The following is a 144,179-nucleotide window of genomic DNA, read 5'->3' as shown; positions in this document are numbered from 1 at the left end:
CATCCAGAGCCTTCCATTATCTGGCCCTGCTGTTCCTGCTTCACCTTATCTACCTGTGTGCCTTCTGTCACGATAAGACTATATGGGCTTTGACTCCCTCGTCTTCACCTCCAGGAATGGGGCAAAGATGGACTGTTATCAATCACTTGATAGACAGAAGAGGAGAGAAACGAGGGGGTGAGGGAGAAGAAAGGAGAATGTGAGCCCTTCTAATGAATCACAGCTGCCTTAGATGAAGATAGGCTGGAATATAAGTGCGTGGCTCCCTTGAACTTGATGGTGTGGTCGAGCTAGTCTTTCTGAGCTGCAAGTGCAGGCGGCAGTGCCAAGCTGAAATCTCCGTGTGTGCATTTTCAAGGTGAGGCTTTGCCTGGAAGGAGGACATTTGTTCAGACAAATCTTTCCAGGTTGTAGCAGTAACTCCCCTGGGTAAAATGTGTGGGGCCAGCTCACAGGTTTCTGGGAACTTGCCCAGGATTTTCAGGGTCAATTGGTGCTGCAGAGAAAAATGATGGATTATCCAGGGAGGTGTGAATAATGTCAAGAAACATGACCAGCTCTGGTAAGTTCTCGTTACTTGTTTTTGCTCCAGTAGCTTTTTGGCTGGAGAAAGGGTTTGTGTGGTGTGTGGAATCTACAGAGGTAAAGTGCTATTATAATGGGAAGGGGCACTAACAACTTTTTAAAAACCTACTAAAGTTCTGAGGGAAATTGGGTAAAAGATTTGTGGCTAAATCCTAAGAAGAAACAACAGACAGAAAGTTTAAAAAGTTAGCAGAGAATCATTATTATCTCTTCTTGGGATTGATTTGGTTAACTGCTTACTACATTTTTCAATTGTTGGATGACATGGATGGACATGATTGGTTAACATTTTATAATAATCTCTGTAAGACTTGAACGGAAGTTCAAAACAAGCAGTTTTCTCTAAATTTCAAGGAATGGAGGGATTTTATTTATCCAAGAGAACACATAAAGAGAACATGATATAAGGCCACAGTAATTCTGTGATAGTAAGAATGATGGAATGATGGTTCCCCAAAGATGCCCACACCCTAATTCCTGGAACCTCTGAATCTTTTAGCTCACACTGCACAAAGAACTTAAGAGATGTGGCTGAGACGACAGATCTTGACAAGGAGGTTAGCCTATATATATCCAGGGGGACCTGATCTAATCACATGAATCTTTAAAATCAGAGAACCATTTCCAGACGGGGTTAGTCACAGGAGATGTGACTATGAAAAAAGGGTCAAAGAGATGCAACATCACTGGCCCTGAAGACAGGGGAGAGGGGAGGCAGGAGCCAAGGAGAGTGAGGCCTCATAACAAGCTGAAAAAAAGTGAGGAAACAGATTCTCCTCTAGGGCCTCCAGAAGCAAACATAGCCTGCCAACATTTTGGTTTTAGCCCAGTGAGATTTGTGTTGGACTTCTGACCTACAAAACTCTAAGACAATATATTTGTGTTGTCTGAAATCACTAAGCTGTTGGTCATTTGTTATGGCAACCCTAGAAAATAAATGCAATATTTTTTAGTAAATATATTTTGAATGAACAAAATTAGTCTAAGACATTCATAAAGAAATCATACAGATAGGCTTATTTGGGCTGAAACTCAAGCATTATTTTCATAAGTGATTCACTTAACTAACATTTATTAAGCATTGACTATGTACTAGGCACTTTTCTTTGTTTTTACATTAAAACCTCACAATAACTGAAGTCATTGCTGTTAGTCAGGGATGTAATATTTCCAAAATCATGCACTTGGCAAATGGAGAAGCTGAGTTTTAAACTGGGAAGCTGTAGAATTCATTGTTCAGTCTCTATGATGGTTGCTCCCACATTTGTGTGTGTGTGCTAAGTCACTCAGTCATGTCCAACCTCTGCCACCCCATGGATTGTAGCCTGCCAGTCTCCTCTGTCCATGGGATTTTCCAGACAAGCATACTGGAGTGGGTTGACATTTCTTATTCCAGGGAATCTTCCTGACCCAGAGATTGAACCCATGTCTCTTGTGTTTCCTGCGTTGGCAGGCAGATTCTTTACCACTAGCATCACCTGGGAAGTCCAGCCTCATATTAAAATTACTTAAGGAGTTTTCACAAATCCCAATACCCAGATCACAGCCCACATCAGTTATATCCAAATGTTCAAGTATGGAGCCAGACATCAGTTATTTTTCAAAGATCTATGCATCGAACATGCAGTGAAGTTTGGTAACTGCTGCATTTTGCGTACTCGCTCTCAAACTGCAAGATAAATCCAGTTAATCCATCTAAAAGAAAGCATTAAAACTCAGTTGGTACAAAACTACCATCCAGATTACCTCTTACTCTAAATGGGTGGTTTTTTTTTATCATGGTTAGAACAGTAACTGTCAATAGTTGCATAAAACAGCAGTTTTTAGTTAATCCAAAAACTATTGTAGAACTGATTTGCATGTAGACACAATTTGGATTGTCAGTCAAAATAATGGAGGGCCAGAAGTGGAGAAATCTTTCCCCAAATCAGACAAGGAGGAGGGAGAAACAAAGATCTTTATCTGGTATCTAAAGTCAGAAGAGAAGGGAGCCTGATGAGATTGGGATTAGGCAATCAAATTGCATATCTGGACATTTTGTCATTTTTGTTAAAAGTCTGTACTTTCCTCTTGAAAGTTCCTGGACATATGCATACCTATGGCTAATTCACATTGATGTGTGGCAGAAACCAACACAATATTGCAGAGCAATTATTCTTCAATTAAGAAAAATTCTGAGTGTGTTCCAGCATCAGTTAGGACAGCTCTGCTCTCCCATTAAGATTGGTACTGTGACTGAGGGCCAATGAGAGTCAATGGCACTGGATTTCCTTTATTTTGCCATAACTTGGCTTCCTTGTGGGCTTCCCTGGTGGCTCAGATAATAAAAGAGTCTGCCTGCAATGCAGGAGACCCAAGTTTGATCCCTGGGTTAGGAAGATCTCCTGGACAAGGAAATGGCAACCCACTCCAATATTCTCACCTGGAAAATTCAGCTATAGGCCAACTGGACTGCTCCTCAAGGGGGCCATCCCTTCAGAAAGATCAAGTCCCCCATACGGTCAGGGGACAGACTGCAAGTTGCGGCACTGATGGAATTTTGGCTGCAAGCATGTGACTGCCACTGCAGCAGATGCCACGGCAAGCATCTGATGAGAAGAGCCCACTCACTGGAAAAGATCCTGATGCTGGGAAAGATTGAAGACAGGAGGAGAAAGCGGTGATGGAGGAGAGACGGTTGGATGACATTACCAACTCAATGGGTATGAGCTTGAGCAAACTTCGGGAGATAGTGAAGGACAGGGAAGCATGGTGGGCAGTCCTTCATGGGATTGTAGAGTCAGACATGAACAACAGAAAGCCTGACTGCCACAGCAGCAGATGGCTATTTCTCCCTTGAAGTGGCATTTTCATAAGGCCCAGTACATGACTTCCCTTCGGGCAGGACAGGGAGGTTCTGTTTCTTAATCTGCTGCACAACGTCTTCACTTTCTCAGTTAATTTTGCAAACAGAAATCGGTTCAGCAGATTTCAACTGGAAACAGGTGTTGATGGCAGTGTCCAAAGCTTCAATGGAGGGTCTCCTCTCCCCTGTGCCAGCTTCTCCATGGGAGGAATGAACAGATCTTTGTTGGACAGACCAGATGTACATCTCCACGTGGGCTGGAGCTCTTGGTTCAAATTCCACAGATGAGAACCATAAATTAAAATGCACTTGTGTCTCACTGGTAATAATCACAGACCCCAGTCAATCATCTTTTTGTCTACACTAAAGCCACAAACTTGCTTTAGCCAGGATTACCTCAGGATTCCTGACTCAACACGTGGCGCTCTTTTCGGCCTGGGTTCTTCCAACAAACAGTATGTTCTTTACAGTTTCACCAGAATGTTGCCAGTACTCTACTGTGTGCTGCGTAGATGTGGAAGTAAAGTAACTAAATCAAAAGAATGAAAGAAGTAACCTTACAAATTTTGCATGATTCGCATTATTGGTTTTCTCTTTGTTTTACCCATCTTAGTAAATATTACAAGTTGCAAATTGATTTCATCTTTATTGATCCTTCTTTACTTTCTGGACTTTTTAACTCATCAGGAAAGTCATTTGGCATTAACAGAAGTTACTCCAATGAAATTGTAGCCTGAGCAGAGTAGAGATTACTGTTTATCCTAGTGGATCCATACAGCATAACCGGGCAGACATACCAGCCAAGAAGTCATCTTGGAGCAATTACATAAAATTCTGTCTTCTCATCACACAACATTGTCCTAGAACAAGGATTTCAGGTTTTTTGAGGTTTAAACATGATCCAAATATTTTAAAAAATCATTGAGAATTAAGATCTTTCACGAGTTATAAATTTTGTAATCTAAAAACAAAAACACACTTATCTAGGGAAAACCAATAGTGTTTGCTGAAAATTCTCTTCTATATTTTTCTTGCGGTTAATTTCAACTTTCAATTTCCTTAAAACTGATTTGCATTTTGCACAGCTGTTGTGTTATCCTACACCTTGTATTTTTCAAGGAGCTATATAGTTTCTCTCTTTAAAGATAATTTTGACATAGCTTGCAGACATGCACATAAATACACAAATTTATTGGCCAACATCAGTAAATGATGAAAGCCCTGAGGAAACTATTGAAAATTAAACTTGGTTATAGTACAATGGTATCTGCAGTGTATTGGCTACTTATCCATGTTTATAAATAGTACACAAAAGCTTAATTTTACCATAATTGAAGAGCAATTTTGAGAAAGTCATGCAATTTAATGGTTTAACTGTCTTTTATTGCTATATGTAGATAGACTGAATAACAGCAGTAAATGTTGAACACAATCTAATGCACTACAATTTCTTTGGAACACAATTTAAATTTCAAATTATGTTTAATGCTCCTGTACATATCACAGGTCTCTTTTTGAAAGCTTATCACGTGGAATCCACTTATTCAAGGAAACTGGCATTTGGGGAAAACAGAGAGGTAGAAGTAATGTGGGTTATTTGGAAATCTGGCCAGCAGTGTTTTTCAAAGTGTGTCATGTATTTTTAAATCATCTTTTCCTTCCATTATTTTGAACCTTATCAATATCCTCCTGTGTTATATATTTAGATGATAGCTGAGTCAGACATTTTCCAGTCGCATTGTGTTACTTGGCCTCAAACATTTCCTCTTTCTTTTGTATAATTAGGCTTAAAGGGAGGTGAGAGATAATAAGACACAATGTGCACATATGTTAAGCTCCTTCTTCCCATGGAAATGATTCACTAACTGGCATCCTTTGATTCTGTCCTTGATCCTGTCTTTGGGACCCACATATCCTTTCATATGAAATAAAGTTCAGTGAAAGAAGGAGGATATGCTGTTCTCTTTGGATCCAATCTGATTTCAGAATGTTATCAATTAAGACATAGATGTGATTGTGCGATGAGTTAAAGAGTTCCTTTGACAGGCAGAGTTGGAAGGCTCTGATGAAATTTTAACATAGGGGTATTAGAAATAAGCCAGGAGGTATAACCTGTGTTCTGCTGGACTGTGATTAACAATGGGGGAACTTTACCTGAAAGCAAACTCACTTACAAAATTTATAAATCTTAACAAGGAGTATTCAAAGTATATTATGCACACACAATATGCTTTGATCACATGGAATTTTTAAAAAGTTTAGTTTTTTGCTCACCAGAGAACTTCAAACAAAGCTGAGAAAATATGGAAACAATCTTGCTTTTAGGTTAAAAAGGAACTTACCCATCTACCATAATAAAATTATTGCAGTATTTACCAGCTCATAATTATTACTATTACTTTTTTTCTTTTAAAAATTTATTTATTTTAATTGGAATTACTTAACAATATTGTAGTGGTTTTTGCCACACATTGACATGAATAAGCCATGGACGTATATGTGTTCTCCATCCTGAACCCCCTCCACCTCCCTCCCCATCATCCCTCAGGGTCATCCCATCAGCTCATAATTATTAATGCTTCATTGTGAAGATCATTGAGAAGACATTTATCCTAAAACTTTTACCTCTTCCAGTGAAATCTTGTCTTATTGTCCAATCAATTTCCCAACTTCTAGAAGGTTGATTAAATGAAAGGATGTTATTAGTTTATTTGTAAATTCATCCTTATTGTGTGCCAGACTTAAAGATTTAATGGTTAACCAAAGAGTAATACAACCCAAAGGCTTATCAGGATGGACACATAATAATTAAATAATTATATAAATATAATAAATTCCTAGATGGACCCTGGAAGGCTGGAGTAAAGAGAAGGGATTTGTTCCTTTCTGTTGGTTCCTGTTCTTGTCCACTATATAGAACAGTATGGAGAGTCATCAAAAAATTAAAAATAGAGCTACCACATGACCCTGCAATCCCATTCCTTGGCATGTATCTAGAGGAAAACATGGTCCAAAAAGATACATGCATTCCATTGTTTATTGCAGCACTGTTTACAATAGCCAACACATGGAAGCAAACTAAATGTTCGTTGGCAGAGGAATGAATAAAGAAATGTGGTACATATATACACTATAATATTATTCAGCCATTACAAAGAATAAAATAATGCCATTTGCAGGAACAAGGATGGACCTAGAGATTTTCATACTGAATTAAGTCAACAGAGAAGGAATAATATTGTATGACAACCCTTATATGCAGAATGTAAAAAGAAATGATACAAATGAACTTATTTACAAAACAGGAACAGACTCACAGACTTAGAAGATAGACTTGTGGTTGCAGGGGGAAGGATGGAGTGAAGGGACAGTTAGGGAGTTTGGAATGGACATATCACACAACTATAGTTAAAATGGATATCCAACAAGGACCTCAGTTCAATTCAGTCCCTCAGTTGTGTCCTATCTTTGTGATCCCATGGATTGCAGCACGCCAGGCTTCCCTGTCCATCATCAACTCCCAGAGCTTGCTCAAACTCATGTCCGTCGAGTTGCTGATACAATCCAGCCATCTCATCCTCTGTCTTCCCCTTTTCCTCCTGCCTTTAATCTTTCCCAGGATCAGAGCCTTTTCCAATGAGTCAGTTCTTCGCATCAGGTGCCCAAAGTGTTGGAGCTTCATCTTCAACATCAGTCCTTCCAATGAATATTCAGGACTCATTTCTTTTAGGATTGACTGGTTTGATATTGTTGCAGTCCAAGAATCTTCTCCAACACCACAATTCAAAAGCATCAATTCTTCAGTGCTCAGGTTTCTTTATGGTCCACCTTTCACATCCATACATGACTCCTGGAAAAACCATAGCTTTGACTAGATGGACATTTATTGGAAAAGTAATGTCTATGCTTTTAAATGTGCTGTCTAGGTTGGTCACAGCTTTTTTTCCAAGGAGCTAGTGTTTTTTAATTTCATGGCTGCAGTCACCATCTGCAGTGATTTTGAAGCCTAAGAAAATAAAGTTTGTCACTGCTTCCATTGTTTCCCCATCTATTTGCCATGAAGTGATGGGACCAGATGCAATGATCTTAGCTTTTTGAACAAGAATCTACTGTATAGCATATTGAATTCTGTTCAATGTTATGTGGCAGCTTGGATGGGAGGAGAGTGTCAGGGAAAATGGATATATGTATATGTATGGCTGAGTCTCTTTGCTGTCCCCCTGAAACTATCACAACATTGTTGATTAGCTACATTCCAATATAAAAATTTAAAAGTTTTTTTAAAAAAAGATGTGCCCAGCTTCTTGAGGTTGGCAGCAGTCAATAGCCTCATGATTCTGCTTTTCAATTTTTCCAGTACTCACAGAAGAAGCCTCATCTCTTAGCACCAGCGTCTCTCCTCAGGCTACCGAATCCCATCTCTGTTTGCCCTCTCATCTAAGATTCTAAGTTTTAATAATTTGAATCTCTTCCCTTTATTTTCCAGTCCTAGGAGTGCTAGTTGCTGCCTGTTATTCACATCTCTGTAATACCTGGTGTTCTGATTTGCCTTTTCAGTTCTCTGATACCTGATTAACAGATTTACATCAAACTCTCTCTATTAAGATAATTACTACAGTGAAATCTGACTGAAACCTATCCGATGCAGTTGGTAAAACCTAATATTAATCATATGTACATTTTTCCCCATAAAGATCTACCGGGAAGCCCTGGAAGGATTGGTAATCACATAGTCAGGATATCTGGGATAGTATTCAATTTTTTAAAAAGTCAGATGAATAAACCAGCCACAGTGACAAGCTTCGGGAGATTATTAATGTTGCTTTATAAATTAATGGAGAAGATGGAAACATAAACAACTGACAATACAATGATTCATGATATGAGGGTATGAATGATATTTTTAAGACTATGCTAGTCTGATGATAGAAACAATTGGAAAGACAATGGAAAATTCATTACTCCTTAACTTAGCTTTACGTGGTTGTTCATAGAAACTTTATCCATTAACCTAAGTCGTCTTCTGGCTTTGGGTGGGTGAAACCCAAAGACAAGTATTAAGTTGCAGCCAAAAAGTAGGAGTAGTATTGGAAATAGGGAATAGGAAATGCAAATAGGGTATAAAGCAGGTAAACAGACCCAAGACAGTTGAAGAGAGTTAAGACAGCAGTCTAATCATTGGAGATATATAACAACTTTAATTATTTATTGGTGTTTAGACATTTTAGAACGCTTGATAATTCTTTTCTGCCCAAATGTTCAATGCCCCATTGTTGCTGCAGCATGCGACTCTTTAACAACTGGATTTATACCCCCACACTTCCCTCTTCTAGTTTTAGGGTTTGGGGTTTAACACTAGTTCTTCATTTCTTACAGTCTGTCTGATTAGGCCATAGCTAATTGGATAAGGATAACTGAATAAGCTCTCACATGAGCTCTAGATTCAAATGTCCATCTTCATAAGAGTATCCTGGGATCATAATACTTAATATATATAAAAATTACAGTTGGTGATAAATGCTGTAAGAAGAGAAAAGCAGTGTGAGGATCTGCTCTTTCAAATATAATACTTAGTAAAGATTTGACTGATGAGTTGACATCTGGGCAGAGACTTAAACTGGACACAGAGGCAAGCCATGCAAAGATTAAGTAAAAGAACATCCCAAGTAGGTAGAATAGTAAAGGCAAAGGCGTAAGGCAGACACAGTCTCAGCCTACTTGAGAAAGTGCTAGGATGCCGTGGAGTTGAAGTTAAATGTGTAAGAGGTCAGTGAAAGCACTTGATACTAGAACAGTAGCCAAAGGTAAGCCATGTAGGAGATCATAGTAAGAAATTCAGTTTTCTTGTCAGTGTGGTGAAAAGCCAGTGAAGAGTTTTAAATAGGAAAGTAATGTGACCTGACATATTTTTAAAGGACAGCTCTGACTTACCTGCAGAGAATGAGCTATCAGCGTCAGAAGTCCAAACCAGGTAGAATGTCATTGTAGTGGTATTCTCTGCAGGAATAATGATGGTTCAAAATAAGAAGTTGTTGGACTTGAGATACATTTGATGTTCAACTGGCTGACTATGCTGCTGGCTTATATGTGAGGCTCCAAGAACAGCTGTATAAGTGGTTGAATAACTTATCTATTACCAAGATGAGAAAACTGTTGGAGGAGCAGAATATATATAGCATTGTATTTGAGATGCTAGACAGCGTATTAAAAAGCAGAGACATTGCTTTGCTGACAAAGGTCCATATAGTCAAAGCTATGATATTTTCCAGTAGTCATGTATGGATGAGAAATCTGGACCATAGATAAGGCTGAGCACTGAAGAAATGATGTTTTTGATCTGTGCTGTTGAAGACTCTTAAGATTCCCTTGGACTGCAAGGAGATCAAATCAGTCAATCCTAAATGAAATCAACCCTGAATATTCACTGAAAGGACTAATGCTGAAGCTCCAACACTTCAGCCACCAGATGCAAAGAGCCAACTCATTGGAAAAGACCCTGATGCTGTGAAAGATTGAAGGCAGAAGGAGAAGGGGATGACAGAGGACGAGATGGTTGGATATCATCACTGACTCAATGGACATAGAGTTTGAGCAAATTCCGAGAGATAGTGAAGGACAGGGAAGCCTGGTATGCTGCCGTCTGTGGGGATCACAAAGAGTCAGATATGACTGAGTGACTGAACAACAACTAATTTGAGATGCTTATTTGATAGTCAAGTGAAAATGTTATATACACAATTATATTATCAGTTGAATGCTCAGTAGTAGAGAGTTTGGGCTAGAGATATAAAGTACATACTATTGGGTGATACTCAAAGTTGTGTGATTAGATTGGATTATTTAGAAAATAAAGGTAGATAAGGAAGAAAAGAGAACAGAAGACTGACTCTTGGAGCCCTCATGAAGTCATGAAGAGAAGGAGGGTTTAGCAAGGGAGACTGAAAGGAGAGTTAAGGGAGACAGGAGAAAATCCGAAGGTGGGATGTAAAGAGGTTCAATAAGGAAAGGTTTTCATGAAAAAGAGTGCTCACCTGTGCCAAATTCTCCTGAGAAGTCAAGTAAAATTACAGTGGTATACTGACCATTGAACTGACTGCATGGAGTCATTAGTGACCGACATAAGACAATAGAATGATAGGGATAACAACTTGATTGATGTTTACTCAGGAGAAGATAAGAGGCTGTGAAACAGCTAGTATAGTTACATTTTCAAAGAATTTTCTTTAAAGGGCATCAGACAAATGGAGCAGTAACTAGAGACGTCTGATTAAGAAAGCAGTTCTTACTTATTTTCAATGATAGTTATGCATACTTTTAGTTGATGAAAATAATGCAGGAGAAAGAAGCAAAACCCATAGGAATGAAGTCATTGAGTTGGTGGGGGATAAAACCCAATATAAATATGCAGGAGTTTGTCTTTAAAAGAAGTTTGGACAATAATTAATGCATGAGACATGAAAAAAAAGTGTAGAAGCAAAGATGCAAGAGAATCAACAAGTTTAGTTATAGGAGAAGGACATTTTCTTCTTGTTGTTTCTTGAACTGACAAAAAAATGATCAATAGCTGAGAACAATAAAGGGGCAGAACATGTTAGTGTTTTGATGTTACAAGACAAAGTGTAAAGTAGTTGTCTTAGAGAGTAGGATAATAGAATGGTTAGGATATTGCAGTTGGATTGTTAAGCAGTGCTTAAGTTTTGAGGTGTGTAGACCCAAATTTATAGTGATAGAAAGTCACTCTGTATGCTGAGATGCCTGAATAAAGGGAGATAGTTTTCCTATTTAGTCATGCATATGGTTTTGCTAAGTAATTACAGCAGAAGACATATAGGGGATCCCAGGTTATACAAAGTTATAAGAATGGTCCACAGAATGAGATGCAAGTTGTATGAAAAAAGAAGAACAGATATGACAGGATAATATAGTGAAAATGATAATACTTTTGAGTTCCTTGCTGGGGAGTGTCAAAAATTGCATGACCATATAGTTGACATCTTTGAGGTGATGTACTTATTGATGCTGTAAACATGCAGTGGGAGACTTGATATAAGGAGATAAGATGATTCGAAGTAAATATAACAAGGAAGTGAATTTCCAGGAATTGAATTTCCATTGAGTTAGAGGTTTTTAGAGAAGGATGACGAGAGAAATGGTAGAGAGATGGGCAGTAAACAAGGTAATCAAATAGTCACTGAAGGAGAAAGTGACCAGAAGACTTTCAGATCAGAAGACTGGGTACAAAAGGATGTTAGATGACTGCAACGTGGCAGGGGGTAGAGTCCAGTTGCAAGTGCTTCAAAGGAACAGGGCACTCTTAGGGATATGGAGGAAATAACGACTGTGAAAAGCAATGAAGAGCACTAAGTATATATGCCATTTTCAGGTTTAGTGGTAAGTAGGCTGGAGGAGGAAAAATGGCCACCCTTGAAAACATTGCTGAGGTAGCAATGTCCTCCAGAGGTTTCAGATTTTATAGTGCCAGATGAAGATGAAGACACCATTCAGAGAGGCATTTATGGAGAGGCATTTATTCTTACAACATAGCAGTCTATGGAAACTAAATAAAAATCCAGGTCTAGAATAAAGAATCACTATGGGATTTAACTAAGAACCATTCAGAAAGTCCTAATAGTTAGCTTAATTTAAAATCAAATTATTATAACAAATATCGCCAGATTATACTAAGAGAATTTTTGTCAGAATGAAGTACATTTTAACTCATGCTGTGGTTTTTACTGTTGCTGCCGTTGTGTGTGTGTGTGTGTATGTTTTGTAGGTAGGATATTTTATAGGATAATTTTGTAGACAAGGTTAGGTACAAAGCTGTGCTTTTCTTATGCAATAAAACAAAAGTCAACTCCTGTGTGGTATGTGAATGTTAACTGTAAGAAACATAGTACTGAACAAACTTAGTTGGATTTTGTTTTTCACTGACTATTGCTAATTTTCCATCTCCTGCTTCCTGATCATAGGTTTTCACGTTGTATTATAATTTTCTATACCATCTCTGTTTTATCTTAGCACCTTCTAGTCATCATCAGGGTTGATCTTGATGATGAACACATGACTGTGTTTTACAAATTATGGAATAAAACTGTTTATTTGCTGACTTCAGTGACAGACTTTGTATATCCCCCAAATCTATTTTTAATTGTGCTATTGATTTCCTGCAGAATAGCTAACAAATAGGTCTACATTAAGGTATAAGCTTTGGGCTTCCCTGGTGGCTAAGAGGATAAAGCATACAGTGCAGGAGGCCCGGGTTCGATCCTTGGGTTGGGAAGATCCCCTGGAGAAGGAAATGGCAACCCACTCCAGTATTCTTGCCTGGAGAATCCCATGGACAGAGGAGCCTGGAGGGCTACAGTCCACGGGGTCGCAAAGGGTCTGACACGACTGAGTGACTTCACTTTCTTGTCTAAAGTTAGAAGACTTTAAGGAAGTCTTAAAGTCTTCCAATAGGAAGACTCGGACTTCTACCAGCCTGTACTGGATGGACAATTTTTGAAGCTGTTCTTATGGCATGTGACTAGCCAGGTCATCTGATGTTTATTACTCTGTTCATGCTGTTATATAGCTATATTCTCTTGCTTGCAGTTTGGACATAGCACTAAGATGGCTAAAAACCCCAAAGCAGCCATGTTTCCACATTTTATTATTTGGAGTGATGACTAAGGACATGTAAGGCAATGGCACCCCACTCCAGTACTCTTGCCTGGAAAATCCCATGGACGGAGCAGCCTGGTAGGCTATAGTCCATGGGGTTGCGAAGAGTCGGACACGACTGAGCAACTTCACTTTCACTTTTCACTTTCATGCATTGGAGAAGGAAATGACAACCCACTCCAGTGTTCTTGCCTGGAGAATCCCAGGGATGGGGGAGCCTGGTGGGCTGCTGTCTATGGGGTTGCACAGAGTTGGACACAACTGAAGCGACTTAGCAGCAGCAGCAGCAGCAGTTTCAAATAGGCACTTGAGAGAAATGCCACATAGTGTCCGTAAAAAAGATATTTTCCCCATGAAGAAAGATTCCCATGCAGAGGTTGCTTGTATTTTGTCATTGTTTTTGTTCAGTCACTAAGTTGTGTCCGATTCTGTGACTCCATGGACTGCAGCACACCAGGCTTCCCTGTCCTTCACTATCTGCTGGAGTTTGCTCAAACTCATGCGCATTGAGTCAGTGATGCCATCCAACTATCTCATCCTCTGTCATCCCCTTCTCCTGCCCTCCATCTTTCCCAGCATCAGGAGGATGAGAGTCAGCTCTTTGCATCAGGTGGTCAAAGTATTGGAGCTTGAGCTTCAGCATTAGTCCTTCCAGTGAATATTCAGCATCAATTTCCTATAGAATTGACTGGTGGGATTTTCTTGCTGTCCAAGGGACCCTCAAGAGTCTTCTCCAGCACCACAGTTCAGAAGAATCAATTCTTCATGGTAAAAGAGTTAAATGTCCCATGCCGTAGAGGAGATATCATCTCATTGCAGACATCTTTGATAAGTCAGTGTTGAACATCAGCGAGCGGCACCCCAAGCCTGCGACCAGTTAGTGATCTGCCCTGGGTACAGAACAGAGGGGAGTTTAACAGTAATAGACTCATTGAAAGTAAGATGGTTTTCATTATGACCACATGCTGGAAATTCTAGACAGTCATTAACAAAATACTTCTCTCTGGAAAAAAAAAAGTTGGCTTAGGTTCTAAACAATTGCATGATGAACTTAAATAATATATATGTAAGCTTCAAATTAGCACATTTTTGTAGCTTGGACTTTAATAAAAACTGTTTTCTATGTGGAAGTTAAGTTGGAGAACTTCCAGTGATACTGTTGGTTCTCCAACACATATGGACTCAGCTATAAGGGTTTGTTTTGAGACGTTAGTTAAGGATTCTAATGTTAAAGAACTATTTGTGTCTTCAACTCCTACTGAGCTACATGTTCCTGTGATTTAAACAGTGAATTTAAAACAAATGGTCAATAAAGTGTTTGTAAAAAGAGAGCTAGAACTTGAATTACTTCAATTCTATCATCCTGTGTGACCATTTGGATTTTAAATTTGTGTTTAAAATATAAAACATGAACTACAAAACTTTTCACTGGAGGTGCAAATTGTTTGTATGTGAAGTATTCTACTATAATTGAATAATAGCTTTAAAATTCAAAGTAATATATTTTATATTATTTTAATTCTAAAGAACAAATTAAAACTACAAGGTCACATTGGTGCTAAGTTGTACTTTTTATAGATAATTCAGTTTTATTAAAATCTATTTAGTAGTTATAAGCAATTGCCTACATAATTTGCACACACACACACACACACACACACACACACACACACACACACACACACATATATATAAAAGAGTGAAAGTTTAGTCACTTGGTCTTGTCCAACTGTTTGTTGGACCACCAGGCTCCTCTGTCCATGGGATTCTCCAGGCAAGAATATTGGAGTGGGTTGCTGTTGCCTTCTCCAGAAGATCTTTCCAAATCAGGGGTCGAACCTGGGTCTCCTGCATTGCAGGCAGATTTTTAACCATCTGAGCCACCAGGGAAGATATATATATATATATATATAATATTCAATAAAAGAAAACTTCTCTGCCTGCAGTTCTTTCCTGTTCATTATTATTTGTTTCATTTCTTGATTATTCCTGATAATAATTTTCATTAGATGGATACTTTCCTTGTAGTTTGTGCTGATTTTTAATCACCAAGGAGGTCCATTGGACATTTGCTAATAAACTGTGATATGTGAGATTAGTTTCTTGATGTCTTTGTTAAAGTTTCCACAAATTATTTATTGACTGACTGAGATAAAATGAATGAGAATCATCCATTTTTACTGCATTAAACATGTATGTATCTTTCAATTATAAATGGTATCTTTCAGCCGCAAAAGATTGGAGGCATGGAGAAGGCATGGAGAGTGTGGAGTGCAGGGGTGGGTGGTGAGTGGGGATTAAGCAAAAGTTGATCCATTGTAACAATTTTATATCATACTCTCTTCCCAAAGAAGATTCATATTGGTGGCCCTGAAGCAGAGAGCTCTGTATCCCATTACTAGCCAATGAGTCACTCAGTCTCCCACAGATCCAAATAAAGTTTTACAGAATATCCTATGGCATGCCTTTCAAAATATATGAACACCATAAAATATATCATTTATTTTACCATATGAACTGACTTTGTCCCTTTTTCACCATTTGGGATAGCAATCTCACCATGTGTTTTTGGCTCTTAGGTTATCATCAGATATATTGGAGTTCTCTGAGCTTTTCCATTCTTAGTCCCCATGGTCTTTTCAGGAGTTTTATAACTTGCTTGTAAAAATTCACTCTGAACTGAAACTTGGCAAACAATATATTAATCTGGGAAGTTAATTTCTTTTATAAAGTCCAGAATCTGTTTAGACCCTCTTTTGAGTTTTCAGAGACCTTGGAAAAATAAAGCGAGCAATTAAAGTTTTTTTGTGTGTCTTAAAAAAAATGTAATTGCATTTTTCTAAAATCCCCCAACCCTATTTTTACAGGTGAATAGCTTATATTTTGGACTGAGTTCTGATATACTTTGAAACAGATTTTTTTGGCATGGTGAAATAGAGTAATTAAAATAGCAACTAGGCTGAGCTTATCCGTTACATCACTGGAATAATAAAGTGTATTTAGAAAGTTGTGTCTGTCTGAATTTACAAATGGGTAGAATGTTAATATCATTGGATGTTCACCAATGTAGGAATAAATCACTGAGAACTATCTCTTAAAATATGTGTCCACAGTCTTATAAGAATTACTAAATGGTGCTAAAACTTGTGTTTGCAGTTGATTCACTAGGCTTTAGGAATGACTTTGCCATCAGATCGTGCCAGGAAATGTGAGTTCAACTTTCATGTCCTTTTGGTGCCAGTGAATGTTGTCACCGCCTTTTGCCTCTTACCAAAATAAAGTTCAAGGATGTCAAGACAAAGTAATGGACCACATGGAACCTGCAGTAACTACCTTCTCACCACTGAGACAGGCTCAATGACAAAAGAAGCTCAAAAAAAGACAAAGGCCAATACAAAAGAGCATTTAAAATGAAGCTTTACCAGCTTTAAAATACTTTCAGGTATGTTTTGCGAGGAAATGCAGAAGAGAATTAAATTATAATCTCTGCAGTTGGACCTGAGGGTTACTAGCTACTTGGCCTTCGGGGAAGCTCTTTAATCTTTGCCATTTTCACTTCAAATTCCTTAAAGTAGAAAGAATAATAGGACCTACTTCTTTAAAGTTATACTAAGGCTTAAAATATGGAAATACATGTGATTAGCAGAGTGACTAGCAAGCAGTAATTAATAGGGCTTCCCTGGTGGCTCAGAGGTTAAAATGTCTGCCTCCAATGCGGGAGACCCGGGTTCGATCCCTGGGTCGGGAAGATCCCCTGGAGAAGGAAATGGCAATCCACTCCAGTATTGTTGCCTGGAGAATCCCATGGACTGAGGAGCCTGGTGGGCTGCAGTCCACGGGGTCACAAAGAGTCGGACACGACTGAGTGACTTTACTTACTTTCTGTTGATGCTATTCAATTTGGTTAACTGTATGAGGTACATTTCATTATTATTATCAATACATTTTACAGAGGAGAAAAATTTAGATTCAGAGGGTTTTATCTTACATAAGATCACAAAGCTAGTAAGTATGTTTAGTTTGATCTCAAATCTAGGTTTTCTGACGATAAACTTAGTATATTTTTTTCCTGGTAACCATATTGCATATTTAAGGAACACCATTTCTTATTTAAACATTTGGATAAGTAGTTGTTTCAGAGAACATAATTATTGTTTTCATATTGAAAAGGTAATTTTAAAAAATTAAAAAAAACTATATTGAAGTATAGTTTATTTACAATGATGTGTCAATTTATGTACAGCAAAGTGACTGTACAGCAAAGTGCAGCAGAATGATGGACAGCAAATTGACTGAACCTTGAAGTGACTCAGCTATACATATAAATATATTTCAAATTTTTGTATATATACATATATATATTTTCAAATTTTCCATTTTTGTCACAAGATATTGAATATTGTTCCCTGTACTATACAGTAGAATCTTATTTATCCATCCCATATATAACAGATTGCATCTGCTAATCTCAAACCCTCCCATCTATCCCTCCCTTAAGCCCCCTTCTGCTTGGTAACAGGAAATCTGTTCTCTATATCTGTGAGTCTGTTTTGTTTCATACATGTGTTCATTTGTGTCATATTTTAGATTCCACATGTAAATGATATCGTATGGCATTTGTCTTTCTCTTTCTGACTTACTTCACTTAATATGACAGTCTCTAGGTCCATCCATGTTGCTGCAAGTGGAATTATTTCATTTATTTAATGGCTGAGTAATGTTCCATTCTGTATATGTATACATACATACATATATATAGATGTATGTGTTAATCGCTCAGTTGTGTCTGATTCTTTGCTACCTCATGGACTGTAGCCCACCAGGCACTTCTGTCCATGAGATTCTACAGGCAAGAATAATGAGGTGGGTTGCCATTTCCTACCCCAAGGGATTTTCCTAACCCAGGGATCAAACCCATGTCTCCTGCATCTCCTGCATTAGAGGCTAATTCTTTACCCACTGAGACACCTGGGAAGCCCATATGTATGTCTATCTATCTATCTATCATCTATCTATCTATAGAGAGAGATGTGATGTATATATATTTCACATCTTAAAAGTCAGTTAATGCAACAGTAAGAATGTTTCAAGATTCAAAGAGTTTCAAGATCCCTAAAGTTTTTTTTTGAAGTATATTAACCATATATGAACATTGTATGTAAATGGGTTTGATGTATCTGTTATAGCCTGTTATGTTAATAGCACTTGGAGTTCCTAGTAGACTTTAGGATAAAGTCGCCCAAACAGTTTAGTAGCTTATTGATTTTATGTCCATGGAATTCATAGTACTTTAGGTCTTCTTTTGAACATAAGCTGTCATGAGGGCCACCACATACAGCTAGTGACATCTACACATTAAGTAGGGCAGTACTTGAGGAGGAAAGAGGGCAGGAAAACTTTTTTACTTTTAATGTGAAGATGATCTGGAGTTGTTTCAAGCCAAGGAGGAATGCGGCTGGGTTCATCCAGTCAGTGACAGATGTGGTAGCTGAAGAAGTGCATCCAGATACCTCTCCAGGACTGAGCACATGTTCCCTGGTGCCAGGACCTCTCTCTGGTGATGGGAAATTTCTTCTCCCTACAGTGACTCTTAGCTGGGAGGAATTGCTTTGCCCAAGATATTTCCCTGTTCCTGGAAGCAGCCTCTGTCCAATGACTGGTTAATGGAGGGGTCTTGAAGGCCTAATCCTTTTGCCCCAGGTCAAGATAACTTTGATGTGCCACTCAGATTCAGGGCTCCTGTAGGACTGGCTGGTGCCCATAGAGCAAAAGCCACAGAGCTCAGCTTCTCCCTTTGCCCAGCCAATCCTACTCATTTCATTTCCTTTCAAGTGCTGTTCCATAGAGTGCCCCTAATGAACCTCTTGCCTGCAAATCTCCAGCTGAGAGTCTGTTTCCTGGGAATACCAACCTAGAGCTGTAGACATACACCAGAGAACTAAATAGGCTTATCAGAAGCCTCAAGGAAAAGGAGCAGCTTTACAATTATAGATGAAGAGGAAGGCAGAGTTGGAGAAAACACAATGAGAATTGAATTAGGATGGATGCTAAAGAGCATAATTTAAAGACTTAGGAGGGGGAAAAAAAAAAAAACTAGATGAGATAGATCAGAGAGGGTAAGCCTGTGTCATCATATTATCTTGTTATATAATGTTCATACCTGGTTGAGGTACTGTGGGTAGTCTTTATAAGACAGTGTGTTCCTTACATGGCAGCTTGGTGAGCATAGAATTGGAAATCAGATAGCTACAGGGATGGATCTTTGGGATGGTCTCACAATGGCTGTAGCATTGGTGCCCAGATGGGCAATGTGATCTCTGCATGAGGTGTGACAATCAGGGAAACTCTCCTCTGGAGCAGGAGCCAGCCAATGACTGTCGTGATGTATAGAAATACTAGTCACAGATTGAGGGTCAATCCTGATGTCACATTGGGCTTGGTTAGGAAGTAGCTGGAAAAGGACAAAAGGAGCAAAGGAGGGTATCTGAGTCTTAGAATAATGAGATTAGGGACCCAAATTAGAGTTGAGGAACCATGAATAGGGTGGGCATCCAGATGTAGGAACTGGAGCATAATCAAGTCCAATGCTGGCAAATTCAGCAGGGCTGACTGGTTCCTGAATCAGAGTCATACTAGAGGGGTCTCAATTATAATTTATATGCTGATAATACTCAAATCTCTATGTCCAGCCCTAGTACTTTTTAAAATTTCTAGACTATGTTTTCACTGAATATCTTCGTGTGAATGTTTGACTAAAACTTCGTATCATACATTTGCAAAACTCATTTTCTTCTCCAACCTTCATCTTCCTGTCCACACTCTTGATTAATTGCACTACTACTTCCTGGTTATACTATTTGCAAATATAAGAAGTAGATGTCATAACCTGCATGAAAATGAGTCTTGCTGAGTAGATTTTAAATTCTCATGTAGAAGGAATTAAGAGAAGGAGATGTGGGTGCTCCTAGTTTGTCTCTAATCTACTCCCAAAGATTTCTGATCTTATTCTTGATCAAATCCATGACCCACTATCATCACCATCTTCATGTTATATAGACAGTATGTCTATGCTTCCTGGTGTCTGGGCTTGACCCTCAAGAATCTTAAACCCTTTGAACTGTGGTGGGTGAGGGACTTGATCCAGCCAGTTGCTCTGTGTCTTCATCTCTCTCTTTTAATAAGGTCCACAAATGAGTTTTACTTTGGCATATTCAATCACAAAAACTAAGAGGAAAGTGCTGGAGGAAAAATGTGTTGTGCTTTGTTGCACTTCAAGCTACTCAGAAATCATTTGGTGATCTCTTTGAGCAGTATGATGTTCAACTTAGTGAAATCAAAGATGATACAAGTAGAGGATCATCTGGCAATTATTTCCTTGGCTTTCATAGTGGATAAGAGTCACCATTCATCAGTGTTTCCCAGTTGATTAAGTTGAAGGACAGCGCTGATGGCAGAGAAACTCCTTAACCTGTCACTCTGCCAGGAAGAAGAAGCACAAGAAAACTCAGAGTCCCCAGTGGGCTGAACTTGAGAAGTGGCTCAAGGTTATCTTTTATTTATTTACTTATTCTCTAAACACATATCAAATACAATATCTTTAGTGACTCTCGTCTTTCTATTTTGTATCTTTTTATAATATATCTTTATCTTCTCTAGAACTCACTGTTCTCATGTTTGTTTGTTTTTTTTCCCCCTCTACTACCATCAAAACTTTCTCTTAGGTTTTTTTTTTTTTTTAACTCAAACTAACTTTATAAACAACTAAGATGCTACCTTTCTTTGGCAAACTTGCAATACCAAATTTTAAGAATGAAATATGCATCAATCTTTGGGTCAGAGAGAATTTAGCACATCTGGGCCTTCCCAGTGTCCCTGAAATCATATTGCCTGATTGATGTATGTAGTAGGTTGGCCTTAGGTCCTCATGTCCAAGGAAACAGGCAAACCAGAAATAGATGACAGTAGAATCAAATGTATTAGACCAGACCAGCAAAGAAATGTCACTGAGTAGGTAGCTGTGTAGAGTTGAGTAGCAGGGATTCAGTATCTGACAGAGTAGACTGTGAGGCTTAGGTGAGAAACTAGTTGTGAAGGTCAGTTCTGACCTTGGGCAGGCTTAAGAATTAATTCATTGTTTTCACAATTAAATAACAATAGTACGTGATTCTTGGAGTTGTGAGGACTTGATGACATACTCTACCAAAGTACTTAAGGAACAGGGCTAGCACATCATAGTTGCTCCAAAAATGTGATGATGATGAGAAAGAGAAGAAGGAGGAAATGGAGAAGAAGGAGGGCTTTGTACTTGACTGGTCTTTGAGAGAGTTGTGTTGCTGCTGCTAAAGTGAGCTTGGTTCTAATGTGCACCTCCTTGCTTGGGATGTGTAGTACTGCTGAGTCTTGCTGCTTATCTCCAGCTCAGACTGGTGTATTCTGGTTTGGCAGCAGTGCCCATGGACTGCCTCCACCTTCCCATTCTTGTCTTGACTCTGCCTTGCAGCAAGAAAACTATGTACTCTCAGTTCAGTTCAGTTCAGTTCAATCTCTTAGTTGTGTCTGACTCTATGTGACCCCATGGACTGCAGCACGCCAGGCTTCCCTGTCCATCACAAATTCCCAGAACCTGCTCAGACTCTTGCCATCCAACGGTCTCATCCTCTGTCATTCTCTTCTTCTCCTGCCTTTAATGTTTCCCAGCATCAGGGTCTTTTCCAATGAGTTAGTTCTTCACATCAGGGCCAAAGTATTGGAATTTCAGCTTCAGTATTAGTCCTTCCAATGAATATTCAGGACTGATTTCCTTTAGGATGGACTGGTTGGATGTCCTTGCAGTCCAAGGGACTCTCAAGAGTCTCCTCCAACACCACAGTTCAAAAGCATCAATTCTTTGGCACTCAGCTTTCTTTATAGTCCAACTCTCACATCCATACATGATTACTGGAAAAACCATAGCTTTGACTAGATGGACCTTTATCAGCAAAGTAATGCCACTATTTTTTAATATGCTGTCTAGGTTTGTCATGTCTTTTCTTCCAAGGAGCAAGCGTCTTTTAATTTCATGGCTGCAGTCACCATCTGCAATGATTTTTCAGCCCAAGAAAATAATATACTTTAGACATTCTTTCTATTTCCTGTCTCTTTATTTTCTCCAACTTCTATAGAGACTTAGATAGCAAGACCTGAAATGAAGACTGGGTTCTCTAACTTTTGAGCCTATTCTTTTGTTTAACAAGCACTTACTGAAAATCAATATATACTGAGCATTAAGGGCTTAGAATTCAATGGTTAGCATTAACATGTAAACTCTGTGCTAGAGGAGCTTAAAATCCAAGGGGTCACATGAAAATGTACTAAATATCCTCAGTACTAAATATCCTTGTTAACAGTAACAAGTACTGTTACTATTAATACTACTAATAAAACACAGAGAATGAAAAGAACTGGAGCAACTTGAACTCTAAAATTTTGTTAGTGAGAATGCAGAATGGTACAGCCACTTAGACAAAGGGCATAGCAATTTTTCTTTTTCAAAGTTAAACATATACATGACCCATCAAGCCCAACCCTAGATATTTACCCAAGTGGGATGGAAATTTAAATCCACACAGAAACCTATATAAGGGCTTTATCCATGATTTTCAAAAAATGGAAAGTACCCAAATGTTTTTCAGTTATTGAATGAATAAACAATCTGTGTACATCCATAGGTTGGAATTCTGTGATCAATGAAAGGAACACATTACTAATACTTGGATTTAATTCATTGCATTTCATAAAAAAAGAGAATGTCCAGGAGTACAATCAGACAGGCTGTAGAGAGGCCCACATGATGAAGAACTGAGAATCTGGCCAAGAATCAGCAAGGAATTGATACCTCCCAACAACCACACAAAAGCTTATAAGTGGGTCATTCTCCAGTCTGGATGTCACATGGCAGTGGCCCTGACTAGCAGCTTGTTTGCGCTCAGAAGATGCTCTGAACGAGAACCTTCCTCCCGGATTCCTTACTTATAGAAACTGTAAAGCACAACTTCTTGAAGTGCTATCAAAATATTATTCCAAGGAATACTTTAAAATTGTTGCACTGAAGTGCCATATCATCATACCAGCTGCCTCAGAAGCACCTGCCAGCCCTCATGGGGCATTTGACCTGTGTCATAGGCAAAAAAAAAATTAAAAATAAAATAAATGACCAGAGGCACAGCTCACGATTTCATTCATGGATGCTGGGACATTGCCTTGCATCCTTATTTTTGCAGTCACTGCTGTATGTCTGTCTTCCCTGGACACCTGTCATTAGCAAAAACACACCCCTCTCCTGCTCTGATCCAACCACCTTGCTCTCTCCTCCTTCCCAATCCCTACTACTCTGACTTTTTGGACTGTTTTTTTCAACTCTTCTCTATCCTCAGATTTTTCCTTGAACTATCTTTGTTTTTTTCACTTTGCTATAGCTGAAGTTATAACTGAACTGGACTGTTCTCGATCAAGGTCCCTACATTTCTGTAGCCTCTGGGGGGCAAGGCTAGTTTTGTCTCTCATGCTCATATACTTCCTGGACAGGAAGTGATGATAGTGTTATCTGACTCAAAATGTTTCTCTCTTCTCCAGATCCTGCGATTACTCTTGGAGACTTGAGCATCCCTACAGATAATCTACCTAATACCATCTGTTCTTTAATCGGCCCACACATGGTCTCACCCTAGCTGGCTAGCTGGCCTGGGCCACATCTGAAAGCAATTCACTTTTGAAATGTTGATTTCAAACACCCCAACCTCTGATAAACTTTTCATTTTCCCCGTCACATTTTCAGCTTTGCCGAATGCCACTATTCTTCGGCAGGATTGAGATGTCTAATCTGTAGTTTCCCATCATTTTGTTTTTTCTATTTGTCAGTCTCCTCTTTGCTGCACGCTGTTTCCAGATTCCATCACAATGACTTCCACGGAAAATGCTCTCCATAGCCTTCTCATCCTCTTCCTCTTGTTCTCCTGACAAAACTCCAACACTGGACGAACTTACCCATCAGCTGCCTTGATGCCAATACATAAGGTGAGCTTTCCTAGAAAAAGTTCACAGCTAAATAGAACATTTTACATTTAAATGTGTAACTTACATTTCTTTCAACATTCAACAGTTGTTTATTCAGCACCCTTTATCTATGCCAGGTAATATTTTAGACATAGGAGAACTGAAAAATCACCGTATGTGAAGTCCCAGCCATCACGGACCTTGCGTGTTAGAGTGTCTCTGTGCTCTGTCCTTTGCATGCACTTTCCGCACCGACTCCCTAAAGGTGGACTCACGGCTCTGTCATAACGGTTCTTGTCAATGACTCCCATGTTGCTAAATCCAGAGTACAATGGGTACAACCAAAGGGCCTCAACTTTATCATCATGAAGACAGCATTTTCCCATCTCCCCCAACTTATTTTTTGCTTCATTTGTCTTCTGTTGCCACATTCTTCTGCCCCTTTTTCCACCCCACAGGGTGCTCACAGCCTTCTTTGTGATTTCCACCTCATCTTGAACTATCTTCTCTATTTATGCGCTCTCTCCATATATGACATCAATTCCTCTGCATTTAAATGCCATCTTTATACTGGTGATTTTTAAATATATTTATGTTTTTAACCTGGGCTTTTCTCCTTATCTCCAGACTTTTATATCCTACTCAACATTTTAGTTGGGTGGTTCACAGACATCTCAAACCTGACATGTCCCAAACCCCTTTAACTATAAAATCCGTACTTTTTCTCTTTCCCAGTTATTTCTATCTTAGAAAATTATACTATAGTTCACTTTGGCAAGCCAGAAAATCATATATATAATTTTATAATTACGACTCTGTCTGGTTCCCAGGCCCTCATTCTCCTATTTCTCTATATAGTCCAACCATCCTAGCTTATTCCCACTTCCTCATACTCATGAGTCTTTTCTGGCTCAGGGACTTTGCATACACTGTTTTCTCTATGTAGAGTGTTCTTTCTTCTACTTTTGGAGAAGGAAATGGTACCCCACTCCAGTATTCTTGCCTGGAAAATCCCATGGACAGAGGAGGCTGGTAGGCTACAGTCCATGGGGTCGCAAAGAGTTGGACACGACTGAGCGACTTCACTTTCACTTTCTTCTATTTATAAAATGGCTATTAAATTGATATTTAGATGATAGATTTCAGATTTTAAATGTTCCACAAGACTTCCATAATTCCTTTTTATCTCAGATAGGAGGACTATATGTATATGCATTTATTGATCCTGATGCCATATGTGGCAGTTTTGATGCTAACTGCTGTCTCCTTCTAACACTTGGTTATGGTTACTTGTGGGTTGAATACACCCATTTGGATTCAAGTCAAGTAGGACAAACAGCTAGTTACATCTCCTGTATTAAGTGGAGACATGTTAGTTTTTTAGCAGTGTTTACAGAGTCTCCTCACTTAGCACACTCATAAACTAGAGATGCAAAAATGATGGCATTTATTTTCTAATACGTGGAATTAATATTAAACGCAGCCAATGAATAAAAAGGGTGGCATCTCTAGAGCAGTTACAATCTTTATAATGCCTTTCCTGAGGATTCTGTGTCCCATATTGTATTCTTTCTGCAGGGAACACCATTGGTTTTTGACAATGCCGCTCTATAATAATGCTCAGCGCAACAATAAATTTCTTCAAGTGTGTGACTAAAAGCTGCCTGAAAGCCTTTGTAGTCATTCAGCCCATCATTCTTCATAAACTTCCGCATTGCAATTCCATTTGTTTCTTGGTTATTTTGTACAGTTTCCCTTTATGGATGTCTGTCGACTTCTTCACATCTGGATCCAATTAGAGACCAGCCTTTATGTGAATCTAATTATCTGTCTCTACATGTGCTCAGCAGAGACACAATTATTAATAAGAGTTTGAGTGTGGCTTTCCATTTTCAAATTTCTTTGTCCTTTTATTAGGCAATCCTCAATAACTTGAATTCCAGACCTAATCCTGACTCTGGCTTTTAGAGACATATTGAGAAAACTGGGGCACCAGAGGATAAATTTGTTCTTGCAAGTGAACCAAATCAGGGACAGTTAAACAAGACTGACTCTTATGTGGTACAATTTAAGGGATACAAGGGAGGAACTTTATTTAAAAATGTTCATTGCCTTTATGGTTAATTGAGTTCTTGTTTCTCTGCTACTATCTTACCCTCACTATCAAGAGAAGTAGTGGAAAGAAGTTAAATGTTGCTGTGAAATTTTGCTAGACTTTGACTGCCTGTTTCTGTCCCCTACCTCATGTTTTTAAAGAATGAAACTCTAATTTCCTTTTGGAGAATTACTGCTTCTCCCACAAACAAACAAACTGCTTAGTTTGTGTGCATCAGTGGGGGTGGAGGGTGCTCCATGCTCCTCTCCAGGCGTGGCACATGTGATGCAGATCTGTCTGGTAAAACATCCTTTCACCATAGAGACTGGTAGATACATCCTGAGTTATCCTAGTAAGAAAAACTCTCCAGTCTTGGAAATAGCTACCAGGAAACAAAATTGAGCTTGAAAGGACATATGCTAAGATACTAGAACCACTTCTTTTAGTGCAAGATGAGTGATATTAGAGAATGGAGCCAACTGAGAAGAAGAAAGTTTCAGGAAGAAAGAAACCAGGTCCTGATGCTTCTTTGAACTCCCTGAGCCAAACCTAAAGTTCCACTACCCTTTTGATTTTTAAATTATTTGAATCTGAAAATTCCCTTGATGCAAAAGAAAATTTAGTTTGGATTACTATTGATTGCATCTGGAAGACTCTTAGTTGGCATTGATTATTTACATTCTAATTTTCATTGGTTCTTTTCTGAAAGCAAGATTTGATGTTGGGGAATTGAAGGAAAAGGCATGATGGCAAAGAAGGTGTGAGCAAACATGGGAATAAATCCAGTAAGTAGAAAGGGAAAGAGAATGAAAATTCCAGAAATTCAGGTTTAAAATTCAAAATCTAACACTTTTAATTCAAGTTGTTTCAGTCGTATCTCACCTTTGCAACTGCATGGACTGCAGTCCCCCAGGCTCCTCTATCCATGGGATTCTCCAGGCAAGAATATTGGAGTGGGTGGTCATGCCCTTCTCCAATTGTTGGAACCCATTAAATTTAATCTTTCTATTTGTAACTTCTGACAAGTGCAACTATTTGGCAATGTAGCAGAAGGCATAAAAGAATAAACACAGAGAGTGTTTTATATATATATATATATATATATATATACACACACATATATATAATATATGTATTTTATAAAATATATATATTTATCTTTATATATATATTTGTTGTTGCTTAGTCACTAAGTTATATCCTACCTATTTGTAACCTTATAGATTGTAGCCCATGATGTTTCTCTGTCCATGGGATTTCCTAGGCAAGAATACTGGAGTGGGTTGCCGTTTCCTTCTCTAGGGGATCTTCCTGACCCAGGGATTGAACACACATCTCCTGCACTGGCAGGTGGGTTCTTTACCAGTGAGCTACCAGGGAAGTCTGTTAAGCTAAAATGTGTCTTCCCAAATTTAGAGGTGGAAGCTCTAAACCTCTATATCTCACAATGAGACTGTATTTGGAGGCATAGTGTTTAAAGAAGCAGTTAAGTTAAAATGAGGCCATTAGGGTGACCCTAATTCAATCTGACTAGTGTCCTTAGAGTCCGAAATGCAGTACTTGGATGCAATCTCAAAAACGACAGAATGATCTCTGTTCGTCTCCAAGGCAAACCATTCAATATCACCGTAATCCAAGTCTATGCCCCAACCAGTAATGCTGAAGAAACTGAAGTTGAACAGTTTTATGAAGACCTACAAGACCTTTTAGAACTAACACCCAAAAAAGATGTCATTATCATTATAGGGGACTGGAATGCAAAAGTAGGAAGTCAAGAAACACCTGGAGTAACAGGCATATTCGACCTTGGAATGTGGAATGAAGCAGGGAAAAGACTAATAGAGTTTTGCCAAGAAAATGCACTGGTCATAGCAAACACCCTCTTCCAACAACACAAGAGAAGACTCTACACATGGACATCACCAGATGGTCAACACCGAAATCAGACTGAGTCTATTCTTTGCAGCCAAAGATGGAGAAGCTCTGTATAGTTAACAAAAACAAGACCAGGAGCTGACTGCCAGTCAGCCAAATTCAGACTCAAATTGAAGAAAATAGGGAAAACTGCTAGACCATTCAGGTATGACCTAAATCAAATCCCTTATGATTATACAGTGGAAGTGAGAAATAGATTTAAGGGTCTAGATCTGATAGATAGAGTGCCTGATGAACTATGGAATGAGGTTCTTGACATTGTACAGGAGACAGGCATCAAGACCATCCCCATGGAAAAGAAATGCAAAAAAGCAAAATGGCTGTCTGGGGATGCCTTACAAATAGGTGTGAAAGAAGAGAGGTGAAAAGCAAAGGAGAAAAGGAAAGATATAAGCATCTGAATGCAGAGTTCCAAAGAATAGCAAGAAGAGATAAGAAAGCCTTCTTCAGTGATCAATGCAAAGAAATAGAGGGAAACAACAGAATGGGAAAGAGATCTCTTTAAGAAAATTAGAGATACCAAGGGAACATTTCATGCAAAGATGGGCTCGATAAAGGACAGAAATGGTCTGGACCTAACAGAAGCAAAAGATATTAAGAAGAGGTGGCAAGACTACACGGAAGAACTGTACAAAAAAGATCTTAACGACCCAGATAATCATGATGATGAGATCACTCATCTAGAGCCAGACATCTTGGAATGTGAAGTCAAGTGGGTCTTAGAAAGCATCATTACGAACAAAGCTAGTGGAGGTGATGGAATTCCAGTTGAGCTGTTTCAAATCCTGAAAGATGATACTGTGAAAGTGCTGCGCTCAATATGCCAGCCAATTTGGAAAACTCAGCAGTGGCCACAGGACTGGAAAAGGTCAGTTTTCATTCCAATCCCAAAGAAAGGCAATGCCAAAGAATGCTCAAACTACTACACAATTGCACTCATCTGACATGCTAGTAAAGTAATGCTCAAAATTCTCCAAGTCAGACTTCAGCAATACGTGAACCGTGAACCCCCTGATGTTCAAGCTGGTTTTCGAAAAGGCAGAGGAACCAGAGATCAAATTGCCAACATCCGCTGGATCATGGAAAAAGCAAGAGAGTTCCAGAAAATCATCTATTTCTGCTTTATTGACTATGCCAAAGCCTTTGACTGTGTGGATCACCACAAACTGTGGAAAATTCTGAAAGAGATGGGAATACAGACCACCTGACCTGCCTCTTAAGAAATCTATATGCAGGTCAGGAAGCAATAGTTAGAACTGGACATGGAACAACAGACTGGTTCTGAATAGGAAAAGGAGTATGTCAAGGCTGTATATTGTCACCCTACTTATTTAACTTCTATGCAGAGTACATTATGAGAAATGCTGGACTGGAAGAAACACAAGCTGGAATCAAGATTGCCGGGAGAAATATGAATAACCTCAGGTATGCAGATGACACCACCCTTATGGCAGAAAGTGAAGAGGAGCTAAAAAGCCTCTTGATGAAAGTGAAAGAGGAGAGTGAAAAAGTTGGCTTAAAGCTCAACATTCAGAAAATGAAGATCATGGCATCTGGTCCAATCACTTCATGGGAAATAGATGGGGAAACAGTGGAAACAGTGTCAGACTTTATTCTTTTGGGCTCCAAAATCACTGCAAATGGTGACTGCAGCCATGAAATTAAAAGACACTCCTTGGAAGAAAAGTTATGCCCAACCTAGATAGTATATTCAAAAGCAGAGACATTACTTTGCCAACTAAGGTCCGTCTAGTCAAGGCTATGGTTTTTCCAATAGTCATGTATGGATGTGAGAGTTGGATTATGAAGAAGGCTGAGTGCTGAAGAATTGATGCTTTTGAACTGTGGTGTTGGAGAAGACTCTTGAGAGTCCCTTGGACTGCAAGGAGATCCAAGCAGTCCATTCTGAAGGAGATCAACCCTGGGATTTCTTTGGAAGGAATGATGCTAAAGCTGAAGCTCCAGTACTTTGGCCACCTCATGCGAAGAGTTGACTCATTAGAAAAGACTGTGATGCTGGGAGGGATTGTGGGCAGGATGAGAAGGGGACGACCGAGGATGAGATGGCTGGACGGCGTCATGGACTCGATGGACGTGAATCTGAGTGAACTCCGGGAGATGGTGATGGACCGGGAGGCCTGGAGTGCTGCAATTCATGGGGTCGCAAAGAGTCGGACACGACTGAGCGACTGAACCGAACTGAAGTGAACAGTGTCCTTATAAGGACAGGGAATTGTGACAAAAAGAGACTTCAGGGATGTGTTATGAAAAGAGAAAAGATTATTTGAGGACACAGATATGGTGTGGCCATCAGCAAGCAAGGAGAGAGACCTCAGGAGAATCTAACGTTTGGACTTCCAGCTCCCAAAAGTTTGATAAAATAAATTTCTGCTGTTTAAGCCACCTTGTCGGTGGTATTTTGTTATGGCAGCCCAAGCCAACTAATATAAGACATAGTTTACATTGATTTTTCATTTTAGAACTCGATTTTAACTTGAAAAGTAAATACATTTATTTTGGAATCACTACTTACTCAAATGTGCAATTATTATGTGAAAGAAAATAGAGTAGTTTTCAGAAAGAGGGTATTCCCAAATACTAGAGAAGATTCTGGAATGAATGATGTCTACAGTCACTTTTACCTAAGCCATCTGCACAGAAAACAAAAAAGACTGAATTCAGAAATGGTTAATAAATAGCATCAACATGGATATTCTGGATATAATCAAGAAGTGGGGAGCACTGCTTAAACTGGAAAGGTTGGAATCTTTTTGCTAGAGAGATGACATTTGTGTTGGGTCTCAAAATCGGAAGAGATTTGAGAAAGGTGCTAAGAGAAGATATTCCAGGCAAGGGAAATTTTGTCACTAAAATTGAAAAGTACAAAAGATGTTTGGGGAGTAAGAGTAGATCAGATAGGCTAGAATAGAAGATTCCTATGGAGAGTTGTTGAAAAATAAGCTGAGGAAAATAGTGTAGGGACAGAGTATGGAGAATTTGACTGTTAGATGTGTTAATTTGGATTTCTTCTTAAAGGCAAAAGATGGGAAGGCATTGATGGCATTTCAGCAGAAAAGTAATGTGATAAAAGCCTATGTGGGGAGGACTTCTCTTTTGACATCCCAGAGGAGTGATAGCATTGGGGATTGGCAGCACTGGCCCTGGTCTACCAAGGAGGAGATAGGGACCTGTGAAAATTCCTCTTAACTCTCACCTGGAAATATGTGCCCAAGTGTAACTTTCAGTCTGATTTGCTTCAGGCAATGTGAACAGCATATTAACCCTTTCTAAACATATTCTGAATTCTCTTTTAAATGCTAAGTAAGTCCTTGTCCCGCTAACTTGTACAAGAGACTTGGCAAATCCTAATAATAATATACTTTCTTGAAATAAGATCTTTATATTCTTCTGTTACTAATTCCCCCTGGTGCCCTTGCTTAAAATGCATGAAATCTCCTCATTATTGCTTAAATGCCCTTGCCGATATAAAACTATTTATTTCATTGTGGGAATTTTCCTTCAAACACCTGTTCCTTTTTTAAAAAAAAATTCTGCAAATTTTCTCTAGCTCAAGGTTATCTTTCTCTCAGTCTCTCTCTCTCTTTTGGTAACAAGTATTTAGCCCACTGAATCAGTTTTCTCATAGAGTCCACTGAGGAATGTACTGATCTGCTTTCTCTTTCCAGATGTGGTTTAATTGTTTAACATAAAGACATATGCTGAGATTTAGGAAGAACTCCCTCCAGAACCCAGTATTATCATTATGTGCCAATTTAAAACCATCAATGATCAACCAGAGATCTTTTCTGCCCTTCAATTAAAACATACTAGATGGGCAGGATATGGTAAACCAGATGCAATAATTAAGTGAATAGTTTAACTGTTCATATTGCACAATGCTTTTTGCTACAGCATGACCATTAAACAAAAAGTAAAGCCAAGAAGGTTGTATGGCCTCATAAAAATTCCATTTGGCTTGGAAATACAGTACCATTTTACATTAATGTTAAACACGCCAAGAGATAATTACACAGTCATGAGTCAACTGTGTCAAATGATTAAACACAGGAAATGGATTGATGGGAAAAAAACTCCCCATCTTTGACTTCGACTCTCTCCAAACAATTACGGGAAAAAAGACATTCACAACCTGTATAAAAGGATTCTCTTTGGAAGCCTGATCCCTTGGGAACTGCAGGTGGCAGCAGGGAAAGATATTAGTATTAGTACATTCCACATATACAGGAAACCATTTCCCCTGGCAGCTCCAACAATTTTCAACAAGATCAGTTATCTAGGAAGAGTAATTATTTGGCAAATCCATTAATGATATCAAAGGGCTTCAAAGCTTTTATTAAGCCATTTGGTAAGATAATTTATTACTTTCTATTTAGGTGATTATGGTAAGGTATTCCATGAAAATCTAATGGAAGACTTTCTGATTATAAAAAATATAACAGTATAAATTCTCTTGCTAACGATTTCTGCTGAAGATAATCATATTGCCAAATATTTCATTTTTGAGCATTTATCTTGAAAATATTCATTAGTTCACTTTGATAATTTCTTTCCTTTTCTCTTTTTCTCTCCATTTCTTCATTCCTTTGCAGAATAAAGACAAATTTTTGCTCTCCAGTTTGTTAATGACAAACTAGTCTGTTTTGGAGTGGATGTGTGAAAGTTTAAACACACTTGTGATATTTCTCTTATGAGGGGTAGAGGTATCTAACTTCTCTTTGATAGCAGGTAGTTAGCCTATTAAAATATTTTTTTTTCTTTGGGGTTTTAAATGTCCCTGAAATGAGAGTAGCTCAGAATTCCCTTGTCTCCAATTAAGTTGTTGGAGGGAAAAGGTAACCAGGTTCTCCTAAAAGTCTGATGTTCAGGGCAAGAAGTAGTTGTTAACTTAATGAACCAATCAAAGGAATTTATAAAAAGGTGGCGGGCATGGGAAACCAGAAAAGGAACTGAAAAGGGAATTAATCAGTTACGTGAAAATCAAGAAAGAAAATTAAATCAAATCTACTGAACTTCTAAGAAGTGATAATTTCATTCGAATTGAATCTGACCTTAGTTTTTGAGGATTTTATAATAAAGAATTATGTACTCAGCTCCTGTTGGCTTTCTACCAGGGAATTAAATCCCAAACTTAAGGGTTAGAAAAGTCCTTTTCACCTCAATTATGTGTGATTCATACGTTAATATTTTCACTGTCTGTCAACTTCTTTTGTTGTCTTTTATAGAAGAAACATTGTAACCTAGATCAACAATTCAACCTTGTTAATGAACCAGTTGGAAGAGAGCCCAGACTCCTACAGGATAACAGGATGCTCCTATCGGGAACTTTCCAAGTTAGGGTCATAAGTAGTATGATTCAGTGATGAGTTATACATAATGGATCACTGCATTCTTATAATACAAATCCATGGAAGGCCCATGGATTATATTCACAGAGTGTGGATTTTCCTAATGTACTGTGATAGTTGCTAGCAGAGATTATAAATTCATAGTATTTCACCATAGCTGGGAACAGTTACTATCAGATATTATCAAGAAATAGCCATCTTGTTGGAGAATAAAAAATATATCTATTCTTTGGTTTCATTTATTACCCTTTCTAGGGGATGCAGATATGCAGATGATAGCACTCTAATGGCAGACAGTGAAGAGGAGCTAAAGAGCCTCTTGATGAGGGTGAAAGAGGAGAATGGAAAAACTGGCTTCAAACTTAACATTCAGAAAACTAAGATCAAGGCATTCAGTCCCATAACTTCATGGCAAATAGATAGGGAAAAAGTGGAAACAGCAACAGATTTCTTTTTCTTCTTGGGCTCCAAAAATCACTGTAGATGTTGACTGCAGCCACAAAATTAAAAAACACTTGCTCCTTGGTATAAAATTTATAACCAAAGTAGACAGCATATTAAAAAGTAGAGACATCACTTTGCCGACAGAGGTCCATATCATCAAAGCTATGGTTTTTCCAGTAGTCTTGTACGGATGTAAGAGTTGGACCATAAAGATGACTGAGCACTGAATAACTGATGGTTTTGAATTGTGCTGGAGAAGACTCTTGAGAGTTTCTTGGACTGCAAGGAGATCAAACCAGTCAATCCTAAAGGAAATTAGTCCTGAATATGCACTGGAAAGACCAACGCTGAAGCTGGGACTCCAATATTTCGGCCACCTAATATGAAGAGCTGATTCGTTAGAAAAGACCCTGATGCTGGGGAAGAATGAAGGCAGGAGGATAAGGGAGCTGGAGAGGATAAGATGGTTAGATAGCATCACTGATTCAGGGGACATGAGTTTGAGTAAACTCTGGGAGATAGTGAAGGACAGGGAAGCCTGGCATGCTACAGTTCATGGGGTTGCCAAGAGTCGCACAAGACTTAGCAACTAAACAACAATGAGAGGCATAGTTACCCAGTCATCCTGCCATAATATTTCTGCAGAATGGAACTGGTGTCCTCATGCCAGTCTCCAGGGTTGGATACAGAACCCAGGGTCAGTCAATCAGAATTTTCCCTGGAATTTCTCTGAACTTTTGATAAAAAGAAAATGCTCTCTCTCTCTCTCTCTTTTTTTTTTTTTCCCAGTGAACTTGAGATGTAAGACTATCGTGGCCATCTTGCTGCTACATGAAGAGAGCCATTTAGAGAAAGGAGTCAAATAGAATGAAGAAAGTAGAGGAGAGGAAAAAGAAACAAGACTCTGATGACAGCCAACTCTCTGAATAATACTTGAATCAGCACCAGCTTTTCAATTTTTTGAGCCCATAATTTTCCTTTTTTGGTTAGGCTCTTGTCATATATATCCTAGAGGATTCAAATGCAGTTTTCCAACAAGTAATATTAATAATAGTGTTTGATACAGGGTTATTTGTTTCTAGGTTTCAAAGATAAAAAGGGCTTAAGAATGTTTCCAAGGTTTCCAGTGCATGCTAATAGGGTGTCATATTCAGATTACAGATTATTCCAGAATATGTATTTCCTATAGCTGCTTAGGCACATTTCCAGAGATTTTGATGACATATACTTGGAGTTTGGCAAGATCAGCTCATTTCTAATCATCTCCCCACATCTGGACAATAGTATTTATATCTGGTACATGGGGAAAGAATAATTGCCCAAAACTATTGTACTCATTGTAAAGAAAGGACAGTGTGACCAATTCAAAACCCTGCAAAATATGGACAGAGTGATGGTAACTAATGCCGTGGTAGAGGATTTTCCTGAATTGTCCACATTTATTTCATCAGAAAGATAGTACAATATATAAAGTTCAAATGAGTTTAGGATCTTTTAGTCCTGACTTCCATGTGGTACATTAATTTACCCTCTTATATCCCTATGAGTATATCCCTTTGCTTTTCCCTGACTACCTTGATCAATATTTCCAAAGATATCTCTTTGCAGAAGATTTTATTAATTAGAAAGTTTCCCTCATACTGAACAGATTTCTACTGCTGCTGAACTTTGTATATAGCCTAAAGATTTACAGAACAAGACAACTTTCTTCCATATGATACATGTTAAAGTATTTGAGGCGGCTTCCCAGGCGGCTCAGTGGTAAATAATCTGCCTGCCAAAGCAGGAGAAACAGCAGATGTGGGTTCAATTCCTGGGTTGGGAAGCTCCACCTGGAGGAGGAAATGGCAACCCATTCCAGTATTCTTGCTTGGGTAACCCCATGAACAAAGGAGCTTTGAGGGCAACAGCCCATGGGAGTCATAAAGAGTCACACATGCCTGAGAGACTGAGCAGGAACACAAAGCATTTGAGGACGTCTAGCAGGCATTGACAGCTTTCTTTCCCTTTGGATATTTTTTGTTAGTGTTTTTTAACCATACCGCTTATGTCAAAACTTTTAAAGTGTGTCTGTCCTGTGGCTGTTTTCTGAAGATGCTTTAATTTTTTAATCTGTCTCAAGAAGTATGCTTAGAAACAAACACAACTCTTGAGATGCAGTCTGAAAGCACAGAAAAGAAATACTAATACCTTCCCTGGTTCTGGACATGAGACTTCAATTTATGCAATTTAAGAGAAGTTATTAACTTGTTTTGGCAGCCTCATGACAGCATGAATTAGATTTGAGGTTGTACTTAACTCAGGCCAATTGCCAAAGTGCAGTTGGATTCTTCAGTTGTCTTCTTAAGAAGTTTTTGATACAATTAGGCTTACTAAGTTTGTCAGTGTGAAAGTGAAAGTGCTGTTGACTTAGTCGTGTCTGACTCTTTGCAACCCCATGGACTGTAGCCTGCCAGGCTCCTTTGTTCATGGGATTTCCTAGACAAGAATACTGGAGTGAGTAACCATTCCCTTCTCCAGGGGATCCTCCCAACCCAGGGACCAAACATTGCAGGCAGATTCTCCCTAAACATCACACTATAATATATTACCAGCAATCATCTGAAGTACTGAAAGTCCTTAGTCACAGGAAGAGTGACTAATTACATACACACATACACACACATACACACATAATTTATCATCCCAATTGTGAGTCTTTTGAGAATATAAGGGATTGCTATTAATAATAATTACTCCAGTTTAAATAGGAACTGAATCAGCTAAAGAGGGATTATGTTTTCTCCAACTGTGGAGAGATTAGGCCTAATGTTTACACATGCTTCAATTTAAAGGAAAAAAAAATCAGCATTATGTTAACTAAGAAATTCCAGATGTCCAATCTGGGTTTAGAAAAGGCAGAGGAACCAGACATCAAATTGTCAACATTCGGTGGATCATAGAGTAAACAAGGGAATTCTAGAAAAACATCTACCTCTCTTTCATTGACTACATTAAAGTCTTTGACTGTGTGGATCATAACAAACTGGAAAGCTCTTAAAGAGATGGAAATACCTAACCATCTTACATGTCTCCTTAGAAACCTGTACGTGGGTCAAGAAGCAACAGTTAGAACCCTGTATGGAACAACTGATTAGTTCAGGATTGAGAAAGGACTACAATGGGACTCTCTGTTGTCATCCTGTTCATTTAACCTATATGCTGAGCACATCATCAGAAACACGGGGCTAGATGAGTTACAGGCTGTAGTAAAAGAGGCGGGAGAAACATCAACAACCTCAGATATGCGGATAATACCGCTCTAATAGCAGAAAGCGAAGAGGAACTAAAAAATTTTTTGATGAGGGTGAATGAGTAGAGTGAAGAAGCTGGCTTAAAACTAAATATAAAAAAAAGAACAACAACTAAGATCTTGGCCTCTGGCCCCATTACTTCATGAAAAGTGAAGAGAAAAAGGTGGAAGCAGTGACAGTTTCCTCTTCTTGGACTCTAAAATCACTGTGGATGGTGACTGCAGCCATGAAATCAGGTGATTGCTTCTTGGCAGGAAAGCTATGACAAACCTAAACATTGTGTTGAAAAGCAGAGACCTCACTCTGCTGACAAAGGTCTGTACAGTCAAGGCTATGGTCTTCCCAGCGGTCATCTATGGTTGTGGTTGTGAGAGCTGGATTGTAAAAAGGGCAGAGCGCCAAAGAATTGATGCCTTCAACTGTCGTGCTGGAAAAGACTGGAGTCCCTTGGACAGCCAAGACATCAAACCAGTCAAACTTAACGGAAATCAACCCTGAATACTCTATGGAAGGACTGATACTGAGGCTGAAGCTTCAGTATTTTGGTTACCTGATGCAAACAGCCGACTCATTAGAAAAGTCCCTGATGCTGGGAAATATTGAAGGCAGAAGGAGAAGAGGGGATTAGAAGATGAAATAGCTGGATGGCATCACTGATGCAATGGACATTAATTTGGGCAAACTCTGGGAGATGGTGAGTGAGAGGGAGGCCTGGCGTGCTGTAGTTCATGGGGTCGCAGAGTCAGACAAGACTGGGTAACTGAATGAGAACTAAATCAAACTCATCAGTTCGAAAACTTTTGTTAACTACTGAGTAAAAATCTCAATAGTCTGAGTTTATTTACTTGACTGTGGCTCGTTAGTTTAGGAGAACTGTTTTAGTATTCTTCTCAATTCTGTTTACTATGGATAGACTTAAACGATGCTTTCCTTGACCCAGATTTCCAGGTTGGCTAACATCCTTCCTTCAGAGACATATGTGCTCCATGCCAGCATCTCCAGTTTCCAGCAAACAATTTTCCAGACTTCCCACTCCCTCCTCCCCCATTTATCTCATGGGGTCTTGTTTCCTCCCCTGTGAAACAGTCTGGCCAGTTGAGGTCACTCGCCAAGCATTTATTTATCAACCGTCAGCTGAATGCTGTGTGTCTGGACTCCACCCATGGTCTCCAGACAAAAGATCTGAAGAATTCCAAATCCTTCTAAAATTCCCTTTGGGTGTAACAAGGAAGAGCCTGCAGGCTGAAAGCCAACTTGTCCTCACCTCAACTCAATACTCATTGTCCTCTTGGGAACAGGCAGTTTTAAAACAAAACAAACAAAACCACAATCCAACCCTTCTTCTAAATAAACTTTGTAAAGTATCAGATTGAAAAAAAAAAAGCTTTAGTGATTTCCCCCCCACCTCGCTTTTTTTCTGCTTTTGCTCTTCTCTGGATGCTGCATATGGGCTGTTTCCTGCCTTGTAGCCAGAGCCAGATTTCAGGCTTGCATGAAATTTCAGAGGTTAAAAAGAGACATGGTTTTGGGTGGAGCTGGGGGTTTAGGTAAGATTCTCCTCTTCCCAATTCTGCTTGGTGTTTCACAGCAGTGTCTTACTAATTGTAAATATCTTCTGAAAATTTGTTTATAAGAAGCAACCTAGATTCACAAGTTATTTTCAAGTTAAAATATAAAAATATTCCATAAAATGTAACTTAGTCCACACCATGGAAAGGAATATCCTGCTGCTATTTCTCTTCTTTGGCACTGCAAAGACATCAAGGAAAGCATATGAATGATCTCCATAATCTTTTCAAATCCTATGTCTGAGGCTATGGAGATGCATACCATCTCTTAAATTACATCACTAATGCTTTTTTCTTTAAAAACCATAAGCTTCCTATTAAAGAATCTAAGTAACAGGATGATAAAGTCAAATTATTTACTTGTTGTTTAATTGCAGCAAATGCTTTAGGGCTCCTTAGCTCAAAGGACAAATGCTAGAGTAAAACTCAAGCCAGAAGTTTGTCTACAATGCATGAAGCCAGTCCCAAGAGATTTAATCTTATTTCCATTTCCCCAAAAGTGAACACGCTGGAACTAAATCTGGGTTTTTGGACAGTTGTCACAAAAATAGAGATGTAAAATGATAGCAACACACTTAGCATAGTAACTCTGTCTTTCAGGCTCAATCTCAGGTCATTTTTTTCTGAATGCCTAGTTGGCAGAAAGCCCCTTATATCTGCTGTATCATCCACATATGCCTTCTTTGATATAAGCAAAACCAAATGCCCCCACCCTCCAACAGGGATGCGGCTGTGATTTCATCACTGGCAAAACTCTATAAGAGAGGTAGTCTGTAAGAGACACTAAATTGATTCTTTAGATTCTGATTTTTTCAGATATCTCAGATTCTGCATAAGCTTGAAAAATGCCTGGTTACTTTTGGACAGATTCTATGAAGCCCTTTATGACTCAATTAGATTTCAGGCAGTCCGTATCTCATGGAAAAGAACTAATAATTTTAACAATATTAATTTTCTCAGTTAAACCACATGAGTCCTCACAGTGATGAATATAAATGTAACTAAATTTAAAATTATTTGTTTCTCAATTTTGGTACTTTTCTCCAGTTCTTTATTACTATTCAGTAATTCTAGAGTACAGTGAAATGGTATAAAAGTTCTTATCTTACCAGAATATAAAACCTAGATAATTAACAGAAAAAAAGCACATTTCCAGCTCTGTTTGCTTATTTTTTATTTTTTTAACTTTTAGAAAGTTCATCTGCTCATTGCTTAATTATTTCTAAGGAAAAGAGTATGGGATTTAGGATACAGTGCAAGTATTTGCAAATAAAAAAGAAAGAAATTTTATCTATTGTTTGGAGTTATTGTGATTTTTCAGGTAGGGTAGTGGATATAACAGCGTTTTGTAAACATTAAGCATTACAGTGTTAACATTTATTACTTCTTTTAATCATCACTTATTTAATATATATTACATTCCAAGCACAGTGTTCAATGCTGCCTATAAAAATGAGTAAGGCACAGTTTTGCCATGAAGACACATTTTCTTGAAGCAGGTGTTGTGCATCCTCATCATCACCATCACAATCATTGTGATTTATGACATGCCACTATGAATTAGGCTTTGGTTCTGGCCTAAGTGGGCTTCCTTGGTGACTCAGCAGTAAGAATCTACCTTCAATGCAGGATATGCAGGTTTGATCCCTGGGTCAGGAAGATCCCCTGGAGAAGGAAATAGCAGCCTGCTCCAGTATTCTTGCCTGGAAAATCCCATGGACAGAGGAGTCAGGCAAGCTGCATTCCATGGGGTCACAAGAGTGGGACATGACTTAGCAACTAAACCACCACTACCTACCTGGCCCAAGGACAAAGCGTTTAAGAAGCCAAATTCTCTGTACACTTTCAATTTAGAAAAGCAATAAATAGGACTTCCCTGGTGATCCGGTAGTTGAGAGCTTGCCAGCCAATGCGTGGGACACGGGTTCCATCCCTGGTCAGGGAAGATGCCACATGCTGCAGAGCACATAAGACTATGGGACACCGCTATGGAGCCCATGTTCTAGGATTCATGTGTCAAAACTGCTGAAGCCCGTGCTTTCTAGAATCTGCTCAGCAACAAGACGAACCTGTGCACCGCAACTGGAAGGTAGCCTGTGTTCAGCAAAGAAGACCCAGTGCAACTAAAAATAAGTGGATAAAATAAATAACTAGGAAGACAGTGAATAAGGAAATAGATAAATATACACTTTCAGATAGTGATAAGAATTATGAAAAAAATAAAGCAGGAGAAGCAGACAAAGTAATAGGTGATATTTTTGATAGGATGATTAGAGAAGACCTCTAAAAAGATACATGAGTTGGAACATGAATTGTAAAATAGCCTCTGAGGCAGGAGAAAACCAAGAAAGTATGGTGAATTGGAAGTTAAGTTAAAAAAAAAAAAGAGGAAGAGATCAAGTCTTGGATGGTACTGACAGGCTGATTATTATTAGAAGTGGGAATTGACCTCTAAATGGGTAAAATGGAGGTAGCTTTGTAAGAGTGGATTTTTGAAATTTTGATGGAAAAGCTCTGACTGGAGTAAATTAAAGAAAGATTTGTAGGTAAAGAGTTGGAGACACCAAGTGCTGACAGAATTCTAGAAATTTTGCTTAAAAAAAGCCAAGTGGAGAAACCTACTGAGAGAGAATCAATGTAGAGTTTTTGAAGTTTCTAGGTCAATGGTTCTTAAATTCTCTGATTTTAGAATGCCTTTAACTATAATGGTATATAATTCATTACGATTTCTGATATTTATTGTGTTAAAAATTAAAGTGTCAAAATATTTAACATATTTATTAATTTACTCAAATAATAACCTATCCCATGTTAACATATTATATTTTGCAAATATGTTTATTTAATGTTTGGCTTAATAGAAAAAAGGTGGATTCTCATATCTGTCACTGCGTTCAATCTATTGAGATATGCTGTTTTGGTTAAGTATATGAAGAAATCAGGCATCATACATATATGCATTTTAATATACATTTTTCTGATTTTTGTGAACATATCACATAGCCTATCCTTAGAGCTGAGAGCAAAAAAATGCAAATAATGTCTTTGTATCTTTATAAAAATAATTTTGATCTCAGGGACATCCTGAAAGTATTTTGGGACTCTCAGCAGTTGTTGGACTCTGCTTAGAATAGCACTGAATATATTTGACATCCAACAATATCTGAGTCATATTTTATATGAAATATTGTTAGGATAACAAAAAATGAAACAACAACAATAGTGAGTGCTTGTGAAAAGCTGGAATTTCTTTTCTTCTAAAAGAACATTAACTACATCATTATGATGTAGAGACTTGTAGGATATATCAGCTGTGGAATTGCTGTATGGCAGTTTCCTCAACTGCTAACCACAGGTGCTAAAAGCTGGGTGGTAGCTTTTCTTTTTGTTTCTTTTTTAGTCATATTAGGTTATAATCGACACATAGAGGTTATATATATGTAAGGTACACAACTTGATGTTTTGGTATAACCAGACATTACAAAATGATCATCACAATCAAACTAGTTAAACTATACATCATCTCATATAGTTACCTTTTGTGTATGTATGGTAAAACAATTTTAAGATCCATTCTGTTACCAAATTTCAGGTATATAATGCAGTCTTGTTAACTACAGTCACTACAGGTAGTGTCTTCTTACAAGAATGTTCCCAATGACTAGTGCTAGCATACGATTAGTAATGGATTTTAGAAATTGTTATTTGTTCCTTTCTTTCAGCTATGAATTATTTTGGGGTGATCGATGGGTATGTGCTAAAATGCATGAATTTTAATGTGTTTCTTTATTTCTCATGTCATAAAGTTAGAGACTGAAGAGACCTCATGAGTTGTGCAGTTCATCACCCTGGCATAATATCATGGTTCTTTCTAGAAAGGCTTTGTCTGACTCAGTTTTAAATGAGAAAGGCAATTATAGTCCCATTAGTTCCCTTGAGAGACTATTCCATTCACTGATAGATCTCCATTTTGAAATGTTGCCCAACATCAAGCCCATGTTGGTTGAATACTATTAATCCTTGACTGGATAAGCTGCTTGTGGTGATCTCTGATAGAACTTCATCTACGTTACTCCTGTAGTAAATGTTCTTCTGGCACACAAACAATCCATGGTCTATGAAATGTGCTACCCAACTGGTTATTGAGCATATTCTGTGCACTATCTTGAACATTCTCTCTTGTTGAATCATTTGATAGAAAATTTATTGTATAATTGTTGTAAGATTTCTGCCAGAATGTTCATTAAAAGGATGTTGGGGATTCTCAAATATAGAAAATAGGTGAAAAGATTATTTTACTTAATAGGAAAATTTTTATACACCAAAAGGAAAGAAGTGTTACTAATGTATTCAACATGTTAATCAAATAATGGCTGAATGAATTTTCAGTCACCCTAGAAAAGCAACTGTTAGCTGAGTAAGTAAATAAACACCTCAGGCATTTGTAGTAATGATGATGAAATAATTTCATAAAATTTTAAGAGATGGAATATATATTTCTCTTTCTATATCAGAAAATCAAGGTATAAATCTCCAGGGGCATGCTTTTAAAAAGGATAACATTTTTATGCCTTGAGGATATTCCTTCAGCTTACTTAAGCATTGTTTTCTGAACATAAAATGTTTGAATTCCCAGTTTCTTTATGCTTAGCTATTTAGGTGATGGTTTGGGAGACACTATGCTGCCACCTTTCCCTTATATTTGAAAATTTATTTCCATTTACTGTTATAAACCTAGATTATTTTGTCTCCACTTTGAAAGGAATTTCAACAAATCTTGTGAATTAGTCCAGTAAACATTCTCATGAAAAAAGATCTCTAGGTTATATCTTAAGAAGCATATTTATCTCCTTTAATGACGTAACTTTATAATTTGTTCAAATTAAAAAAGAGGAAAAGCAACAAACAAGAAATAGAATTATACTTCTCTTATATAGTGCTTAGCACTTGGACAATTTAAAATTAACGCAGAAGACTTTTTCCCCCTTTCTCCCCTTGCACGACTTCTTGTTCGTATTTGTTTTTGCTGTTGTTCTGTCTTTAAAGGAGACTGTTTGGATAAGTCAGTCAAGCAATAATGAAAAACAGATTGGAGGTTCCTTCCCCTCTCTCCCAGACCACAAGATGCGACGTAAGTGTTCCATATGATGTTTTAGAAAGAATTCCAGCTCTTAAGATCTCTGTTAAAAGCACACAACTAAAAATAAAAACAAACAAACAAAAACACCCAAAGGCTCTTCAGTGGCTGTTAAAGGGGGTCTTTCTGTATTCAATCTGGAAAGGCAAATAACCCATTATCCCTTTAGAAATAGTGCTTTATCATCTTTAGAGCTTGTTTTTACAAAATTTATTGCAAAGCCAGTGCCAGTATCCAATAACTCATTATGCACCCACAATTATGTTCTTAAACAGGAAATTAATAAATAGGAATAGAAGGTAAGATTACTAAACCTTTAGAGGAATTTTCAGGTGCTCTGCTATTTCAGATCATTTTAAACTCTTGGACATATTCTTAACTCCATGAACTCACTTTGAAAATAGAAATCATAAAATAAATTTAGCTGTTACCTTAAACTTGTGCATGTTTGTGTGCTGTTGATGTTTCCAACAACCTCAGATATGCAAATAATACCACGCTAGTGGCAGAAAGCAGAGAGGAACTAAAGAACCTTTGGATGAGGGTGAAGGAGGAGCATGAAAGAGCCGACTTAAGAATAAATATTAAAAAAAAAAACTAAGATCATAGCTGTTGCTGCTAAGTCACTTCAGTCGTGTCCAACTTTGTGTGATCCCATAGATGGCAGCCCACCAGGCTCCCATCCCTGGGATTTTCCAGGCAAGAATACTGGAGTGGGTTGCCATTTCCTTCTCCAAAGATCATAGCATTTGCTCCTATTACTGCATGGCTAATAGAAGGGGAAAAAATGGAAGTAGTGACAGATTTTGTCTTCTTGGGCTTCAAAATCACTGCGGATGGTGACTGCAGTCATGAAATCAGATGATTGTTTCTTGGCAGGAAAGTGATGACAAACCTAGACAGTGTATTGAAAAGCAGAGACATTACTCTGCCCACAGAGGTCTGTATAGTCAAGGCTATGGTCTTCCCAGCGGTCACATAAGGTTATGAGAGCTGGACCATAAAGAAGGCAGGATGCCAAAGAATTGATGCCTTCGAACTGTGTTGCTGAAGGATCCTGAAAGTCCCTAGAACAGCAAGGAGATCAAACCAGTCAATCTTAAGAGAAATGAACCCTGAATATTCACTGGAAGGACTGATGCTGAAGCTGAAGCTCCAGTATTTTGGTCATCTGATGCAAACAGCTGACTCATTGGAAAAGTCCCTGATGCTGGGAAAGAAGGAGAAGGGGGCTTCAGAAGATGAGCTGGGTGGATGGCATCACCGATGCAGTGAATATGAACTTGGGCAAACTCTGGGAGATGGTGAGGGACACGGAGGACTGGTGTGCTGCAGTTTATAGGCTCGCAAAGAGTTGGACATGACTGGGCGACTGAACAGCAACAAATGTATGTATGTGTATATACACTAACTGTTAGTTTCAAAATATGAAAGACAAAGTTTTGCTTTTGCAAATGCAAAGTGAATGTTCTCAATTGATTGCTCAGCTTAAAAAAAAGAAACTACTAATCATTTCAGATGAATGGTTTATATTTGACCTTAAGCCTCACAGGTTTGGGCTACAAAATTTAAGCACACTACTAACCTGAAATTTTTCACCAATGTATGCCACATTGTGGGAGGTCATTATGCCAGTTTTGATGCTTTAGAAAGCAGTCATTCTCCAATGGACTCTAGGAATATCAAAAGAAACACAAAACCTCTTCAGTGGAGATGAACAGGGCCTCATGCCAGTTTTTAACATCATTTCTTGATTCACTCAATCATCAATTATTTACTTTTTATATACAAAGCTCTGTGCTAGATATTGGAAGAAGGAGAATAAATGTAGATTATGATTTTCTCTTTTTGCCCAGTTATACGTGAAATTAATGTAGCTTTTGCCTCTTCTCTTTCTTGACTATGCCAAAGTCTTCCAAGAAATGAATGAGAGTCAAGAAGGTGATGGTGATTCAAAAGCCACCAGTACATTGTGAAAGTATATTTTTCAGTACAATGATGAGGGGACACAGACTGAAGAAGCTTAAAAAGAGAATGAGTTAAAATAAATCTAAGGTTGAGGTATGGTAAAAGAAGAGGCCTTTTTTGAAACTTTTTTCCATAAAAGTAAGAAGAGTGTTTGGCAATAGAATATGACAAGTCAAGAAAAATGGTTTTTATTCCCACTGAATGAAGAAGCTTTGATATGTGTTCAATGAAAGAGGAGGAAATAAAAGCAGTGGAGACAAATATTGGGAAGGTGCTGCTTCTGTGGATGATGAGAGTGATATATTTGGTGTGAGCCTGAGTAAACTTAATTTTTGGAGAAAGTGGGCTGAAATGGATCCAAATGGTCCCCATTTCAAGATATTCTTCTATGCTCTTCTATGTATCCTGAGTAGGTAGACACTCCATGAGGGTAGGGATCTGCAAATTCCTTACTACCATCAGGAGGCCAATTATTTGTCTCTTGCTTTGTGTAAATATCTCTATAAGCTTCAGAATAGGTCACTGGTTATTCTGTACTGTGTCCAGAATATGGGGCTTGTTTTCTACTGTATTAACTAGCAAGTCACTGAAATTAACTATTCCTTAAGGGCATTTCATGTAAAATGGAAATATTAGTAACAATCTTCATAGGTGGTTGTGATAATGATTAAAATGATTAGTTTACAGAAAATATTTAGGAAAGTTATATCACATACTAAGTGTATTATAGAAACTTTATACCCTCTAACTATGTTACTGGTGTCTTTCCATAAGTCATACCATCCTGCAGGTATTCAAATGATCTGCCAAAACCCTGTGGCCTTTATACTCCTGAGAATGTGGCTTTCAGAAAAATTCTGGTGCAGTTCACTCTGCCATTCTAAAGTAATAGTTTGTTAAATGGAATTCCTAATACAGTCAGTCTGATTTTGGTATTGACCATCTGGTGATGTCCATGTGTAGAGTCTTCTCTTGTGTTGTTGGAAGAGGGTGTTTGCTATGACCAGCGCGTTCTCTTGGCAAAACTCTATTAGCCTTTGCTCTGCTTCATTCCATATTACAAGGCCAAATTTGCCTGTTACTCCAGGTATCTCTTGACTTCCTACTTTTGCATTCCAGTCCCCTATAATGAAAAGGACATCTTTTTTGGGTGTTAGTTCTAGAAGGTCTTCATAGAACTGTTCAACTTCAGCTTCTTCAGTGTTACTGATTAGGTCATAGACTTGGATTACTGTGATATTTCATGGTTTGCCTTGGAAATGACAGAGATCATTCTGTCATTTTTAAGATTTCATCCAAGTACTGCATAGACTCTTTTGTTGACTATGATGGCTACTCCATTTCTTCTAAGGGATTCCTGCCCACAGTAGTAGATATAATGGTCATCTGAATTAAATTCACCCATTCCAGTCCATTTTAGTTTGCTGATTCCTAGAATATTGATGCTCACTCTTACCATCTCTTGTTTGACTACTTCCAATTTGCCTTGATTCATGGCCCCAACATTCCAGGCTCCTATGCAATGTTGTTCTTTACAGCATTGGACTTTACTTCCATCGACAGTCACATCAACAACTGGGTGTTATTTTTGCTTTGGCTCCATCTCTTCATCCTTTCTGGAGTTATTTCTCCACTGTTCTCCAGTAGCATATTGGGCACCTACTGACCTGTGAGTTCATCTTTCAGTGTCCTATCTTTTTACCTTTTCATTCTGTTCATGGGGTTCTCAAGGCAAGAATACTGAATTGGTTGCCATTCCCTTCTCTAGTGGACCACATTTTGTCAGAATTCTTCACCATGACCTGTCCGTCTCGGGTGGCCCTACATGGCATGGCTCATAGTTTCGTTGAGTTAGACAAGGCTGTGGTCCATGTGATCATAATGGTTAGTTTTCTGTGATTGTAATTTTCAGCCTGTCTGCTCTCTGAAGGAAAAAGATAAGAGGCTTATGGTAGCTTCCTGATGGGAGAGACACATGGATATCACCAGATAGTCATTATGGAAATCAGATTGATTATATTCTTTGCAGCCAGAGATGGAGAAGCTATATACAGTCAGCAAAAGCAAGAATGGGAGTTGACTGTGGCTCAGATCATGAACTCTTTCTTGCCAAATTCAGACTTAAATTGAAGAAAGTAGCAAAAACCACTAGGCCATTCAGGGATGACCTAAATCAAATCCCTTACAATTATAGAGTGGAAGTGACAAATAGATTCAAGGGATTCGATCTGATAGACAGAGTGCCTGAAGAACTATAGACAGAGGTTTGTGACATCGTACAGGAGGCAGTTTTTAAGACCATCCCTAAGAAAAAGAAATGCAAAAAGGCAAAATGATTGTCTCACAAGGCCTTACAAATATCTGAGAAAAGAAGAGAAGCTAGAGGCAAAGGAGAAAAAGAAAGATATACCCATTTGAATGCAGAGTTCCAAAGAATAGCAAGGAGAGATAAGAAAGCCTTCCTCTGTGATCAATGCAAAGAAATTGAGGAAAACAATAGAATGGGAAAGACTAGAGATCTCTTCAGGAAAATTAGAGATACTAAGGGAACACTTCATGCAAAGGTGGGCACAATAAAGGACAGAAATGGTATTGACCTAACATAAGCAGAAGATATTAAGAAGATATGGCAAGAATACACAGAAGAACCATACAAAAAAAAAATCATCATGACCCAGATAACCACAATGGTGTGATCACTCACCTAGAGCCAGACATCCTGGAATGCAAAGTCAAGTGAGCCGTAGGAAACATCACTACAAACAAAGCTAGTGGAGGTGATGGAATTCCAGTTGAGTTATTTCAAATCCTGAAAGATGATGCTGTGAAAGTGCTGTACTCAATATGTCAGCAAATTTGGAAAACAGCAGTGGCCACAGGACTGGAAAAGGTCAGTTTTCATTCCAGTCCCAAAGAAAGGCAATGCTAGATTTTGGGATTAGGGTGATGGTGGTCTCATAGAATGAGTTTGGAAGTTTACCTTCCTTTGCAATCTTCTGGAAGAGTTTGAGTAGGACAGATGTTTGTTAGCTCTTCTCTAAATTTTTGGTAGAATTCAGCTGTGAAGCCATCTGGACCTGGGCTTTTGTTTGCTGGAAGATTTCTGATTACAGTTTCAATTTCCGTGCTGGTGATGGGTCTGTTAAGATTTTCTATTTCTTCCTGGTTCAGTTTTGGAAGCAATCCCACTGCTGGGTATACACACCGAGGAAACCAGAATTGAAAGAGACACGTGTACCCCAATGTTCATCGCAGCACTGTTTATAATAGCCAGGACATGGAAGCAACCTAGATGTCCATTAGCAGATGAATGGATAAGAAAGCTGTGGTACATATACACGATGGAGTATTACTCAGCCATTAAAAAGAATACATTTGAATCAGTTCTAATGAGGTAGATGAAACTGGAGCTGATTATACAGAGTGAAGTAAGCCAGAAAGAAAAACACCAATACAGTATACTAATGCATATATATGGACTTTAGAAAGATGGTACGATAACCCTATATGCGAGACAGCAAAAGAGACACAGCTACTAACACATATATATGGAATTTAGAAAGATGGTAATGATAACCCTGTATGCGAGACAGCAAAAGAGACACAGCTACTAACACATATATATGGAATTTAGAAAGATGGTAATGATAACCCTGTATGCGAGACAGCAAAAGAGACACAGCTACTAACACATATATATGGAATTTAGAAAGATGGTAATGATAACCCTGTATGCGAGACAGCAAAAGAGACACAGCTACTAACACATATATATGGAATTTAGAAAGATGGTAATGATAACTCTGTATGTGAGACAGCAAAAGAGACACAGATGTATAGAACAGACGTTTGGACTCTGAGGGAGAGGGAGAGGGTGGGATGATTTGGGAGAATGGCACTGAAACATGTATACTATCATGCAAGAAACGAATCACCAGTCTGTGTTCGATACAGGATATAGGATGCTTGGGGCTGGTGCATGGGGATGATCCAGAGAGATGATATGGGGTGGGAGGTGGGAGGGGGTTTCAGGATTGGGAACTAATGTACACCCATGGCGGATTCATGTCAATGTATGGCAAAACCAATACAGTATTGTAAAGTAAAATAAAGTAAAAAAATAAAGTTAAAAAAAAATGAAAAAAATAAACAAAACAAACAATGTTGTAACAAATTCAATAAAAACTTTAAAGAAAAAAATAAAATAATAGTAAGGTACAAATCTTAAAAGAATTAAAAAGAGACACAGCTGTATAGAACAGTCTTTTGGCTTCTGTGGGAGAGGGAGAGGGTGGGATGATTTGAGAGAATGGCATTGAAACATGTACATATCATATAAGAAATGAACCACCAGTCTACAGGATGCTTGGGACTGGTGCACTGGGATGACCCAGAGGGATGGTACAGGGAGGGAGGTGAGAGGGGGGTTCAGGATTGGGAACATGTGTACACCCATGGCGGATTCATGTTGATATATGGCAAAACCAACACAATATTGTAAAGTAAAAAAAAAAAAATACATAAAAATAAAAACAAACCCCCCAAAAAGAAATGCTCAGACTACCGCACAATTGCTCTCATCTCACAGGCTAGTAAAGTAATGCTCAAAATTTTCCAAGCCAGGCTTCAACAGCATGTGAACTGTGAACTTCCAGTTATTCAAGCTGGATTTAGAAAAGGCAGAGGAACCAGAGATCAAATTGCCAACAACCGTTGGATCATTGAAAAAGCAAGAGAGTTCCAGAAAAACATCTACTTCTGCTTTAATTGACTATGCCAAAGCCTTTGATTGTGTGGATCAAAACAAACTGTGGAAAATTCTTCAAGACATGGTAATACCGGACTACTGGACCTGCCTCCTGAGAAATCTGTATGCAGGTCAAGAAGCAACAGTTAGAACTGGACATGGAACAACACACTGGTTCCAAATAAGAAAAGGAGTATGTCAAGGCTGTATATTGTTTCCCTGCTTATTTAACTTCTATGCAGAGTACATCATGAGAAATGCTGGGCTGGAAGAAGCACAAGCTGGAATCAAGATTGCAGGAGAAATATCAATAACCTCAGATATGCAGATGACACCACCCTTATGGCAGGAAGTGAAGAAGAACTAAAGAGCATCTTGATGAAAGTGAAAGAGGAGAGCGAAAAGTTGGCTTAAAGCTCAATATTCAGAAAACTAAGATCATGGCATCTGGTCCCATCACTTCATGGCCAATAGATGGGAAAACAATGGAGACAGTGACAAATCTTATTTTCTTGGGCTCCAAAATCACTGAAGATGATGACTGCAGCCTTGGAAGCAAAGGTATGCCCAACCTAGATAGCACATTTAAAAGCAGAGACATTACTCTGCCAGTAAAGTCCATCTAGTCAAAGCTATGGTTTTACCAGGAGTCATGTATGGATGTGAAAGGTGGACCATAAAGAAACCTGAGTGCTGAAGAATTGGTGCTTTTGAATTGTGGTGTTGGAGAAGATTCTTGAGAGTCGCTTGGACTGCAACAATATAAAACCAGTCAATTATACAGAGTGAAGTAAGCCAGAAAGAAAAACACCAATACAGTATACTAACACATATATATGGAATTTAGGAAGATGGCAATGACTACCCTGTATGCAAGACAGGGAAAGAGACACAGATGTGTATAACGGACTTTTGGACTCAGAGGGAGAGGGAGAGGGTGGGATGATTTGGGAGAATGACATTCTAACATGTATACTATCATGTGAATTGAATCGCCAGTCTATGTCTGACGCAGGATGCAGCATGCTTGGGGCTGGTGCATGGGGATGACCCAGAAAGTTGTTATGGGGAGGGAGGTGGGAGGGGGGTTCATGTTTGGGAATGCATGTAAGAATTAAAGATTTTAAAATTTAAAAAAAACTAAAATTAAAAAAATAAATAAATAAAAAATAAAAAATAAAAGCCAAGTCACCTCCCTGCAATAAAACAGTCACTACTGACTAATGACTTAAAAAAAAAAAAAACCAGTCAATCCTAAAGGTAACGAGTACTGAATATTCACTGAAAGGACTGATGTTGAAGCTGGAGCTCCAATACTGTGGGCACCTGATGTGAAGAGCTGACTCATCTTAGAAGACCCTAGTGCTGGGAAAGTTTGAAGGTGGGAAGCAAAAGGGATGACAGAGGATGAGAAGATTGGTTGGCATCACTGACTCAAAGGACATGTGTTTGAGTAAACTCTGGGTGTTCGTGACAGACAGGGAGGTCTGGCTTGCTGCGATTCATGGTGTTGAAAAGAGTCGGACACGAGTGAGCAACTAAACTGAACTGAATACACTCAAATAATTCTTCACTTCAATTAGCATGTGAATTTCCTCTTCAGCAAAAGGCTCTAATCTCCCTAAGATGGGTAATACAGCTTTTATAGTAGATTCTTTCTCATTACTAAAATTGTTTCTATGATTATAGAAAATGCTTTAAAATTTCCTGTCCTTAAAATATCTTCTTTTGATATCACATTCCACTCTAGATATTACCCATTTTTCTCCTTTCTTCACAGAAATTGCCTAAAAGAATCATATATACTCATTTTCTTGAATTCATTTCTCTTTGTCCTTTCTTGAATTTGGTCCGCCTCACTTTCACCCCTACTGTTCACTGGAACTGCTAGGTATTCAAGAATACCTAGGTCCTCCCTGTGGCTTAACCACTAATGAATCTCACCTTCCCCTAACTTGACATATTGGCAGCATGAGCATTAGCAGCAGCAGCTAATTTCCTTCTCGTGCATCAACTTTCTCTCTCAGCATCATGAACTTCTAGTTTTCCTCCTCCATTTTTCAGTCTCCATTGTTAATTCCTTCTCATCATCCCAATATTTAAAGGCTGCAATCCCAGGGTACAGTTGCCAGAATTCTCTTCTCTAGTTGTAGTCATTTCATTGTAAACTCATCTGTTCTTATGGCTATAAGTACTGCTTATATCCTCACGATTCTCACATTTATATTCTGAACCTGGACTTCTTCCTTGAACTTCTGACTTATCTCTCCTCCTGCCAACTAAAGTTTTCTATTTGATTGTCTAATTACAATCTCAACTAAATATGCCCTACACCAAACTCCCGATCTTTCTTGTGAAAGTGGTTCTGTCACTGTTTTTTCTATAAAGTGCAACTCCCTATTCTGGGTTCTTAGGCTCATCACTTTACATTCATACTTGAATCTCATTTTTTTTTCCTCAAACCCTTATTTAATCCATCAAAAATACCTTCAAAATACAGACTCAAACCATTTTTCATCACTTTCACCACTATCATCTTGTCCGGCCACCCCCACCCCAAAATCTGCCCCCCGGATTACTTCTACACATCTTGACTGCTCTATGCTTGCATTCTGAGCTATTCTCTGTCTTAATGTTGAAGTAGCATTGTTATTCTACCCCTTGGTATCTTACCTTACTCTAAGTATAAATCAAAGTCTTCATCAAATCATTAATAACTTATTAATAGTTCAGGCTCAAAATATTGCATGCCACTCAACAAAAGGTGAAACAGAAGATCCAATGACATAACTCTTTCTCTTCTCCTGTTCTTTTTTTTCAACCATGTAACTTCACTTAAACTTAAGAGAGATACTCCACAGCCATTACAAATTCCTCTGCTACAACATCTCATCCTTTGGCAATGATGGTAGAGCCAGATGAAAAGAAAAAAGTAAATAAGAGATAAGAGAGACTACAACAAATCTAGGCAATGGAATAACATAAGTAACAGTTAATATCAAAACATTCTTGGGCTTATGCTGTCAAGGTGTAGCCTAAAACAAGATAATTGTTGCCCAAAGGCCACTTAGACATGTTCCTTTCATGTTCTACACAATTTTGGCAGTTAACACGCTGTCCATTAAAAACAGCATCTGTTAGAAGGCAATTACTGGTTTTAGGGATACTTACATTGTATCAAGTTTACCCCAACAAATTTGATTTGTAAGTATTTTTTTTGTGCAGGAATTTTTGAGCCCTTTTCTCTGGTGATGGAAGAAAGGCAGGAGGCAGATGGCTGAGAACACACAATCTGAAGTGAGGCTGCTGAGGTCATACAAATTCGAAACAGAAACAGACTATTTGTTAACATTCCATAAGATTGCTGGGAAATGATTGTGATTGTTTTCTGTAAACACAGAAGACCTTCTTTTCCATTTATCTTCTTAAAATAATTTTGTTCAAACCATTTTCTTCTTCAATCTGGCATCCTCTAAGCTTACACTGGGAGTAATTCAACAGAGATTGTAAAAAATTCTTGCTGGGCTACTGTGTCTGAAAATTTGTATAATGCTATTGATGGTAACAACTTCTGTCCAAGGGTCTCAAATGACAAAAGAGGCAACAAAACTCATCCTTACCGGACACACAGTCTGCCAAACATAAGCCTAGAAGATTTGAAAACATTAACTCTTTCTGTCCAGGCTCTGTGGATGTTCACACCTGGTAGCAGTCCAGAAGTTTCTCCCATTATCTCTTTCCCCTTCTTAGCAGTGACTTCAGAACTTTTCTACTCTGCTCAGACTTCTGACACTGTCATTTTTTCCTACTGTGGGAAATGACTCTATATCGAGTCGATATATCGACTATATCCAGAAAACAGAACTTATAAAAAGGAACTTTCTCAGTTTTCTTCCACCAAGCTAACTTGAACACATTCAATTCTCCTCCTATTTTCATTCTTTTCTAATATTAATATTCTCCAATTGCTATTTGATTAGAAAGCATCAGCATTAAAACATGCTCAAGGGAGCTTTCTCCTTACAGATCTTCCTGCAGCAAATAGACAAATAGATATTCAAACCTTTTCTTCTCTTGTCTGTATCTCTTTATTTCCATCCAGAGCCAAACTTTCTATTCATAGTCTCTATGTCTACACCTCCTTCCTTGTGGCCACAACTCTACTTTCCCCAAGGTCTCCCTCATTTGACCTTCTAATCACTATTTTGATCTTCTAATTGAACTTGTCCTTGTCCCTAGGTTCCTTGATTTCTTAGTGTCATTTGGCTCCTCTCTTCTTAAAGAACTCTCTTGCCCTGACTTTTGTAACTATATATTCTCCTGATTTTCCTGTGGGTTGTTTTTCTTATTCTCCCTTGTGTAACTCTTTTTCTCTGTCCTGTTTGATGCTGTATTGATATTTCTTGGGGTTCTTGCCTAGAGCTTCTCTTTTCAGTATAGGTATTCCCTGGAAGTCTCACTTCAGCAAATAAATTTATAATATTGTTTCTTTTTCTTTTCCCTTTTGTTGCCATAAAAATTTATGTCCAGGGAGCCTGACTCTCCTGTACGCTTTGTGAATGTTTCTGGAAGCCTTCTTTATAGTAGGTGGAATTAATATCCCTTTCTAATTATGAAAACAAAAATAGCATCTTCTTGGATGAATTTTGGTTTGGAGGACTCGTGTAGGTTTGTCCAAATCACTTCTCTTTAGGTCTTACCTCAGTTTCACCTCTCTTCTTTCTTTGGGACAGGTTTAGCATGAATGATTTAGCACTTCATCAGCTTACTGCACTCACTGTGTAGATTACAGCAACAGGTATGTTTCCAGCCATACAGCATGGCTGACAGCATGTCTTGATGGATTTTCAGGAGCATGGACTGAGGTTCTCTTTAAGGAAACCATACTCGGAGTTTTGACATAAGGTATCAATACATGATAACCATGTGGTCAGAGGAGGTGGGATGAGGTGTGTGGACAGGGGGTCAATAGTGTGAAATGAGTTGTAACTTAACCTTTAGGCACAAATTCATAAACTGGGCCTGAAAGGTGAACTTGTTGATCTTAGATATTGATAATTGTTTTGTAATACTAATACTAAACTAGCCACATTAATTAGTGGCCCTCAGTGTAGCCACCTAGCATACAGAACTTCCATTGGCTTTACTCAGTAAAGAACTCACTCATGAGAATGAGTTTCCTTTTTGCAAGACCTTGTCACAAGGGGCCCCTTGATATGGATTAAAAAGCTATTGAAATAGAAATAAATGACCTTCTGAGCACATCATAAACACATAGATCAGGTCTTCGAAATACAGGCTAACATTTTTCACACATTACCATATGTTCTTCACACATTGTACACCTCTTATTCAGAATCTTGGCCACCACTCAATTCCTCTCACCTGCCTTAAACTCCACACATATATGTTTTATATTTTTATGTATAGTGCATGTATTTAGGCAAGCCAATATCCCCCTTTCAAAGAGATTTATTCACTAGGGGGAGGTCTAACTTCCATTCACTGAGTGTGCATAACTCAAATGAAAGCTAGGTTGGGTTATGTTTTTATGTCTTGGGAAGAATAAACTTCTTAAATGCTTTACAAGGCTTTTACTTTGGCACTGGGACAGGACCACCTGTGCACTCCAAGCCTGTAAAATATGAAATCGTTGATTCCTTTTGGTTTCTGAAGGCTTTTTTTTTTTTTTTTAAGCAGAAAAGAAGGATAATCTCAGCATTGTGATGTACTGCATGTCATAGGAGAGTCAAGGTAATGAGCATGTGTGGAATGGAGGCCGCTAGTAACAAGAACTTTAAATTGAGGGAAAAAATGTCTAGTTTGGAGCCAAAAGCTATTGTCTTGTTAGGAGCCAACACCATCTATTGTTTCAAAAATTGTTCAAAATGGTAATATGTGAAAGGAGCAGCTGAGTTTTGTAAAAAATGAAGTTGAAAGTGCCTCACTCGTGTAGCAAGTGAACCTGAGATGAAAAGGCCCACTGGGGTGGAGAAAAAGCTACGTTTTCCACATGGCTGTACATATTTTTAATAAATAAACTAAGATAATTTATTCCTCTTGTGTTCCAATAGCCACCTCTCTGCCACCTTGCAGTTCAATTTACAGAGACCCTGTGACATGTTATTTTTATCTTTGTAGTGCAAACTTATAGTAGCACAAGGCAGCAATAGAAATGCAAAATCACAGCTTTTCTAATCCAGATACTTAAAGTTTAAAAGTGTCTGGGGCTTACTTTTCTTAGAGACACACTATACTTTATGGCCAGCAGCAGGAGGTACTCCTGCAGGAGAGCCAGGAGAGGCTATAGGTCTTCTGACTTCTTAGATGTCCCTTCCATCTGAGCCAAATAATTTCTCCTGAAGCCACCTTTTCCACCAGCTTCACATTTGTCTGCACAAGGAGATTGGAGTAAGTCTTGAATTGGATGGTAAATTGGTAAATTTACTCCCTCTTATTTTATTTCTGAACCTAGGCTAACCAGGCTCAAGTTGTTCATTGTTTTGGAATTGATATAGGCAGGTTTATAAGACATCTGTGTAACCTATACATTTGAGTAAAACAGATCAATAGGGTAGAGGGGTAGAAAGTAAAACCAAATAAATTATCAGCCAACCTTTATTTTCAACAACCAGAGGAGTCAGACCTCAGCATCTGGTAATCCTATGTAAACAGGTCCATGGAGTCTTCATCTTTGACCTGCAATCTACCACTCTAAGGAGAAGGGGCTCATGTAGCATTCTCACACATTAGCCAAGTACAGCTCACCTCACTCAGAAACAACCCTGTTGTGGGCTGTGTCATTCACATCCATCTTGCACAGATATACAAATAACAATTTTCACTGCATAATTATGACCACAGCCACAATCAAATAAACCTTGCACATGACATTGTCAATAGCTGTGAAGCCTGCTTCTTATGGACTGTGGGAGTCACCCAGGGAAAATGAGGAGAAATTAGTTTATTTTACATATTACCAAGACTGGCATGTACTCTTTTTTATGACATAAGTGTTTGTGTGTCATGATTCTTGGCTACATGAACATTAAATTCCTTTATAATTATGCTTTTTATGTATTCATGCTGGGGCATAGCTCAAAATATTTGGATTCACACATGATGTACAAAGGGGGGCTTTTCACACAAAGAAATGCTCTAATTATATACAATGCCTGTCTCAGATAGGTGGTATGAAAGGTGATGAAAAGAAGCTATTGCTTGCTTTCTCAGGATTTATTGTACCCATTTGTCTATTTCATCATGAAACGTCTCTGTGCCCAGAACATTAGGGGAAAGGAAAAAAAGTATGTATTTCAAAGTGTTTCCTGGCTAGGGAGAGGGCATCCTCTACCAAATAAACCTTAGATCAAAACCATCATGAATCCTCTTGTAGATGGCAAACTCATAGAACTATGCTTTTCAGCTAAGCAGAAGGATGCCTATTTCTCTAAAACAACCCTTGGTCCAAGTGGCAGGGCCTATGAGGATGGATTCAGACCTGTCGAGTTTCCACTGTGCCCTTGGCTTTGTCATCTTGTCCTCCTCTGGTTGACTTTCACTCAGCAAGGATCTTTAGATTCAGATTTGCCCCTGTAAGGATTTGGCGACACTCTTTTGCTACCCTCATGTATTTCCTTGGCCACACTGAAATACTCTGGCTGAAGGAACTAAGTCTTGCCCATTCTTATCTCCAGTTTTTGGTCTGATTTTTCAATCATGTGACAAATATTTACTTCGTTCTTATTATATGCTAGGTAATAAATGCTGAGAGTACAATGATGAACAAGATATAGTCTCTAATTGAAATGATTATCTGGCAGAGGTTACAGGTAACCACAAAGACAATTATCATACAGTATCATAAGGGCCGTGAGAAGACACAGTTTGGGTTTCGTGTCAGCAAGGAGAACAGACACATAGTCAGGAATGGGGCCATTAGTCGGGAATGTATGCAAGGGAGTATTCCTGGAGAAAGAGCCCTAACCTTTGTGTGGAAATAACAGGAGAGAGTCTGGACACAGTCTGGAGCTGCTATACAGGACTTTTTATGGCCTCGTGAATTCAACTTCCCGTTTGCTATATTAGTTCATTCTCAAACTTCCCTGCTCCTTCTTCCCTCAGTCCTATGATAAGATACTTAGTTTATTGAATTACCCACAACTTTACGTTGAGAACAATGGCTCATGTATCACAAAGGAGACTGCCCTTGTAAGGCCCACAGCAGTGGCCAGTAGGGTATCTGGGCAAAGCACCAATATCTCCTAAACTATGGTCTTCCTTTTCTCATTCATAACATAGTTTATGTGTCTTCTCTATCTTCCTCTTCTATTTAAATACTGAACACCAAGTTTTCCTGATTTACTAAAACAAATGTTTAGACCAGTTTCAGGTGTACAGCAAAATTGAGAGTAAGATACAGAGATTTTTTTCATATATCCTCTGCCCTCACACAGGCATAGCCTCCCCCATTATTAACATCACTCACCAGCGTGGTATATTTGTTACAATTGATGAACCTTCATTGACAAATCATAATTGCCAAAACTCTGTAGTTTACACTGGAGTTTAGACTTGACAGTGTAAATTCTTGGACAAATTTACAAGGACATGTATCCATCACTATACTATCACTCAAAGTGTTTTTACCTCCCTAAAAATCCTCTGTACTCCACCTATTCATCTGTTTTCCAACTCTGATCCTGGCAACCACTGACCTTTTATTGTCTCTAGAACTTTGCTGCTACTGCTAAGTTACCTCAGTCGTGTCTAACTCTGTGCGACCCCATAGACGGCAGCCCACCAGGCTCTCCCGTCCCTGGGATTCTCCAGGCAAGAACACTGGAGTGGGGTGCCATTTCCTTCTCCAATGCATGAAAGTGAAAAGTGAAAGTGAAGTCGCTTAGTCGTGTCTGACTCTTCATGATCCCATGGACTGCAGCCTACCAGGCTCCTCTATCCATGGGATTTTCCAGGGGAGAGTACTGGAGTGGGGTGCCATTGGCTTCTCCTAGAACTTTACCTTTTCTAAAATATTATAGACTTGGAATCATACAGTTCAGATTGCCTTCTTTCCCTTAGCAATATCCACCTAAGTTTCCTCTGTGTCTGTTCATGCTCAGTAGCTCAATTTCTTTTAGTACTGAATAATATCACACTGACTGGATGTACCAGTTTATCCATTTGCTTAATGAAAGACATCTTGATTGCCTCCCAGTTTTGGCAGTTACTCACAGAACTGCTCTAAACATCTGTGTGCAGGTTTTGGTGGTCACTAAGTTTTTAACTCCTTTGGGTAAATACCAAGGAGCACAATCACTAGGATTATATGAGAAGAATAAGCAGAGCTTTATTAGAACCATCAAACTGTCTTCAAAAGTGTCCACATCATTTTACATTCCTACGAGCAATGTATGAGTTCTGTTGCTTCATATGCTTGTCAGTATTTGATACTGGCAATATTCTAGATTTAGGAATAGGTATGTAGTAGGAGAAGGCAATGGCACCCTACTCCAGCACTCTAGCCTGGAAATCCCATGAGCAGAGGAGCCTGGTGGGCTGCAGTCCATGGTTTCTCAAAGAGTTGGATGTGACTGAGCGACTTCACTTTCACTTTTCACTTTCATGCATTGGAGAAGGAAATGGCAACCCACTCCAGTGTTCTTGCCTGGAATATCCAGGGACGGGGGAGCCTGGTGGGCTGCCGTCTCTGGTGTCACACACAGTTGGACATGACTGAAGCAACTTAGCAGCAGTAGCAGCATTTCACTATTGTTTTAATTTACATATCTCTAATGACATATGATATATTAATAGATTATCTTTTCATAAACTTATTTATGACATGTATATCTGTTTTTGTAGGTGTTTTTTCTTTTCTCAAATAACCAGTTTTGGGTTTTGTTGACTGTCTCTGTTATTTTTGTTTTCAATTTTCAGTTCAGTTCAGTTTAGTCACTTAGTCATGTCTGACTCTTTGCAGCCCCATGGACTGCAGCATGCCAGGCCTCCCTGTCCATCACCAACTCCTGACAAACTCATGTCCATTGAGTTGGTGATGCCATCTAACCATTTCATCCTCTGTCATCCCCTTCTCTTCCCACCTTCGGTCTTTCCCAGCATCAAGGTCTTTTCAAATGGGTTGGTTCTTTGCATCAGGTGGCCAAATTATTGGAGTTTCAGCTTCAATATCAGTCCTTATAACACTCAGGACTGATCTTTGGGATGGACTGGTTGGATCTCCTTGCAGTCCAAGGGACTCTCAAGAGTCTTCTCCAACACCACAGTTCAAAAGCATCAATACTTCTGCACTCAGCTTTCTTTATAGTCCAACTCTCATATCCATACATGACTACTGGAAAAACCATAGCTTTGACTAGAAGGACCTTTGTTGGCAAAGTAATGTTTCTGCTTTTTATTATGCCGTCTATGTTGGTCATAACTTTCCTTCCAAGGAGTAAGTGTCTTTTAATTTCATGGCTGCAGTCACCATCTTCAGTGATTTTGGAGCCCCCCAAAATAGTCTTTCACTGTTTCCACTGTTTCCCCATCTATTTGCCATGAAGTGATGGGACTGGATGCCATGATCTTAGTTTTCTGAATGTTGAGTTTTAAGCCAGCGTTTTCACTCTTCTCTTTCACTTTCATCAAGAGGCTCTTTAGTTCTTCTTCACTTCCTGCCATAAGGGTGATGTCATCTGCATATCTGAGGTTATTGATATTTCTCCTGGCAATCTTGATTTCAGCTTGCCATTCATCCAGCCCAGCATTTCTCATGATGTACTCTGCGTATAAGTTAAATAAGCGGGGTGACAATATACAGCCTTGACATACACTTTTTCCTATTTGGAACCAGTCTGTTGTTCCATTTCCAGTTCTAACTGTTGTTTCCTGACCTGCATACAGATTTTTCAAGAGACAGGTCAGGTGGTCTGGTAAAATTTCTATTTTAATTTAGTAATTTTGCTCTTCTATTTATTACATCTTTACTTCTACCTTCTTGGGGTTTATTTTATTCTTTTTTTCCCTCCAAATTCTGAAGTTAGACTGTTAAATCATTAATTCTCATTAATTTTTTATATAACTTAATGTTGTAAATCTCCAATGAATATTGCTTTTACTGTATGTTCTAGGCTGTCCACCCATATTTTTTGCTACGAGAGGAAATATAAGTGGAAGGGTATACTTATCTAGTTTCTGGTTCCTTGTTGTTTTAGTCACTGATTTTTTACTTTTATTCTGAATTTTTTGTCTGGCTTTAACTGGTCAAAACCTTCATGTTTGGGGATTTCCTTTGCTTTATATTTCTTATCTCTCTTGAATCACTCCTTCATCCAAGGTGGACTAATAGTCAAGAGCTCAGAGTTCTAGTCTTAGGTCTAGATATGATTGTATTAGTTTTCTAATACTGATGTAACAAGTTTCCACAGACTTGGCAGCTTAAAACAACACAAATTTACTATTTTATATTCTGTCAATCAAAATTTTGACTTCTTACTGGTCTTAATGGGCTAATAGTAAAGTGTCAATAGGCCTGCTTTCCTTTTAGGAGTCTCTTAAGGAGTATGCAATTCCATGTTCCATTGCATTGTTGGCAGAATCTAGTTCCTTAAGGTTGTAGGACTGAGATCTCATTTTTGTTGCTCTACCTTACTGAGAATTGGGGCTTCTCTGATGGTTCAGCAATAAAGAATCTGTCCATCAAGGCAGGAAATGCAAGAAATGCATGTTTGCTTTCTAGGTTGGGAAGATACCTTGGAGTAGGGAGTGCCAATTCCATTCTGGTGTGCTTGCCTGGAAAATCCCATGGGCAGAAAGAAGAGCCTGGTGGGCTATAGTCCATGGGGTCACAAAGAGTTGGACATAACTAAGTGACTACACACACACTGAGAATTACTCCCCACATTTATAGGATACTTACATTTCCTGACTAGTCATCCCCTCTCAACCATCTTTAATACCAGCAGTGAGTTTTATTCCTTCATGCTTCTAATTTCTCCTGTTGTGTCTTCTGTTTAATCTTTCTTACATTCTACTTTTAAGATTCTTCACTTTTCTTATTCAAATGAATATATTAGGCTTACCTTCAGTTCAGTTGCTCAGTCGTGTCCGACTCCTTGCGACTCCATGAATCACAGCACACCAGGCCTCCCTGTCCATCACCATCTCCTGGAGTTCACTCAGACTCACGTCCATCGAGTCCGTGATGCCGTCCAGCCATCTCATCCTCTGTCGACCCCTTTTCCTCCTGCCCCCAATCCCTCCCAGCATCAGAGTCTTTTCCAATGAGTCAACTCTTCGCATGAGGTGGCCAAAGTACTGGAGCTTCAGCTTTAGCATCATTCCTTCCAAAGAAATCCCAGGGTTGATCTCCTTCAGAATGGACTGGTTGGATCTCCTTGCAGTCCAGGGGACTCTCAAGAGTCTTCTCCAACACCACAGTTCAAAAGCATCAGTTCTTCAGTGCTCAGCTTTCTTCACAGTCTAACTCTCACATCCATACATGACCATAGGAAAAACCATAGCCTTGACTAGACGGACCTTAGTTGGTATAGTAATGTCTCTGCTTTTGAATAGACTATCTAGGTTGGTCATAACTTTTCTTCCAAGGAGTAAGTGTCTTTTAATTTCATGGCTGCAGTCACCATCTGCAGTGATTTTGGAGCTCCCAAAAATAAAGTCTGACACGGTTTCCACTGTTTCCTTATCTATTTCCCATGAAGTGATGGGACCAGATGCCATGATCTTAGTTTTCTGAATGTTGAGTTTTAAGCCAACTTTTTCACTTTCCTCTTTCACTTTCATCAAGAGGCTTTTTAGCTCCTCTTCAAAATCCAGAATAATCTTGCTATTTCAAAATCTGTAAACTTTCTCATATTAGCAGAATCCCTTTTTCCATATTCATGGGTTTAGGGGCTTAGAGTCTAGATGTCAAGGGGTGGGGGGGATTGTTCTGCCTGTCATAATGATTTTTACTTCTCTCTGCCTCAGTTTTTTCATTTGTGTAGTGGAACGAATAGCTCTCACTTATATTGTTGGGAAGATCCACTTACTGACTTGTAAGGATCAATTGATGAGCTTTATATAATCTGTATATTTGAAAGTAATATACAAATTTGAGATGCTAATAATATACTTGGTAGACATTGGGTCTTATTTGACATTGAGTCTCCAGTGACTAGCAAAGGCCCTAACTCTCAGTAACTCTTTGCTGAGTGACAACATGAATAACTATTATTATCATTATCCTTCACTGGGACAGATATCACTTTTGCGGGACTTTAAGGTTTTCTAATGTTTTGATTCAGTTCAGTTCAGTTGCTCAGTTATGTCCAACTCTGTGACCTCATGGACTGCAGCACACTAGGCCTACTTGTCCATCACCAATTCCCAGAGTTCACTCAAACTGATGTCTATTGAGTTGGTGATGCCATTCAACCATCTCATTCTCCCACCTTCAGTCTTTTCCAGCATCAGGGTCTTTTCCAATGAGTCAGTTCTTTGCATCAGGTAGGTGGCCAAAGTATTGGAGTTTCAGCTTCAGCATCAGTCCTTTCAATGAATATTCCTGACTGATTTCCTTTAGGATGGACTGGTTGGATGTCCTTGCAGTCCAAGGGACTCTCAAGAGTCTTCTCCAACACCACAGTTCAAAAGCATCAATTCTTCTGCCCTCAGCTCTCTATCATCCAACTCTCACATCCATACATGACTACTGGAAAAACCATAGCTTTGACTAGATGGACCTTTGTTTGCAAAGTAATGTCTCTGCTTTTAATATGCCGTCTAGGTTGGTCATAACTTTTCTTTCAAGGAATAAGCGCTTAGTCCTAAAGTTTAGTGCTTTCTTTAAGATATAGAGTATAAAATTATACGTGCAAAACTAGGTATATGGCCTTGGAAACACCTTTAGAAATAAGGAGCCCTAAGATTTAATTTTTATTATTTTTTTTCCTAAATCTGCCTCTTACCTTTACTGTTGTTCCTTTTGTCCTTTCTTGTCCCACTGGTTTGCTCTTCTATTTTATTCTGGCTTTTTTTTTTTTTAATTGGGGGGTGGTTTATCTTGGCCTCAAACCTCATTCCATTGATTTTCATATTTTTTCTGGCTCAGTGTGACAGTAGCTATGTAAGAAATGAATATAATTAATGTTTTTAGCATATATTTGTTGAGTGCCCTCAATATGCCAGGTGTTGGGCTCAGAGCTATGGGCACTATGATGACACCTTATGTCACATTTCATAAATTTCCAGGTTTCAACTGAGCTTAAGATAAATCCTGAAGGCAGAGGGTCCCAGGCAGGTGATTTACTTAAAGTAGTCTGAGGAAAACTAGCTTGAACAAAATTAGATCTATAAGAAGATACAACTCAAATGCAAACTGGCAGAAGTATAAGCAAAAATGGGAAAGAAGAATATATTTAAAAGTCTAGAGCAATGGAAGCAAGACAGACCTTGCACATGTGAGGAGAGAGTATAGGAGCCCAAATCAGAAATCAGGTTCTGAAGGGTTAGGACATAAGGTGACTTTAGACCACATGGGGTGTGGGAGGCAGTGACTGAAAAGAACTTCACAGGGCAACATGCCAGTTCTGAAGTTGCTCTTTATCAACTTACCTTGAAATCTTAATTTGACATCAAAATCTCTTTCCAGAAATTTTCATCAGTCTTTTCACTTCGAGTGTCAAGACAAACTTATTAATCTCTCATAGACATTGTGATGTTTGACACATATTATATTACTGGGATAAATGGAATTATTAATAGAAATTCCAGGGAACTTGAAGTCTCCTGGGAAATATATTTAAAATGAGGAGACAGGATTACTTTATTTTCTGGAAAGCCTTTCAATAAAGTCACAAGAAGCACACACCGTATAACCTTGGCTATATCTAACAACACACACTCTATGCTTAGTTTATGTTGGCACACAGTATGTACTTGTTTGTTCATAACTGAGTGGGGTTTCATATATCTGAGGCATTTTCACATGTTTTAAAATTCTCAGAGTTAAGGAAGGTGGCGTTTCTTATTTTGCTTGGAGTTTGCTCTTGCTATCAACGATTTATTCTCAGAAGTCCGGATACTATTTTGTTCTAGAAGCTGTGCTATATGTGGAGGATACTAAAACAAGGAGATTATAATCCCTGCCTTAGAGATGTCTCCAGCACAGATCATCAAATAGAGGAATGCTCCATGTCTGGTGAAACTTACTCTCAGGAAGGAAAGGCCCTTCTGCCTAGAGAGTTGGTGGAAAACCTTTCAAAGTCTGACATTTTGGTGTTATGTCCTGAAAGATGAGTGGGTATTTGTCAGGAGGAGTTAGTGAAAGTGGTCATTATGTAATCAAGGTGAAAGGGGAATGGGGTTGGGGAGCAACCGTGTGAATGGGCATACTGGTGAAAATTTTCAAGTAGTTTAGGTATTTGGAAGGACAGGAAACGATGACTGTGTAACAGATGATAAGGTTACAAGGTTAAGGGCTTGAAGTGGTGCCAGATCTCGGGGACACTGCTATCAAGTCTTTCCTCTTCGGCCACTGGATTGCTTCCTAACTGGCTTGTTTGTCATAATGCCCCTTCATCCTTGGTGTCTGGCATATCACGGGTACTCAGATATTGCTGTGGAAGGATAAAAGCCTGAGTAGATGAATACAACAGTGCTTCTGAACTCCCTGAAGTTTCTTTTTCTACTTTAGGGCAGTGTGGACAGATGCATTTATTTTTATGTCTTATTGTCCTCTCTGCTTTATACTCGCATGCTCTCTCTCTCTCTTTCTCACACAGACTCCCACACACTGGTTACCACCGGCATCCATTCTGATTGACAAATTGTTTATAATTCTCAAGTATAAGTGCATTCAGGAACTTTAAGGCCAGTTAGCCAACACTCTCATAATGAACTCTGGATGTGTGAGCTCGAGAATATATGAACAGAAAATTATAGTTGCAACTTTTAACAAGTTCAAATCACTCATATTAATTTTGACTGTATTTCAATGATCATCTCTTTTCTGATTCAGCTCAACTAAACTAGAAATGCTGAGGAAGAAGCATAATATCTCCTCTTTGGAGACCTTTCCTTAGAGCTATTTTTTTTCATTTGATTAAAGCAAGACAATGAAGAAATATCTAAAAATCAGATCTAATTATCCCTTAGACTGCATTAACTTTGATTAAAAACAGGAAACTTGCTATATTTAAGAAAACATTAAATAATCTCTTTCTTTGTAATTTTTCTGATTGCAACATTTAATTTCAATAATACATTGGAAAAACCTGTTTTTTCAGTAAGTTGTTTAGCTACCACAAGGAACAATGAATATTTACAATCTATACATCCTTTGGGGAGAAAGGAGACACTCTGAATATCGTTTGATAAAACATTTTGAGTGCAGATTTGAATAAAGTTTGATGGTTGTTTGCTCCCTTCACTCTACTCTTTGTTAACTCTGACTTCTCCAGATCGCAAGTCTTTCTTTAGGTCTTGTTCAGCCTTCCTGCAGTCATATTTTACTGTTTTATATCCCAATCCCTCAGAGTTTTGCTCTCAGTGGAGTAATGGAATTCAATCTGTAAACAAAGTCATGTTACCTGGTGGAAGCATGTAAACATGTAAGCTGTCCATCTGAAAACCCAGAGTCACAGCATTCACAGTGGGAATTTTATGTTCTACTTAAACAGAGAAGTACATCTTCTGTTTGTCTATAGAAAAAGTACTTGTCTCCAGCTGATGTATGAATGAAAAGAAGAAAATCTGGCCATGGCTTCCAGTTTTATGGACAGGTGGAGGTGCATGAGCCGTTTTCAGACTGTAGACCTTAGAACTGTGTCTTCTTTTGCACCCTGAGGAGTAGAAATTTCTTTTTCTTCCTCTGGAAGACATGTTAGACCTCAGAAAATACCTGCGACCCTGTGGTATTGCCATATTTCCAATGACATTTTAACTTATACAGACGATCTGAAAAGATTCCTTTACAAAGATCTTTCCAGCTGCTTCAGATGCACACAAAAAAGATAGATGAATCACTCTACTAACAAGGGTATTTTCTTAACAGCATGGATTGAGTGGGAAGGGTGGAGGGAGGTGGCAATGAAAAAAGAAACTTGATTGCTTCTGTTTGAAATAACTATCTGATTAAAACAACAGCAACAATAACAACACCAACAAAGAGGAAAATATACTTTGCCACCAAAAAAAAAAAAAAACAAACAACAACACAACAATTTTCCCTTTGGATGGACCATTTCCTTTGAAATGAAAAGAAAAAAATGAAGCAGTTACACCATGGGTGTCCCTTGCACAAGATGTATCCAACCTATAACTTCTGATTACTCAGAAATTCAGGGAAAGTAAATCCAGATAGGATTAAGAAAGCCCCCAGGGACTAACAAGTGAGAGAATATTTACTTGTTTGTACCAAATAGTTGACTGAATAATGAATAACTATTAGCTTAAATTGCAATAAACACAGTTATTTAACTGAGATCTAACAGTTGCATTTTTCTTTTTTTCTCCTAAGCAGCCTCTGAACAGCATCTTCAGAGTATCTCATAAAAAGGATGACTATGATCTCTATATCTGAAAAGCAGATTTGTTTTCTAGCATTTTTCTGATCCTTCCTTTTGTTCTATAAGATGCTGCTTGTTAAAGTATAAGAACAAACACTCACAAAATCATCTCCCTTTATTTACATAAGAGTAAAGGTTTGCTTTATCTAGAAATACTCAAGTCTTTTATAGTAAAGTGATATTTTTAGAAACAGAAGACAAGGTTCTAACTCAGAATTAAGTTTTGCAGTCATTGGTCATCTTCACCCTCCCCTCCTCCTGTATCCTCTGGGAGTGAATCTGTTGATATTAAGGTCTATTAAGTCAGATCAACTGACGCATTTAACTTTTTTTTCTTATTACACTTTCTCTAGGATATCCCATTAGACAATAATTTTTTAGTCAGAAAACCACCCAGGACTTCTAAGAAGCAATTCTTTAAGAGAGGAAAGGATGGACGGGACCTTCTAGACTATATACATATATATGATATATATCATATATATATATGATAGTAGGAAGAAGCAAGAGGGTCTATTTGGAGAGAAATGGAATGGAAAGAGATGTTTGTGAACAGGGTTTAGGATATTAGTTTCACTGAGAGTAGGGATAGACCCTGTAGAAAGGGTTGTAATTAAATCTTTTTTGTCCAGATGTATCTAGGTTAATAATTCACAGTACTAACCTGGAATCGGAGAAGGCAAAGGCACCCCACTCCAGTACTCTTGCCTGGAAAATCCCATGGGCAGAGGAGCCTGGTAGGCTGCAGTCCATGGGGTTGCTAAGAGTCAGACATGACTGAGCGACTTCAGTTTCTCTTTTCACTTTAATGCATTGGAGAAGGAAATGGCAACCCACTCCAGTGTTCTTGCCTGGAGAATCCCAGGGACAGGGGAGCCTGGTGGGCTGCTGTCTATGGGGTCACACAGAGTCAGACACGACTGAAGCGACTTAGCAGCAGCAGCAGCAGCAGCAGGAAGAAGCAAGAGGGTCTATTTGGAGAGAAATGGAATGGAAAGAGATGTTTGTGAACAGGGTTTAGGATATTAGTTTCACTGAGAGTAGGGATAGACCCTGTAGAAAGGGTTGTAATTATATCTTTTATGTCCAGATGTATCTAGGTTAACAATTCACAGTAATAACCTGGAATCGGAGAAGGCAATGGCACCCCACTCCAGTACTTTTGCCTGGAAAATCCCATGGATGAATGAACCTGGTAAGCTGCAGTCCTTGGGGTCACGAAGTCAGACATGACTGAGCGACTTCACTTTCACTTTTCACTTTCATGCTTTGGAGACGGAAATGGCAACCCACTCCAGTCTCTTGCCTGAAGAATCCCAGGGATGGGGGAGCCTGGTGGGCTGCTGTCTATGGGGTTGAACAGAGTCCAAAAAGCCTGAAGCGACTTAGTAGCAGCAGCAACCTGGAATCTTTTTCTCCCTAAATTATCCTCTCCTCCTCCCATCCAGTTCATGGAAGAAGTATGAAAAGGCAGAAAGTAGGAATAGTCAATCTTTGGCGCTTTTTACTTGTCAGTTTATCTGTTTGATTTTTAAGCACCCCATAGAGGAGAGAGAAATGGCAGCTTGGACAAAATGCCTTAACTAGAAGCAGTTGACAGAGCTGAACTCAATCTCTTAAGACTAGAGAGATGTGTCTTAGCCTGGAAGGAGAAAGCAAGATAGCATGTTCAAACCCCTATGGAGTAGAGACTGGGGCCTCAGTCACCAACTGCGATGGTGAACAGGGGCAAAAGTCTCAGAGAGGAAAAGACTATGAAGGGTATTTGGAAAGGTGGTATTCATAGATAAGCTCAGGGAAGCATTCCATGTCTGAAATCATGAGAGACTCAGCAGACTAGAAGGGGTCATGTGGATTAGAGCTGAGGGTGTCTCAGTGGCTTTCTGTATAGTAAAAGCCTGAGGATCAGAAAGGTCCCAATCCAACATTCCAGGTCACTCTTCAAGTGCCCAAAAGGAGACAGAAACTTACAAGTGGGACTGAGCTTAAGTTTTCCATCATCTCTGTGGAAAAAGTGAGTCTCAAAATAAAAGAAAAAAATGAGTTTTATAATACATAGGATTGTCTATTCCTTGATCAATTGATTTTATGGGTTGTGTTTCACACTTTCAACAGGATCAGAAAGAATAGACTCTAATATTGGAGTGATGATACAGGGAGTGGAGTTGAGAAGGCAAAATAGAAAAGTACCCATATGAAGTGGCAGGTACCTGAACCATCCTCTCCTGATGCTCTGCAGTCTGCAAACACCTTAAGTTGAGTAGGTAGGAGACTGAAAGGACTGAGCACTAATTGCTTCAGTCAATATTGGAAGGTGAAATGTAGCCCTGAGGGTACAAGATCAGTGCTGTTCTTTGAAAGTCAGCTGGGTGACATGTAGACCAGTGAAACAATCACAGCAGGAGATCAGCATTGACTAGCAAACTGTGTGCGGCCAGTCTTCATCATCCACTGTGCTGCATCAGATGCAAAGAAGGTGGTTATTAGAGACACTGGATTTCTGTATGCTTGGGTTTGAAAGTCTGTAAAATCTTTTTAGTTTGTGCAAACTGCCATGATTGTGAACAAACTAGGGAGGGCTGTGGAACACCAAGAGGAAGAAACTGGGCTTATTTTTAGAAGACAAACAATGCTTGAGCTATTGATTGGAAATATGTTTGTATCTGCACTCAGATTTTGTGAAGCAATTCATATAGAAATAATTCGCACAAAGTGGTTGTCTTCAGAGAAATGTTTCACACTGCAATACTGATTTTCTGAATATCAGAGGATCTATTTGGGCCAGTTGGCCTTCAATTACTTCATATAGCAGATAGAAATTGAGTTCATTTTAAGGTTGTTTGGTTTTTTGAGCCAAATAAAGATTTTGGGTTAAGAATATTAGATTGGAGACTGGGTTTCAATTTTTAGAAGTCAGATAATTTTGGGCATGATCTTTCTGACTGCTTCCGTGTTTGTGAAATAGACATAATAGTATTGCATGGTGATGTAGAAGGGAACTATGAGTACAGGTTGACATTTTGATCTCCAAAGAAGTATGATGGAAGTACAGAGGAGGAATCATTAATTCCTCCCAGGGACAGAATTAGAGTAAGTGACAATTGACCTTGGGATTAAAGGTTGACTAGAATTTCACTGGCAACCACAAGCATAATCACAACAACAAAAAGAGGCAGTTTTTACACACATAAAGGATTAAGCAAAGCAACAGAGATATAAGTGAGACCACGTTCTATGTGCAATAAAATAGTCTTGAATCAGCACACACTCATCCATGTTTGGCATTCAGCAGTCCAGTAACATGCATTCTATCCAAAGCACCCATAACTCTGCTGAAGACATTGTATCTGTTCATGTGTGGGACAGGCTAGAATTGCTAGGGAGTGAAAGCATCCAGCAGCAAAATACCTCTTGGAAGCAGTTGGGATTGGGCATTGGCTAATAGGGAGGAGTGTTTCTCATGGTATTTCAGGATTCTCCAGTGAGACTGAACCTTAGTTGCCCTATTTAAGAAACTGCTTTTTAATGCATATCTTACTGGTTCTTTCCCCCCCCCTCTCTCCTTTCCTGAGTGTTTATGGTATTTTCTAGGGCCATCTTCAAGCAATAAAGCAATTGCATACAAATCCTTGTCTTGTGATGTGAGAACATTGTGTCTATGTTCATGAGAAATATTGGCCTGTAGTTTTCTTTTCTTGTAATACCTTTGTCTGATTTTGATATTAGGTAGTACTGTTGGCCTCATAGGATGAGTTAGGAAATATTTCCTGTTTCAGTCTTCTGAGAAAAATTGTTCAGTTCAGTTCGGTCGCTCAGTCGTGACTCTTTGCAACCCCATGAATCGCAGCACACAAGGCCTCCCTGTCCATCACCAACTCCTGGAGTTCACTCAGATTCACGTCCATTGAGACAGTGATGTCATCCAGTCATCTCATCCTCTGTTGTCCCCTTCTCCTCCTGCCCCCAATTCTTCCCAGCATCAGAGTCTTTTCCAATGAGTCAACTCTTCTCATGAGGTGGCCAAAATACTGGAGTTTCAGCTTCATTCCCTCCAAAGAACTCAGGGCTGATCTCCTTCAGACTGGACTGGTTGGATCTCCTTGCAGTCCAAGGGACTCTCAAGAGTCTTCTCCAACACCACAGTTCAAAAGCATCAATTCTTCGGTGCTCAGCTTTCTTCACAGTCCAACTCTCACATCCATACATGACCACTGGAAAAACTATAGCCTTGACTAGATGGACCTTTGTTGGCAAAGTATTGTCTCTGCTTTTCAATATGCTATCTAGGTTGATCATAACTTTTCTTCCCAGGAGTAAGCGTCTTTTAATTTCATGGCTGCAGTCACCATCTGCAGTGATTTTGGAGCACCCCCCCCTACAAAAGTCTGACATGGTTTCCACTGTTTCTTTACCTATTTCCCATGAAGTGATGGGACCAGATGCCATGGTCTTTGTTTTCTGAATGTGGAGCTTTAATGTGGAGCCAACTTTTTCACTGTCCACTTTCACTTGCATCAAGAGGCTTTTAGTTCCTCTTCATTTTCTACTATAAGGGTGGTGTCATCTGCTACCTGAGGTTATTGATATTTCTCCCGGCAATCTTGATTCCAGCTTATGTCTCTTCCAGTCCAGCGTTTCTCATGATGTACTCTGCATAGAAGTTAAATAAGTAGGGTGACAATATACAGCCTTGATATACTCCTTTTCCTATTTGGAGCCAGTCTATTGTTCCATGTCCAGTTCTAACTGTTGCTTCCTGACCTGCATACAGATTTCTCAAGAGGCAGGTTAGATGGTCTGGTATTCCCATCTCTTTCAGAATTTTCCACAGTTTATTGTGATCCACACAGTCAAAAGCTTTGGCATAGACAATAAAGCAGAAATAGATGTGTTTTTTTGAACTATCTTGCATTTTTGATGATCCAGCGGATGTTGGCAATTTGATCTCTGGTTCCTCTGCCTTTTCTAAAACCAGCTTGAACATCTGGAAGTTCACAGTTCATGTATTGCTGAAGCCTGGCTTGGAGAATTTTGAGCATTACTTTACTAGCATGTGAGATGAGTGCAATTGTGCGGTAGTTTGAGCATTCTTTGGCATTGCCCTTCTTTGGAATTGGAATGAAAATTGACCTTTTCCAGTCCTGTGGCCACTGCTGAGTTTTCCAAATTTGCTGGCATATTGAGTGCAGCACTTTGACAGCATCATCTTTCAGGATTTGAAACAGCTCAACTGGAATGCCATCACCTTCACTAGCTTTGTTTGTAGTGATGCTTTCTAAGGCCCACTTGACTTCACCTTCCAGGATGTCTGGCTCTAGGTGAGTGATCACACCATCGTGATTATCTTGGTTGTAAAGATCTTTTTTGTACAGTTCTTCTGTGTATTCTTGCCACCTCTTCTTAATATCTTCTGCTTCTGTTAGGTCCAACCATTTCTGTCCTTTATTGAGCCTATCTTTGCATGAAATGTATTAGAATGATATATTTTTCTTCACTTGTTTAGCTTTAATCATTGTATGTTTTGGCCTTCCCAGGTGGCACTAATGATAAAGAATCTGCCTGCTAATACAGGAGATGTAAGAAATGTGAAGAGGCCAGCTAGAAATGAATCAGTGGCTGAACTGTGTTTTGAAACTCAAGGAAAAATACACACACATCAAAACCACATTTATGCACCATGCCACATCTAATTATTTCTCTCTTCCTTCTCTCCCTCCGTTTTCCTTCCTTTATTCCTTTTTTCTTTTTTTGCATTATTTCAATATAATTTACCTATCAGTAATTTTGTTTCTTTTTTTTCCAAACTAGAGGACATATAGAGTCTTGTCGGGATAAAGTATCAAATTTCTGTTTGCTGATAGTTCTTGTGAGCCTTTATGAGTGTAACTGAAATAATACCATTTTTGAATCATTCATCTTTTTTAACTGCACAACTTTTTGAGTCCTGGGTTTTAATAATTCAAGAGATATGGGATATTGGTCAATGTGAATGACATAATTTCATAGTTTTTACCATTGTTGTAATAGTGTTTAAAAAGGTTTTGTGACTAAAATTTATCCTAAGTTTTTCATTCCTAATATTGCATATGCTTACAAACTTCACTCAAACCCAAATGATCTCTTTCAGGATATTTGCACAGCTGTGACAATTTGACATATATCACTTCTCCTTGATTTATAATTTTTGTTATTTCTTCAGTCAATCAATCAAGTTAGTCAATAAGTATTTATACAGTTTCTATTTGTAATAACAGATCTTTAGGCTTAAAGATCAGGCCTGCCAAGGGAATCCTTCACAGGGCAACCAAAACTCTGATTTACCCACACTTTCAATAAATCCTCCAGCAGGTTGCTGGTTGCTTGCCTTTGGTGAGCAAGCACAGCCATAATGAAGTTCCCAAACAGTTTGCACTGGCAAAGGAACACTTCTCAAAGAACCAGATGGGACCTTGCCCTTGGCAGCTGGGGAAATTGTGTAGGATTTAAGGCCCTCAAAGCTTTGTCCCTTATCTGTGTCAGTCATTCCTCTGAGAAGATAAAAATTTAAACCTTAGCCACTTTAAAGATATTTGTATTTGGGGGGAATGCTGGTGCCTTTCTGAGAATCACATCTTCATTAACCATTTAACAATATATAACCCACATTTTGCAAAACTTTGCATAAACACTAGAGATTCAATGACGTGGAAGGCACTGAACTATGGCATCTCAGAAACCAGGGGCATTCAGTGTATGTGTGTGTGTACGTGTGTGTGTGTGTGTGTGTGTGTGTGTGTGTGTGTGTTCAGTTGTGTCCAACTCTTTGCAAACCCATGGATTGTAGCCCGCCAGGCTCCTCTGTACATGGAACTTTACAGGCAAGAATACTAGAGTGAATTGCTGTACATTCCTCTAGAAGATCTTCCCAACCCAGGGATAGAACCTGCATCTCCTGTCTCCTACGTTGGCAGACAAATTCTTTACCACTGAGTCACGGGAATCCCAATCAGGATTGAAGTGCTTCTCAAATGTTTGGTATCAGGAACTCTTTACAGTCTTAAAAAATCATATAACACTCCAGAGACTTTTAAAAATGTGGATCATAGCTACTTATATTCACCATATTATCAAAAAAAAAAAAACTGAGGACTTTTGAAATTTTAATCACTAATATATTTAAAATAAAAATAATTAGTCTATTACAAGTTAAACGTGATACCCAGGAAGCCAAAAGAAGTGTATGAATAAGGAATATTTGTCAGATGGCATGAAATATGAGAGGCCTGCAGTTGGGTCATAAGATTTACCAACCTGGTGGTTAACTATGACCTTCACAAGAGCAGTTTTGGTGAAAGAGTAGGTGTGAAGGCCTGGTTACAGTGGATTTATGAGAGATTAGGAAGAAATTGAATAGACTGAGTATAGACCATCCCTTCCAGGTTCTCTGTTACAAAGACTAGAAGAGTCAGTGTAATAGCTAATAGGAAGAGCAAGTCCACTAAATGGTGTGCTTTTTGGTTTAGATTTTGGTTTTTTAAGATGGGAGAATTAATAGAAGGCTTACATGCTGATGGGGATGAGTTAGTGAGGAGGAAAGGCTGACAATGTAAAACAGATGGGAAAAACATATGTATTCATGCCTTAGAGAATGCAACAGGGCTTGGGGTCTAGTACACAGGTGGGGAGATTGGCTCAAGAAAGACCACCGAAAATAATGTCTTTCGAAACAGCGAGGAAAGCAGAGTGAGTATGAATGCCAGTGATGGGTGAGGAAAGGCAGTGTTGGAGTCTAAGCAAGTTCTCTTCTGATTGCTTTACATTTGTCAGTGAAGGAGAGAAGTCCTGAGCTGAGAGTGGAAATGGGCATGTCAGTGGTTTAAAAAAAGTGTGTGAGGAAGAGTCATCTAAGAGCTTGGGCTAGGAATGAACTAGAACAGTGATTTTCAAAGGGTGATCCTCAGGCCAGCAGTATTCACATTACCTGGAAACTTGTCAGAAATGCAAATTCTCAAGACTTATTTCAGACCCACTTCCAAATCTTCTTCTATGGATGAACTTAGTAAATCTTCCAGAGATTCTGATATACACTGACATTTCAGAGCCACTGTATGATTTTTGAGTCAACCTAACTACCGTGAATGTCAAGAACATGCAAAGTGAGACCAGTCAGCTGTTGTATGGTACGTTTTTCTCCAGCCAAAATCAGATTTTTTTTTTTTTCATGGAATAGGTAAAGAGTTGGACTTACAGGTTATGGTCATTGTTTTCTAAAACATTAACTGGCAAGTCTATAAAAATTACAGCAGTAAATATTGTTATGGGCATCCTCCCACCAACATTCATGTTAAAAGTCCTAACTCAATATCTCAGAATGTGGGTATATTTGGACATAGAACCTTGAAAGAGTTAATTATGACATCATTAGGATAGGTTCTAATCCAGAATGACTGGTGTTCTTAGAAGAGAAATTTAGGAGACAGAGAATCATGAAGGGGAAAGCATGTGAAAACACAAGGTTTATATGGCTATTTATAACCAAGGACAGAGGCCTCAGAAGACACAAGCTCTGTCAACACCTTGATCTTGCACTTCCAGCCTCCAGAACTATGAGGCAATAAATCTTTGTTGTTTAAGCCACCCAGTCTGTGGTATTTTGCTTTGGCCATCCAGACAAATGAATACAAAGATGCCAGGAAAAGATTTCTTTTTCTACATACTTAAAGTAAAAATGATTGACTTCACTTACCAGATCAGTACTTTAGCCAACTGACTTACTTTAAGTATCGTTAATCCTTTCCGTAAAAGGGAATTATAATACCATCTATGTCAAAGAGCTATTATGGAGGCAAAATGAGATAATTCATGTAAAGCTGGAGCTTAGTAAGGAACCCACGAAGTACTCAAAAATATCAGTCTGGGGAAAAAAAAATGGCATCACTTCACAAAAGCATGCATGCTTGGCCAGGAGAGTCCTCGCCCACAAATCCACAGTTAGAACTCAAACTGCAAAGTCCCTGGAGGAATCATCTGTCAATTTGAGGTGTGTGTTCCTGAGCTTTGTGGCGCTGCCCTTTTCTTATTCTCTGGGATCGATTTCTGAAGCAGCCTAAAGGCCACCAAGCAGGGTTGGGACCCCTGGATTGATTTTCTATGGGGACATGGTGGGCCAAGCCCTGTCTGGTTTCTAAACTGATGCTATATTATTTCCCGGTGTCTTATGAAACTGAGCCAGGAAAATAATTTTTATAGGACAGTTGGATTTTCTCTCATGTAGGTTTGTTTAGGGTGCAGGGGAGGGGGACAGAGAGGTACTGAGAGTGACTCCTTTTCATTTCGTTTCAAAGCGTATTTTGTATTTCTCCATTTCAAAGTCATCACTGAGAAAATACTTAATTGACAACATGATAGTTTCTTATAGCAGACTAAGTCTACGCTTGGGGTGCTATTTACTGTGATCATCACTTCCAAGTGTGGTGCCTTGTTGTATTTTTCCTCCATGAGTGGTTATTTGTTGGTAATGGATTTTTGTGAGCCAAATTATATCCTCCCTTTAAGGATCATTTTGACTGTGTATCTACAACACTCTTTTCAGAAAGGGCTAATTATTATTGACAGGGATGGTAGAGAGACAGATTTTCCCTGTTCTGGGCAATTAAATAACCTTTTGTCCTAGATTATTTTGCACAGGCCTGTCATTGAACCAGCATCCTTGATTTGTGTTTAAACTGAAATGAAAATAAATGTAGAAAGTCTCAGTTTATGCAGAGACCTGTACTCCTATGATCTTAAAACCTTTAAAAAATTTGGCAAATATCCTGTTTGTAGATTTCAGACTACTCTTAGGCTCACTCCGTATAAAGTAATTATCTGTAAATGCTGTATTTGTCCATTTAGGCAAACTAGTGGCTTATGACTGATTCAGTACTGGAAGTCTAAGAGCTTTGTTCACTTACCAGAGTTTTAGTGATTTTCTTTTGGTTTCATGAAACCTTGGTTTAATAAGGATCTCCATCCAATATTTTCTATATTTGCTCAAAATTTCTTTCCAAGGTAGTATTGAACTTTTAGCTCTATTTATGATATTTTCTATGGTGATTAGTACAATGCTTCTATATTCATAAATCTATATATATTTTCCTTTTTGATGTAAGATCAAAATTCAGATTGTTTTACCCCTACTCCCAAGAGCTCAATTATTATTTCCACATTTTTCTATTCCTCCCTGATTTGAAAGGCCTTTCTTACATCGTGTTTTCTCATTTATGCTAAGTAATCTGCATCAGATGTCTGCCTGGTTCCATGATTTGTAGGTCTATACTTTTATCACTACCGTTTTACCTAGGAACCTTATATTTTCATATATGGTAAGGAGAATCCTCATCTATTGCTCTTTATCAAAACATTTTATTTATTCTGAGCTGTTTATTATTTCAAATACACTTTTGACATTATGATTTCTTACATAATACATGTTTTTGATTATAAAAATTATCACATGTAGAAGGTCATCAGATTATTAAACAGCCTCTTTAATGTATTAATCCTATCCTAGAATTAAACAATGAACAATTCTGTGAGGGTACTTATGGACCTTTTTCTAAGCATTTGCATATTCAGTTCAGTTCAGTTTAGTCGCTCAGTTGTGTCCAACTCTGCGACCCCATGAATCGCAGCACGCCAGGCCTCCCTGTCCATCACCAACTCCCAGAGTTCACTCAGACTCGTGTCCATCGAGTCAGTGATGCCATCCAGCTATCTCATCCTCTGTTGTCCCCTTCTCCTCCTGCCCCCAATCCCTCCCAGCATGAGTCTTTTCCAATGAGTCAACTCTTCACATGAGGGGGCCAAAGTACTGGAGTTTCAGCTTTAGCATCATTCCTTCCAAAGAAATCCCAGGGCTGATCTCCTTCAGAATGGACTGATTGGATCTCCTTGCAGTCCAAGGGACTCTCAAGAGTCTTCTATTATGCGCTACCAAAATAGAGATTTTGTATTTACATGAATTATAATAATATACAGACACATTTTTTCAATATATATCTATTAAACACTTACCCATTATGTACCAGGTACTTGGATACATCAGTAACAAAGACAAGCTGAGGTCACTGGGTTTGTAGGGCTTACATCCTAGTGGAGAAAAGCAGGCAGTTAACGCACATAATGTACAATGATGCCATTTAATATTGTAGAATGTGTTTAAATACTGTGGAAAAGCAAAGTAGAATAAAGAGGGTGAGAATTTATTGTATGTGTAGTAGAAACTGTTGGAATTTTAAATATGATGTTCAAGCCTCTCCCTTGAGAGAGTCAGATATGAGCAAAGACCTATAGATGGTGTTTCAAAAGTTGGTTTTAGCATTTATATATCAAGGTATTTTCTTGTGGGCACATGTTCTTTGCATTGATCTTTAATATTTTACACTAACTAATGGAGTACAGAAGATTTAAAAGATACAATGAGCAACATTTATTTACTAAATATAGAAGTATATAATCCAAATTAAGAATATATTCATTATTTTCTAACATTAGGGAGATATATTGAATTTAGCCTAAATGTCTTATAAGGTTTACTACAAAATTTTTCTTGGAGTTATTTGCTGTTTAAGAGAAGATAATATTTAAGCCAAAAGAATAAATACATAACTGTAGAGTTGTTTTATCATTTTGTCTGGTGATGAGCTGGTTTATATGCTGTGGGTGGTAGGAAAGTAACCCTTTCCATTGTTTCCCAAATCTTATACTCTGCCTGTTTGTAATCTGGCCATGCTCAGCAAATAAATGTTTGCATACATTTCAAGAGACATAGTTTTTCCCTTTTTGAAATTCTGTGAGGTTGTTCATTTTCTCTCCTGAGTATTTGTGTAGAGTTTGTGTATTTGTTTGTTTTATGTCCTCTCTGCAACATTAGTGTGCCATGCTGCATTCAACAAATGGCAAGGGAATTCAATATAAGACTTTTCCAAATTCAATATTTTATGTGCAAATCATGGATAAGCATTCTCTTGAGCATTATGAAGAACACTGGGGATTTGTCTGAACTCTTTGCTCAGTTTAAGATTTATTGGTACCCTTCCCACCACGTTCTCTCAGATTTCCTCATTCACTTTCTAGATGCCTGTTTTTTCAAAGACCAGCTAAGTATTGCCTTCTCCACAAAGACTTCGTTACCTCTACAGACCCAGAAACCTCTTTTCTCTAAACTCGTGCGCACACGGGTGTTAAGTCACTTCAGTTGCGTCCAACATTTTGCAACTCTATGGACTGTAGCCCTCCGGCCTCCCCTCTGTCCATGGGATTCTCCAGGCAAGTATGCTGGAGTGGGTTACCATGCCCTTGTCCAGGGGATCTTCCCAACCCAGGGATTGAACCCAAGTGTCCTGCATTGCAGGCAGATTCTTTACCATCTGAGCCACCACCAACACCCAGACCACATTTCCAGTGACACCTTCTAGAATGCCATTTACTGGTTATGCTTTGGGGGATTGCTATTTTGAGTCCTGGCTCTCTGACTAGATTCTAAGCATTTCCATTTATATCTAAGATGACTTTTTATCTCCTTGTCCACACCATCCAAACCTAGAGATCCTTCTACAGAATGGTTGCTCAACAATCAGTGTCCATCGTCAAGGGGATGATGTCTAGTTCACACTTTCAGGGAAGGGGAGGCAGGATGGCTCATGTGTTCTGCTGCAGGTGCCACATGAGTTTCCGTTCCACTCTGATTCCCTACCTTCTTATACTTAAGTTTTTAGAGTGATGTTGGCAAATATCACAGCTGGTGCCTGGTGGACTATGGTGAATGCATTCTTCCACTATGAACACAAGCATTTCTGAAAAGAAAATACATCAGGAAGCAGCCCAGATTCTTCTCCCTTCTGTACTCAGATTCTTTACAAGATGGAGCAAATGTGCTGTTTTATTTAATCTACCCTGGAAAGGAAAGTGACACTTTAAAGTTGATATTATAGTGTCTCAAAACCCATTGATCCAGAATCCACATCACTTTTATAATTCAAATCTTCTAGCAAATCATTATCCCCTGACATTATCAAACAGGTAGATTTCCAAAATTCATGTTAGCTATATTTTATCAGATGGGGTCTGTGTTTTAAAAGAGTTTATTAGAGCTATATTTGATAGAAACAAGTATGTAGAAATAGCATGTTTTGAAAATATATTTTAATGTTATGGCTTCATTATATAGATCAACAGGTCATACATAGTAAACAAATAGCTACTTTATAATAACACTCAAGTGTTTTTACTAAAATTTAAATAAAATTATATTTTGTCCATCATTCAGGTTGCAGAGATGTAGTACTTTCAATATGATTCTGAGGTAAGACTTTTATTTTGCTGTCAGATTTTATACAAAACTCGGTTCAGTTCTCTAATTCCCAGGGAAGGTGGAAATCTCATTGGATTTGAAATTTATGGATGAGTTTTTTTTTTTTTAAGTTTATGGGAAGTTTGGTACAATCAGATTAAAATAAGATACTCAGGAAAGAATTCTGTGCACAGTCCTGGGGCTTGTTTAATACAACATATATACAGCTCTTATTCTCTGAGGATAGCTTAGAAATGTAAGAAAGTGGGACCTACAAACCTCTTTTTAAAATGATACTGCACCTACCTTAGAATTGTATCCTTCTGGAAGATTATTTATTGAAATAATTGTAGAAGTTGACAATTTTTTCCAAGAAAGTTAGAAAAGTTTCTTTTGTGTTTTATTTATAGTAGAGACAGTCTGAGAAAAAGGTCTCCATTGACCTAGATTTGCTGTTTTCTTCTATGCCAATAATTCAAAGAACCCAAATTTATGCTTATGACACCATCTCATCATAAATAACAATATTCCTGCATACATAGTACAGTGCTCTTCAAGAAGCACAAATCATTTTCACACACATTTTCTCATTATCCTCCTATGCTATTACCCCTAAATTTCAGGGATGTGGAAATTGAGGTAGAGAGGATAGAGAGTAGTGGAATTACTTACCCCCAAACCTGCACTATGCTAAGTAAAAAGCTCTGGAATGAATTCCCTGAGTGCTCTCTGTACTGGCAGTTCTCTTCTTCCCCATAGCTTTGCTGGGATGTGTCTCTGTACAAAGTACCCCATGCTTTAAATAATTGAGTGTATGTATGTATATATTTAGGCTAATTGAACACTTACTTAATTTATTTACCATAGCCACAATGTCTCATTTGGGAGATTAATACCTCACCAATGCTCATCTAGGAAATGTAAATTATTTTGGTTAAAAGAAAGCTGCTTCCTTTATGGATTAATGGAATTTGACTGTTAGTATCATGGCCCTGCCATCTTTACCATTGGCATGAGCTTTGATAATTTATTTTGCCAAGGGTAAGATTTATACACATGAACCACTTTTATTCTAATAATGAATGCATTACTTTCCCTCAAATGTACAGTGAAAAATTACTATGAAGTCATTACACTGGCTCAGCTGATGGAACTGAGGTGGGGAAATAGTTCTTTCAAAAAAATATATATTTTTAAACTATCTTAAGTGCTCATTCTCTCACAGGTGTGGGAGTTGTACTCACTAGCCATTCTGAAGAGAAATCTCATTCAACCTTCTGAGGAGACATCTTACTTAATCTCCATTTAATCCTTTTATGTAAGTAATTGGCAAGTTAAAAAGTCCAGTTCCTAGACTCCTTTGCAGCTAGGTTCTGTCCCTTAGACACTCTTAGATGAGATCTAGAAACCACAAGTGAGGCAGGGGCCATTTTCTTGCTCATGTTGCAGCTGGCAGATAAGTTCTGACAGTTGTGAGGGGTCATAGTGGTGCCACACAACATTTTGGGGTCTAGCTGTCAGTGTCCTGAATGGGAAGGGCTATGGTCCACTGTAGTGACTAGAATCAGGAGCAGTAGCTGCTTCCTGTCGTTTAGGTCTCATATATAGGGCATGACCTTAAAACTGAAAGTTTAAAAGTAGTCTGTTCTTCCAGCCCTTCCAAAAATTTTGTAAGCGCACAGGTCCTTGATTGAAATCACTTTCTGCTTGATATGTTCTCAGTGGTTCTGGAACTTGACTGAAGCAATAACTGTTCTCTCATTTGTAAGTGCTGAGAAGTAGATAACGGAGAGCTGGGTTATCTTAGTGTGGAAGATCAGGCCTATTTGGGTACAAGTCCGGGTTTTGCAGGTTAACTCTGAAACTTGGGCTCTATATCTCATCTTAAAAATGAATCTCAGAATACCAACTTTACATGGTTTGTGAATATTATAAAATAATGTTTATAAAGTGATGAACTTAATTTGACTTGGCTATGATAATATTTTAAAAAATCTTTTTACTAAAATTGATTTAAGTAATAAGAGAACTTATCATCTCAAATAATTGGAAGGTAATATGTAGGATGAGCTCCAGAAAGCAGCATGGCTTAACTGTGTCAAAATGACTCAATGGTGTAAACAGGCCAATGGCTGTTTCTGAAATAAAACTTTATTGAATTATAGACACACCTCTCTGATGACTTTTGTAGTACAGTGGCTGAGAGGTGTCACAGAGATTGTGGACCATCAAGTCAGCCAAGCTACTCTCTGGCCCTTTGCAGACAAGTTGTCTCTCCTTCACTAAACAGTGATACTACTGTCCTCAGCAGTAATCTCATTCTAAGGAGGGATTCCTTCATGTCCACAAATGGGTGCCAGCAACGATCAGAACAAGAGAGAGAGAGAGAACTGTGTTGCCCAAGTATGGCACTGTCTGTCCCTTCAGTTTGAATGCCCCAAATTAGATTGCACAGTCACTCCTGGACCAATAACTGTTGTCAGCAGTTCCATTAAGCATGAATGGCTTTGGACTAAACAGAATTCCACTCTGGAGCAAATATTGACTGTGTAATTTCTTATCATATTTTCCTGCATTCTTATCATTAAAACACATTGTCACTATGTTGTTTTTACATCATTACTGACTCTTCTGCATGACCTGTTTGAAGAAACAGGCCCCCTTCTCTATTTAGCTTGGTGCCTGATTCACAATAGGCATTGAATAATATGTGTTGAAAAATTGGAGGTCCTATAAAAAACAAGAAATGTTTATTCAGCAACCCACACTATTTACCACAAACGTCTAACAAAGTTGTTGATAACATCATAGGTACTCAGTCAGTATTCCTTTCTTTTCTCAGCAATGCTTACTTGGGTAAAGTCAAATGAGCACCAGGCTAGGAGTTGGAAAACATGTCATTTCAATACCAACTCAAGCTAAGTCTAGAAAAAATTAATTTCTCCACTGATGTATAAAAGGCTATGGTTTAGAAAATATCTGAGGACTATTCTGACCATTAAATAAAACTATTCAATAATCAAAAGTTTTATATTTGTCTAGTATCTTAGAAATATATATATATATATATATTTGTCTAGTGCATTAGAGTTTTCAAATTGATTTCCAGGTGTATTAGTAGGAAACTTGTTTATGTCTTGATAGATACTAAGAATGAAAGTCAACCAGAGGTGGTAGATAAACACTGTCACAGAGCATCTTATTCATTTATTTATTTAGCACATATTATTCAAAGTCTACTGTGCATCAAGTACTGAGCTAAACAGAGAAGGGGCCCTGATCTCATAAGAGTTTCTTTCAAATAGATGGTGCAGAAGAGTCAGTAATGATGTAAAAGCAACCTAGTGACAATGTGTTGTTAAGATAAGAAAGCAGGTAAATATGACAAGACATTATAACAGATCAGAGGGTCAAACTAAATCTCTGTGAGGGCATCTTTCATCTGTTAAGATGTGAACAGGTTAATCTAGAGAAAGAAAGTCTTTTTCTTTTTTATATATTTGCCTGATTCCTAGGTTCCATTGGCATGGTTATAATTTTCCATTTCTCCCCTGAGAGTTTTCTCTGTTAAAAAGCTCTTACAAAATCTTCCCTTGGGAAAATGTTATTTGTTGGAAGAAGGGAGGTTGGGGAAGGGGACATTTTAAAATGGTTTTTGAGTTAATAATTATAGAGTTATGTTTCTGAAGGTTGTAAATTCATCTTCAGCCATTATAAAAGTTGAGCTCATGTTTTCTAATTTTGGGAGCATATTTTAGGCAGTAGAAACTGAAGTACCCAGAGACCTATAGCAATATCTTTATATGCCAATCAGATTGCATGAAGACTCACAGAAACAGCCAGTCCTGGGTAACATGATTTTTTTAAGCTCCAGAGAAAGGAACAAAGTAAAAGAAGCAACAGTAGTATCTCCCAGCATGGAGTCTAAACCAAAAATGGAGTACTCATTTGTGGAGTGTCCCTGCATTTCCTGTTTTCTCCTCTTTCCTGAAATGTAGTTGATGATGTTACTGTTGAGTTAATCCTTTTGCCTCAAGAGTAGTGTCTTACATTTCATTTAATGAACCGCATTCATGCTTCTTACTCTTGAAGCCCTAAAACCTTGTTTCCATTTTTAATATGTTTTTCAAGGCAGCTTATAAGCATATTTAGACATTTGAATATGTTGTTAATATGACACTTGCAAAAAAAAATGTGTTAGTCTGAGAAATACAAAAGCAGTGTGGGAAAGAATAATCCTGCCTCCAGGCAAAATTGACCCAGTTAATGTTTGTAATGATTGGTTTGCAGTTTGTCTTATCTGTGTCCGAGTCTACATGGTGCAGAAGCAAATGATTAATTCAGTTAATATGATGACTTTCTCCCCTGCCCCAGAAAAAAGTCAACATGGTTTGTATCACAGCTCCCATGGCAAAACTCTGAATATATAACTTAGTTCCTATTGCATAAATGATTAATTTTTTTGAGGTCATAAACATATTTTGAAAATAAAAATAAAAAAGATGAAATTGATTGGAAAATCATATAAATAATAATTGTACTAAAAGATTTTGCATGCTTACAGTGTATTAGGCTCCACCATGCAAAGATTGTTTGTGTAGATGAACTATTTAGAAATTCTAAATCCAGATGTTAAATAGCAGCCACACACTTTGATGACTACAACTATCTCCATATTGACCTGAGGAAGGGAAAATGATGATCATGATTATTGCCATTTGACAGATCACAAAATTGAGCTTGGAGGAGAATTTGAGTAACTTTCCCAAAGTCACATAATTCATGAAGTTGGGTTTCAGACTCAGGTCTGTATAATACCAAGCTAGAGCAGGACACTTACTCCAATGTGCTTTTGCCTCATCCATCATGTCTGGCACATGGGAAATTCCTGCAGTTATTTGCTGATTGAATGAAATAATGGTAATACACATAAAAACTGAATGGAATTACTAAATTATCCTTCTAATTTCCAATTCTTAATTATTATCCCTCTAAGAGTTACAGTGCAAATGAGGTTGGTAAACTTTTAAAAGAACTAGATACTAAATATTTTAGGCTCTTCAGGCTATATGATTTATCATAACTCCTCACCCTCATTCTTATAGTACAAAGGCGGCCTTAGAAGATACTATAGTAAGTGAATGAGCATGGCTGTGTTGCAATAAAACTGAATTTATAAAAATAGGCCAGCTTGTGAGCCTAGTTTGTTGATCCCTGCTCTAGATAAGAAAATATTCCAATTTTTTAATAATAAATAAAATAGATACTTTTCTCCCTATGATTTGTAGCACTTGCTTCCTATATTCCTGTAGGCCGTGCTCACTTTGACTTGAAGTGTCATCGTATATACCCTTTCTGGTATTTATAACTGTCCCTCTCATGGCCTGCTAACTGAAATTATGGGCATTGATTACAAATTACAAACTACAAAGAATCGTGATTTACTCTGAAATGCATTTACTTTATGTGTTATTCTTTGAATAAAGCATGGGTTAGGATAAGTTCATCCCCGCATTTTAAAATAGTATCTTTTTATTAAAATTTTAATTTTCTAAGCAGCTCTGACATTTCTCAACAGTTCCTTTATCAGAATCCCCTCTGCTGCATCCAGCAGCCAAGCTAAAATGCTTTTTATTACTGGTCTTTTTTATTTCTCTATATGACTCTCTAAAAGCAATACCCAGCTAAGTGTCACCCAGGCAACCAGTCCACTTAGATCACCTTCTCTCTTGCCCTGAGCCTGTCCTCAGAAGAAAAGATGTGCACGCAAAAGCCTTATTTGAAACTTTCAGACAGGAAGCCAGGCATTCAGGGAGTCACTCTGGACTGCTTGTACGGCTTTAAACACAATCAAGGATAAGCAAACAATATGGGTAGGCAGCAGAAAGAAAAGGTAACACACAGGTTGGGATACCTTGTATTTGATAGCATTTTTACAGCCTATAAAACATGCCTATATCTTATTTGGTTTGTCACAGATATCTTCCTGAAATTTGAAACTCTTTAAAATTTTGAAGACATGTAGATTCCAAGGGGGAAAGCGGGATATCAGCATACTTGGGAAGCTACCATGTTCTAGGAAGTTAGAAGCCCTTTGACATAAAAACTCCATGGTGTTTCTATATTATCCCATGAGAGAATTTTGTGCAAGTTTAGTGTTAAGCCTGAAACTGTCATAAAGCTTATTACTAAAGTTATATATAATATAAATGTATATATTTTGAAATGACTTAGCATGCACACATATGTATATATTAGTCATGACTATATTGTATTTTCTTGATGTTTGCTGAACAATTATATGCAATTGTCATGCATAGTCTTATTTCTATGGAAAAATGATTTTCAGCCTAACTCTAGGCACAAAGTATATTTTCCCATGCCAGTAGTGGCAGCCATTACCTAGTGAAATTCAGACAGAATCTCCATGGGACAGTAGATAAAGGAGTTCAGGCAGTATAAACATGACAACTCATAAGTAAAGAACCTCTGTACTTCTGACTGACAGAACATATTTTTCAAAAATTTTCTGGGTAAGCGATAGTAGATAAATGGTACTCATATTACAGAAGCTTCTTCCCTGCTCATGGCAGAGATTACACCTGCTACCTGCTGTAACCAGAGAAGGAGATGGTGTAACATGAGCGTCATTTATTTGCTATTACGAATTTTAATATCGGAAGAGTCTTGGGTCAGCCATTAACTTCATCTGTCAACAGCCTTCTTTGTCATCCATCACAGAAGTGACCTCAGAATCCTTAATACAGCACTCCAGGCCTCCAAAGCTACTCAGTAGGATTTTGTTTCACAGCTGAAACCTGCTGGCCAATCTGCTATAGATATTCTGAATTGGGTACCAGAGGTCAATTGTCTCATTAATGGGATGGGTTCTGGAAGTGATTCATTCTTGCAAATACATGATGAATGTGAGTTGGGGCCTATTTTTATGGTGAAAAATTTTGTTACACCAAGAGGTCATTCAATTTATATTAACTATGAGTTATACCAGCAGCCATACTTAATTCACTTGTACTTCATTTGGGTCTTCTGCTTTTTATATTTCCCTTTAGCCCTATTGACCAGAATAAAATAAAAACAACAACAATGAACTTCAATCTCATTTATTATGCTGAATGTGGCATCTAGAGATAAAGTGGTATGAGGAATAAAGTGAGAGAAATTTTTCCATTAATTTCATAAATGGTTCTTTGAAATCACTCATTTTTTGCAACTAATTTCACTTCATAAGCAGTATTTCTGTGAAATCTTATTTCTACATTAACTTTAGATTTATAAGGAGCCTTTTATTTCTCAGAGATATTTTCTTTTTGTTCTCTTTCATGTTTGGGGTTTAATTTTTGTCTTGTCTTCAGATGTGTTCTATTTTGACATAGCTATTAGAAACAACTTGACCATGGAAAGTAGCTTAGCAAAAATATGAAGTATCTTGACCCTGAAATCAAATAGTTTAAAAACTGGATTTGAGATTTGTCGTTGAACAATTATAAGTCCCCAATTTTGAAATTAGCTATTTTCTAGAAGTTTCCTAGTAAATCAGTTGTTTTAACAATTTTACTTTGATTTTTAGACTAACTTCTAAAGCCTAATTAACACATGATATTGTTTAAGAGTTTGTATGTAATGAGGAAAAAAACAATAGTATAACAATATGAATACAATGGGATAAAGCAGTGTTTTATTTATTTTGAATTTGTATAGCTTAATAAAAAGTCTGCTTAATTAAAGAAGAAGGAAGGTACAGTTGAGATATTTTGCCACGTAGCCTATGGGATCTTAGTTTCCTGAGTAGGGATTGAACCTGTGTTCCCTACAGTGGAAGCACATAGTCTTAACCACTGGATCTCCAGGGAAGCCCTGAGATATTTTATAGGACTTCTGAAATAGGATTCAAGTATTTTTAAGAACGTTTGCAGAAGAAGATTTTTTAAATTGTATATAATTACCTTTGAAAATATTTTATTTGCATTAATCTTGTATTTTCTGCTCAAACTAGGGCCATTTCTAGAATTTAAAGGAGAAAAAAAGCAAAAGCAGAATGGAGCAGGAATTTTAAGCATGTAAGTGGGGAAGGGTTGAAAAATAGGAGGAAACAGGAAAGATGTCTAATGTATTTGCGAGTTTGAATCAGATGAAATCAACAAAGTTGTAAATGATAAAAGTCTGAGAAAAAAGCAAAACATCTATGCATAACACACTTAATTGGAAGGAGACAGGATGTTGAGAGAAAGGTACTTTGGATTACAATTGACAGTCCAGTCATGGTTGATATCAGTGGCTTAGGATGAGCTGCAACCTATCTCCAGTGAGGGATGCAGATGGTATGGAAGGTGTAGCCACTTTGGAAGACATTTTAACAATTTCTTACTAAAATATACTCTTAACATATGATCCAGCAATCACAGCCTTTGATGTTTACCCAGTTCAGTTCAGTAGCTCAGTCGTGTCCGACTCTTTGCGACCTCATGAATCGCAGCACGCCAGGCCTCCCTGTCCATCACCATCTCCCGGAATTCACTCAGACTCACGTCCATCGAGTCAGTGATGCCATCCAGCCATCTCATCCTCGGTCGACCCCTTGTCCTCCTGCCCTCAATCCCTCCCACCATCAGAGTCTTTTCCAATGAGTCAGCTCTTCGCATGAGGTGGCCAAAGTACTGGAGCTTCAGCTTTAGCATCATTCCTTCCAAAGAAATCCCAGGGCTGATCTCCTTCAGAATGGACTGGTTGGATCTCCTTGAAGTCCAAGGGACTCTCAAGAGTCTTCTCCAACACCACAGTTCAAAAGCATGAATTCTTCGGCGCCCAGCTTTCTTCACAGTCTAACTCTCACATCCGTACATGACCACTGGAAACACCATAGCCTTGACTAGGGACCTTAGTCGGCAAAGTAATGTCTCTGCTTTTGAATATGCTATCTAGGTTGGTCATAACTTTTCTTCCAAGGAGTAAGCATCTTTTAATTTCATGGCTGCCGTCACCATCTGCAGTGATTTTGGAGCCCTAAAAAATAAAGTCTGACACTGTTTCCACTGTTTCCCCATCTATTTCCCATGAAGTGCTGGGACCAGATGCCATGATCTTCATTTTCTGAATGTTGAGCTTTAAGCCAACTTTTTGCTCTCCACTTTCACTTTCATCAAGAGGCTTTTTAGTTCCTCTTCACTTTCTGCCATAAGGGTGGTGTCATCTGCATATCTGAGGTTATTGATATTTCTCCCAGCAATCTTGATTCCAGCTTGTGCTTCTTCCAGTCCAGATTTTCTCATGATGTACTCTGCATAGAAGTTAAATAAGCAGGGTGACAATATACAGCCTTGATATACTCCTTTTCCTATTTGGAACCAGTCTGTTGTTCCATGTCCAGTTCTAACTGTTGCTTCCTGACCTGCATACAGATTTCTCAAGAGGCAGGTCAGGTGGTCTGGAATTCCCATCTCTTTCAGAATTTTCCACAGTTTATTGTGATCCACACAGTCAAAGGCTTTGGCTTAGACAATAAAGCAGAAATAGATGGAACTATTTCTGGAACTCTCTTGCTTTTTCGATGATCCAGCGGATGTTGGCAATTTGATCTCTGGTTCCTCTGCCTTTTCGAAAACCAGCTTGAATATCAAGGAGTTCACGGTTCATGTATTGCTGAAGCCTGGCTTGGAGAATTTTGAGCATTACTTTAGTAGCATGTGAGATGAGTGCAATTGTGCAGTAGTTTGAGCATTCTTTGGCATTGCCTTCCTTTGGAATTGGAATGAAAACTGACCTTTTCCAGTCCTGTGGCCACTGCTGAGTTTTCCAAATTTGCTGGCATATTGAGTGCAGCACTTTGACAGCATCATCTTTCAGGATTTAAAATAGCTCAACTGGAATTCCATCACCTCTACTAGCTTTGTTTGTAGTGATGCTTTTTAAGGCCCACTTGACTTCACATTCCAGGATGTCTGGCTCTAGATTAGTGATCACATCATCATGATTATCTGGGTCATGAAGATCTTTTTGTACAGTAGATGTTTACCCAAGGGAGCTGAAAACTTATGTCCACACAAAAACCAGCATACAAATGCTTGTAGCAGCTTTATTTTTCATTGACAAGGCTTGAAAACAATCAAAATGTCTTTCAGTAGGTGAACAGATAAGTAAATTGTGGTCCACCCGAAAAATGGAAAATTATTGAACACCAAAATAAATGAGGTATCAAGCCATGAAAATACATGAGGGAACATTAAACACATATTACTAAGTGAAAGAAGTCCATCTGAAAAGGCTATCAACTGTATGATTCTAACTAAACATTATGAAAAAGAAAATTGTAAGACCATAAAAAGATTAATGGTTGCCAGGAGTTGGGAAGGGGATGGGTTAGCAGGTGAAGCACAAAGGATCTGGGGGACAGTTAAACTACTCTGTGCGCTATCATAGGTATGACCATGTGTCATTACACGTTTGTCCAAAGCCATCAATGGGCAGGACTAAGAGTGAACCATAATGCGAACTATGGACTCTGGGTAATTATGATGTGTTCATCTAGGGTCACCTAGTAACAAGCGTGCCACTCTGGTGAGTGATGTTGATAATGAGGAAGGCTATACAAGAGTAAGGGAAGGGCACATATAGATAATCTTTGTACCTTCCCTTCAATTTTGCCATGAACTTTAATTTTTTTAAAGATGATCTAAAGACCAAACAGAGTGATCCATTATTAGTTGTTCACAGCTGAGGAATGTCAAGCTGTTAAGTTTTCATTATCCATTAAGTATCTGCATTTGATAAAATATAATGAATGCACTGGTCAGTTTTGTGCATATATGGAAAAGTTGAGGAATGGATCATTTCATCTCTAATAGAGCCTTACAAAAAATATTTCACTGGCATATATAAAAATTCAGTTCCATACAAAACACATTTCCAGGTTATGTTGACTTACTGCCTCGTTCTCTGCATTAGTATCTTTTTAAAAATAATGTTACTCAACCAGTTTCCTTGGTGATGAACACTACTATTCAAAAGCTTTTTTCTTCTCTTCCAGAGTGGAAATCGGATTTTTGTTCAAGAATTTGTTATCCTTGGTACAATGCAGCTTACTTAGTTACCTCTGAGTTTTCCCTGTGTTTCTTAGGAGCATCAGACAGTTGCCCATTATGAGTGACTGTATCTTTCATGTGTGATTAACAGGAAAATTCCACCTGAAATATCATAAGTTTTCACAGATCCACTACTTGAGTCATTGTCCACAGAACTTTTTATTGCTTTCAATGAGCTACTTGAGAATAATCTGATAATTCAGATAAATGTACTATTAAACTATTATTGATTACATTCATTTTCCTTCATCAACTATTTCTTGCAAATATATATTATATATTATATACCAGGAGCCCCCAACCTCCAGGATCTAGTGTCTGATGATCTGAGGTGGAACTGATGCAATAATAATAGAAATAAAGTGCTCAATAAATGTAATGTAGTTGAATCATCCTGAAACCATCCCCCTCCTGAGTCTGCGGAAAACTTGTCTTCCACGAAACTGGTCCCTGATGCCAAAAAGATTGGGGACTGCTGTTTTATATAATATATAATGTAAAATATATGTACATGTGTGCTAAGTTGCTTCAGTTATATCTAGTTCTTTGGGACCCCTTGAACTGTAACCCACCAGGCTCCTCTCTACATGGGATTCTCCAGGCAAGAATACAGGAATGGGTTGCTGTGCCCTCCTCCAGGGGATCTTCCCAATTCAGGGATGGAACCCAGGTCTCTTACATCTCCTACATCGGCAGGTAGGTTCTTTACTACTAGTGCCACCTGGTAATATATATATATATTTTATATATATATATATATAATATATGTATATATAGAGAGAGAGAGAGAGAGAGAGGAGAGAAGATTTAAGGGAAAGAGATTAAGAAGCTATTACCTTTTTCTGAATTAATTTTATAAAAAAAATCTATGCCTGCTGTCTAGGTACTCTTGGCCTTTCTCAAAATAATCACTTCCTTACTATCAGAAGCAAAATAAACAAAATGATTTTGTTCAAATCTAATTATTTTGAGCTTGTTTTCTGGCTCTGAAGCCTCCACAGTGAACAGTCTTGACATGTAGAACACAGCTAGCATATAATGTTTTATTTAAAGAATTTCAGAATAGTCAAGAATACAGGGTCTCCAGATAGATTATTTCTTCCATGTTTTCTGAGCAGAGGCTCTCTTTAAAGTGACAAACGTGGTCATAACAAAATAAACTTTGAGAAATTATGACTTCTTAGCTTAACTAAAATTTGCTAACTTAAGGACATGATTGTATTTCTAGTATATTGTAAATACATGTTATAAAATGGCATGGTAATTCCCCTAGGTCTAGTTTGAAGATGTAGTAATTGTTTCTAATGTGTTAATTGAATAAATATTGTTGGATACAGGTAGAGTTTGTATGGGCAAACTAAAATAGAGATCGACCTTATTATTGAGTAATAATTTGCTAGTGTTGAAGAGATGTTGGTGCATTCAGAATTTCTGTGAATTGGCATAAGAATATGTGTGCTAATTGTGGGTGCCTGATGCTTATATCAGGGCAAGTGATAGAATTCTCTGCATTGTGTTTGGGTGAGAGAGTGTTATAGCAGGGAGGTGACTGGACACTCGGTAGTGGAAGTGTCTTAGCTGCTGAAGCCTACACAGCAGGTGGATAGGGCCACCCATGTGGCCATAATTAGCATGCCAAGTTCCTCTGGCTGGACACACTCAGTAAGTTAGAGAACAGAGAAACGGCTCGATAGCCCCCACAGGTCTCAGCATTGACCTGAAGACATCTGAGATTTCTCTCTTTCTTAGTTAGCGCTTGGGTGGAAAGAATAAACATGTCTTTTAAAAATACTGAGTAGTTCGGTTTCATAACTGAGTAGTTTGGTTTCACTGACTATTTAGTGAACAAGACAGTGTGTGTGTGTGTGCACTTTGTTCTTCTTGTCCTATGCTTCAGTTAGTAACTCAAAGAACTGCACTGTCGTCATTTGGAATAATGACCCCAATCTTATGTAGATGGAATGTCCTAGACAATGACCATAATGTCCTGGATCCAGCAAACCTTCTGTGTGGCAAAATGAATGCTGCTGAGCAAGGATAAACCTTTGGAATAGGTAGCCAATGACATCATGAGATTTGAAAAATGTTTGGGTAAAAAATTCAAGAATTAAAGATAATTAAGAGGAGAGTGAACAAGTTGGCATAAAGCTCCACATTCAGAAAACTAAGATCATGGCATTTGGTCCCATCACTTCATGGGAAATAGAAGGGGAAACAGTGGAAACAGTGTCAGACTTTATTTTTGGGGGGCTTCAAAATCACTGCAGATGGTGACTGCAGCCATGAAATTAAAAGATGCTTACTCCTTGGAAGGAAAGTTATGACCAATCTAGATAGCATATTTAAAAGCATAGACATTACTTTGCCAACAAAGGTCCGTCTAGTCAAGGCTATGGTTTTTCCAGTGGTATGGATGTGAGAGTTAGACTGTGAAGAAGGCTGAGTGCCAAAGAATTGATGCTTTTGAACTGTGGTGTTGGAGAGGACTCTGGAGAGTCCTATGGACTGCAAGGAGATCTGACCAATCCATTCTGAAGGAGATCAGTCCTGGGTGTTCTTTGGAAGGACTGACGCTAAAGCGGAAACTCCAATACTTTGGCCACCTCATGCGAAGAGTTGACTCATTGGAAAAGACTCTGACGCTGGGAGAGATTGGGGGCAGGATGAGAAGGGGACGACCGAGGATGAGATGGCTGGATGGCATCACCGATTCTATGGACATGAGTCTGAGTGAACTCTGGGAGTTGGTGATGGACAGGGAGGCCTGGCGTGCTGCAGTTCATGGGATCACAGAGTCGGACATGACTGACCAGCTGAACTGAACTGAACTTATCATTGGTTTAATACTTTGTTTTATACTTACATTTCATCTTCTGGATTTGGAAAAGAAATAATTATTATTGGTAGAAGGAATCATTATGAAAAAAAAATTAGACTCATGTATTGATGCTTGTTATGTGTCAGTCACTGAGTCCAGCTTGGGATACACTCATTTTCTTATAAAAGCAACTATAAAGAATGCTCAGATAGAGGAAGTGTTCTTTACCTCATTGCATTGCTGGTGATAACACAGAACAGAGTTAATCCCTTTAGTCCAAACCATACTATTAGGGACTGAAGGCAGAACCTTCATTTCCAGAGCACTTTGTCATGATCATTGCTTATAATTTGTCCAATTATTGTTACATTGCTAAGGATAGATTTCTGTGAGAATATCACAAGTTAAGAATGTTCTGTGTCGGCTCATGCAGCTTCCTCTACCGTTGTTTTCTCTGTCAATTGAACTCCTTTATACTAATTCTTCCTGAACAGTTCAAAGCTACAGGCTCCAAGAAGTTTGCCTCAGCATCTCCTAGCCATTCTCATCCCATTTGTGAGAGTGATACCTCAGGAGCATGAACCATGTTTATCATCTTTGAATCCCCACCCTTCAGCTCTTTTACCTCTTGCAGGTACACAGTAAACAACTGTTGTAAATTTCAGATTATTCCACAGTACTGGATGTAGGGAATATAGTGTTTCTTGATTTTCAGAGTCATACCCAGCTATAAGTGGAGAATCAGTTGGGAGTGTAGGGGAGAAGGGAACACAGAAAAGGAAGCTGGCCACAAACACACTGTTTTTGGATGACTTTACACTTGTGCTAGAGGACAGACCAGAGAAAAACTTGTCTTCTTTGGAGAGGTGAATGGCTTATGAAAAAGATTAAATGACCTGATCTGGAGTGACTTTGGGCAGGAGACAGAGTATCTCTAACCTCAGTTCTCTTATATTTTTTGAGTTTGACTAGTGAATATATTGTTATTTCTTACTTAGTCAGGTGTGTCTGTCTGTAACTGACATACAACATTTGCTTCATGATTAATTTTTGTTTTCCTCTTTCTCTTATCCCTCAAGGACTATTCTGGGCAGAGATCATATCAGGTTATTTAGTATTTTACAGCAACATTTTACCCTACACTAGATTTATAGATCCAGGTTTGACTTCTTTGTTATATTTTTCTTTCTAATCCTGTTTGATTGGTTTTAAGTGACATCTTAACTAACTGTATCATCAAAAAAAGAAAAACATTGTTTCTGTGACATCATTTATGTGGCCAAGTTATGCATATACTGGTATAACCTGACTCAGTTATGCACTGAAACACAGGCTTTTTAGCTGTAACACTTCTACTCATGCAGTCACCATGTCTACAGTTCTTTCAGGGAAAGTTTAGTTTGCTATTTAGCAACATTCTTCCAAACAGTAATCATTAAGGTTCACAGACAATTCATTAAGTGAAGGCATAATTCAATAGGATCAGTTTTTTTAATGGCCAATATAAAAAGAAAAAAAATATGTGAGTTTATCAGTTTAAGCAAGATTGTTTACCAATTGTTGTGAAGGTCTTTGTGACTTTGCTTTTTGTGGGCAACTGTGGTCCCTACGGGAGAAGGCAATGGCAACCCACTCCAGTGTTCTTGCCTGGAGAATCCCAGGGTTGGGGGAGCCTGGTGGGCTGCTGTCTATGGGGTCGCACAGAGTCAGACAGGACTGAAGGGACTTAGCAGCAGCAGCAGTGGTCCCTACATTTGTGGAATTTAAGTAAAGGTAAAACAAATTGGTGTTTGACACATCATAAAGTTTATGAACAGGGGAGACATGGGTTTGCTCACCAAACCTCAGAATTTTTGAAAGTTTATACAAGTTTCTGAATTCCTAACATGTTTGTAATGAGGACTGAGGTACATAATTGACTTCTTAAAGTTAACACAAAGATAAATTCTGTCCTCCCACAAAATTTTCCAGAATGTCCCTGTCAAAGTTAAAAATGTACAGAGTAGCCCCTCTATCTCTAAAAAATTCCATATCTCTGTTTCTTAATAGGAATGAAATACTTTGAAATTAAAAGTACTTATGGTGATTTTTTTCAAATTAATATCTTACATGCATAATTTGCAATTATTTTAACTTTTTCATTGAATGGTTCTTTAAATTCTTTAGTGCTTTATAATTTTCAAAAGTTTCACACCCTTGATATCATATAATCCCATTATAATTTGCAATTCTAAAGGCAGGAGGGGGGCTCAAAATCTGAGTCACAGCAGACTCTTAGTGGAGGCTTGTTCAACAAATGAATCAATGAAAGGGAGAAAGGAAGGAGACTTCAGAGACAGGAAAGCAAGGTGATCCAGTGGATTGCAGTGCAGGCTTCCTATTCATAAATTTTAACCAGTGACTGTGTCTTTGGTTCAGTCGTATATAGCCACCACTCTAGTGTGGTTGTTTAGTCACTAAGTCATGCCTGACTCTTTTGTAACCCATAGACTAGAGTCCACCAGGCTCCTCAGTCCATAAGACTTTCCAGGCAAGAATACTGGAGTGTGTTGTCATTTCCTTCTCCAGACAATCTTCCCAGCCCAGAGAAAGAACTCACACATCCTGCAGTGGTAGGTGGATTCTTTACCACTGAGCCAAAATTACAAGGAGGTAATAAAATCTGAGTGAAATTGGTGCTTTATTGACATTGATTTCACCACTCTTATTAATTTATATTAGTTACTTTATTCGCAATTGCATTTTTTATTTTGTTTACTTTATTCACTGTTGTCCTTCCTTATGCTTTCTCATTTGCCTTTTAGCTGTATCTACTGCCTTCAGTGAAGCCCATGGTGGCATGGCCAGTTACAGCTGGCTATGGTTCTGTCACTACTGTTGGTTGCAGCTGCCAGTGGGATAGCAACCTTTGCGTCATCATCTGGGTCAGAATCCTCATCTGGATCAGAGGCTATGTTTTATCCTGGAATGGACACTGCTTATATTTCACAGTCTTTTTCTCTGAAGGCAATATTAAATGACACTAAAACTTGAGATTTTAAAATGTCTCAAAAGCTATAGGATACATGATTTGGTACTTAAATTTGGTACTCACATATAGCACACCCAAAGGTCGCATAATTATGAAGTAATTCCAAAGTACCAGTTGGGTCAATACCCTGAAAGATAATTAGAAATAAGTATCGAAAAGTTGTCACTTATTACGTGCAACTTCCATGAATTTATCATTGTGTATGTTATTCTTCTCTAAGAAAGAAAATTCAAAAGAGATGCTCATCTTAGAAGCAGAGAACTTTAGAAGTCTCTCTTTGCATTCTTTTTAGTTTACTCAGACCCTGGCTCTTTCAGGCTCATTCCTAAATTTCCTTTGCAGCAGCACCATCAATCCAATTCAGACTGTGGCATGAAATCTATGTTGCTAAAGTACGGATACCTTCATTTGGGTTCCCAATTGTTTTGTCTGATCTTCAGACCTGCTTTATAGAAAGAGCCTAGCTCTTTAAACAGTAGAGTCCTAGAAAAACATCTGTCTCCTTCAGAAGTATTTCTTTACAGGTCAGACAGTCAGGAAGACGTCAAATACCAAATCCAGGGTAGTTTTTCAGGACAAAAGGTGAAGCCAGTCTTGAATCTACAGTTTGTTCACATTTTCAAACAAACAAGGTTACCTTTTGAGGAGAAGCTAGTTACTTTTAAAAATTTTGGTTAAGAGTAATAACACCTATTAAAAAAAAAGGCTAATCTACAAGTAAATGTTGAATTTTTTATAGGCTCTAGTAATCACTATTGTTATTGTTCAGTTGCTAAGTCATGTCTGACTCCTTGCAACCTCACGTACTGAAGCATGTCAGACTTCCCTGTCCTTCACTATCTCCTGGAATTTGCTCAGACTCAAGTCCTGATTTAGTCATGCCATCAACTATCTCATCCTCTGTCACCCCCTCTCTCTCTGACCTCAATCTTTCCCAGCATCATGATCTTTTCCAGTGAGTCAGCTCTTCGCATCAAGTGGCCAAACTATTGGAGATTCAGCTTCAGTACTTCCAATGAATATTCAGGGTTGATTTCCTTCAAGATTGACTGGTTTGATCTTCTTGCTGTCCAAGAAACTCTCAAGAGTCTTCTCCAGCACCACAATTCAATGGTATTAATTCTTCAGTGCTCACCCTTCTTTATAGTCCAACTCTTACATCTGTACATGAATGCTGGGAAAAAAACCATACCTTTGACTATACAGACCTTTGTTGGCAATTTTTAATATACTGCTTTCTAATATACTGTCCAGGTTTATCATTGCTTTTCTTCCATGGAGCAAGTGTCTTTTAATTTTGTGGCTGCAGTCACCGTCCACAGTAATTTTGGAGCCCAAGAAGATATCTGTCACTGTCTGCACTTTCTCCCTCTATTTGCCATGACACGATGGGACAGGATGCCATGATCTTAGGTTTTTGTTTTTGTTTTTGTTTTTGAATGTTAAGTTTTAAGCCAGCTTTTTCACTTTCCTCTTTTACCTTCATCCAGAGACCGTTTAGTTACTCTTCACTTTCTACCATTAAAGTGATATCATCTGCATATCTGAGGCTGTTGATATTGCTCCTGGCAACCTTGATTCCACCTTGTGCTTCACCCAGGTTACATTTCACATGATGTACTCTGCATGTAAGTTAAATAAGCAGGGTCACAATATACAGCCTTGATATACTCCTTTCCTAATATTGAACCAGTCCGTTGTTCCTTATCTGTTGCTTCTTGTTCTGCATACAGGTTTCTCAGGAGACAGGTGAGGTGGTCTGGTAATCCCATCTCTTTAAGAATTTTCCAGTTTGTTGTGATCCACACAGTCAAAAGCTTTAGTGTAGTCAATTAATATTGTAATGGACATTAAAAGACAAACAGATCTATCAGCTTATTAAAATCAGTAGCATTAACCAAAGGGATTTACAAATATTAAATACATTTTCCCATAAAAACATAAATAACGTACCCAGGTTCTGACTTTTTTTGAAGGTCGATGTGAAACAGAAGAAATATTCATTACTATTTCTGGTCTGGATCGAGATCTTAACCAAGAGATGTTGATTCATTTACAAACAAAGCTATGAATCATTCTGTATTGTCTGATATATTTTCTAAATTTAGGATGCAATTCATTATCTGAATCCTTGTATGTTTCAGGATTTTTGCCCTTTGTTCTTCAATGTGTAAAAATAAAATAAAAAGTCCTTAAATCCATAGCACAATGTAATATGATAAAAAGCTCTTTGTTTTAGAAAATTACATGTCAGTACTGTGTAATCTATGGCACCAATTAACCAACAATGATAATTATAAGTTTTTAAAAATCTAGCAAATTTGTTGCTATATTTTGGAGATGATGCTGATTGTTTTCATATTCTTTTGAGATTTTTTTCCTTTACTTCATTTTATAAGTGCACCCCCCCCCCTTTTTAAGGGCATGAAGTTATTTACTGCAATAGTTGTTTTAGGAATTGGCAAACTGTGAAACCCTAGATGGAATGGCAGAATAGCTCCTCAAGGAGGGAATGGACTTTATTTATTCTTGGTGAGTTCCAAATACACAAAAATAAAGGGCTTGCCAGTTGCCAGTGGGAAGTGAACATAATTATGACTTCACAGCTGCTTCTCCTAAAGAAAAAGGTGAGAAAAAGAAAAACAGTAAAGCGTCATGCTATTTTGTACTGCATCTAAAAAGAATATGCACAAAGGGAATATATTTATGCCAGATATAAGAAGCCATAATCAAAGTAATATTGTACTACCAAACTCATGCCAAGAAATTCAGAAGTCTTGACTTGGCAGACTATAAATCAGAGGTGTGCATCTACAGTACTGTAGTAAACAGAGCAAAGTATGGGAAATCGAGGACCTTAAATATGTTCCTACTAACTTATCTCCCCTAACACACTCTTTCAGCAAAATTGTCATCATCTGCTTTACTGGTTTGACATTTGCAAAGTGACCCTGATAAGAGAAGAATTCAGAACTTGATGAACCTGACTCCAAAGTGGTTGGTCTCAAGGAAGGACCTTTGGAAAATTTTTCTTGGGACTTTGAATGTTAAACTTTATGAGTGCTATGACATAGCCAAGGTTACTCTTCACACCTGCCGGGAATGACACATTGTTTAATTTGTAAGAGTTGTTGGCAACTTTTTCTGTGAATGATTGCACTGTAACTATTGTAGACTGTTGTAGGTTATGTCTTTGTCACAACTACTAGACTCTGCTATTGTAAAGCAGCCAGAGGCAACATACAAATAAAGAGCAAGGAGGCTGTATTCCAAGACTTTATTTACAAAAACAGGCAGCAAATGAGTTTGGTCCTAGGGCCATAGTTTGCAATCCTTTGATCTAGAAACTTCTGATTGTAAAGCTGGAGCTGCAATAGCCAAGTGGTTATGTGAATTTTTATCAACAGTAATATTTAATGCCACTGGGGCTTTTAAGAGTAATTACAAAATCTGAGTAATTTCCTTAAGATTTTTTGTCAGTGGAGAGATAGGCACCAGCAAAGAACAATCTTTTATCAAAAATACTTGCTTCTTTTTAAAGTCATTCTTTCAAACAACTCCATATAGTTTATATGGAAGCCCAATTTCCAAATATTTGTATCTTCATTGGTTCTTAGCAGATGTGACAAATAATAAGAAAAGATGAGCACTCAACCTGATTTCAGTTTGGATTTTGGGGCATGGAGAAAGAAGATGCTGGCTCTATTAGAGTTAATTGCAAATTTGCTTCAGAAATTCTCATGAAAAAAAAAAATAGTCTCTTTAATCTGCCTTCTCATTCAAAGGCTATCTCAACCTTCTGAAGAAATGTCAAATTATCTGAGTGATATCTACAGGTGAGTCCAGGGTAAGGTCTTTCCTTGGTTTTTCCAGTAATCTGCTATTGACCTCTATATGCCACTTAACTTCTATTTGATCTATTTCCCAATTTATAAAATAAAGGAGAATAAAGAGATGTCTGTAAAGTGGTTTGAAAGCCTGAGTAAAAGGCCGTCTGAAACACATGATGGCTGAGCTTCAAAGAGTCAGGGAGATACTCTGGCTATTGAGAATATATTTTAAATCATATAAGTGGACACAATGGTAATTTTGTGAATGTCATATTACTCAGCAGTATTCCGGAGGGTCAACTAGATAAGGATGACATAAAAGTTAAATATTAAAATTAAGCCTTTTAATTAAAATAGATTTAAGTAGAATATATAGAAGGAATGAGTTTTGAATTGAAAGTTGCTATTTTGTGATGTCAAAATAGATATAAAATCATGCAGACATTCTCAGTCTGTTTTACATAGTTGAGTTATTTCAGCTTTTTAAACAAAATTATGTTTCACTTGCTTTTTTTTTTACTCCATTTTCTCTCATGTTGTCTTCTTTCCTTTGGGAGACATAACCTTGAACATTTAAAATAATCCCAATCATACTATAAAATTAATGTCATAGAAGCAGCATAAGGAGGTGGAACTATACTGGGATCAGTATCAGAATATGGGTCTGCATCATTTGCATTTTCTAACCTTTAGCTACTCCATCAATACAGATAATAATAAGAAGCTTGCAAGAGCTCTTTCAGGAGACTAAGCAAGATATCAAATGAGAAAATGTTAACAGTATGGATGTTCAGTAGCGAAGACTTGAATTTGAGTCAGAGTTTGAATGAAGAATGGTGAGTAAGTGAAATACTCAGACGTGGTAATTTTTCTAATAGAAAAAAGAGAAGGAATAAAGTATCATAGTTTTCTTAACAAACGAAGAGTTAGCATTGGGACAGCAATTTTCATTGTGTCTTAATATTTTCAATGAAAGGTGTTTAAATCTCTTGTTCCTATCAAAAAATGCCAGTAGCACTTTGCCATAGTTGTGGTGAAGATGAAAAGAATGGCCTTTCATGATTCTAACTACTTCCTTAGAGACTCTTTCAAGGCCCCATATGAAATCTGGATGATAATTGAAGCATCTCTGAATCCAAAAACTATGAATTATCTGGACATTAAAAAGTGTTATAGATAGACTCGTAAATATACCAACATACCTGAACTCATCTCCGAAGCAGACAAGGGACCTGCTTAGAAGTAGGACAGAGGTAAAAATGGGAATTGTATAAATCAAAATAAATACTAAAAATAACCATAATGATTGAAATCACATACACACACACTCACATGCAAGTTCAGTAACAGAGCCATGGCAAAATGGTCGTAGCTGGTGTTGGTGGACCTCCATTTGTTGGTTGGTCTTAGATGAATTTTTATACAAATGAGGTATACCAAGGAGGTTATGGGGCAGAATGCTTAGGGGATATGTGGTGTGTATGAAAGGAAAAGAAGGGAGGAGGAGAGAATCAAACTTAAAACAAGAATCACCTGATATAAGTGTTGGAGTTCTGAGATTTTGTTTCTATTTATCTGGTAGTAAGAAGAGGGACATGAAGAAAAGTGATTTGGCACTCATAACTGATTTGGGATGGACACAAGGGAAGCGCCGAATAAATAATTTGTGGATATTTTTTCCTTCCCCTTAATTATTTTAATTGTACTTTGGATAAGCTAAAAATTGGTTCTGAGAGTCTAATCAAGCTGTTTTTGAACAAAAATGCAGAGTTGATCAGTCTGGGGAAAAATACTTCAGCTACTTATACTAACAGGACCCATTCACTGGGGTTTTAGGATATAGGCAGTAATTGTTTAAAGAATTTTATATACTTGCTTCTTTTATTCTTCATAATATATCCATAGGGTTGGTACTATCAATGTCTCCATTTCCAGATGAAGACAAGAGTCCTTGGAAGTCAAATATCTTACTTGAGATCACATAGTTAATGGGAGAATGCACCTGGAGATAAAGCTGCCTTACTCAGGCTCATATCCTGTCTGGTGGGAGTGCTGAGTCAAGAGTAGGAAATGGCAAGTCTGGTAAAAGCAGAGGGTGATTCCAAATGGATCCATTGGCACCCGTAGTACTCCTTGGGATGCTGGGTGCACAGCTCCTAGATTTTATAGATGCCCAGACCCAGTGGGTCACTATTTAATTAACATCTTCCATTGCCTCTTAATGGAATGTGAGTCTGTACTTCCCATAATGAGACAGACTAAATCAGCAGAGAGGCCCTTTAAGGATTCCCTTCCTCCCCCACACTCTGTCACAGTCTACTTGCAAGAAGAGACTTTCCAAAGGAAGCACTCAAAGCACACAGGGTGGCCATGAATTTCCCCTTGACTCATAGACAGGTAAAAGAAATTTGACTCCTAGTCATCAGGAAGCAGGAAGTCTCCTTCACGTCTTGATCTTTTGTTGCTCTGAGGAGGCCCACATATCATTGTTTTGCCATTTCAGGACATTAAACCCGTTTGTTCCTTTATATATCTGCTAATCATAGATGCTGAAATGAAGAAATACAGCCTAAATAAAGACGCCGGCAACAGCTTGCAGGAAGTATTAAAAACAATTCTGCAGAAGGGTAGGAGCCTGTCCTTCTCCATTGTTTTAAAGGTAGTCTCTTTGATTGGCCACAAGGTCACTTCAGTACAGACAACAGCAGAGACTTGGAGAACTATTGAGCACTAAATTTTCACAATGAGTCAGCTAGAGGTTATTAAGCACAGAGACTGCCAAAGACAATATACTAAGAAGACAGAGGAAACTCGTGCAAGTTGCTTCCTCCATGTCCTGGCAGGCCATTGTCTTTATGTGCCACGTTCTGTCTCTGGTTTCTGTGGGCTGTGCCTGAGCAGCTAAGAGGAGGTACCTACAGAAAAGTTCTGAACTTGGAGGCTGGCTCAGCCAAGTCTGCCCAACAGAGATGCAGAAAGTCCCTCTCCAAAGGTGTGTGATGACAGGCTCTGATACATTGTCAAATCACCCATTCATCAGAACTTTAGGGAGGCAATATAGTGTTCTAGTTAAACTCCAGGGTTTGGGGGACAAATAAAACTGGAGTTAATTCCTGATTCTTCATGGGCTAATAATGTAACCATGGAATAACCTCTTTTATCTCTACAAGGCACAATCTTATTTTGCAAAGCGGAATTTGTATCATCACTTTCTATATAGAAATGCTATGAAGCTTAAATACTTGATACAATGGCAGGACTGTAGTGATGACTTCGTTCATGGAGATTATTATTACTGAGCACTTTTTAATGTGTACATCCTTTTTCAGAGCATTGGGATAAATATAGAAGGAAAAAGCATGCAATTCACTCTCAGGATGCATGCATTTAAATAATAGAAGAAATTACATAATCCAAGGAGAATGTATAATTGTTTACCTTTAAAATGTTGACAGTATCCTCAGTGCCATGGTATGTACAGTCAGATGACTTAAATGCTTACATCTTATTCCAGGTTTATCCCTCACCCTCTGATCCTTTTGCTGACACTCTCTTATTTGATCATTAGAGAAAGAAAGGGAGTAATGGAAGATTTCAGTTCATTGCAAATAATGTGCACAAGGATAAACCCAGGGTTTTTCCATGCTGGATATAAAGGATGCTTTGAGGGGGCTCTTTTAAGAAGGTTGCAACCATTTTTCCCACAGAAATCAAAAGAGGTCAGTGTTTTATAATCCAGAGGAACAATAGACAGGAAAGGGCCTCTTCCTGCCCGTGAAAACAGTGACAGGCTTGCAAGGTCTTCCACTGTAGTCAGAGCCCCAAGAGGTTAACAGCCGTTACTCCCTAACTACGTGTCTTATAGAGGCACTTCTCTTGGATTCTTTTTGGCTTAAGAAATTGTCTTTTCCCTCATTTTCACTTATCCTCTCCAGTCCTGCTTTTCTTTCTGCTCCCCTCTAGTGTCTGGCTTTGTTGCTGACCTCCGTGGAGCCTCTCAAGGGCACTTGGCAGAGTTGTCTCAGGTTTGGGTTTTCTCTGCAGCCTCTGACCAGTAATAGAACAAAGGACAAAAGGCCATCTCGTCATGTAAAATATCTCTTCATTGAAGTTTTGGGCCTGTTCTCTCTAACTCACCAGATTTGCACTTAAGCAATTTTCCCGTTTCTCTTCTATAACCTCCCAACTTCTAGAATGAGTAGTTGGCTATGTTGCATCTGGTTTTCTCACTTCCAGTAAATCCTTCGGCACTCTTTCTTAAGATCTGGGGACAATATGGGCAAATGGAAAGTCAAACCAATGCCAATCTCTGTTTCTAAGCCTCCTGCTCTGGCTTGGTGGCCAGAATCCTGGATCCTGCAGGTTCCCTCCTAAACCACTTCCAAGACTGGACAAGCCTTTGGAACTATGAGGGCTGGATTAGCTGGTGGAGGAACTGGCTCTCCTAAAGGACCTTCTTTCTTAATAGCTCCTTCCCTAATGAGACCTGGAAGTAGTTCTGGAGGCCTGCAGAAAGGGACTATCAACATTCAAGGGTGTCCACTCTCATCATTTTAGGGAATTCTTGTGGCTCCATTCTATCTCTGCTTGTCACTTCTCCCAAAGTCCAGGGCAAATCTAGCCTCAGCCCACCACACACCTCTTTCTCTCCATGGTTACTGCCACCATCTTAATTCAAGTGCTCACTATTTCTCCATGGAAGAATTCCAATACTTGTGTTAGTTTCCTTGAGTGGCTATAAAAAGAGAAACACAGCTGAGTACAGAAATTTATCATCTCATAGTTTTAGTCTAGAAGGCAGAAATCAGGGTGTTGGCAAGGCCATGATTCCTTCAAGGGCCATAGCAGAGAATCTGTTCCATACCTTTCTCTTACTTTCTGGGGCTGGCTTTCCTTAGCTTGAAGCTGCATAATCTCCAATTGTCGCCTCTGTTGTCACAAGGCATTCTTTCCCCATGTCTTTAGCTTCTCATTTTTCTATAAAGACAATAGTTATAGCAAATTAGGACCTATGCTAATGACCTTATCCTGACTCAATCTTCAAAGACCCTATTCCCAAACAAGGACACAATCACAGAGACTTAGGGTTAGGACTTCAGCATATATATTTTTATGTATGTGTGTCTTAGTCACTCAGTCAGGTCTGACTCTTTGCGACCCCATGGACTGTAGCCCATAGGCTCCTCTGTCCATGATATTCTCCAGGCAAGAATACTGGAGTGGGTTGCCATTTCCTTCTCCAGAGGATTTTCCTGACCTAGGGATTGAGCCAAGGTCTTCTGCACTGCACACAGATTCTTTACTACCTAAGCCATCAGGGAAGCCCATGAGTGGTATTGAAAGCAATCAATACCCTAATAGGTCTCCCTGCCACCAGTGGTTCCTTTCTATACTCCATTTGTGGTGTACTGCCTAGCTAGCTTTCTAAAACACAAATCAGATCATATTTGAATTCTAAAAATATCCATCCACTCTCCATATATTTCACATAAAATCTTGAGGATTGCATTTCAGTTCCTTTTCATATTAGATTCTTCCCATATCCCTTTGTGGCATGTTCTCTCTTCTTCTCTATCATAGAATCTGTGGGCCTATCACTGTGACTATTAAAATTTATAACCCTGGTATATTTTCTTGCTCACTCAAGCCCCATTCCCCTTAAAGTGTATCAATCCCTCCTAGTATTTTCCCCTGATAACCCTTTGTTTATGCTACTACTATAGAGTTTGTCACATTGCACCGTGACCTTATTCATATAGATTTCCCAGTGTCTAGTACTTATCTGTAAAGAAATGATGCTGAATAAACTGTCGCAGAGAGGAATAAACTATTTGGTAATCGATGTTGCAAGTATCTTTACATATGTGTGCTCTTCACGAGTTCCAGAACCTAATAGTAATGTGTCAGCATAAATATCTCATTCAGATAGCATAGTAGCCAAGGAGTCAGGTTTTGGAACAAACTTCTGCAATGACAAGTTTTGTGATTTTGAGTTCTTCACATAACATTCCTATTCGTTAATAGGAAGCTGTTAGATGAAAATATGAGTTTCTAATCTCTAGAGTTATCGTGAAGATACAATTTGAAAAATCTTTAGAGAAATGACTGATACAAACAAAATGAGTATCAGTCAGTTCGGTTCTGTTCAGTTCAGTTGCTCAGTCATGTCTGACGCTTTGTGATCCCATGGACCACAGCAGGCCAGGCCTCCCTGTCCATCACCAACTCCCGGTGTTTACCCAAACTCATGCCCATTGAGTTGGTGATACCATCCAACCATCTCATTCTCTGTCATCCCCTTTGCCTCCCACCTTCAACCTTTCGCAGCATCAGGGTCTTTTCAAATGGGTCAGCTTTTCCTGTCAGGTGGCCAAAGTATTGGAGTTTCAGCTTCAGCATTAGTCCTTCCAATGAATATTCAGGAATGATTTCCTTTAGCATGGACTAGTTGGGTCTCCTTGCAATCCATGGGACTCTCAAGAGTCTTCTCTAATACCACAGTTCAAAAGCATCAATTGTTCTGCGCTCAGCTTTCTTTATAGTCCAACTCTCACATCCATACATGACTCCTAGAAAACCATAGCTTTGACTAGCTAGACCTCTTGGCAAACTAATGTCTCTGCTTTTGAATATGCTATCTAGGTTGGTCATAACTTTTCTTTCAAGGAGTATGTATCTTTTAATTTCATGGCTGCAGTCACCATTGGCAGTGATTTTGAAGCCCCCCAAAATAAAGTCAACTGCTGTTTCCACTGTTTCTCCTTCTATTTGCCATGAAGTAATGGAACTGGATGCCCTGGCCTTAGCTGTCTGAATGTTGAGCTTTAAGCCAGCTTTTTCACTCTCTTCTTTCACTCTCTCACTATCATCAAGAGGCTCTAGTTCTTCTTCACTTTTTGCCATAAGGGTGGTGTTATCTGCATATCTGAGGTTATTGATGTTTCTCCCGGCAATCTTGATTCCAGCTTGTGCTTCCTCCAGCCCAATGTTTCTCATGATGTACTCTGCATAGAAGTTAAATAAACAGGGAGCCTTGACATACTCCTCTTTTTATTTGGAACGTGTCTGTTGTTCCATGTCCGGTTCTAACTGTTGCTTTCTGACCTGCATGCAGGTTTCTCAAGAGGCAGATCAGGTGATCTGGTATTCCCATCTCTTTCAGAATTTTCCACAGTTTATTGTGATCCACACAGTCAAAGGCTTTGGCATAGTCAATAAAGCAGAAATAGATGCTTCTCTGGAACTCTCTTGCTTTTTCAATGATCTAACAGATGTTAGCAATTTGATCCCTGGCTCCTCTGTATTTTCTAAAACCAGCTTGAACATCTGGAAGTTCATGGTTCACATATTGTTGAAGCCTGTCTTGGAGAATTTTGAGCATTACTTTACTAGCGTGTGAGATGAGTGCAATTGTGTGGTAGTTTGAGCATTCTTTGGCGTTGGCTTTCATTGGGACTGGAATGAAGACTGACTTTTCCAGTCCTGTGACCACTGCTGAGTTTTCCAAATTTGCTGGCATATTGAGTGCAGCACTTTCACAACGTCATCTTCCAGGATTTGAAATAGCTCGGCTGGTATTCCATCATCTCCACTAGCTTTGTTTGTAGTGATGCTTTCTAAGGCCCACTTGAGTTCGCATTCCAGGATGTCTGGCTCTAGGTCAGTTTTCACACTATTGTGATTATCTGGGTTGTGGAGATCTTTTTTGTACAGTTCTTCTGTGTATTCTTGCCACCTCTTCTTAATATCTTCTGCTTCTGTTGGGTCCATACCATTTCTGTCCTTTACTGAGCCCATCTTTGCATAAAATGTTCTCTTGGTTTCTCTAATTTTCTTGAGGAAATCTCTAGTCTTTCCCATTATATTTTTTCCTCTATTTCTTTGCACTGATCACTGAGGAAGGCTTTCTTATCTCTCCTTGCTATTCTTTGGAACTCTGCATTCAAATGGGTATATCTTTCCTTTTCTCCTTTGCTTTTCACTTCTCTTCTTTTCATAGCTATTTATAAGGCCTGCTCAGACAGCCATTTTGCTTTTTTGCATTTCTTTTTCTTGGGGATGGTCTTGATCCCTGTCTCCTCTACAATGTCATGAATCTCCATTCTTAGTTCTTCTGGCACTCTTTCTATCAGATCTAGCCCCTTAAATCTATTTCTCCCTTTCACTGTATAATCATAACAGATATGTTTTAGGTCATACAAGAATGGTCTAATGGTTTTCCCTACTTTTAAAAATTTAAGCCTGAATTTGGCATTAAGAGTTCATGATCTGAGCCACAATCAGCTCCTGGTGTTTTTGCTGACTGTCCACACATGGACATCACCAGATGGTCAACACTGAAAATGACTATTATCTATTGGCTATTATCTTTATAATCACTATTTCTATTATTTTTATTAGTTGCCACTTGTTGAATCGAAATTACATAATGTGTGGTTCTGAGGTTTAGTAAACAGCTTTTTTCTCCCATCAGAGAGTAAAACAAAAGATAGATACGATGATCAGATAGACAAGATTAAACTTTAAGCTTTATTTCTGACATAATTGTTGGAGAACATGGTTTAGATGTCTAGTAACAAAAACCCTCCCAGTACCCCAGTCCAGAACTGAACCTTTCCACCCAGTCTCAGAGAAAGCTGAGAGTGTGAGTCTCTCTGGATATATCTAGATCCAAAGAAGAGATGTATATATGCCTAATTCCTTTCGAACTTTCTCATCAGATATGTCATCTCTCTTAACCCTTTCTCTTCTCCCCTACCACTTTCTAAAGAATGAGTGAAAGTGAAGAGAGAGGTCCAGAGAGCTATTCTGCATGGAAGTCAGAGGAAAAGGGAAAGATAAATATCTTCCCTAGCATATAACAGATCTCCTCATTCTGTATGTTATACTTATATTAACTCTGGCCTTTAAAACAAACTTAATGACATAAGTATATTTATCATCTTCATTTTAAAGATGAAGAATCTGAGACACTGAAAAATTAACTAATTTACCTTAAGGCAACCTAACACCAAGTAGAAGTAGCATAAATTAAATCCAAAGTTATTTGTGATGGTACTTCACCTCTCATCTGTCCAAAAAACTAACAATAAAAATACATCTATATGTATGGAGGAATTTTATATCTTTTAATTTTTGAATTTGGACCTTTACAATGCAACAAAAAGTATTACTTAATAATGATTTTCCATACATCCTATATAGTTTATTATTAGTAGGTTCATGGAAATGCATATAAAGATACACAGTGGACCATGGTTAATATCCAATATGATGCTTTTAACTTACATCTTATGACATAAACTGGAAAATTTTTGGCACTTTGTGGTTAAAGGAAATTAAATGCTTTCTCCTTAATGAATTGATAAATCCCTTTTTATCATTTTTGCTTCATATTATTTATTGGCCTTCACGTGTGTTTCATAACATTCTCTATTTCATGGCAGTTCCTATTGGAGTATTTCCTTGCAGAAAATTCTCTGACTGGGTCATTTGTTCAGTTTTCATTTAAGAGCAAATTATCTATTACTGTGTTTCTAGTCTTAGTTTTTTCCTTTTCAGGGTTCTAACTATTCTTTTATCTATTCGCTACTGCTACCTCAAGAATGGGCTTCCCAGGTCATCCTAGTGGTAAAGAATTCATCTGCTAATGCAGGAGATATAAGAGATGCAGATTTTATTCCTGGGTCAAGAAGATGCCCTGGAGAAGAAATGGCAACCCACTCCAGTATTCTTGCCCGGAAAATCCCATGCAAAGAGGAGCCTGGCAGGCTTCAGTTCATAGAGCTGCCAAGAGTCAGACACAACTGAAGCCACTTAGCATGTGCCCTAAGAATGGGGCTTCCCAGGTGTCGCTAGTGGTAAAGAAACTGCCTGGTAATGCAAGAGACATGAGAGACTCAAGTTCAGTCCCTGGGTCAGCAAGATCTCATGGAGAAGGTCACGGCAACCCACTCCAGTATTCTTGCCTGGAGAATCCCATGGACAGAGGAGTCTGGTGGGATACAGTCCATAGGGTCATACAGAGTCTGACAAGACTGAAGTGACTTAGATGCACACATGCACTCCAAGAATAACTTCAGGTCTCCTACCCTATGTTTTTGCACAACCTTCCCTTCCACCCAGCACCCTGCCAGTGTTTTCTTTCTTGGTTAAACTGTAAGCGATGTAAAGACTACAGTTTTATATGTCTTGTTTACTACTACAACTCTTATGCTTAAGCTAAGTGCATGTCCTAAATTACTTATCATCAGATGAAGGTGAGGTGATGATGATGAAATTATTCTTTAGCTTTTTTGATAACATTACACTTACCAGTTACTTCCAGTCTAAAAGAAATCTTGCTGTTGGAACTGTCATTTTGTATCACATGATCAAGTGTTCTTTTAGCTCTAGGAGCCAAGAATTTTTTTCTTTATTTTTCTACTTAATTCTCTGTAGGCTACAGATATATTTTACATCATTATGCTAAATTGCAGTTAGGAAGGTAATATATCATTGCCTCTCTTCAACCACTTTAAAATTGACATGTTGAATTTATTCTCTAATCCAGTTGAGCCCTGTGAGACAGAATTAGATCATGGTGGTCTTGAAGTGTGATGCTGGGTTTTGGAATAATAGCTACAACTTTCTCCTTTTAACAGTGATATCTGGTAGACTTTTTTAAAATGGGTAATTAACAATAGCTACCAACACTACATTGCCTTGTAGCCTATGAAATATTATGCATATACCAACAAAACCTCTTCTCATGTGATAATGATTGCAAAGTTTTATTTATGATTCCATTTGAGTGCCTTGTGTAGACTGGAATTTCAACGAATGGTAAATCTATTTAATAGTAATTCTGAAAACAATTTTATAACAACATAAGAATGAAGGATGGTGACCCTCCTGCTATTATAAATACATACATGTGCTGTGTGAGGCTCTGAATACAATCTATAAATCATATGGAAGGGATTGTTGGGAAATTTTTTCATAATCCTGTGTGTAGTACAAAAGATTAGATTTTTAAGAGAAAAAGTTTCAGTCACATTGAAAATAAGATGCAGAGTCTAATTTCATCAGCATTTAACATGGGGCTCATTTTGGTTTTCCCAAAGAAAGAGGAAGCAGCAACTGAAAATTTGGTCTTACAGTATCTTTCTCTTTCTCCTTTGATGTACATTAGTTCCCATGGAAACTATGTTGGGATGGCTGGAGAGCGACATCTACAAATGCAGTGTAAGGTCATTTTTATCTAATTCTTTGAAATTTAAACCATGATTTGTGATATACAGTGAACTCCCCTTAACATATTCTGAAGGACTATGAAAAGACACTATTCTGAATGCAGAAACAAGACATGTGACTACATTATGCGGTTTTCAAAAAGTTTGACATTGTTCTGTGTGTAGAAAAACAGAAAGAGCCTCATTTCCCAGTATGCCTTTAGGAATCCTTAACATGAAGGGTAGGAAACACCCATTCTGCCTCCTTCCTTATTGCTGGTAGTCAGTGAGATCACTAGGTAAGGGACAAGTATTCAAGCTTTAAATGATGCAATAAGTAATTGCATGTAACTGTGATAACACTGCAGGGGTTTTCTTCCTTCCATACAGACTCTACCATGACCTCTGGCCTGCCCTTGTTCTGGCACTGATGTGATTTTCTTTATTAATTTGCCAGAGCGTCACTTATAAATTCCAGGTGTAATTAAAGGTAGATATGTTTCTAAGGAGAGGACCTACGGTGTGGAATAAAAATGGTTTGAGGTTTAGTGGAATCTGATCTTCTCAGGCTTCTAAAGCACTCTTCAGAGAAGAAAAGTCTAGATGCTGAGTTAGGAAGTCTGAATTCAAATCCTGACTCATTTCCTTTCTAGTAATATGCCTCAATCAAGTTGAAACTTATCTGAGCCTTGGTATCATGATATGAAGAACACAGTAAAATTTTAAATGGATGTGTGTGAAAAGGACAGAACATAGAAGAGAGAGCTTAGTGTTAGTTACATGCTATGTGGAAAATTCTGAAAAAGATGGGAATACCAGACCACTTGACCTGCCTCTTGAGAAATCTATATGCAGGTCAGGAAGCAACAGTTAGAACTGAACATGGAACAACAGACTGGTTCCAAATAGGAAAAGGAGTACGTCAAGGCTGTGTATTGTCACCCTGCTTATGTAACTTCTATGCAGAGTACATCATGAGAAACGCTGGGCTGGAAGAAGCACAAGCTGGAATCAAGGTTGCTGAGAGAAATATCAATAACCTCAGGTATGTAGATAACACCACCCTTATGGCAGAAAGTGAAGAAGAACTAAAGAGCCTCTTGATGACAGTGAAAGAGGAGCGTGAAAAGTTTGGCTTAAAGCTCAACATTTAGAAAACTAAGGTCTGGTCATCCAGTCCCATCACTTCATGGGAAATAGATGGGGAAACAGTGGTTAACTTTATTTTTGGGGGCTCCAAAATCACTGCAGATGGTGATTGCAGCGATGAAATTAAAAGATGCTTGCTCCTTGGAAGGAAAATTATGACCAACTTAGACTGCATATTCAAAAGCAGAGACATTACTTTGCCAACAAATGTCCATCTGGTCAAGGTTATGGCTTTTCCAGTGGTCATGTATGGATGTGAGAGTTGGACTGTGAAGAAAGCTGAGCACCAAAGAATTGATGCTTTTGAACTGTGGTGTTGGAGAAGACTCTTGAGAGTCCCTTGGACTGCAAGGAGATCCAACCAGTCCATCCTAAAGGAGATCAGTCCTGGGTGTTCATTTGAAGGACTGATGTTGAAGCTGAAACTGCAATATTTTGGCCACCTGATGCGAACAGCTGACTTATTTGCAAAGACACTGATTCTGGGAAAGATTGAGGGCAGGAGGAGAAGGGGACAACAGAGGATGAGATGGTTTGATGTTATTACCGACTCAATGGACATGAGTTTGAGTGAAGTCTGGGAGTTGGTGATAGACAGGGAGGCCTGGCGTGCTGTGATTCATGGGATTCGCAAAGAGTCGGACACAACTGAGCGACTGAACTGAACTGAGGAACTAAATGTATTTGCATTGCATGAATGAATGAGTTATAAAACTTTGTTTATACCTGTCTTTGTTCTCATTATAGTCCTTTATGTAGAAAGTTATGGAAAAGTCCATCTCTCGTCTCATATTATAGTCAGATGTGGGTCAATGACTATGCATTTTATTGTCACCATCTGGAACATGTAGCCTCCAAGGTTGCTTTAGGAAATGAAATGATCGGATGAGGCACATGGGCTCCTAATTGCCTCCACCCAAAGGGATCACCTCCACTCAGGTTACATTGGTCCCACCTAATTGAAAGGCTAGGCTGGGAACTATTAGCAAACTTATCAGTGATGGGTACACACTTAATCTGTCTTCCACTTCAAAAAATATGTTTCATAAATCTTCTTGTTTAAAACTGATAATTGTAATAAAAAAAGAAAATCATAAAACAAGCATATTTCCAAAAAATGGCAAACATTGTGTTCCCAATAACATTCTTGTAAGATCTGCTGTCCCAGCACTGCTAATTTTATCTGTGTGGAGAAAAAGAACAATACATTCTTGGTTGATAGAGTAAGTCGCATTGCTTCACGTCTCCTGCCCACAGACTTAAACTTTAAGAGGCGTATAAATAAGCAACTTAGCATATGTGACCTCCTGACCATGAAGTGTTAAATTCCAGGAACTATATTACTCCACCACTTTTATTTGTCTGTGGGAAATCACTTGATTTATGCCTGATCCCAGGATACAATAAAAATGTGCAGGTATGCTAGCTAGAACGATTGGAACCTGTCAAATAAAAATTTTAGTTGCTCTTAAAATCTGCAAATAAAAGTAATGTTTGATTAAGGATAATACCACTTATATCATACTTTTATCAGTATTCAGACACAAAACATATTCTAATAATTTAATTTCAATATAGTACAATGTACCATAGACTTTGGAGAAAAACAACATCTTCATGATGAAAGAAAGTTTCTTATTTGCAAAGCAGTTAGAACAGAAAAGCAGTTCTAGCCAGAAGGAGCTAAACCAGTACAGACAAGGTGGATTAACAGAGAGATTCGGTCAGCCCAGCAAGGTCTGAAGTTTCTCAGGTTTGGCTTATTTACATTGACCATTCATTCTTACTTTATGGGCTTCAGAACTTAAGATGGAGTCCAGCTAGGATTATAAACCAAAGTACCATAATAACCTACAAGGCTGTTGGAAAGGAATTCCCAGCTAGGCTTTTAGACTCAAGAGGCTGGGATAATTCCAAAATGATTCTCAGCTCTTGGATATTTTAGGCAGGGCCACATGGATGCAGAGTGAGACTCAAAAGTGACCTGAAGAATTTCCATCTCATTAGCACTTCATTTACAGAGTACCCATGTCAAGCCTCAGCCTTGGTGTTCTTGTGTTAGCTTAAACATAAGGGAAATAAAATCTTCTCTAGCCAATACACGGCTAAGTACAGATTCTGTTGCCCATAGTCATGGTTTAAGCTTGCTCACACCACCATAGCACTCAGTGTTCTTCAGAAGATGAACTATATCTTTGAATAATTTTATGAATGTAGCATTTCTTTGCCATTGAATGTTATAAATTTGTATTTCAGTTCACTTTTTAAATCAAATTTTTAGTACAATTGGCCTATAATATTATATTGGCTTCAGGTGCGCAGCACAATGATTTGGTGTGTTTATGTATTGCAAAATGATCACTACAATGAGTCTAGTCAACATCCATCACCATACATAATTACAGCTTTTTTTTTCTTTGGATAAGAACTTTTAAGATCTATTCTTTTAGCAACTTTCAGATATACGATACAGTATTGTTAATTATCACTGAGCTTCCCACGTGGCACAGTGGTAAAGAATCTGCCTGCCAGTGCAGGAAATGTGAGACATGGCTTCGACCCCTAGGTCAGGAAGATCCCCTGTAGTAGGAAGTGGCAATCTGCTCCAGTATTCTTGTCTGGGAAATTCCAAGGACAGAGAAGGTAATTATCAATACCATGCTGAATGCTACATCTCCATAACATATTTTATAATGAGAGTTTTTTCCTTTTGACTCCCTTCATTCATTTCAGCTATACCCCACACTTCACCTCTGGCAAATGCCTATCTGTTCTCTGTACCTATGAGTTTTTTCTTTTTTCTTTTGGTGGGGTAGGGGTTGGGTGGATGATTAGATTCCACATATGTGAGATTGTATGGTATTTGTCTTTCCTTCTGAGCAGTTTCGCTTAACCTAATGCCTTCAAGGTTCATCCATGATGCAACAAATGATGAGGTTTCCTTCTTTATTATTACTGAATAATATTCTATTAGGAGTGTGTGTATGTGTGTATAATAAATATAACATTTTCTTTTTTTAGTATTATTTTTTAAGTTCTTTTTTTAAAATTTTTATTTTTACTTTATTTTACCTTACAATACTGTATTGGTTTTGCCATACATTGACATGAATCCACCACGGGTGTACATGCAATTATATTTTCTTTATTCCGTCTTCCACTGTTGGACACTTAGGTTGGCCCCATGTATTGGCTATAGTAAAAAATGCTGCAGTGAACATGGGGTATATATATGTCTTTTTGAATTAATACTGTATTTTCTTTGGATAATACTCAGAAAAGAAATGCTAGATTATATGGTGGTTTTCTTTTTAATTTTTGAAGAATTCCTCCTACTGTTTTCCCGGTTGCTACCAATATATGTTCCCACCAACAGTGCACAAGGGTTGCCTTTTCTCTGTATCCTCACCAACTCTTATTATTTCTTGTCTTTTTGTTGATAGCCATTCTGACATGTATGAGGGGATATCTCATTGTGGTTCTGATTTGCATTTCCCTGATGATCAGTGATGTTGAGCATCTTTTCCTGTACCTGTTGGCCATCTGTATGTTTTCTCTGGGAAAGTGTCTAAGATCCTTTTCCCTTTTTTAATCCAATTGTATTTATTTATTTATTTACTATCGAGAGTATGAGTTCTTCATATATTTTGGACATTGATTTGCAAATATTTTATCCCATTTAGCGGGTTGCCTTTTGATTTTGATTTTGCTAATTTTTTTCTTTGTTTGTTAGTTTGATATACAACCTGATTTTTGAACAACAAAAATGATTAAACAAAATCACTTGGGTTTTAGGTCTTAACACTTCTTTTGGAACACATACAACTGCATTCTGAAAACACCCTTCACAACTTACAGTTCAAAACATTTTCTCCTTGGAAACCTTTACAGCTATCAGACAAGTACTGTGCTTTTTATTCACCTGGTGTCCCCCTGTGCTTAATGCAGTACCTGTCATGTGCAGATGCTCAATGTTCGAGAATGAGAAAGAAAATGAACAGAGAAAAATGAAATTTTCCTGAGTGCATCCACAGTTGATTTCAGACAGTCCATTCAATACTCCCTGTGAATCAAAACAAGACCTCAGTCAAGCCGCAGACCATGTAAGATGGCACAAGTAAGTCATCACCAAGCCTGTGTCAGGCTGCAGGAAAGCAAGAGGTGCCAAACAGCAGCCAGGGTCACTGAGCGGTTTATATCTGAAAGTAGTTTTAGCCAATTGCTGGCTAAAGTTCCTGTCATTTCAGGAACACAGGGCTTTATAGTAAGTTCCCAGTGATTTCCAACCACTTGCATGTCTAGGAGTGATCAGGTAATGCAAAGTAGTGGGCATTTGCAGAGTCATAGGCTTGACTTAGCAGCAGCAGCAGCAGGCTTGACACACTATACATCAGATTTGCTTTTTAATTGTGACTCTCATAGACCAAGACTAACAGTAGTCGTTTTCACTTTTATAAGCCACTTTGACTAAAGCTCATTTGAGATTAAAAAATGATGTGAAAAAATCAAAGATCAAAATGATTACATACATAGATGCACAGAACGTACTTGCGTATGAACTCACATCCCTATATCCACATAATGAAACACTCATATAATTCTACATTATATATAATATATAATAATATATATTCTGTAATATATATGGAAGTGTGTCTGTGTGTGCACATATATACATGCAATACATATATATGGAATTATATACATATATATGGAATTTTATGGGTGTTGTTATTATGTGTGTGTATACACTGACACCATTCCCTTACTTACCAAAAATTACTTAGTATTTACTGTATCTAGGTACTGTGATAGGCACTTAAAAGACAAAAAAAACTCTTTTCCAGTCTTTGACTTCAAGAAAATCACAGCTTACTAAGGAAGACAGAATCATAAACTCATAAATGAAGCTTAATCAGTGACATAGGACAGTGTTTCTTCACAATGCTTGAGGAAAGAATGTTTCAATCACCAACGCCTTCCACTTGTCAAATGCAGGTCTTTCTTCCCTTATCTAAGCCTATCCATCTTCTAAGTAATGAGTTTGTGGATAATTTTTACCTTACTAAAACCTCAAAATGGTTGCAAGTGTTGGGGGAAGGTTTAGATTTACACTTCTGCAAGCTCTAACACTTTTTGTATTTCCCAGCATCATGTGAAAATTTGTTGCTCAAACTTTGGCTTTTCTGCTTTTGAACTTCTTCCCTTTAATTATCTTGCATTTTGTGAAATGAAATGGCTCATTAATGGTTTTCTATGCTTTTTCTAAATCATCATATTTATAAATATCTTAGTGACATTCTGAGATGGTCTATAATGCTTTATATACCTTGAAAGTAAATATGCACCCATACATATGAATGTTCAGATGACAAAAATTATAGCAGAACTATCTGTATCAAGAGCTATGAATGTCTGTATGGTTAGAAAATCTGATATAATCTGAACATTCTGTCTCAGGGTTTTCATCTGTAAAACAGATCCTTCCTGTTTAGAATTGCCATGCATTTCAAATAAGATAATACTAGTAAGTGGTTTATGAGGTAAAATATACTATTCAGATATATGTCTGGCCAAGATGCGAGGGCCATTTGGCTGCATGTCCATCTCTCACAGGTTCTTAAAAGACTAGAATGGTTTCTACAGGTGACAACAAAAGAGGTGAAGCATTTATTTGATATTTACCGTTTTCTTCCAGATTACTTTTCCGCTTATTTCAAAAGCTCATTTATGCCCCCTTTCCTGACTTTGCTGTATATGTTCTAGTTTCTATCCTTGCTTCTATATTTGAACTTGATAATTTCTCTGGTAACAGTATTGGTTCCTCCTAAGCTATACTTCCACAAGCAACCCCATCTAGGTTGCCTTTTGGCCATCTTTCCCAATTTGATGCAGAACCCTCCTGTCCTGAATCTATCCCCTCCTTTGGAGTCCAAGCCTCTATGGCCATTGGATGCTTTTGCTGGGCTTGCCTGAACATTTCTAAAAGGCAGCAGATAGTCTGCACTTTTTAGAATTGTCCAACCTTATTGAACAATGAGGGCTTCCCAGGTAGCACGAGTGGTAAAGAAGCCACCTTCCAATGCAGGAGATGTAAGAAACATGGGTTCTATCCCTGGGTTGGGAAGATCTCCTGGAGGAGGGCATGGAAACCCACTCCAGTATTCTTGCCTGGAGAAGGCAATGGTCCATAGGGTCGCACGGAGTCAAATACAGCTTACACGACTTAGCACACATACACATGCACACATACACCCCCACCCCCCCCCACACACACTGAACAATGAAGGTGCTTCCCAGGTGGTGCAGTGATAAAGAATCTGCCTGCCAGTGCAAGAGACACAAGAGACATGGGTTTGATCCCTGGGTTGGGAAAATCCCTGGAGGAGGAAATGGCAATCCACTTTGGTATTCTTGCTGAGAAAATCCTATGGACAGAGGAACCTGGTGGGATACAGTCCAGGAGGGTTTAAAGAGTTGGAAACAGCTGAGCGACTAAGCACACATAGCATATTGAACAATGGCAGAAATGCCGAGCATTTACTTTCCAGAATGACTCTGAGAAGGGTGGGGATTTCTGGGATTACTCACTTCAAACAAACAAATGAAAAACTCTTGCATTCTAGACTCACGTCGGGTAGGAACCTTGATGGCTCATAAGATAATTGTAACATTGCTTCCAATGTAACATTGAAAGAAAAAGGAAGATATCAATATTTGGATCTGCTTAGAATCATGTAGACAGCTAAAAGATATACTCTTGGTGAAAGATCTTTACAGGATGCATTTTAGTGTGATATTTATCATATTAGACTTTTATTTCAGAAAAATCTGAGTTTGAGTTTTGGTCATGATATTTAACAGATCTATGATATAGGGCATGTTACTTGGCCTCGTCAAGTCTCTGTTTTCTGACATAAAATGTTCCTGGTTGGCTTCCCTTTTGCTTCAAATGCAGAAAGATACAAGAGAATGGGACTCTACTACAAAAATAAAAAAAAAAATGAACATATTCTTCTTCTTAAGACCATTAGGGAGAAGAGACTTCCAATCCAATCACAAGAACTGATTTTCAAAGGCTGAAAAAATCCCTCCAAAGAGAGATGAAGCAAACTAAAACATTTCTCCTTTGAAAGAACATGGAAGAAAGAGGTAACTGTCAGTGATGGCATGCTCAGTTGTGTCCAACTCTTTCAGACCCTTTGGACAGCAGCCCACCAGGCTCCTCTGTCCAAGGGCTTTTCAGGCAAGAATTCTGGAGTGGGTTGCCATTTCCTTTTTGAAGGGATCTTCCTGACCCACGGATTGAATCCGCCTCTCCTGTGTCTTCTGCATTGCAGGTAGATTCTGTACCTGCTGAGCCATCAGGGAAGCCCATCAGTGACAGCAGGTAAGGAGAAAATAGCCAACATTTTAACACATTTTTAAAGGTCAAGTACGAATAGGTATGACAAGGTAAAATCCCCAGGAGTTCCAGATACAAGTGGAGTCTATACCTTCTCAAAAGTGTTTTTCACATGTTCCCAATGGTGCTTACAAGAAATATTGCCAGCACAGGGATGGAAAGGAAAGGATAACGAGGAAAACTAAGTGACCTCCCCTCAAGTAGAAGTCATAAGAGTCCAGGAAAAGGACAGGTAAACACATTACACCTCCTACATTCTTCAAAAACAAGAAATGCTTAAGGATTCCTTTAACCATATAACTGCAAGACTTTTATGTTAAAAGTAACAAAATGTTGCTGAAAGAAATTGACAGAAATAAATGGATATATACCTGTGTATATATATACACACACACACACACGCAAACATACAATATTCATGGTTCAAAGGAAATGATATTTTTAAATTATCAATTTTACCCCAATTGATCATAAGATCCAATGCAAGGGATTTCTGTGTGTTGATTTTATATCCTGCAACTTTACTATATTCATTGATGATCTCTAGTAATTTTCTGGTGGAGTCTTAAGGGTTTTCCATGTAGAGGATCATGTCATCTGCAAACAGTGATAGGCACAAAGACAGACATATAGATCAATGGAACAAAATAGAAAGCCCAGAGATAAATCCACACACATATGGACACCTTATCTTTGACAAAGGAGGCAAGAATATACAATGGAGTAAAGACAATCTCTTTAACAAGTGGTGCTGGGAAAACTGGTCAACCACTTGTAAAAGAATGAAACTAGATCACTTCCTAACACCATACACAAAAATAAACTCAAAATGGATTAAAGATCTAAATGTAAGATCAGAAACTATAAAGCTCCTAGAGGAGAATATAGGCAAAACACTCTCAGAAATAAATCACAGCAGGATCCTCTATGATCCACCTCCCAGAATTCTGGAAATAAAAGCAAAAATAAACAAATGGGATCTAATTAAAATTAAAAGCTTCTGCACAACAAAGGAAAATATAAGCAAGGTGAAAAGACAGCCTTCTGAATGGGAGAAAATAATAGCAAATGAAGCAACTGACAAACAACTAATCTCAAAAATATACAAGCACCTTATGCAGCTCAACTCCAGAAAAATAAACGACCCAATCAAAAAATGGGCCAAAGAACTAAATAGACATTTCTCCAAAGAAGACATACGGATGGCTAACAAACACATGAAAAGATGCTCAACATCACTCATTATTAGAGAAATGCAAATCAAAACCACAATGAGGTACCACTTCACGCCAGTCAGAATGGCTGTGATCCAAAAATCTGCAAGCAATAAATGCTGGAGAGGGTGTGGAGAAAAGGGAACCCTCCTACACTGTTGGTGGGAATGCAAACTAGTACAGCCACTATGGAGAACAGTGTGGAGATTCCTTAAAAAATTGCAAATAGAACTACCTTATGACCCAGCAATCCCACTGCTGGGCATACACACCGAGGAAACCAGAACTGAAAGACACATGTACCCCAATGTTCATCGCAGCACTGTTTATAATAGCCAGGACATGGAAACAACCTAGATGTCCATCAGCAGATGAATGGATAAGAAAGCTGTGGTACATATACACAATGGAGTATTACTCAGCCGTTAAAAAGAATTCATTTGAATCAGTTCTGATGAGATGGGTGAAACTGGAGCCAATTATACAGAGTGAAGTAAGCCAGAAAGAAAAACACCAATACAGTATACTAACACATATATATGGAATTTAGGAAGATGGCAATGACGACCCTGTATGCAAGACAGGAAAAAAGACACAGATGTGTATAACGGACTTTTGGACTCAGAGGGAGAGGGAGAGGGTGGGATGATTTGGGAGAATGGGAATTCTAACATGTATACTATCATGTAAGAATTGAATCGCCAGTCCATGTCTGACGTAGGGTGCAGCATGCTTGGGGCTGGTGCATGGGGATGACCCAGAGAGATGTTGTGGGGAGGGAGGTGGGAGGGGGGTCATGTTTGGGAATGCATGTAAGAATTAAAGATTTTAAAATTAAATAAATAAATAAATAAATTTTAAAAAAAGACTGTAAAAAAAAAAAAAAGATCCAATGCAATCACAATCAAAACTTCAGAATGTTTCATGGTAGAACCTGTCAAGCTGATTTAAAATTTCAAATGGAGAAGCAAAGTGTCGAGAGGAGCCAAACCATTTTGAAAAAGATGTGCAAAGTTGGTGGAATCAGGCTCTCTGATTTCAAGCTTTATTCACTAAAAGCGTAACTCAATTGTACCTTAATATGTATGACTTTTTAAAAAGGATGTAATAGAGAACTTACTTTAGAGTGGTTTCTTGAGTTAAATGAAGTGACGCAACCAGCACAGGGGAGGTGCTCAATGAGTAGAACCTCATGTTACTGAAATTTGTTATCTATTAGAGAGTCTTCAGAAATAATTTCTGTCTCTTTCCTGCCCTCCCCCTCCCCCCTGCCACGAAAAGTTCTGGAATTAAAATGGATTTTTTTAATGTGGGACATTGAGATCTTTTTTTTCCTGGGCCCTCTCTACAGTCTCAAGTTATTACCATATCTTAAATATGTATTCTGATGTATCAGCCTCTAGAGTGGGCACCCTTGATTTCACCTGGTGAGAGCACCTGTGGAGCCTTGGCTGTATGTATGCATCATGTCCCAGGTGAGACATATGTGGCAGCTCCCCAAGTCCCTCTTGTTAACACATGGGAGTTTAAGAGGTGAAGCATATTTTCTGTTAAGAAGTCTTGGCTTCAGCTCCCCTCGCTTGTGCTGGTCTCTTTCAAGGTCCCTAGATGGGGCCCTAGCAATGTATTTACTTGATCATGGGTTACTGTGAAATTTGTAAAGTAAAAACATTTTAACCACAATTATGTAAAACCACTGTCTTTCCACTCTGTCCTCCCCTTTCTCATTGAGACATAATTTGATGTCTTCAGTCACACCCAAGTAGAATTAGATTCTTAGTTTGGGTTTGGATGTTTCCCAAGAATATTCTTCCCACCCACTGCATTGCCTTACCTGGCATACTGATATAAAGGTGTTGGAGTGGAGACCACATCACGATATGAAAGTGAACTATTTATCTGAGCAGTAACAAGTATTAGGGGAGTGACAGAGAAGATAAGTTTGAAATATATGGAGCTAGAAGCTAGTCTTGGGAAGATCTTCTAAACTTCAGACATGGAAATTTTTAAGAAAGAAGTTGAAATTGAGCTTTTTGTAGATAGCTTATCAAAACAGAGTTTCTCTATTGGGAATATCCTGGAGAAAGAAATGGCCTGGAAAATCCCATGGACAGAGGAGCCTGGAGGGCTATAGTGCATGAAGTCGCAAAGAGTCAGACACAACTGAAGTGACTTAGCATGCACACATGCATGCTATTAGGAATATACCAGAAGTGTATACAATTGTATTCATGGGAATTGTGTAAAGCAGAAGTTATCAGAATTCTTGTAGTTTCAGGCACAAGACTGGAGCAGTATTACAAGAGTATTACCTCCTACATGAGTGCATCCCGCTCTATCTGATCGTATTGAGTATATTTGACATATCTCTTCTAATGAAGCCTGGCAGGTCCGGAGAAGAACAAAGCGTAAAATTGCCACATGCGTTGTTAGCTGCCTGAAGGAGCAAGTGTCCCAGTGACAAACATTTACACACATTAATCAATAAGTCATTGTAGGTAGTGTGTAACAGCAATTTGTTTGCATAACTATCTAGTTCAATGCAGTATAGATGCATTTGAGTTTCTCCTATGTATGCCATTCTTTGAATTAATATTATATATTTTCAAGACTATTGATTATGGTATTAAGCAATATAAAGATTAAAGATTGTGTCTGTATACTGTATATCATGATGCTAAGCATGTGAGTGCTTTACCATGAGGAACTTACTAATTATTTTTTCAATAATATTGTAAGTTTAATGATATAATGGATCATTGATATAAAGCATGACATTTCAGTTCAAACCCACAAGAAAAGGAGAAATTGAGCAGTCTAAACACCAGATGAAAAAGTTTTAAAACAGAGGGAACAACAAGAACAAAGCCCTACAGAATGTTAGAGCAACCAAGAGAAGCCTCTTCAGTCGGAAGTGTAAAAACACTCTTAACCTTGCAAAGCACAAACAATTCTAAGCCTGTGAAAGTCCTTTATGACTCTTCCAAGTTTCTTTAAGCATACAAATGATTATTTGTAATAATTTGCCACCAAATATGACTTCTTGGGTGCAAACTTGATTTTTGCAACTTATTTAAAAGATTGTCTAACTTCTGTTTTATCATTCTTCACAAGAATAATAACCCCCATCCTATAGGACTTCCAGAAAGATGACTAAATATAGCAGAACCTTTTTGTTCACTACTTAAGACCCAATATCCCATTTCTTCAGTCAGAATCCATTTGTGGATTCATTTGTATTATTTTGTAGAGGCCACATATAAGTGATATCATATAACATATTCTTTCTCTATCCAATATTCCACTTAATATGATAATCTCTGGGTCTATTCATGTTTATTCTTTTCTTTAATTTACCATCTTTTTGGCAAATTTTCTGTTTATTATTTATTTATTTTTGGACGTACTGGGTCTGGGTTGCTTTGCATGGGCTTTCTCTAGTTGTGGCGAGAGGGGGCTACTTTTTGTTGTGGTGCATGGGCTTCTCATCACAGTGGATTTTCATATTGTGGAGCACAAGCTCTAGGCACATGGGCTTCCGCATTTGCAGTACACGGGCTCAGTAGTTGTGGCTCATGGGCCCTACAGCATGTGGGTTTCAGTAGCTGCAGCATGGGGCTCTGTAGTTGCGGCTCTCAGGCTCAGTAGTTGTGATGCGTGGGCTTAGTTGCTCTAAGGCATGTGGAATCCTCCCTGACCAGGGATCTTATCCATTGTGCCATCAGGGAAGTCCACTTGTTTATTCTTGATGGTACTGTGCAGCTAGTTACTATAGCTTCCTGTGGGGAGTTTCCAGTAGAGGCTGGAGCAGGGATGTGGGCCTTTGAAAAGAAGACTTCTACATCCATGGTGGTACCCTCTCTGATTTGCCTTGTTGCACATTTAGTCCACAGACAGCCTCTCATTTCTTATTGCTGCAGGGCAGGCCAATCTACTTATTTCCCAATTCTTAAATCTGCAAAGGTGTTTCTTGTTATTTATTTGGAGGATAGGAGAAACATCAATAGCTTCTGTCATTGGTGGAAAGAGTCTCTCCATGTTTTCTGTTGGAAAGATATTAGGCCAGCAAATGAATGATATTCAATTGTATATCCTGATAACTCCAGATTTTGGCATGAAAACATAATACAATAGTTATGGAAGTAAGTAATCACCAGATGTGTTATTAAAATAATGAAAAATATTAGATTTGAAACTCTTCAAATTCCTTGCTAACTTGATTTTGAAATATCTGAACTTAACATTTCCTCTCCTCCACATAGCCTATTCTGTAAAGAAATAAAATGTTGCATTAGAGCACAATAGTAGTATAGATGACAATGAAGATATTAAAGTATAATTTACCTTATATCTGTTTCATGGCACTTTATATACAATAATTCTGCACTTGGCAATGTGTAGCCATGTGGCCACGTAGAAAACTTAGCAATGATTTAAAAATATGGAGGTTTATTTTCCTCAATAAGAAATCAGGAGACTTTCTAAGTATTAGATAGCCACGTCTCAGAGAGTGGCTCCTCAGGCCCCTGTGAACTTTTCATTCAGCTATCCTAAATATGTGACTTTATTCTCAAAGCTACCTCCAAATCACAAGATGACTGTGATATAATATACAGTATCACATTTCCTTAAGGCAAAAATGAAAGAGATGTAAAGGGGAATACAATGTGTAGGTCAGATTTGTCCCCTTCTGAAAATATTTTAAAGATCTTTCCTTTAAAGATCTAGCCTTCTGCTTATGTCTGTTGACCAGCACCATGCCACACATGGCATGCTTGCTAAATCCCTAGCTGAAAGGGAGACTGAGAAGTGGAGTTCTAGGCATGTTGGTATATAGCTGCACATGCATGCTTGCATATGTTTAAGAACACATTGCTGCCATACATACACAGAGGGATATTACTCAGCCATAAAAAGAACAAAATAATGCCAATTGCAGCAACATGAATAGACCCAGAGATTATCATATTAAGTGGAATAAGTTAGATAGAGAAAGAATATATTATATGATATCACTTATATGTGGCCTCTACAAAATAATACAAATGAATCCACAAATGGATTCTGACTGAAGGAATGGGATATTGGATCTTAAGTAGTGAACAAAAAGGTTCTGCTATATTTAGTCATCTTTTTGGAAGTCCTATAGGATTGGGGTGGTTATTCTTGTCAAGAATGATAAAACAGAATTTAGACCATCTTTTAAATAAGTTGCAAAAATCAAGTTTGCACCCAAGAAGTCATATTTGGTGGCAAATTATTACAAATAATCATTTGTACGCTTAAAGAAACTTGGAAGAGTCATAAAGGACTTTCACAGGCTTAGAATTGTTTGTGCTTTGCAAGGTTAAGAGTGTTTTTAGACTTCTGACTGAAGAGGCTTCTCTTGGTTGCTCTAACATTCTGTAGGGCTTTGTTCTTGTTGTTCCCTCTGTTTTAAAACTTTTTCATCTGGTGTTTAGACTGCTCAATTTCTCCTTTTCTTGTGGGTTTGAACTGAAATGTCATCTGCTCAGAAAGGCCTTCCATGAGGCCCCATCTGGGTGTTGTCTACCCTCAAGTCACTTTCTATTATGTTATCCTGGGATTTCTTTCTTACACAGTTTATGACTAAAACTATTTGTTTATATATTCGTTTTATTTGTTCCACCAGAATGTAAGTACCTTGGAAGGATGGATTTTTGTTTTTCTTCTCGTTCGCTGACCTATGCTTGATATCAACTCCAAGGCCTGGTAAATGTAGGATCAGAGCAAGTTTGTTTAATTTCTGGATGCATAATCACTGGGGTGGATGGGGTGAGTTTGTGGCAGCAAAGAGTAAAAGAAGGAAGTAACATGCACATTCTTTCCAGGCTCTGGTCCATATCTGTGCTGCAGAAGTATGTGTGGTGGGAAGTGACTCGATTTTGGCCTTGAATAGATGGTTCTACCAAGCACAATAAAGGCAGAGAGTGAGTGTGAACAATTAACAGACTAAAGCCATCAGGGTCTTTCGACAAAAGAGTGTTCTGGTTATTAATGGTGTTTACATGGAATGGTGGAAACAGAAAGCACAGAATGCGCTGTGTGTCTTTGAACTTTCAGAGTGCTTATTGCATCCACATCCGGCATGTCTGGAAAAAAAATGTACAACTGAGCAGAAGGCACCAGTTCCCAAGACATGTGGGTGACATGAACTATAGTTCTGAGAAAAACCTAATTCAACCCAGAAAGCTCAGGAATGAACCTTTCAGAAATATTTAATTCCATGGTTATGAAGCATTTACTTGAGTTGAATAATAACTAAAGTGTTTTCCCTTGACAAAGGAAAGAGAACGACCTTTCTGTTCTTAAACAACATTTTCTAAGAATTGTGACCCAGCATTTTGCCTACAGATGTTAGAAGGAACGGCAGAAACCAGTGGCATTTTAAAAACAATTTAAAAGATTAAAACTTTCAGTTAAGCATTAAATCGGTAATTTTCTTTTATCACTGATAAACACTTTATTTTTGTAAAATTTGGAGCCAGAGTACTGTTGAAAAACTGATTCTTTGTTCTTCAGTTATGAGTTTATTTCAATGATATTTATTGTCTGGAATGAGATTTCTTGGGAGGAAAAACTACTTGCTATATTCTGTATGGAGACTTCCCCCTGGCTGATATTGACAGTAATCTCAAGGTAATCCTTTGAAATAAAAACTTATAAAAAATGTTGTGATAGAACAAAAGATAACACGTGTGGCAGAGGAAATGTAACGGAAGTGTTTATTTTTCTGATAAAATAGGAGTGCCTCCTCTCTCCCAGTTGTAGCATAGTGCCTCAGTTCAGTGAACTATATAATGCTCTCTGGAGTTTAATTAGAAGCCTTGTAAACTGAGTGCAAGAGGCCAGAATATGTGTTAGATGAACACAGAACAGGCTTTTTATGAAAACAGAAACTCCCACTGAATCACCTTACAATGGGGTCTAATGACTTTGTAATTGAATTGCCCAATTTAGGTTCAAAAAGGGGATCTTCTGTTTAAATTTAAGAGGGATAAAGTACATTGATCCAGATTCTCCCAGGCTGTGAATGAAGGCACTGCAGTAATTTCCTAAATAGTGCTGAAAGAGTTAATGTCCAGCTTCTTCCAGGGGATACCCTGGTTCAGTTAAAAAAAAAAGAACAAATAATAATAATAGCAAGCTATCTGGAAGGAATCTAAACTCATTGTTTTCACTGTTTTGTGTTTTGTTTTGTTTTTTGGTAATTGTATGCTATAGCCCTGCCATTGGGAAGGGGATGAGGTTAATGAGTGGGGATTACAAGGGGAATAAAGTGAAAGTGAAAGTTGCTCAGTCATGGCTGACTCTTGGAGACCCCATGGATTATACAGTCCATGGAATTCTCCAGGCCAAGATACTGGAGTGGGTAGCCTTTCCCATCTTCCCAACCCAGGGATTCAATCCAGGTCTCGCACATTGCAGGCAGATTCTTTACCAGCTGAGCCACAGGGAAGCCCAAGAATACTTGAGTGGGTAGCCTCTCCTTTCTCCAGTGGTTCTTCCTGACCCAGGAATGGAAGCAGGGTCCCCTGCATTGCAGGCAGATGCTTTACCTACTGAGTATCAGGAAAGCCATAAGGGGAAGAACTCACCTCCAAAGGGTCAGTTGTTTTTGAAAAGAGAGAATCCATGTTTCTTCACTCAGATAATAAACTGTGGGCCCTTGTAAATATTTTTTTCCCTTTTTTTTTTTTTCCCATTCCCTTTTCTCTTCCTTTGCATTTTGTTTTTCCCCTCTCTGCTGGGTCTCTGTGTTGGCTTTTGGCCTATTTGCTTTGTTCTAATATGAACTTCTGCTGTTTTTACTGTTAGTTTATAAGCTTCCATCCCAGAGGTTATTAAGGTTTAATGAAGATTAATCTCTAGTTTGAAACCCAGTTTGATTTATTAAAAACAAACAAACAAAAAATCATGTTTTCTGGAACTCTACTTTTGTTGAGCAAAACAGCCATGTTCTTTGCCCTAGAGTTCACAGTCTAGTAAACCTAATAGTAATGAAGAACTGGATGATTGTTCTATAATTATAGAGGTTCTGAGAACCAGAGATAGAAAGTTATTCCCTAAAATTAAAGTGTATTTTGCTATTCATGTGACACACTTTTATTTTTTTAATTTTTTTTAATTATTATTATTTTATTATTATTATTATTATTTTTAATTTTAAAATCTTTAATTCTTACATGCGTTCCCAAACATGAACCCCCCTCCCACCTCCTTCCCCATAACATCTCTCTGGGTCACTTTTAAAATCAGTTATAACCACTTATATACTAACATTAAATTTACATGAAATGATTAACAGTATACAAATAGATGGATATTTTTCAGTGACATCTTGTGACCATAAAAACATATAGAGCTGGTGCTCAGTCAAATTCCGTCAGTAAACTCATATTTTTGACTCACTACAGCTCCCATTTACTAAAGTATGTTTGAAGATGATTACACTACATGCAAATAAATATATTTAGAGTACTTTTTATTTGAACTTTTGACATTATCACATAATGATGATGTAAGTAATTCTATACGTTTTTAAGTGTTGATTTGGTGTTTTTTGGGAGAAGGAAATGGCATCCCATTTCAGTATTCTTGCCTAGAGAATCCCGTGGCCAGAGGAGCCTGCTGGACTGCTGTCCATGGGGTCGCACAGAGTTGGACATGACTGAAGCGACTTAGCATGCATGCATGCATTGGAATAGGAAATGGCAATCCACTCCAGTCTTCTTGCCTGAAGAATCCCAGGGACAGAGGGGCTTGTGGGCTGCCGTCTATGGGGTCGCACAGAGTTCGACACGACTGAAGTGACTTAGCAGCAGCAGCAGTTGGTGTTTTTTTTTTTATTTCCAACGTTTGTTTTTTCTTCTTTCTTCATGTAGTTGTGACTAATTAGACTTGAGAAAGAGGAGAAAAGATTGACACTCTCTTCCAGCTGTGACATGCCACACGACACTATGTATTAAACTCCCTTTTGCTAAAAAATCATAAATCTGATGGTGATTTCAGATGGATTAAAGAAGATTCTTCAATTCCAAATAAATTATTATTGTTTTCCAAGTTGCTTCAGATGCTCTTTAACTCCTTATTTTAGCTAGTGTTTTTGCCTCTTATATTTTAAGATGTTTAGCATTTTCCCTAGAATCTTCTACTTCAGATTAAAACATAACTTCTTCCCTTATTGATCAATGGGTATTAAGTCACCTCAGTTGTGTCCGACTGAAGAGTTGGACAAAGAGTCATGGACGACTCTTTGCGACCCTATGGACTGTAGCCTGCCAAGCTCCTCTGTCCATGGTGGGTTGCCATGCCCTCCTCCAGGGGATCTTCCTCACCCAGAGAATGAACCTTCATCTCTTATGGCTCCTGCATTGGCAGGCAAGTTCTTTACCACTCGCATCACCTGGGAATCCCATAATGATCAATAACCTAAGACAGAATGAAACAAGGATAAAAATGATTATAACACAAAGTTGAATATACTACATGCCATGCTGCTGCTGCTGCTAAGTCGCTTCAGTCGTGTCCGACTCTGTGTGACCCCAGAGATGGCAGCCTACCAGGCTCTGCCCCTGGGATTCTCCAGGCAAGAACACTGGAGTGGGTTGCCATTTCCTTCTCCAATGCATGAAAGTGAAAAGTGAAAGTGAAGTCGCTCAGTCGTGTCCGACTCTTCGCAACCCCATGGACTGCAGCCTTCCAGGCTCCTCCGTCCATGGGATTTTCCAGGCAAGAGTACTGGAGTGGGGTGCCACTGCCTTCTCCGACTACATGCCATAAGAAAGTGCTAATGAAGTAATGTGTTTAAAGTGCTGGGCACAGACACGCATGGAGCGCATGTTCAGTAGTTGCTGGTTCCTTTCTCTTTCACACCATAATGAGGACTGTTGCGTCTGGCTAGACGAATAAGTAAAGACCTTACAGACAAGGCAGAATTTGGCTTAGGAATGTGAGTAAATGTCTGCAGAATAGAAAGGTATTAACTAGATTTGAAAGTAATGTAAGTTTAGAAAGGTGGGCTATTGCCTGATATGCAGGGCCTTGTGTGTTAAGGGGAGAAATTTTAACTTAGTTTGAGCAATCAGTCACCGGGGGTTTCAAAGCAAAAAGGATCATATTTTGACCTACCTTAAAGAAATATCTTAAAGAAAGTTGGATGAAGAATGAAAAAATGAGGAATGAGAAAAGGGCAGTAAGATGGTTTAGGAAGTTAGTTGCATGAAATATACTGGTAATTATAATCTTTACCATTTTATTTTATGCCTATTCTGAACCAGAATTCTTGAATAAATAATTTTCCCCTGTCAGCCATCTTGGCACATAAATGTCACTATTTTCTTTCTGGTTAAGAATTTGAAGCTTAGTGACTTACTTATGGCACAACTAAGTATCAAGAATACTGAATATGCATCTTGAGTTGCATGAATCACAGTAAAGGCAGTGCATGCAGTGTTCAAAGTCTACTGTGGACTCCACAGTCCAGAACAGAATGTAGGATCCACATCAGTCTTAATAAAATGAGATTTGGATAAGTCTGTCAATTTATCAAGGACTCAGTTTCTTCATATGAGGAGGCAAATTACACTTTGAGATTCTAGAATCTAACTATACTCATATGTGCAATTCTCATTATGGTTAGTGGTATGCATTTACATCCTAAGTGACAAGGGAATCGAATAGAAAGTAATATGAGATTTCATCAGAACTTATTTTCTAACTAAGCTAATTCTTCAGGCTGAAGTATAATGAATTTGAGCGATTTCTAATAATACTATTTTTATAACTAAAATATGATAAGGAATTTACATTTACAAATTGTTCAAATTCTATAGGAATAAGATAATATTTAATCATAATGTTATGAACTACACTTGAAACATTCCACTTAATGATATTTCATGTGCAGATATTCTCAAGTTAAAAGCAAAAAGTTTGAGGAAAAATATAAAGGCCCTAACCCCCTTATTACTTCACTGCAACAAGGAATCAAGAGCAGAGTTTGTCAAAGAAATAATTGAAGACACCCTGGGAAGAAGGGACTGAGGTTTTCAAGTTTATCATACATCATTCAATGCCTTTGGCAAAGCCTTGGTGGAAATTAGGAAATTGAATATTATAATGTAATTTAAATTTTCACTTAGGACTTCATTCTAATTCTGATGGGATTTTTACCCAAGAAAGGACTGCAGAACTGAATCCCAAGAGACAGATTCTGTTGATCATGATAATGTATTGCTTTTAGCAAAAAGGTGAGCTGCTGTTTTGAACCCCAATGAGAAGTGCTTTTAGAAGCCCCACATCTCTTCCTTTTATGCTGAGCAAGAGCAAAGCAAGGGGAAGACATGAAATCTATCCCTCTCCTGGAAAAAAAGGATAAATGAGAGTATCTTTATTTGTATAGGATCTAACTTAGAAATCACCTCTGAAATCCGTATCAAGTGTTTCTAAATGGTATAGGCGTGTGCATCAGTGATGGCTCAGTAGATCTGAACCTGTCTGAAAATCAGAGCAATTGGAAGATGTTTGTGCTCACTCACCTCCTGACAAAGGAAACAATAACTAACACAGTAGGAAGCTACAGTTATCTTCTGACACATTATGTTTCCAGGCCCCTAAATGTCACCTGAAGCCTGCTGAATGGAGATGAATGAAAACCAGCAGTGGTCCTGGAACATGCAAAAGGAGAAAAAGCCCCAGCTGCAAAAAAGGCCGAGGTTCTTCAAAGCTCAACAAGCTGTTGACTCAGACCTTTGCAAAGTCAAGAGCATGTGTTCTCTGAGAAGGCCAAGGGTCTTATAATTGACCAGGCAGGGGAACTTAAAATCTCTAATTTGAGGTATAACTGCAACTTGTATATTCTTTGCAAAAAGCCCTTTGAGAGAAGAACTACAGTAAACCTTAGAAAGATTTTCCATTTCTTTGTCATCTGAAAATGTAAAGAAAAAATTCAATGCATATGATATTTGAGAAAAAATACTAGAAGTTTCCACAATTCAAACTTTTTCTGCCAGGTCTAATTCTACGAATTTTGAATCAAGTGTTCTACGCAACACTAACAAAATAATCCTTTAGAACTTGTGAGAGTTGAAGACAGCTGATAAATGAAGGTGAATTATAAACTTTTTATCGATATTAATATCTTTCTCAGAGCTTTCCTGTATCATTGCTTTAGGAGTTAACATGATCTTTTTAAAACACAAATACGTTAATGAGTAAAATTAGAAATGCATGCTCATTTGGAACTGGAAGATGGAAATGAGAAAATAGAAATTATCATTCATAACTTAAAAAAAAGAAAACTTTTTGGTTGTTTGAGCCAATAGCATACTTTGAGACCATTACTGTGATGATATAAAGAAATACAATGGAGTTTAATGTGTGTGCTAGACTTTAGAATTTCTTCATTCTTCCTATTTTCCTATTTTTATTGATTTTTGCTTTGAATTGATCTAGGTTAAAAACTTGGCCATCTTTCCAATAGATGCATATGGAAGCACCAGTGTTTTTTCAAGATCCAGAAAAATCAATCTTGCCATTTTCATGACATTAGTATAGTATTTTCCAGAGTTAATGGAGAGCACCAAGTTCTGTATCTATTTTTCTGTAACAGAAAGGAAGTGCCGATGTCTTAAATTATTTTTTAATTATTTTTATCATAATTTTAAATTATTGTATTTTTCAATAATAATAACAAACTCATAAACACTTGGTCAAACCAAAGTCACATTTTGAAGATTGTGTGGAAAACTTTGCTGATTGCAAAGATAGGACTTTAAGTTAGATCACTGATTTCAAAAGTGAGAAACTGGCCAAAAAGAAGTAAAGGGCATCACATTACCTGTCTAGTTGGACAGTCCATATCACTTATTTAAATAGTGGAATTTCATTTTGATCTTAAAGAAAGCAGAAAAAAAAGAAACAAGTTTTAGAAATGTCCTAAAACTTATCACATTGCGACAGGTCAGCTTCCCTGGTAGCTCAGTGGTAAAGAATGTGCCTGCAATGCTGGAGACACAGATTCGATCCCTGGGTCAGGAAGATACCCCTAGAGAAGGAAATTGAAACCCATTCCAGTATTCTTGCCTGGGAAATCCCATGGACAGAGAAGCCTGGAGGGCTACAGTTCAAAGGATCACAAAGAATTGGACATAACTTAGTGACTAAACAACAAAGTTTTAGAATAGGCTATTGTTATATTTAATATAAATCCTTTGGTCTTTCTTTGCTAAGGATCTAAGGTTTCATTAAATTTTTTTTCAACCTCCTGGAATTTGGATGTTGCTAAAATACTTAAAAAGACATATATATCTACATCTTAGTTAAAATAAAGCATTAACATTTGGCTAGGTAAATAGATTTCCTTGCTCTTCATCATCAACCTACAGTTCATAAATCGATGAAAAAAAAAAAGGATCTTCTCTGATTTTTTTTTCAATAGTTAGAACTATCAGAGCTCAATAAATGTCATCTGGTTAATAATAAAGTGACTTCTCTCAAAAAGGGAATTATGCTGACTTTATTTTCCAAGCTCTTGAAAGCCACTGTCTGGCAGGAAACTCAATATAATATACCATGTGCTAAACTGAAATTTATGTAACACATTGCACATTTACAGCTTCCCCTTTAATTCTGAAAACTTTATTTTATTCTGGTAGGTATTATTTTCTGATATTTTAGCAGAAGAATGCAAAATGTATTACAGGAGAAATATGCTAGAAACGTAAAGAGAGTAAGGTTTGGGGCTATTAAGTTATATGAGCAGCTTTCTCTAGCTTTATTTTTAAAAATTGATGCAATAAATGTCATTTTAAATATTTTATTATACATTTAATCTGGTAGAGTAGGGCCTTGCCAGTTTATTCTTTTAACATAGCGTTTCTTAATGAGATTTTCATACATAAAATTAATTAGTATTTAGGACAAAAAAAAGTGAATTTATACTCCTGTAGTGTCAAGTTTATGACTTGTAGGTATACTTAAGTACATAAATATAGTGCTTACCTTAATAGATTAATTCTACATATATTATAAAAATATAAATTGTTCAATTTTTCTAATTTTATTTTTAACATGGTATGTGGTCTAATCATAGATATATCTAAGGGATCATTCTTCATATTTTAATCATGTGAAGTATTAGTTTATAATGAATCTTAATCTTTTTGTTTTGCAATTTTGAATGTTCCCAGATAATCTAAAGAGATTGATTGATCCAGTCATTGATTCGTTCACTCTTTGCTTCAGAGCTATGTATCACATGCCTAATTGGTAGCAGATGCTAAGCTACCTCTGGACATGCTGTGGGGAAAAGGCACTCTTCTTGCCTTCCAATAGTGTGGCTGCCTCAGAGAATGATGGAAAAACACATTAGAAGTTTAGCTAATACCTAAGTTAAAGGACCACTCTAAGGGTGTGGCTGGAGCAGAATGAATGAGGATAGGAAGTAAGTTTATAGAGGTACTTGGGGCAGATGGAAGAAGCTTTAGTGGCTATCTTAGGATATTTATCAACTCTGGGTTCTCATTTGTAAATGGTGCTAATGATGCTGACCTCTTCTGGTCTGGGCAAGTATTCAAGGAAAGATAGTGTCTAGGAGGAATAAGCATATTATTCATATCTATCTATCTACCTACCCATCTACCTACCTGATGTATCTACATTTAACTTCTTAACTCTCTCCTTCTCTTCCATTTGTCATGGCACTCACGGATGCACAGTCTACTCTGGACTTTGGCAATGTGGGCAGCAGTAGAAAGAAACTGGAGAGCCAAGAGCCTCCAAGGGATGGGACTCGCATGCTGCTGTGTGTCACATTACATTATCTGCCTCCTTCTCTTGTCCTGTATCTCCCTTCAGTCTCTGAGGCTCTGTTAGCCATAAAAAACATTGTACAGCAGGGAAAACATATTACTTAGAGGGGCATACTCTTAATAATGTCCTTGCTTTTTAAAAAACTTGTAAAACATGTGGAAATCTTGACTTTGTCATGCCCAGTAAGTACCCTACATATGAACCATCCGGTTGCAAACTTCTGAAGATGGAAACATGTGTCACACGCCCAGTCATGTAAGTTAGTTCACGTGTCTGGCATACACTGCGTGTGCCGGCGTCCTCTACACACGGTTGTGCTTTTGTGTAGTTTACTGTGCCATACTCTTGCTGTGCAACATGAGGAGCTTACTGATGAGGATCTGATGAAATAGGTGGCCCAAAGCAAGGAGGGAGACAAGAAAGAAGTAACTGAAGAACTAAAGAAATTCACGATACAGGAAATGACAAAGGGGTTTTCTTTATTTGGGGGAGGCACTGATTTGGAGGAGGCATTTGATTTGACAGTTTGGGGAGGCATATGATTTGACTTAAATCATATCCCTTATGATTATACAGTGGAAGTGACAAATAGATTCAAGGGATTAGATCTGATAGACAGAGTGCCTGAAGAACTATGGACAGAGATTCGTGACATTGTACAGGAGGCAGTGATCAAGACAATTTCCAAGGAAAAGAAATGCATAAAGGCAAAATGGTTGTCTGAGGAGGCCTTACAAATAGCTGAGGAAAGAGAAGCTAAAGGCAAAGGAGAAAAGGAAATATATATCCATATGAATGCAATATTCCAAAGAATATTGAGAGATAAGAAAGACTTCCTAAGTGATCAATCCAAAGAAATAGAGGAAAGCAACAGAATGGGAAAAACTATAAGTTTTTTCAAGAAAATTAGAGATACCAAGACAACATTTCATGTGAAGATGGGCTTAATTAAGGACAGAAATGGTATGGACCTAACAGAAGCAGAAGATATTAAGAAAAGGTGCAAGAATACACAGAAGAACTATACAAAAAAGATCTTCATGATCTAGATAACCACAATACTGTGATCACTTACCTAAAGCCAGACATCCTGGAGTATGAAATCAAGTGGGCCTTGGGAAGCATCACTAAAAACAAAGCTAGTGGAGGTGATGGAATTCCAGCTGAGCTATTTCATGCCCTAAAATATAATGCTATTAAAGTGCTGCACTCAATATGCCAGCAAATTTGAAAAAACTCAGCCGTGGCCAGAGGACTGGAAAAGGTCAGTTTTCATTCCAATCCCAAAGAAAGGCAATGCCAAAAAATTCTCAAACTACTGCACAATTGCACTCATTTCACACACTAGCAAAATAATGCTCAAAATTATCTAAGTGAGGCTTCAATAGTACATAAACCAAGAACTTCCAGATGTTCATGCTGGATTTAGAAAGGCAGAGGAACCAGGGATCAAATTGTCAACATCTGTTGCATCATACGGAGAAGGTGATGGCACCCCACTCCAGTACTTTTACCTGGAAAATCCCATGGACAGAGGAGCCTGGAAGGCTGCAGTCCATGGGGTCACTGAGGGTTGGACACGACTGAGCGACTTCACTTTCACTTTTCACTTTCATGCATTGGAGAAGGAAATGGCAAATCACTCCAGTGTTCTTGCCTGGAGAATCCCAGGGATGGGGGAGCCTGGTGGCTGCCATCTATGGGGTCACACAGAGTCGGACACGACTGAAGTGACTTAGTAGTAGTAGTAGTAGTAGTAGTTGGATCATAGAAAAAGCAAGAGAGTTCCAGAAAACAATCTACTTCTGCTTTATTGACTACACCAAAGCCTTTGACTGCATAGATTACAACAAACAGTGGAAAATTCTGAAAGAGATGAGAATACCAGACCACCTGACCTGCCTCCTGAGAAACCTGTATGCAGGTCAAGAAGCAAATTAGAACCAGACATGGAACAACAGACTGATTCCAAATTGGGAAAGGAGTACGTCAAGGCTGCATCTAGTCACCCTAGCTATTTAACTTATATGCAGGGTACAGCATGCAAAATGCTGGGCTGGATGAAGCACAAGTTGGAATCAAGATTGCTGGAAGAAATATCGATAACCTTAGATATGCAGATGACATCATCCTTACGGCAGAAAGCGAAGAGGAACTGAAGCGACTCTTGATGAAAGTGAAAGAGAGTGAAAAAGCTGACATAAAACTCAACAATAAAAACAAAACAAAACAAAACAAAACACTAAGATCATGGCATCCAGCCCCAACACTTCATGGCCAATAGATGGGGAAACAATGGAATCAGTGACAGACTTTATTCTCTTGAGCTTCAAAATCCCTACAGATGGTGACAACAGCCATGAAATTAAAACACACCTGCTCCTTGGAAGAAAAGCTATGACAAACCTAGACAGCATATAAAAAACAGAGACATTACTTTACTGGTAGACATTACTTTACTGTCTAGACAAAGCTATTGTTTTTCCAGTAGTCATATATGGATGTGAGAGTTTGACCATAAATAAAGCTTTCAATGCTTTTGAACTGTGGTGTTAGTGAAGACTCTTGAGAGTACCTTGAACTGCAAGGAGATTCAACCAGTCCATCCTAAAGGAAATCAGTCCTATACTTTCATTGGAAAGACTGATGCTGAAGCTGAAGCTCCAATACTTTGGCCACCTGATGTGAAGAAATGACTCACTGGAAAAGACCCTGATGCTGGGAAAGATTGAAGGCAGGAGGAGAAGGGGACAGCAGATGATGAGACGGTTGGGTGACATCACCTACTCAATGAACATGAGTTTGAACATGCTCTGGGAGTTACTGGTGGACAGGGAAGCCTGGCATGCTCCAGTCTATGGGGTCGCAAAGAGTTGGACATGACTGAGCGACTAAATTGAACTGATCTGAACTGTTAGCTTTTGAAGCATAAGATCCAGATCCAATGTAGAATTGTACACGAAGTTTGCAACAGCCATTCAGAATGAATCTAGTCGTACTGTATTGTCTATGATGAGAGAAAAAAGAGCTACTACTCAGATATCACTGGGTCATCTTTTCAAAAGGGTGGGTAGAATTGAATCCAGCCAGGAACCAGAACCTGGGCCATCCCTTCATATAAGAGTGAAACTGCAGCTTGCCCTCCATCTCCTATTGCTGATAGCAATACCATCTCTCTACCATCAGCTCTACCATCTCTCACGCCCTCTCCCTCCTCCAGTTAGTAACTTTTCTTGCCTGTTCACTTGATGCCAGCCCTTGTATGCCAGCTCTTCCACTACACTACTGTACTTTTCAAGGTACTATAGTGTAAGCTTTAAAATGTTTTATTTTTCATTTGTTTACTTTTAATCTATTATTTGTGGGGGAAATGTTATAAACCTATTACAGTACAGTAGTGTATAGCTGATTGTGTTAGTTGAGTACCTAGGCTACCTTGGATTTATGAACATGCTCTTAGAATGGAACTCAGGGAGAAGCCTAGTGGGCTGCCGTGTCTATGGGGTCGCACAGAGTCGGACACGACTGAAGTGACTTAGCAGCAGCAGCAGCAGCAGCATTCATATGTAGGGTACTTACTGCAATATTAGTAGCAGAAAGGCCCATACTTAGTTGAATCTTGTTTTATGCTATTCTTTTCACTCAGATAATGAGGAAGATTGAATCACTGTTATTGGAAAAAACAAGGTAAAGTTCAGTAAGTTAGTTCTCATTGGAACATGTGTAAATTATTTGATGCTTTGTAGACCAAGTGACTTTATAATCTGTTATGAAATTATTTCTTTTTCCATACTTGGCTACTCAGACATTTGTTCACTTTGTACCTGGTCACTTCATTTCTGCTCAGCACTGTGAAATTTACTGATTAGAGACTATATGACATGCATTTATTATTTGCCAGGTAATATTTAATTATATAGAGTTGTAAACATTGGTATGATTGTGACTTAGAAGACAGACATACTTTGTTACCCTTCTCTGCAAAATTTTCCTGACACTTTTTACCAAGATAGATTGGGCCTCTCATTCTGTTCTTTTCAGCAAGTATCTGAGTGTGCCAGGGTGGTGTCAGATACTGAGTATAATAGCATACAGAACTTGAGCTCCAAAGGAACTTAATGTCTTGAGCAGAGGATATTGAGAAGTTGTGGCAAAGGACAGACGCAGGGGCCAGGGGAGAAATTAACAGAGGTGTTGACTGGCGTTGGCAGGACTATTAATCTCTGATGTGCTGTTCCTCATTTACCTACTTCTCCTGCCACTTAAAATCTGCTGCCAATAACTGAAAAAAGTTAGAGACTCCAGCTGGAAGAAGACATAGTTTGCCTTGTGAAACAAGGGAACCCTACCCAGAGAGGGGGCTAGGGAGAAAGTTCATCAGAGGACTTCGCTAGTGGGAAAGCCCCAAACCCCTTAAAGCTGGTTTCTTAGAGACTCAGTTTGGGTTCTGAATTATGCATTTAGGTTTAATCTAGAATTAAACTAATAGGATAATTGCCAAATTATTCCATTCTACTTTATCCTCCTACCCACTTCTATGTCCCCAGTAAAACCAAAATGAGATACAATATAAACACACTCTTAGATAAAATTGGCTTCCTAGTTGATAGTGCTTCAAGTTATAAGGACACTGATACAACTCTAAATTTGATGCATAAAATTAGAGGCAATAAATAAACCCAAAATTATAGAATGTTTTGTGGCTTAAATATTGCGAAGTGCAGACTTCCATAAACCATGCCAGGAGTAGCAATTCAAAAGATGAGACCTTTAGCACAAGAAAAACTAAACCAAGAACAAACAAAAAGCAAACAGTTAATAGGAGTTCAAAAATCTGAGAAATTTTTATAGTGTCAGTCATTAAAAACTATACTTGAATATCTCAAAGCAAGCAAATATATATGCTTATATTTGACTGATGCTACATATATGTAACATGATAAAAGGATTAAAGGAATTTGCAAATAGATTTTTGGAATCTCAGCAGAACTGGGGCAAACTTTTCAATGTTCATGACATCTCATCAGAAGACTTCTCTAGTGGGAAAGCCCAAAACCCCTCACAGCTGGTTTCTTAGAGCCTCAGCTTAAGTTCTAAATTATGTATTTAGGTTTAATGAGTAAATAAAGAGGAGATTTTACTATTGTTTCTTTGACTGTTTTAACCAATAGTTGCACAATTTTGATACTGTAGGTACCAAAGTAGAATTTTTTGTTTAAAAACATTTAAATATATTCACTGATATGTTAAAATACCTTGATATTTGAAAATGAGTAAATAGTTTATTTTAGAAACAAAAGCATACCTTTTGTCATTTAATTTCTTTAATTATTTCATTAGGCTTTTGTGACATTGAACTCTCCCAGATTATTTCCTTCCTATGTGACTACTTCTCAGTTCCATTTGTTGGATTTTGTTTATCTCCTTGAACTCTAAACAGTGAGTGTCCAAGACCTCAGTCTTTTGACTTCTCTTTTCTATTGGCATGCATGACCTCAGTGCCAAGCTTTAAGATGTCTCTAGTGAGGGCTTGCCTGACCACTAGACTCTTATATACAATTACTCACTCAAACCCTCCTCCTAGATGTCTAATATCCAAACTCTTGACCCCCCTTCCCCTACCAAACCTGCTTCTCTCCACATTTCCTCCATTTAGTAAATGACAATGTTATCCTCCCATTTGCTCAGGTTAAAAACTAAGAGTTATTTTTGACTTTCTCTCACGCTCTTTATCCAGTTTACCAAAAAATCCTATCTACTGCAACTTCTTGATTTATCCAGACTCCAACTTCTTCATTTTTCCCTCGACTGATGATATAAGACTACATAAGCTCTTACCTGGTTTATTTTAAAAAGTTTCTTAACTCGTGTCTTTGCTTTCACTGTTACTCCCAATTGTCTATTCTCCAGGTAGTTTGGGTGCTCCTTTCTAAGTCATGAAGCAGATTATGCCATGCTTTTGCTTAAAATCTTTTAATGGCTTCCCATATGAATCAAGGTAGAAGTCATTCAATATACTTGCTCCT

This window comes from Ovis aries, chromosome 1, assembly GCF_016772045.2.
Source record: "Ovis aries strain OAR_USU_Benz2616 breed Rambouillet chromosome 1, ARS-UI_Ramb_v3.0, whole genome shotgun sequence".
In the NCBI taxonomy this organism is placed as follows: Eukaryota; Metazoa; Chordata; class Mammalia; order Artiodactyla; family Bovidae; genus Ovis; species Ovis aries.
This window is presented reverse-complemented; position numbering follows the sequence as displayed.